This window comes from Silene latifolia, chromosome 1, assembly GCF_048544455.1.
Source record: "Silene latifolia isolate original U9 population chromosome 1, ASM4854445v1, whole genome shotgun sequence".
Classification (NCBI taxonomy): Eukaryota; Viridiplantae; Streptophyta; class Magnoliopsida; order Caryophyllales; family Caryophyllaceae; genus Silene; species Silene latifolia.
The window spans coordinates 155906647-156050825 of NC_133526.1; the positions used below are offsets into that span (position 1 = coordinate 155906647).

Sequence of the window (144179 nt, forward strand, 5' to 3'; positions counted from 1 at the left end):
ATTGGTGAAACATGAGGTTAAGTCTGTGCCTATTTGGGTTAAATTCCATAAGCTGCCCTTGAAATTTTGGGGGAAGGGGATTGCACGCATGTCTTCTCTATTAGGGGAGTTTATAAAATGTGATCCGCAACTGAGGATAAAACGAGAATAGGATATGACCGTGCTATGATGATTGAAGTTGGTTTTGGCACTGAGTTGCTTGATAAAGTGAGGTTTTTGGATGAACATGGTGAAATTGTTGAAATAGATGTGGAATTTGAGTGGAAGCCAGTTGTCTGTTCTGAGTGTAAAGGTATTGGGCACAAGTCTGCAGACTGCAGGAGAACTAAGAAGAAACCTGTTAACTAAGGAGCTGCTCAGAAACCCCAGTCCAAGGTTTGGAGGCCTAAACCTAAGCAACCTGAACCACCACAGAAACAAAGCAAAACATCTCAGTCACTCCAGAAGGGTAAGGAGGCTGCTCATACCCCTGCTGTGCCTACTCAGCCTGGAACTCAGGTTAAAATCCAGTTGAAGACTCCTGTGGTGTGGCTGAAATCTGGAAAGTACACTATGGGGCCTACTCCTATGAAGCTTGTCATGAGATTGAGTAGACAGGAATGTACTGATGGAGCATATAGTGTTCATACATTTGGGCAGCATACATTCCTAGAAGTTTTGAATACTTCAGCAACACCCAAGGAAGGTATTGAGATAAGTGGTAGTGTCGCTCACCCTGGGGTGAGAGATGTATAACCTTGGGTTCTGGAATGTTAGGGGGCTTAATAATCCTGCAAAACAAAGGCATATTAAATGGTTTATGTTTATGCATAAAGTAGGTTTATTTGGTCTCCTTGAGACTAAGGTTAAATCCCTGTCTCTAAATAGTGTCAAAGGTATTCTCATGGACGGATGGAGTCTGACAACTAATAATAGTTTGCATAAAGGAGGTAGGGTTTGGGTACTTTGGGATCCTACCATTTTTAATGTTGACTTCTGTGATTACTCTGCTCAATGTATTAACATGAGAGTTACTGAAAATTCTACTAAAATTGTCTTCAAGTTGTCTATGGTGTATGCTTATAATGATATTAATGGTAGACATGAGTTATGGAATCAACTGGAGAATTTTGCTGATAATGGTGTTGAACCCTAGTTAGTCTGTGGGGATTTTAATTGTGTTCTTGCTCATTCTGAACGTCTGGGTGGAAGTAGCAGTGATGCTGAGATTGCTGAGTTCCAACATTGCTTGACTAGGTGTGAGCTGGTGGATAGTCCAGCAATGGGATCTCTGTTTACCTGGAATAATAAACAGGAGCCTGCTACTCGGGTCTACAACAGATTAGATAGGGTTCTAATAAATGGAGAGTGGAGTACCCTTATGGCAGATATGTATGCTCATTTCCTCTCAGAAGGAGCCTTTGATCATACCCCATGTGTTATTAAAAGCAGGAGACAGTTCGCTATTCATAATAAACCTTTTAAGTATTATAATATATGGGGTAAAGCTGCCAATTATATTAATGCTCTAAGTAGTTGGTGGGATGTACGACAGCAGGGTACTAAAATGTTCTGTTTGGTGAAAAAACTTAAGCATCTGTTCTGCATCTCAGGAATTTTAATAAGGAGTTCTTCTGTGACATTGAAAATACTTCTGCCATGGCTCTGAAGAACTTGGAATATATTCAATCTCAAATTGTGAAAAATCCTGGGAATGCAGCTTGGATTGCTAAGGAGATTGCAGCTCAACAAGAGTATAAGGAACTACAGACTGCCTGCACTCAATTTTTAAGTCAGAAAGCAAAAGCAGCATGGATAAAAGATGGTGATAGTAATTCAAAGTATTTTCATGGAGTGATTAAAAGTAAATTCCTGAGGAATCAAGTCTTGATGATTAAAGATGTTCATGGCACTGAGTTTGATGATCCTCATGGAATCGAGGATGCTTTTCTCAATTATTATAAGGATCTTCTTGGCACTACCAAAGAGACAACTCCTGTGAATGTGCATATTGTCAGGAAAGGGAAAGTTTGTGATTCCAGGCATTGGGAGATCCTGCAACAACCAGTCACAGTATCAGAAATCAAGGAAACTATCTTTTCTATCCCCGACCACAAAGCACCTGGCCCTGATGGGTACTCCAGTGCTTTCTTCAAGGACTCGTGGAGTGTGATAGGAGAGGAGGTTAGTGTTGCTGTGCTGGATGTGTTCAGTTCTGGTAAACTCTTGAAGCAACTAAATGCCACTACCCTTACTTTAATTCCTAAGTGTAAGATGCCAGCAAGTGTGACTTAGTACAGGCCAATAGCATGCTGCAATGTGATTTACAAGTGTGTGTCCAAACTCATTTGTAATAGATTGGCTAGGGTGTTACCAGATCTGATCAGTCTTAACCAGGGAGGGTTCATCCATGGTAGGAGTATAAGTGAGAATATCATGGTGTGTTAAGATTTAGTAAGATTGTACAACAGGCAATCTTGCTCCCCCAGATGTATGTTTAAGATGGACCTCATGAAAGCGTATGATTCTGTAAGCTGGAGGTTTGTGCAGGAGCTTTAGATGCTTATAAGTTCCCTCCTTCTTTTAGCAAGCTTTTAATGGAGTGTATCACAAGTGCTTCATTCTCTCTGTCTCTTAATGGTGAGACCTTTGGCTTTTTCCCTTTCAAAAGGGGTTTAAGACAAGGTAATCCAGTCTCACCATTGGTTTTTACATTGGGTATGAAGTATTTGAGTAGGATCCTTGCTTGTGCTACAGATAAATTGAAGTTTCACTACCACCCTCTTTGCAAACAAATGAAATTAACTCATTTAATATTCGCTGATGATCTCTTGTTGTTTTGCAAAGGAGATGCACATTCTATTATGATCCTGTTGAAAGCTTATTCTGCTTTTTCAGCTGCTTCTGGACTTCAAATGAATGCACAGAAATCTTGTGCTTACTTTAATGGGGTCAAGAATTAGCTGAAGCATGACATCCTTGCTATTTTAGGATTTAAGGAAGGTACATTGCCTTTTAAATATCTTGGAATGGCCATTACTGCAGGGAGATTGAAGAAGAAAGACTGTGCTGAGCTGGTGGATAAAATTGTTGAGAGAATAAGAAGTTTGGGTGCTCAAAGACTGTCTTATGCTGGGAGGCTTGTTTTGGTTAATGCTGTCTTAACTTCTATGTATACATATTGGGCCTCAATGTTTGTCCTACCTAAGGGTGTGTTGACTAAGGTGCATGCTATTTGTAGGTCCTTCTTATGGGAAGGTAGGTCAGAATATTCCAGAGTTCCTCTGTTGAGCTGGGCAAAGGTTTGTGTGCCTTTGGCTGAGGGTGGATTAGGAATTAAGCAGAGTCATTTCTGGATCAAAGCTTCTATTGGGAAACTTGTATGGTGGATAGCAGCACATCTCGATAAGCTATGGGTCCAATGGGTTCATCATGTGTACTTAAAAGGAGTTAGTTGGTTTGATTATAGTCCTCCTGCAGATTCTAGTTGGCACTGGAGGAAAGCGTGCCATGTTAAGGATCTGATTAAAGAGGGCTTTGTTGATGGACAATGGACTATAGGATCAAGAGGGTATACTGTTAAGAGCTGCTATGACTGGTTAAGGGACAAGAGGATTCAGGTTGATTGGTACAAGGCTGTCTGGTGCACTAAGGCTTTACCAAAGCATTCTTTTATTGCCTGGCTAATCTCAAATAGGGCACTTCAGCTGAAGGATAAACTGGCTAGACTTCAGATTTCACATGATGATTTATGCTGTCTATGTCAAGCTGCCTCTAAAACACATTAGCATTTGTTTGAGGAATGTCATTTCAGCCAGAGTCTGTTACGAGGTACTGGTATCTGGCTAAATTCTGATATTGCACAGAGGAATGTTCTGCAAGTTATTAATAGGAAGAGATAGAGTTCTTTTCGTAAGAAGCTGTGTACTGCTGCTGTTTTGGCGTGCTGGTACATGGTCTGGATGCAACGAAATAGTGCTCGCCTGGAAGGTAGGATTACCAGACCTGAATTGGTAATTCAACAGATTAGGAGGATGATTGTATGCAGATTCAATGAATGTAAGCCTCGAGTAGTTGGCACTAAGGATAGAATTTGGTTGTGTAAGGTGCATCTTATTTAATTTTAGCACAAATGATGTATGTATGGTATTAAAAACCTATTGTAATTGCCGTTATTAATGGAAGCTTACATTTTAGCAAAAAAAAAAAAAAAAACGATCTTACAATTCTTGAGCAAGAAATATGGTGCTGAAGATTTCTAGATCTGTAAACAGTGATTTATACGACTTATTTTAAGTGTCTACAATGTGAGTATTTCATGGTTGTCCAATTAAGATGTTTTAGTTACCAATGATTTTAAGGCAATTAATGATAATGATTTTTTAAGAAAAAAAATTAGTTAACACACAAAAACTATATTAGAACACGAATACGAACATGATTGTTGAAGATAATAGAGCCACACAAATTTACTGGATTGAGTAGGTTTTTTCTAATAGATTTAATGTCACATTAATGATTTTTTTTTCTTTGTTAATAAGGGAAATAGAGTGAGGTGTATTATGGGGAGGAATATAAGAAATGAAAGGAATTATAGAGGGAGTTGTTACTAAGAAATCATTAATGTGCCAAATAAGCTAAGTAACGGAGTAGTTGATAGATTTTCACAAGGGTTGTGATATTGCCACAACAAAAAACACTAATGCAACATAAGATAAGAGTGATGGGAAGAGTTGACCTTAATAATTGCCCTTATTAGTTCGTGGCATTAGTGTTTGTTGTTGTGGCAATATCACAACCCTTTTCACAAATGATCACGTTTGAGACTAATGGTCTGAGTTGAAGGGCACACATGACAATTCCAAAATACTAAGGGTTTAAGAGAAAACCCAAAACTTGAGGGGTACAAATGAGATAAATCCTACTCCGTATTGTTTTTAGGGCTACTAATTTCTCTACGATCCACTTCTTTAACTTGCAATCTAATGTAGCTCACATGGCTATTTCTGCATATTGGTTTTTCGAGCTCTAACGTTGATGGTAGCCTTATATGTTATCGCACACCTAATAAAGATACCCTAGACATGGCTAACAAATGAATGTAGTAAAGTATGGGTCGAACATAAGGAGACGAGAGTTGCTAAACAAGTTGTCATGGAGCGAATTTTATCAAGGTCGGTTACGATTTGTGTTTGGTCTGGTTGTTAAAACTTGTGATAAAATAATGTAAAAATCAATAATAATAAAAGAGTTTAGGGGAATCGGGTCACGCATGCAAATATGTAATTGCTCATTTCAAACTAGGAATTCTTAATAACGATAATTGTTTAGGTCTAATGACAACCACCTCTCGGCCTTATTGTCAACCATAGAACGGGTTCTAGCGAGCTCTCGCTATTACTAGATCGGTCTACTAAAACATGCTTAGTCTAATTCAATTTCGTGCCTCTCGACTTTTAAAAGTGAATTAACAAATTTAATGTAAGATATTGTTATCAATAATCAAAGACTAACAAAACAATACAAGCATGTGATAGAAACTTTTAATCGATATTATAACATCCTATTTCAACAATTACAAGTACTATTTATGCATGGCTCCCCTAATCCCTAGACAAATGAACTACTCACTTATATTAAAAATTAAGCTAATAACATATGATATAATAAACATTACGATAATGATAAAAATGTAACAATGAAAATGACAAACGAATTAACGAGACAATACTAGAAATTAAATTACCGTAACAATGGAAATGGAACTTGAATATGAAGAACACAAATAAAACCGAATAACTTGGAAAACTTGAATTATAACTTGAAAATGCTAAAGGAAATTGTTTAGAACAATGAGGAAATGCTAAAGGAAATCTAACGGTTATTCTAAGAACTGAAAATAAAGCGTATGAAGTGTATAAAAGTGACGGATTCAACACCCTTTATATAGGAATAAGGGGTGCAAAACGTAAACGACTTAAGGAGGGGTCACCCCGATCGGGGACACCCCACCCCGATCGGGGTCGTGGTATTCCGACTATTTTCCTTTAATTCTTGATTAATTAGCATAGGGAATCCAATGACCCGTCTTAACTCTTCTTAATTCCCTCGTCTAAATGCAAAAAGGGAATCCAAAGCTTGCTCTTTAATCTTCATTTTGGGCTTCATTTGTTTACTTATCCACCAACCAAAATTGGTTTCTTCATGCTCGGGATTTCCATGCTCGGGATTTTCCAAAATGCCCCTCTATAATCAAGTCTTGTTTCCATTAGCTTCATGAACTTTGGTGCTTGCTAATTTGACAGGAAAAAGCCATCGAATGCTTCATTTCCTACAAAATACAATGAATACAAGCAAATCACCTAGAACACGGAATTAACTCACAAATACACTAATAAAAGTGCAATAATCAAATAAAACCGAGCTAAAATAGAGAGTAAAATTATATATAAAGTAGACACATCAAACTCCCCCAAGCTAAACCCTTGCTTGTCCTCAAGCAAGCACATAAAATCAAGACAAGGGCAACAAGTCACTAAACCTCATCAATTGCAAATCCCAATATAAGCACAATGAATCATAATCCCAAAATAACATGGGCATAGGGAAAATGCAATAAATGGATGAGATTTACACGACGGCGTAGCATAAAGGACTTCACATGGACATTTCAACTCTTGCATGATCTTATTGACATCGAACTCCTAACGGGATTCACTCACCTCTCAAACCACTAGTATACCTCCTCTCACTAGTGGCACTCATAATATGAATAAGACAATTTTATGTGAATGACACCCTCCTATCTACGACTCAAGAGAATGCGCCCACAATCTAGTATGGTAGACATTCCAAAATTAACAAGATAACACTAATCATGATCAAATGCAAAATAAAATAAGCCAAGAAGACAAAGAAGAAGGCTAAAGGAAATAGGTAAGAAGATGGATAAATGTCTTTGGTCATGTAAAGCTAATGTCAAGCTAGCAACTAACCAAAAGTGAAAGGATTCTCATTCCAAACCTTAACCCTTCCTAAGCAACAAGAACTAGAGTTAAAAGCAGCATAATGACTACTTTTTTTTTTCCATTACAAATCACTAGTAAACTTCTCAAAACAATTCTTTATAAAACATGGAAGTAACTCACATCTTCTTCTCTTCGTTTTCATCATTTTTCAAACTTCTTTCTTTTCTTTTTCTTTCATTTCATCTTTTTTTTCAACTCTTTTCCAATTTTTTTTTCAATTTTCATCCAACATCCAACATTCACCAAGATATGGGAATCAGCAGTCCCGTAACAACAATGCTTACAATAGTAACAAATAACCATATCCCAAATAAGAGAGCACCCCACCACAAGTAGTAAATCACTAGCTCAACAAAGATAGGCAAAGCTATATGTAGCTAGGAAAGAGGGTAATTTGTGGGCAATAGATGTAAGCAAAGTGAATGGCTTCTAAATGCAATCATGATAGCAAAACTCATACAAAATGGAAAAAAAACCATACTTGTATGTATAGATGTAACGCACACCAAGAGGAGAAACTACACACACCTAGATGAGACCGGGTATAGATACACCGGCCATTGGAGGCTCTACCTAACCAAATATGTAGCTTACCAATGTCAAGATCAAGTCTACTTTGTCCAAAATCCATCCATCACCCATGATGCGTGTATTTTATATGTGGTTTTTACCTTATATTTACTCGTATTTCTGTGTTATTTATGTAGTGATTAGCTACAAATGTCCCCCGAATAGCCTACTTTGGCCTGTCTTGTATTAATTGCAGGAATGAGCCGGAGGGAGCATAATCAAGCCTAAACATTACCCGTTTGCATGCATTTTGAGGAAAGAGGGATCAGAGCTTGGAATCTGTCACCTAGAGATGCGTGAAGTGGTTTTGGAAGGTGTTCAAGAGTTTATCCGTGCTAATACAGCTCGATCGACCAAGTTGGCTGGTGAAACCGGTCGATCGAATGCTTTATGTTGCTGAAGATCCTCGATCGAGTTGTCACTGTACTCGATCGAGATGGGGTGTTTCCTGGTTCCTCGATCGAGCACTTAATGTTCTCGATCGAGACATTTGGCCTGGATTTTGCTCGATCGAGTGGTTTTATTCTGCTCGATCTAGTAGGTTCTGCCGTAGGAGTACTTTACGCAAATATATTTTATTTTTTATCTTTAGAATAAATAGTTTGACGGCAGGAGAACAAACTATCACTTCTTTTACCTTTAATCTTTGGATCTGAAAACTTCTTCTTCTTCCCTTTTATCTCATTCCTTCTTTACTCTTTAGACCTAATTACTCCATTGCTACTCTCTTATAATCGGTATTTCTACTCCTTATTTCAATTAATTATTATTGCTATTTCATTCTTGTTTTCATCTCTTCTATTGGCTTATTTTCCCCTTATCTCTGTTAGCAACTTATTCATTATGCCTAGTTTAATTGTTATGGCTATTATTCTTCTTCCCTCAACTTTGATTATGCATAGCTAAATCTTTTATGCTAGGACATAGGGGAGCCATGGTAATTAGGGAATCATGAATAAGTGATTAGTGTTTGGTGTAAATTTAGTCTGTGTTGTTAATCATTGCACTTAACTGTAATTAGTTGCTTGAGTCGACGCATTCAGCTAGTTAATATCGTTATGCCCTGACCTGGATCGAGAGATTGGAAGGGGTAAGACTTGCAATGAACATTAGGGCATGCTAGTGAGGGTGAAAGCTAAGTTAGTAATGTTTTAGGGTGAATAGCAGACCGAGAGGACCTTTTCATTACCCTGCAGACCGAGTTTATGCTGACCTATGACCCTAGACTAGACTCCTAAAGAACCATGGTGAACTGACTGTCCTAGCTGTTTCTCTCTATCTGTTGATGCTCTCTTTCTCTTTTAATCTCCATAGTTTAGAACAAACCATTAAAACCCCCAAGAATCGGTTACTCGGACAGACTTAGTTTAGCATACATTTTCCCATCTCCCCGTGGATAAGATACCCGACTTACCTCTACTATATTTATTAGTTGAGCCAGTTGGTTTATTTTTGATAGGGTTGCGACAGCTGTAGATACTTCATTTCTGCACCTCCCGCAAACCACCCGGTGATGATTGGGCCGCATGTTTGGTACGCAGAACGATTTATGACAGTTCGTAAGTTTATTATCAAGTGATAGCTTAAATATTTGTGTCTATCCCTTGGTTGTCATCTACGCGCCGATACGGTCGTTTTGACAGTAATTAGAGTTCATTTGGAGTTCGGGTCAAAAACCGCTTCGTTTTCTAATAAACCGTTTAAAATGCCGAGTCGGAATGTTCAAGAATATTCCGGATATTTATATTCTATAATATAATTTTATGTTTTTTTGGTAAATATTTCCCGAAAATCATATTTTAAAAAATAAGGAAGTTGAGATCTACCGCAATTCCATAAATGAAACGCGGAAATCTTTCTTCCCAGGAGAAAACCTCTGGGGAAAGGACGCAGCAGCTGCTGCGCCTCTTCGAAGGATCGCAGCAGCTGCTGCGCCTCTTCCTATGCTCTTTTCTGCGTATTTTCAGATCTTTTCGAGATTTGTTTCCAAAGTTTCAGTCATTCCATAATTCCTCCGTGTGATTAGTATAAATAGGGACATTCGTTCCTCATATTTCTCACGCGAGTGTCCGCCCTTCTCTTCTCCCTTTGCATTTTAAGAACGCGCTCTAAGCTTATTAACGTCTACGTGCTTGATCAATCGACCACGTAACCTCGGTTCCTTTGGAGTACCAGTCACGTTGCTTGACCGACCAATTTGACCAACTACACTCAATTAATCAATCAATTTAATCTAAATCCTCTCGCGAGGGCACTTTCATCATACATTCGAGTCGAGCAATTACTAAACGTTAACTTAGTTAATCTTGTTTCGTCAAACATGTAAGTCTGAGGGTGTAAATCCCATATTTTATTATTGTATTTTATTATTGTACCAATTAATGTGACACCCCGTGATAACGCGGAAAATATAACTAATAAATTAAAGCGGAAATTTGTGATATTTTAAAAACTTTTTGGTTATTAGTTAAAGATTAACACGCGGGTGCCAAAATAAAATGAAACAAATACAATAATAGACAAAATTAGGTTATTACAACCCAAGTCTAGAAGGCGGGGAAAAGATATCCCACAAATAAACATAGAAAGTGTTTCTAAACTAGAAACTAAGGTCCAAGGGTTTAGTTCTCGCTAGCCCACACCTCTTCCCCACGTAAGCATCTTCACAACCTGTCATTCATGTAAACATGAACGCCACAGTCAGTGGGGAGTAACTCAAGGTTCTCCCAGCTACAATATGTCGAAACGAACATAACAAAGAACATAAACAAACAATCATATTAGATAAGACATGAGTGGATCGAATCATAACTAAACATGGGATCATACGTGTTTAAACCAACAAGAGTAAAAGAAATGATGGAATAAACAAGTAAGGCATAAGCAACAATAAATAAATGGAAAAGAAGGACAAGGAAACCGACACAGCCACTTAGCCACGAGCACGTGTTTCAAGGAGATATGACCACAATAACCATCCAAATAATGCAAGACATTTATCACTCTTAGACTATAATTTCCCCGGGTAGGACTACGATAATAATACGGTCCTAGTCTAAATCTGCAGATTCTCGGGTGTACATCCCGATTCGACGTGCGCCAGCACAGTACGCACCCAGGACTCGACTACTAAGGAGACCGAGTACCCCAATCGCCAGAACAACACGAAAGTAGTGGAAAGACTAAGATAAGACTCACTTGCCAGAACAGCACAAGTGGCCAAAAGCCGTACTTGCCAGAACAGCACAAGTAGGCCAAAACCGTACTTGCCAGAACAACACAAGTAGGTCAAACCCGTACTTGCCAGAACAGCACAAGTAGGTCAAACCCGTGCTTGCCAGAACAACACAAGTAGGGCAAAAATGTATGTCAAACACGTACGATGGTAATATGGCATTTCTACAAGAATACGACTCTTACAAATAATTATTTATAATAACCTTTTCATGCTTGTAACATATAAATAAACATTTCATTTCATAATTATACGTGCCGGTTAAATAGAATAAACAAGTACAACAAACAAGTACATGGGACGGGATTATTAATGTCACACTCATACTTATGGCTTGTATCTCACCATAAGTACGGATGGGAACATCGGTCCCGACGATCATATCACAACTAGAGGGCCTATGGCTCACCCCTAGTGTCCGATAGGACCAAGGCTCAGGGACGGGATTATTAATAATATGACTCTTCACAAAAAACTATTTAATGATAATGACTCATACTTGTGTTATATTACTAAACATTCCATTTTATAATTTAACATGCCGGTTAAATAAAATATAATGAGCGATAATGAATAATTTACGTTATGTAATATGCGAGGTAAAATGTGACCAAATCCAAGACTGAATATTGAAGACCTATTAGGTGGACACTGAAAGTTTAACATCACAAAAATATCCTCCTAGTTGAAAAACAAGACTGAATATTGAAGAGTACATTTCACAAGCTCGGAAATTCCGTTTCTTGAGTCCTCTTAAAGAATACTAAACTAGTGACAGAGAATCAGCAGCTCACATTTCAAAAGAAGGTTTCTTACTCTCTTAAGTGCGAGAACAATAATACTAACAATCAAACAAAGGGCCAGCAACAACGCCGACCTGACCCGTAGCATTGATCAGTAGCAATGCAAACTAGGTATAAGACCAAGGAGGGCATGATGGTCATAGCTAGCATTAAACCAAATCACCAATTGAACCATCCAAGTCAAGGTCTAGACTTCAATGAACCAGTACCAACATCCAACCCTACTTTCCAAGTTACTTAAGTATTAAACTAAATTCAAGGACTAAAGTATGAGACTGGAAGAAAAGGGAACATGAAGCATTATTTGGCGATCATCAAATATGAATGTCATACAACCCATCCCCAGAATTCAACATGTATCCATCTTAGTTTCAGCTTTTAATCCCTCTAATTCGACTGCCCATAACACTACACAAACCGGACCAAAAATGGTACTCCGAAACAGTCCATAAATCACCATTTTTATGACTAAAATCAATCCCGAAAACGCAATACGAAACTATCAATTTCCGACCATTTTACCACAACCACCACCATCTTATACAAGTAAATAACCATGGAGCTAAAGACTCGATTTTTCTTCAAGTAAACACAATCAGGGAGAAAGATAAACCACATACAAACATACATATGAAATAAACGATTCACATAAACACGTAATCTTGAGATAATGTCGAGTAACCTATCACCGTTACCTTTTTTTTTGCTCTCCTAAACGCCACAGGAACTGCCCAGGGATGACTCCAAACCCAAAAATGGAATAAATCAACCCAAAATCCTCATCCTTTGAAAGACAGCCGAATGAAACAAGATGAAAGCTTGACTCTTTCTTACATACAAAGAAGGAGGACGAGGAGAGAAAGCCATTGGTGTAAAATTTATCGAATTTGGTTGAGAATGGAGGCGGGATCTGAGGTTGGAAGTGACGGGTTTCAATGGAGTTGTGGCCTGTGTGTTTTGGGTTGTTTGCAGTTGATTCGAAAGGAGAAAGGGGAATGAAGGGGGGTGGGGTTGCGGATAGACAACAACAAATAAAAAAAATATTAATAATAATATATAATAATTATAATAATATATAATAATAATATATATTAAAGTAGAGTGTAAGATGTAAGGTGGGTGTTGTGTTGTCGATAAATGGTTGGTCCGGATCAAAGTAGGTCCAAGGTGAAATGTGACGGTCTATAGCTAGACGGGAAAAATGTCTCGAGTTTATTTTAACTTGAGACGGAAACTAATATTATTACTGTCACTATGACTGTCACTATTATTGTCCGACCAAAAATATGTATACATAAATCCTTATATAAATTATGCCTCAAAAATATAATTTAATAATACGTATTTTTATATAAATGTGCTTTAAAATATTACTTTTATAAATATCGTATTTGAAATAAAATTACTTAAATTGAATAAGTCAAAAATATAAAATAAAGCAATCAAACGGTTTAATAAATTTTAAATGTCAAAATGGAAAATTCGCGAGTGTTACAATCACCCCATCTTTTAAAAAGTTTCGTCCTCGAAACTTGAAAGTAGAAATGAAAGGTTAAATAAAATAAAACTGGAATTTGGAATCGGTAACCAAAATATTTAAAAGGTCCCTTACTCGTAAAAATTAGAATTCTTTCAAAAGTTTCAAATAACATTTTTTGACAAAACTAGGTCGAAAGGTAAATCATTTGTATAAATAAAAATCAAAACACTTTCAAAAACCTCAACGAAGAGTTTTCAAAAGGGGTAAGTCTCATTCATGGAATGAAATTGCTCTTGTCGTGCACACAAGAACGCTAACTTTCCAAGTCAAAGACAGATTTAAAACAAAAATCATTCGCCGACACGCGTAGAACAAGTTATTAAACGTCTCTAATAACGAGTTCTAACATCCGATCAACGTTAAAATCAAAAGAAAAAAAAAAGATAATCCACTCAAATTTTCTTTTGCAAAAGCCAAAATGGAAATAAAGGTTTCACTTTTAAACTCAAAAAGGAGTTAAATTCCTAAAAATATAATATTAAACTTTGACAAAGAAATCATAAATAGATCAAAGTTAATAGAAATTGGATAAAATTTAAAGAAGTCTCGGGTTTAGCAATTAAAATCATGATAAGTGAGTTTATATTCCAACAAGTAGAGAACTAAATCAAATTTTCATTTTCGGCCCCTTTAAAAATAGGTAACGTTTTGTGAGAGTAATATATATTTTTTTTTAAACAACGAATCAAAAATGGTAGCTTGAAATGCTTAGAAATTGTACGAAATGAAAAGAACTTAGATGTCATAAAAACAAAGCACATTAAGAGGTTCCAAACTTAACTAACCAAAGAGCTATGATGAATTTCCTAGGGGTAAGAGTCGAAGTAAGGTCAACGAAGATGTCAAAGATAGAGTTTTATAGGTTACGAGCATCAAACTTAAAGGAGGAGCACGACGAAGCGAGGAAGAGAGGTATGAACGGTAACGTTTAAGATCAAAGAAGAAAGGGAATTAGACAACAAGGGAATGTCAGGTATTCACATCTCAAACAACATCATCTTGAATGGTTCCGGAACTTCCTAACAACAAAACTTATAATCACAACACTCCCAAGGATTTCCTCAAAACACTCATGTTATTTCATCTTAATGTGGGGTAATATCCGTATAATACCCTTTAATTGTAGGATTATAACGCAAAATTTATATGTAATTTATAGTCATAAAACGAAAATAACAAGGAAACGATAAAGATTAGAAATAACCTTCGGTCCTAGTGCAAAATGGCAATGAGAGATCAAGGTAGATCTCCTCCTAATTGTTGCACCCAAGATAGTCCGAGAAATGCCCTTGTGCTAGAAGGAATCCTCTAATTGCCTTGCAATATAGAGAGGATTGTTTTGTGAGTTTGTGTTGGATGAGAGATCCGAATTTCTGAGAGGCACTTTCTCAAAAACCCTAGAATTTTTACAAATGAAATGATTAGGTTAGAAGGGAGGAGAAACTCTCCCTTTTGTTCTCCTAATCTCGGTTTGGCCGAGTGGATCAAGGGGGAAATGGGCTTCCATTTTCTCCTTATGTTTAACTCGTGGTCCGAGGCTAAAATGTATACGACGCGGTGTTTATTATAAACTGTTATCGGTTATCGGAAATTAAGGCATCAACTAATAATACGGGTTAGTTGAATTATTAATACATGTCCGACAAAACAAAACAGATTGTATAATTATATTCAATATACATTTAATTAAATATAAAACGCTTATATTCAATTTTACGAATTAACCGCTTAATTCGCCTTAGCCATTATTATTTAATCCGTATTAAATAAAATATCTCAACATCACATTTTCGACTAATTATTAGTCGATAACTCGACTAACCGGTTAGTCAAAATTGGCATCTACATGACTGTATTTTCATATCGTCACATCTCTCAAACGTATCCTATAGGTGTGACTTTTAGGGACCAGTTGATCACCGCCATCTGTATGACAATAACGTCAAACTTATCTAGCAAGCCAACCGTTATTGATAAACGTGGACCAACTGATAATAATACCAAAAGTATGCCCTTTGATCCTTTTAGAGATTTATAAGTCCTTGCACTAACTGTTAAGGACACCAGCCCCAACAAGCTCCCACTTGTCCGTACAAGTGTATGTGCAATGACGTTATCCGCACTAACTAGAGGACACAAGCTCCAACAAACTCCCACTTGTCCGTACAAGTGTATGTGCGATAACCGATTCTCATATTCATTTAAAATTTCTCTCACTCAATGTAAAACAATTTGCAGATCTGGATCCACAAGGTCGTATTTTACAATCGATCTGTATCTAGAGTGGTTTCCCCGACTAGAGAGTAACTTAACTGATAAAACGAATCCGTATCCGAGCATGGCCATGCATTTCGATTCTGACTCCTCGAGTAGCCCCGAGAAATATCGAGTACCTGATAAAGGCTGAATATTTCCTTCAACTCGAACTCCTTCCGATCTAAGCACAACATGAAATGACCCGAAAACAATCTACTTGGCCCCCGTTACGGATGACCGTGAGAAAGAAACCAAAGTCACCCAAAATCTGCCTTAGTCTCAAGAGACAGTCGATAGTCAAAAGAATCGACTCTTAGGATCACCATGGAAGTCCTATCCACGACCGGGCACCGAATGTTATAAAACATTTAGGACTCCACGTCGATGTCACAATTGTGTCCTACGAAATATCCGTATAAATCGCCTCTGATTGATTGGTCACAACCGGTTGACTTATGGCTCGTTGAACCCACCATCAACCAACGTCACAAAATAATTGCGAGTTATCACTCATGTGGGCAATTAAGGACTGAAAAATATAATGTTCGTTCAGTTCACTTTGTGGTGTTCAAAATTTGTCGTACAAATCCACATGAAAAACAAAATATATATAAAATATCAAAACGATGATGTTGTATAGAGTACAAAAGCGAATGAATATCCATAAAAGAGTACTACAACTTAGGAACACGTTTAATTCCCATGGAATTAACGTGCCCTTCATGCTTATCTTGTCGTAATGCTTTAGTGAGAGGATCTGCTATGTTATTATCTGTAGCAATCTTTTCTATCACTACTTCCTTTTGCTCCACGTAATCTCGGATTAGATGAGCTTTCCGTTGTACATGTCTAGACTTGTTGCTAGACTTTGGCTCCTTAGCTTGGAAGATGGCACCACTATTGTCGCAATAGATGGTGATCGGGTCATTCGAACTGGGCACTACAGATAGCCCATGTAAGAATTGACGCATCCATATTGCTTCCTTTGTAGCTTCGTACGCGGCATAGTACTCGGACTCGATCGTAGAATCTGCTTAATAACAGTTTGTTTCGAACTCTTCCACCGATCGCAGCGCCATTAAGAGTAAAAACGAATCCAGACCGAGATTTCGAGTCATCTCGATCCGTTTGGAAGCTAGCATCTGCAGAATCGGTTGCGCATAGCTTTTGAGAGCCTCCATAAGTCAATGCCCAATCTTTAGTCCTCCGGAGGTACTTAAGAATGTTCTTGACAGCCAGCCAATGTGATTCACCTGGATGCTGTTGGAATCGACTTGTCATACTCAATGCATATGCCACGTCCGGACGTGTGCATATCATGGCATACATGATTGATCCTATAGCCGAAGCATAAGGAATCCGTGCCATGCTCTCTTTCTCTTCCGGTGTCTCTGGTGCCTGAGACTTGCTCAAATGCACCCCTGGAGCCATAGGAAGGAACCCCTTCTTGGAGTTAGTCATGCTGAATCTCTCTAGGACTTTGTCTATGTAAGACTCCTGACTGAGAGATAGCATCCGTCGTGATCTATCTCGATAGATACGGATGCCTAGAATTCTTTGTGCCTCTCCCAGATCTTTCATCTGGAAATGGTTTTTCAACCATACTTTCACCGAAGTTAAGAGAGGTATGTCATTCCCAATCAGAAGTATGTCGTCAACATACAATATTAGGAAGACAATCTTGCTCCCACTCGACTTGATATATAGACATGGTTCCTCGACCGATTGAGTGAATCCATTTTCTTTTATCACTTGGTCGAAGCGATGATTCCAACTCCTTGATGCTTGCTTAAGTCCATAAATGGAACGCTTAAGTTTGCATACTTTCTTAGGATATACTGGATCGATGAAACCTTCGGGTTGTACCATGTACAACTCTTCCTCCAAAAAGCCGTTTAAGAAGGCGGTTTTCACGTCCATTTGCCAAATTTCATAGTCATGAAAAGCGGCAATCGCTAAGATAATCCGAATGGAACGCAAAGATAACTACGGGTGCAAAAATCTCATCGTAGTGCAAACCTGGCACTTGGGTGAAACCTTTAGCAACTAGTCGTGCTTTGTAGATATCTTGTTGACCTTCCACAGAATGCTTTATCTTGTAAAGCCATTTGCATTGAAGGGGACGAACCTTAGCAGGTAAGTCAACAAGATCCCACACGTTGTTCTCATACATGGAGTCCATCTCGGATCGCATGGCCTCAAGCCATAGCTTTGAGTCGGAACTAGTCATGGCACCTTTATAGGTTGCGGGTTCACTACTCGTTAAGAGTAGAATGTCATCTATGTCATGTTCCTCGACCATACCAATGTATCTGTCCGGAGGAATAGAGACTCTTCCCGACCTCCTAGGTTCCTCAGGAATGTTAACCGCAGCCGGGATTGAAGGAATAGGTTCCTCCAATAGTTGCTCGGTACTTGGTTCTGGAATCTCCGACAGTTCGAAGGTTCTATCACTCTTTGCATTCTCGAGAAATTCCTTCTCTAAGAATGTCGCACTAGCCGCAACAAAAACACGTTGTTCGGTTGGCGAATAAAAGTAATGACCAAGCGTTCCTTTAGGATAACCTATAAAGTATGTCTTGACCGATCGCGGGCCGAGCTTATCCTCGTGTCTCCACTTGACATAAGCCTCGCAGCCCCAAACCCGTATAAAGGACAAGTTAGGGACCGTTCCCTTCCATAGTTCATATGGAGTCTTGTCAACACTTTAGACGGACTTGATTAAGTATTAGAGCGGCCGACAAAAGAGCATAACCCCATAATGAATCAGGTAAAACCGTGTGACTCATCATGGATCGAACCATATCAAGTAGTGCTCGATTTCTCCGTTCGGACACACCATTCAATTGAGGTGTTCCAGGTGGAGTTAACTGTAAGGCAATCCCACAGTCTTTGAGGTGTTGATCAAACTCGTGAGAAAGATACTCGCCACCACGATCCGAACGCAGTGTTTTTATCTTTCTACCCAATAGGTTCTGTACCTATTCTGTATTCTTTGAATTTCTCAAAGGATTCACTTTTGTGCTTCATTAAGTAGACATAGCCATATCTACTTAAATCGTCCGTGAAAGTGATGAAATACCTATAGCCTTCTCGTGCGGTGATTGACATAGGGCCACATACATCCGTGTGTATGAGTCCTAATAGGTCAGCAGCGCGCATTCCAACACCTTTGAAGGAAATCCGAGTCATCTTACCGATGAGACATGATTCACACGTGCCAAATGATTGAAAATCAAAGGCCGAGATAGCTCCATTTTTGATGAGCTGTTTTACGCGTTTCTCATTAATGTGTCCCATACGGCAGTGCCATAGATACGTTTGATCTTTGTCACCAACCTTTAACTTTTTATTCATTACGTGTAATATTTCCGTGGTCTGATCTAAAACATAAATTCCGTTCATGGAGACTGCCTTGCCATAAATCATATCGTGTAAAGAGAAAATGCAAGTATTATTCTCTATTACAAATGAAAAACCAAGTTTATCAAGTGCAGAAACTGAAATAATGTTTTTAGAAAGACTAGGTACATAATAGCAGTCATATAATGACAACTCAAATCCGCTAGGAAGCTGGATCATATATGTCCCCTTTGAGATGGCAGCCACTCTTGCTCCATTCCCAACACGCAGGTCCACCTCACCCTTTACGAGGGGTTCGATGTTTCGGAGCCCCTGCACATGATTACACAGATGAGAACCACAACCAGTATCAAGTACCCAAGTTCCGTAACTTGCGTGGTTAATCTCAATCATATGAATAAAAGTAGAAGAGAGAGAAGACATACCAACAGGTTTAACACGACCTGCCTTTAAGTCCTCATGATAAACAGGACATGTACGCCTCCAATGCCCAGTCTTGTGGCAATGATGGCATTCCATGTTTTCATTCTTGCTCTTTGTCGCGCCCGATGAGGTGCTCGACTCACCAGGCCCACTCTTACCTCGAACCCGACTTCTTGAACTTCGGTTTACCTCTCGCTAGGTTTGCCTGAGCTTTGCCCTTACCTTTCCCTTTGTTGGACACAACGAGAACATCCTGTTTCAAGCTCCCACTGAACTTCATGTCCTTCTCGGTCTGTACGACGAGAAGGAGTGCGATTCATGTGGGGTTTTCTTCAAATCATTCATATAGTAATTCGCTCTAAATTGCAAAAAACCATCGTGGAGTGAATGAAGCATGCGGTCGATAACAATGTTCTCGCTGATGTTACAATCAAAGGTCTCCAGCTTCTCGACATTCTCAATCATGCCGAGAATGTGTGGGCTAACCGGTTGGCCCTTTTCCGAGTCTCGCGTCAAAGAAGCGAGTGGTATGCTCATAGGTCACGATTCTCGGTGCTTTCGAGAATTCCTTAGTGAGCGTGGTGAAAATCTTGTTTGCACCATGGGCTATGAAGCGTTTCCGCAAATTGGATTCCATTGCAAAAATGAGTACGTTTTTAATCGCACCCGCTTCCATACGAAATCATTAAACTTGGTGATTTCAAAGACTCTAGCCGTGGGATCTGGGTTTGCCGGGAGGGGCTCTAATAGATATTTGAGCTTCCCATCGCCAGCGGCAGCATTCCGTAATGCCGCCTCCCGTCTCCGGTTTGATCCATCATTCTTCGATCGAGTGGACTGATTCATCCGATTCATGAAGATCTCGAAGCCGGACTCACGGTCCAATGTGGCACTTGGCATTGGGTTATCGTAGAACCACCATTTGTTATTAGCGATTAAAAATTCGTGATCTACACTGTAAAAGAAAGAAAAACAAGAACGAAATAAGCAACTCATCGAGGTGATTTAAGTCTATTTTAAAATTCATTTTAACGTGTAGACTCTCGCACTTGCATAATTGATCTCCCTCAAGAATGATACAAGTGATCCCAAGACTCAATTTCTGTAAATTGATAAGCCAACTGTTTAGCTAATTCTTCCGTAAGAACTCTTGGTCGATAGATTTCCGTAAATCCTATCTATAGTCCACCATAGTCACAGGATCGCATTTAGTGACCATAGTGTTGAGATAAAATAGGTCAATCGGTTCCAACTTACCCGACGTAGAAGGGGTCATATTATGCCTACCGACGAAGAAGGGACTCATTAGAGTTTGACCTATAAAGACCGTTCTCAATTTTTGTTTATACGAGGAAGATCCCATCAACTTAATTATAATTCATTTTAAGTGAACGAATAACTAGCGTCTGCGTGAATGAATCAATTTGGGTGATGGCTTAAAATCGTGTGACATGAGAATGTCAATGAAAACTAACTCGTGACCTCTATATGTGTCAGTTTTCATGCAATAATTAGGTGGTTTGGTTTTTAGGCGGAAAATGATGCATACTATCGTTACGATAAAATGAATAAATGAATGCAATACGTAAATAAAATTCCTAGTGTGGCCTATCCTAGTAAAATAAAACATAAAACAACTTTGGAATCCACCGTTGGACCCGAGAAGCTTGTCTTGATGTTCCATCTTGATCCATGTAGCGGGAGTGAGCATCCGGTCTCCATCTTTGGTCTTCTCAAAAATTACAATTTAAAATTTACAAATATAAACCTATTTACATTCTAAATAAAAACTGTAATTAAAAGAAATAAAAATGGAGATACGAGATCTCAAAATACAACCAAGACCGTGTTCCATCATTACGGTAACACGTTCTACTAAGGCCACACTAAGTTACAACCGTTTGCAAAATAAAATAAATACGTAATTAAAAGCATTCAAATTAAACAAGAACGATAAATAAAATGCATCAACTAAATTAAATTTGTTCGTGACATAATTCCGTAATTATGTTAAATTTATCCAAACCACCAAAGATAATTAAAATTTTATGACAAAACCGCTTTAGTCAAGTTAATTTTAATTCGTGATAATCCGTTACTTTAAATCGTTTTAAAGTAATTTAATTGTTCGTGGGTGAACCGTTTCACAAACAAGCGAGAGCATAAAAACCGTTTTATGCATTAAAAAGGGCCGAAAGAAAAAAAACAGAATTTTTTTTTCCTTCTCGACGCTGTACGTGAATAAAGATTAGCCCAAAATTTTTTTTTTTTTTTTTTTTTTTTTAAATGCTGTATAAAACCGAGAGCATCAAAACACCAAAAAAAAAAATTTATACGGCTCAAAATCGTGAGCAACTAAAGATCAAAACAAAACGGTTTGATAAAACACAATTGCAATTTATTCTAATCTGGATTAAAACAAAATTACAATTGACATGTTCTTCACATATTGTTGTAATTATCGTTTAAAACAACAATTCGCAAAGAACAAAACGAAAACAAACAATAGATCGAATGATCTAACAAAATGTGTGGCACGCAAAACGATGCAATAACGAAAACAAGAAAAACAGGCCGTGAACAAGAGGCCACACGGTTTTCAAGAAAATTTTCGAGACAAAAAAATTGTGCCACACTAAATTTTATGCAATCATTTTGATAGATCTTTAACATATTGCGATGAATATCGATTACAAAACAATATGCAAAGATCAAAATGAAAACAAAACAAAACCAACCATCACCGTGTATACAAGACACGGATCCCAAGGCACAAAATCAACAAAAAACGCAGCAAAAAAAATAAATTACCGAGCCAAAAAAATTTGTGCCGTGAGAAAAAAAAAATGCAGCCGTGACAAATTTTTAACCAAAAATTATCGATTCAAAAATCGTTTGATGAAAAACACATATAAAAATTTACGTGGCCTCGCTCTGATACCACTTGTGGGGTAATATCCGTATAATACCCTTTAATTGTAGGATTATAACGCAAAATTTATATGTAATTTATAGTCATAAAACGAAAATAACAAGGAAACGATAAAGATTAGAAATAACCTTCGGTCCTAGTGCAAAATGGCAATGAGAGATCAAGGTAGATCTCCTCCTAATTGTTGCACCCAAGATAGTCCGAGAAATGCCCTTGTGCTAGAAGGAATCCTCTAATTGCCTTGCAATATAGAGAGGATTGTTTTGTGAGTTTGTGTTGGATGAGAGATCCGAATTTCTGAGAGGCACTTTCTCAAAAACCCTAGAATTTTTACAAATGAAATGATTAGGTTAGAAGGGAGGAGAAACTCTCCCTTTTGTTCTCCTAATCTCGGTTTGGCCGAGTGGATCAAGGGGGAAATGGGCTTCCATTTTCTCCTTATGTTTAACTCGTGGTCCGAGGCTAAAATGTATACGACGCGGTGTTTATTATAAACTGTTATCGGTTATCGGAAATTAAGGCATCAACTAATAATACGGGTTAGTTGAATTATTAATACATGTCCGACAAAACAGTATTGTATAATTATATTCAATATACATTTAATTAAATATAAAACGCTTATATTCAATTTTACGAATTAACCGCTTAATTCGTCTTAGCCATTATTATTTAATCCGTATTAAATAAAATATCTCAACATCACATTTTCGACTAATTATTAGTCAGATAACTCAGACTAACTGGTTAGTCAAAATTGGCATCTACATGACTGTATTTTCATATCGTCACATCTCTCAAACGTATCCTATAGGTGTGACTTTTAGGGACCAGTTGATCACCGCCATCTGTATGACAATAACGTCAAACTTATCTAGCAAGCCAACCGTTATTGATAAACGTGGACCAACTGATAATAATACCAAAAGTATGCCCTTTGATCCTTTTAGAGATTTATAAGTCCTTGCACTAACTGTTAAGGACACCAGCCCCAACACTTAAGCTATTCCATGAAACAAGGTACTCCACTATAAGTGTGATCTCATCATTCCAAATCCTCAAACATCCACAAACAACTTCCACAAGATCAAGGTCAAAGTTTCCAACAAAGCTATACTCATATCCAACTAGTGTCAACCATGAGTTTCTCAAAATGGTAAAACTCTCAATTAAAAGCCCAAATTCAAAAGTTCTTTTGCATATTCTATAATCCCAAGGAGATCTTTTTATACTCTCGAAACCTCAAGCATAGATGGTGACCTTCTCCAAATTACGAGACAACCGCCCAAAACATCTAACTCATCTCAGCTCAACATCTGTCGATCCCAATTTATAATTACATCCCAAAGAACTCTGGCTACTAATCCTCATTACCGCAAAGTGAATACAAATGAAATTCCAAAACTAACAACAACTCTCGCCTGACATGGTTCTTATGTAATCATCACAACACTCACAAAAGTATACCGACTATGCTAACCTCAAGCTCAACTCAAACTTCCAAGTAACACTTTCATCACCAATGACCAACAACGTCCTAGAGGTGTTTCCTTCCAAGCTCTCATCATAAACTCTACGCCATGTCAAACCCCAAGCAACAATACTCGAGTTACCAAATTCTCAAATTCCAAGTATAAACAACAAGGTTAAGTTCCATAGTCTTAGTGTCATAGGCAACTCACACTTAACACACAGAATTCCATCTATCAATTATACTCACTTTACCAAGGGGCTAGGTATAAGAATCACCAAGTACGTCTCACCACACTACCTAAGTCTTTCCGACAACAAATCCTCTCAAAACCAGGTTTAAGGGTCAAACCCAACAATCTCCTCAAAAGTCAAATTTTCCAACCAAGGTCAACATTCCTCAAAAGAAGGAGTACTATCAAAAGGCGTTAAGGAAGGATAAACAAGGAACAAAGGATAAGTTAGGGAATACAAGAGTGATTTACAAGGAAAGAGGAAAGAGGATTTAGAAGAAGGAATAAGCATTAAGAAATAGAGAACAGGGCAAGATACACGAAGAGTGAGAAACATCTTCGAGGAAGTAGAAGCATCCTTCAAAGGTTGAACAAATCTTCAATTCCCGGCAATAGGCACCAAGTCCTGATCTTCACGTAGGTAAGCTCACAGTCATTGATCCAAGGGCACAACAATTATTAAATGACAATCAACAAACTTGTTAGAACCTAACAAAAAGAAAACACACTACAGGCTACCACCTTAGGTCCTCAAGTCTACCCATCTCTCATTCATTATTTGAGGTCAAGTTCAGTTTAAATTTGGGGTACACGTGTGTGCGTCGGGAGCAACATAGGCTCTAATACCAACTGTGACACCCCGCGATAACGCGGAAAATATAACTAATAAATTAAAGCGGAAATTTGTGATATTTTAAAAACTTTTTGGTTATTAGTTAAAGATTAACACGCGGGTGCCAAAATAAAATGAAACAAATACAATAATAGACAAAATTAAGTTATTACAACCCAAGTCTAGACGGCGGGGAAAAGATATCCCACAAATAAACATATAAAGTGTTTCTAAACTATAAACTAAGGTCCAAGGGTTTAGTTCTCGCTAGCCCACACGTCTTCCCCACGTAAGCATCTTCACAACCTGTCATTCATGTAAACATGAACGCCACAGTCAGTGGGGAGTAACTCAAGGTTCTCCCAGCCACAATATGTCGAAACGAACATAACAAAGAACATAAACAAACAATCATATTAGATAAGACATGAGTGGATCGAATCATAACTAAACATGGGATCATACGTGTTTAAATCCACAAGAGTAAAAGAAATGATGGAATAAACAAGTAAGGCATAAGCAACAATAAATAAATGGAAAAGAAGGACAAGGAAACCGACACAGCCACTTAGCCACGAGCACGTGTTTCAAGGAGATATGACCACAATAACCATCCAAATAATGCAAGACATTTATCACTCTTAGACTATAATTTCCCCGGGTAGGACTATGATAATAATACGGTCCTAGTCTAAATCTGCAGATTCTCTGGTGTACATCCCGATTCGACGTGCGCCAGCACAACACGCACCCAAGACTCGACTACTAAGGAGACCGAGTACCCCAATCGCCAGAACAGCACGAAAGTAGCGGAAAGACTAAGATAAGACTCACTTGCCAGAACAACACAAGTGGCCAAAAGCCGTACTTGCCAGAACAGCACAAGTAGGCCAAAACCGTACTTGCCAGAACAGCACAAGTAGGTCAAACCCGTACTTGCCAGAACAGCACAAGTAGGTTAAACCCGTGCTTGCCAGAACAGCACAAGCAGGGAAAAAATGTATGTAGAACACGTACGATGGTAATATGGCATTTCTACAAGAATACGACTCTTACGAGTAATTATTTATAATAACCTTTTCATGCTTGTAACATATAAATAAACATTTCATTTCATAATTATACGTGCCGGTTAAATAGAATAAACAAGTACAACAAACAAGTACATGGGACGGGATTATTAATGTCACACTCATACTTATGGCTTGCATCTCACCATAAATACGGATGGGAACATCGGTCCCGACGATCATATCGCAACTAGAGGGCCTATGGCTCACCCCTAGTGTCCGATAGGACCAAGGCTCAGGGACGGGATTATTAATAATATGACTCTTCACAAAAAACTATTTAATGATAATGACTCATACTTGTGTTATATTACTAAACATTCCATTTTATAATTTAACATGCCGGTTAAATAAAATATAATGAGCGATAATGAATAATTTACGTTATGTAATATGCGAGGTAAAATGTGACCAAATCCAAGACTGAATATTGAAGACCTATTAGGTGGACACTGAAAGTTTAACATCACAAAAATATCCTCCTAGTTGAAAAACAAGACTGAATATTGAAGAGTACATTTCACAAGCTCGGAAATTCCGTTTCTTGAGTCCTCTTAAAGAATACTAAACTAGTGACTGAGAATCAAAGACTCACATTTCAAAAGAAGGTTTCTTACTCTCTTAAGTGCGAGAACAATAATACTAACAATCAAACAAAGGCCAAAGAATGGTTCTCGACTGACCCGTAGCATTGATCAGTAGCAATGCAAACTAGGTATAAGACTAAGGAGGGCATGATGGTCATAGTTAGCATTAAACCAAATCACCAATTGAACCATCCAAGTCAAGGTCTAGACTTCAACGAACCAGTACCAACATCCAACCCTACTTTCCAAGTTACTTAAGTATTAAACTAAATTCAAGGACTAAAGTATGAGACTGGAAGAAAAGGGAACATGAAGCATTATTTGGCGATCATCAAATATGAATGTCATACAACCCATCCCCAGAATTCAACATGTATCCATCTTAGTTTCAGCTTTTAATCCCTCCAATTCGACTGCCCATAACACTACACAAACCGGACCAAAAATGGTACTCCGAAACAGTCCATAAATCACCATTTTTATGACTAAAATCAGTCCCGAAAACGCAATACGAAACTATTAATTTCCGACCATTTTACCACAACCACCACCATCTTATACAAGTAAATAACCATGGAGCTAAAGACTCGATTTTTCTTCAAGTAAACACAATCAGGGAGAAAGATAAACAACATACAAACATACATATGAAATAAACGATTCACATAAACACGTAATCTTGACATAATGTCGAGTAACCTATCACCGTTACCTTTTTTTTTTGCTCTCCTAAACGCCACAGGAACTGCCCAGGGATGACTCCAAACCCAAAAATGGAATAAATTAACCCAAAATCCGCATCCTTTGAAAGACAGCCGAATGAAACAAGATAAAAGCTTGACTCTTTCTTACATACAAAGAAGGAGGACGAGGAGAGGAAGCCATTGGTGTAAAATTTATCGAATTTGGTTGAGAATGGAGGCGGGATTTGAGGTTACAAGTGACGGGTTTCAATGGAGTTGTGGTCTGTGTATTTTGGGTTGTTTGCAGGTGATTCGAAAGGAGAAAGGGGAATGAAGGGGGGTGGGGTTGCGGATAGACAACAACAAATAAAAAAAAAATGTTAATAATAATATATAATTATAATAATAATAATAATAATAATAATAATAATAATAATAATAATAATAATATATTAGAATAATATATATTAAAGTAGAGTGTAAGATGTAAGGTGGGTGTGTTGTGTTGTCGATAAATGGTTGGTCCAGATTAAAGTAGGTCCAAGGTGAAATGTGACGGTCTATAGCTAGACGGGAAAAATGTCTCGAGTTTATTTTAACTTGAGACGGAAACTAATATTATTACCGTCACTATCACTGTCACTATTATTGTCCGACCAAAAATATGTATACATAAATCCTTATATAAATTATGCCTCAAAAATATAATTTAATAATACGTATTTTTATATAAATGAGCTTTAAAATATTACTTTTATAAATATCGTATTTGAAATAAAATTACTTAAATTGAATAATTCAAGAATATAAAATAAAGCAATCAAACGGTTTAATAAATTTTAAATGTCAAAATGGGAAATTCGCGGGTGTTATAATTAATGTAAGGTTTACGTCAAAAATATGCTTAAGAACGATTTCTAAAACCCTTTTATCAAATTGTTTTCACGGATTAACTATAGGCAGACGTTGAGAAGAAACGCAGCAACTGTTGCGCCTCTTCGAAGAGTCACAGCATCTGCTGCGCCTCTTCAAGAGGTTGTCGCAGTTCCTGCTTTTCTTCTTCTTCCTCGCCTCTTTGTTAATTCGTCTTCTTTCGTTTCTTTTTCTTATTTTCTTCTTATTCATTCGCATATAATAATTATAACACGCATTCACAATAATTACTACGCTTTAATCCCGCGGGTTTTTATAATCAAATCCGGATTTTGGAGATTCGATTCGTTCATATCAAATCTCTGGAATTCGACTTTTGTATATGTTTTCATCTGTTTATCACGGCTTCCGTATTGTTTCCGTCTTAATAACCTAAATAACCCTAAATAATTTGTAATTAATTTGTAATTAGTCTTAACTCATCCTAATTCGTTTTAATTCGTTTTTTTACCGCTTTTATGACCAATTCATATGTTAATAACCTGTTAAATCACTTTCATCCGAGTCAAATATCGATAATCAATCATTAAAATTACCAACGAACGTTAAAAAATCTCAGTTCTGACTTCACAGCCAGAACTCACCTCAGGAACAGACGCAGTGACCACTGCGCCTCTTCCAAGAGACGCAGCATTGCTGCGCCTGTTCCGGGTTGAGTTCTGTCTCTGAACTTCCATTCTTGCCTTGACCTAATTCATTAGTTTACGTATTAATCGACTATTAATCCTAATATCGCCTCTAATATGTCCGTTTTATCCTAATTTATTTTCTCTTGTTTTTCTCAAAATTATCCGTCTTAAGTGTATTTTTGACGTAAATCAATTAACCCATTTTAATTTATTGTAATTTTAATTATTGCACTTGTTTATTTATCGTATTGTATGATTATTTACTTGTTTTCACATGTAATTAATTCTAAACCCTACTTCGACATAATTGTTTGCCTTAAATACGTGTTCACCGACATAGTTAATTCTCACATGTTAGGATTAATCTGTGGATGTTGTATTGCATGCATATAAACTATTTCCCTAATCATTAGTAGATGCCGCTATCGAGGCGGGCGGGATTAGGTGTTCATTAAAAGGACTTCCTAATACGTACCCTCACCCCTTACTCCAGATCTCTGTGAACATCAGTGTTCATTGGCATCCACGAGAGTCATTCTAGACGTAGAATGCTAAGGGTAACGAGTTCTTAGTGTCTATGTCACTCCTTTGTGTCTTGACATGACGTGAAATATTCGAACGGTTTCCAATTTTCTACAATAAATTGGTGGCTACTCCACAAATGCAAACGCTTGTTTCCTAAGTGCCCCCGTGGGCCCCCCGTGTCCACAGTTTGGCGACTCCGCTGGGGAGTGTGGACATGGGCCACGTCTCGCTCTGTGGATTTGGGTCACCTACCGGTCCGTAGTCACGGGCCACCTGCACGCCAAGCCAATCCGTGGACATGCAGTAGTCTAGAAAGCCACGCTCGGTGGCGTTGAAATGCTTTCGACCGGATCGCTTTAAATCGGTCGGTTTCGTCTCGGTAAAGGTCTCGAAACGATTAGAGATGTTCGGAGTCGCCACCAAGCATTTGTGGGATGCTTGGAACCCGTTCGAATCCACTTTATACCTTGGTCAACCAAGGCAAAAAGCGGTGTTTGACATAGGTACTAAAGAAAAGGACTCGTCCCCCTTTTAGAATTGTATGCCTAAAATGACTCTCGTACGCCCTGGATAAGGCCATCCACTATCCAAAGGTTCTGAGTAAGGGGTGAGGGTACGTATTAGGAAGCCCTTTAATCGGACACCCAATCCCGCCCGCGTTAGCGGCCTCTACTGATCGATCGTGGTTGTTTAAGTGCAAAAGTTGATAGAACGGTTAAAATGCATGAATGCGCATCCAAGAGTTTAACCTAACATGTGAGCTTTCTAAGTCGGTTTGTTTATCCAAGTATCAAGTATAAGATGTCAAAGTTGGATTTAGATTGATTTGCATGTGAAAACGGAAATTAAACATCCATTTACCAAGTTCGGATTATGATGCTTAACACGATCCATTTATTTGAAATAGGATGTCAAACGACAAAGTGTAAAAACGTAAGCTCGTCAATATGATCCGTCATGTATTCGGATTAACCGTAATCGGGATCGTCCTAGACAAGTGCTAAAAACGAGGCAGAATAGCGCCAGGCAGCCCCTTTGGGGCGCGAGCCTACTGGCGAGGGAAGGGGCTCTGCCCTGGTTTTGAAAGATGGAAACAGGCGGCCTCTTGGGGCGCGAGCCATGAGCCGACCCAAGGGGGGCGTCTCCTGGTTTTTGTAAAGGTTGTTTAAAACCGTATTTGTGATTAAATAATTTACAAGTATTGTTTGTATGATTAGAAATAATTACTATTATGTTAGTAATATTCGTTGTCGGATTTGCATGTTCGAAAAGCATAGTTTACAAATAGAAATGTAAAATGTTTGATTTGAACTAAATATGTTAAGTTCATTTCTTTGTAGTAAGCCAAGTTTCTCATCGTACTCGGATTAAACCGACATGGTATAAAGAACTAAGGATGATTATGAATTATGACTAATATATTTACAAATGTAAACAAATGAGAAAAATGGTAAATAAAATAAAAGGGGGGTTAAAATACCCATTAAAATGTAATTAACCAATAATATCATCGGGTCACGGAATAAACCGTCATGGTATAAAGAACCAAGGATGATTTTTATAATGGTCAAAATATGTTTATCATAAAAATGAATTAAAATGGTAAATAAAAGAATAGAAATTCCTTTAAAATGTAATTAACCAATTAATATCACCGAGTCACGGATTTAGCTGTCATGGTATATGGAACCAAGGGTGATTATGATTTATGGTTAAAAAGTTTGTCATAGAAATGATTTGAAACATTTGAAACGGTAAAAACCGATTACAAATAAGAAAAAAAATAAAGAGGAAAGACGAGAACAAACACGGATGAGTCTAACCTGGACACCTACATGAGGCGCGAGCCTCCCTGCATAGCAAGGAGCTTCTGTCTCAGGCCAAAACTCAGTTTTGGCTCGTCTAACCTATGTTTGAATCGTGTTATGCATTGTTCATGCATATAAACTCATAAAAACAGTAAAGACATGAAATAGATGAGTTGTTTACATCCTCAAACTTACGTGTATTGATATTTTGCGATGTAGACGACTTTAGAGACGGTTTGCTCGTAGCGACTACTCACGATCAAGAAGTTTAAAAGAGTGCCTTAAAAAAGGATTTTGTTTTGAAAATGAGTTGAAAATATGTAATTAAAACATGTTGATTGATTAGTTGAGTTGGTCGAATGGGTCGGTCGAATGCGCAGCGACGGTACCAAACAAAATGTGTAAGGCTTGTGTTTACGATCTAGGTCCTAAACACGTGTCGATTTTGTGACTTAGGAAGTCGAGTCTAGAAGTTTAAGAGAGAGGTGAAGGGGCGGACGCTCGCGTGAAGATTATGGGGTATGATGATGGGTATTTATAGAGAAATGTGGGATGGTAGGTCGGTTGAGTTTTCTTGGAGGCTAAGCAGACACCCCATTGAGGCGCGAGCAAGCCTGCTATGCAATGGGGTGCCCTGTCTTTTTCAATTTGGACGTGGCCAATTCTCCATCCATTGTTTGGTCGGTTTGATTTGTGGCAATCAAATAGGATGTCGTGTAACAATATGGGAATCTAATAAGATGATTTTAGGTGTTACTTGAGGTAGGTGTTTTGTGTGCTTGACTCGGGTTTGACCCGTATGAGTCGGGATTTGAATTTTCGAGTCGGTTTTTGGCCCGGTGTCGGTTTTGACTCTAATTAGGGTCATTTTAATGGAAATGACATGATGAAAACATTCATGGCATTGTTTTCGACATTCGAGATTTGGTTTGACTCGGTTTGATTCGGGTTGACTCGAGTTGCGGGTTTCTGAGTCGGTTTTGGGTCCGAAGACGGTTTTAACTATAAATAGTGTTATTTTAATGCAAATGAAGTTAGAAAACTTTTGGAATCATTTTTCATATCCGAGTAGTGCATTAAACCGTCTCATGTATAGCCAAACCACGCACGCATATAAAAAGCACGTTATAGTCCGATCATCATCGGGTGGTTTTTGGAAGGTGCGATCTTGGTATCTACTAAACCCCACTGACCGAGGCTTGGACAAGGCAAAAGTCAAAGTATGATCTCCAGGTCAATCGAAGATTACAACCTGAAGACCATTGCGACGTCAAGGCGACTCAAAAAGGTTTGAGCCAAGAACCTGCCATCGGGAAGGGCGACGTCGAGGCGACTCGGGAATTCGAGTCAAGGACCTGCCGTCGGGAACATTTTAGAGTCTGTCGACTTCCGATGCGGGTCGTTTAAAGTCCATTAGACTACATGTAAAGGCTTGCCAGCCATAAGAAGGAGTCATACCTGAGGCATCTTCGGGATACGTCCTTGAATCTTTTGCGCGCAAAGGCTCGCCAGCCGGTGTTGAAGGTGGTGCGTTTTGAGGCTCGCCAGCCATAGGAAGGAGTCATACCTGAGGCATCTTCGGGATATGTCCTTGAGTCGTATCTTGTGTGCGTGCAAAGGCTCGCCAGCTGTGATAAGGAATCGTACCCGAGGCATCTTTGGGATACGTCCTTGAATTGTATCTTGTTTGCGGACAAAGGCTCGCCAGCTTGTGAAAAGGAGTCGTACCCGAGGCATCTTCGAGATACGTCCTTGAGTTGTATCTTGTTTGCGGACAAAGGCTCGCCAACCATATGCATTGTAAGGCTCGCCAGCCATGGATGGTCGAATAATCAACTGTGGAAAATAGCCTGTGGGACTTTCATTTGAAAATCGGCACTCGCTGGGGAGTTAGAAACTCCTCAGGACTCGCCGGTGATATGAGTTGCCGCTCGTTGAGAGGTAGTGTATGCCATGTAATCGAGCCCTTGGATTTGCGGGTTGCCATTTGTTGGGAAGAACCCAGTACTCAGTTGGAGTGAGTTTGTCTTCTTAAGATTATCTGCATGGTTAGTGACCACACAAATCCGCAGTCGCATAGAAAAGTACGTTGAATGCAAGCATATAAGAACGTAAGTGCATAAGCATGTGAGCAGTTAGCATATAAGCAACTAGCACATAAGCATATAAGCACTTAAGCACATAAGCATGTGAGCAGTTAGCATATAAGCGACTAGCAAGTAATATCTCATGCGAAGGAAGATAGAAGTTTTGAATGTTGTGATGGTTAAAGACGAGTCTTGTTACTCGTAGATCTGTGATTTGATAGATTAGAGACACGTGACCGTTGGGACACTGACTCATACAGACGCATACTGACAGACTGACAAATGGGCAGTCGTGAACGTGATGCCAACTCAGTATTGACACGACACAGGGGTGACTCTGACAGACTTTGCACATGTAAGTGCAACTCCTAGCCAAGAAAGGGTGACAACGCGTATCAAATCCCTGGAGTAGAAGGTTCGCTCGGCTGGGGAACATGAATTGATTATCTTCTCCAGACATCTTCACCACCATTTGCTTGTTTTGAGATCCCTTCTCGAGTTTTGATGATTCGGAGAGCGGAACCAAGACCTTGTCGTCGTCTGAACCGAGCACTAGGCTATGGGCGGTTTTATTTTTGACTATAGTGGAGACTCAAAGGATGTTTGAGGATAAAGGACGGGTGGCGTCTTGAAAAATAAGCCCCCAGAGTGAGAATGTGGGAATTTGACTAAACAACGGATGGGCGACGTCTTAAGGAAGAAGCCCCCAGTAAAGAGGTATGAGATTAATTTTTGCAGCTGGGTGGGCTGGTTTTGAGGATTGATGTTGATGATTGCGATTGAAATGGGTGTGCGGTTGTGCCCTTGTAATAGGACTACCTACGTATTCGCGTGTTTGCGAAATCAAACCAGATCGTAGTTCTGAGCGTGTGTGCAATGAGTTGCAAATTGAAGGTTTGAAAATTGAATGTGTGTGGGGGTGTGGTTGTGTCCTAGTAATAGGACTGCCTACGTATTCGCGTGTTTGCGAAATCAAACCAGATCGTAGTTCTGAGTGTGTGCCTAAGCGAGATGTTAGGGCCTTAAAGTGATTTTTAGGGGTATGGTTGTGTCCTTGAGGGACTGCCTACGTATTCACGTGGCGTGAAATCAAACCAGATCGTAGTTCTGAATGTGTTTGTGTGCCTAAGCTAACTGTTAGGACCTTGAAGTGTGAGGGTCAAAACGGTAAATTCCGTTTGGTGACTCGAAAAATTGATTTGAGAGAATTCCCCTCGATCATGAATCGAAGAGGTCTAATTTTTGAAAATGTTCCTTATCATGTGAGCACACTAAAAAGTGGACCCTAAGGGTAGATTGGGTATGTCCCGTTCTCGGTAGCAAAGCATTCGAGGACTCCTTATCTGGGCCAGGGTCAAAATGGCTTCGGCATTATGGAATGTGGAGCTTGATAATAATGGTTTGTTTGACAGATAATAATCTGGAGTTGAGCGTCACGACGGAAAATTCTGTTTGGTGACTCGAAGGTTGATTGGAGATAAATACCTCTTGATCATGAATCGAAGAGGTGTAATTTGTGAAAATGTTCCTTATCATTTGAGCACACTAAAAAGTGGACTCTAAGGGTAGATTAGGTATGTCCCGTTCTCGATAGCAAAGCATTCGAGGACTCCGTGGGGATTGTGGTGAAAAATGGCTTCAACATTAGGGAATGTGGAGCTTGGTAATAATGGGTTTGCTTAACAGATAAAAATCTGAAGCAAGAATTTTGTGGTGTTTAGGCCGTAGGATAACGGCTTATAGTGTGGTGCGGAATGGGGTCTCCGGCTTGATATGGCCTGAGCACAAAACGGTTGGTAAATAATGTGGGATCAGATTCCCATGTCTGGACTTTAAAGGTTAAGGTGTGATATTACGAGCTTGAGGGGAATCCTCAGAAGTCTAGATAGTTCTCCCTATAGCAGTCTCTAGAAGGACTTAAGGGTGAAGCGATGTTGGTTATGATCTTGAGGGGAATTCCCAGGATCCTAGATAGGTCTCCCTGCAACAGTCTGTAGAAGGACTTAGGGGTAAAGCAGTGTTGGGTTTGTTGTTTGTTGACGAGTCTTGAGCTCTTGTTTTAGCTCTTTGACATTAGGTTTTTGTATTTTTGTGTTTTGTACTTGTTGGTCCCGGAGTTTGGAGGGAAGAAATGTTGGTCATGGGCTTTGGACTTGTTGGTCCTGGACTTGGTGTTTTTGGACTGACTTGTTTGGTGTTTTGGACTTGTCGGTCCGGGATTTTGTGTGTTGGACTCGTTGGTCCTGGGCTTTGGACTTGTTGGTCCTGGACTTGGTATTTTGGACTCATGGGTCCTGGACTTTGGACTTATTGGTCCTGGACTTTATATGTTGGACTCATGGGTCCTGGGCTTTGGACTTGTTGGTCCTGGACTTTGGATGTTGGTGTTGGACTTGTTGGTCCGAAGTTTGAAAAGTGACGGTTTAATTCCGTTATTTGATATTGTGGGAAAATAACGAATTTGAATTTCGCTATTTAATTTTTTAAAAAGTGGCGGTTTTGAATTTCGTCACTTGAAATTGTGGGAAAATAGCGAATTTGAATTTCACTATTTCATTTTTTCAAAACTGACGGTTTTAAATTTCGTCAGTTGAAATTGTGGGAAAATAGCGAATTTGAATTTCACTATTTCGTTTTTTGAATGGGATGGTTTTTAATTCCGTTGTTTGGAATTGTGAAAATAGTGAATTTGAATTTCACTATCTTGTTTTTGATTTGAAATTGACGGTATTATTTCCTTCATTTGAAATTTGTGAAAATAGCGAATTTGAATTTCACTATTTTGTTTTTTGATTTGAAAATGACGGTTTTAATTTCTGTCGTTTGAAATTTGTGAAAATAGTGAATTTGAATTTCACTATCTCGTTTTTGTTTTGGCTTTCGCTTTGGCTTTGGTTTTTGCCTTTGTTTTGGCTTGGTTTTGCTTTGGCATTGGGTGAATGACTTTTGGCTTGGGCCTTTGATTTTGGCCTTGGGTGAAAGACTTTTGCTTTGTGTTTGGAGATTGGCCGAATGGCTTTTGGCTTGGGCCTTTGATTTTGGCCTTTCGCTTTGGCTTTTAGTTTTTGATTTATTGGTTCTTTACCATGCTTCGTTCGAGGAAGGTAACGGTGCAGACGGGGATGTACCCGTTGGTGAGAGGTTGATATTTGGTGATGGGATGTTTTTGTGGGGAATGGGCTTGCCTTCCGTTATTGATCATGAACAAGGAGATGTTCTGGTTTGTTATCTAGGTTCGTCGTAGGATCCCTTTGATAGAAGCTCGTTCTAAATCGGGTGCTAATGAAAGATTTCTATTGCCAGACATGGAATAGGTAAAGAAATGGACACGGAGTTTCGAGTCCTCTGCTTACTCGGTACGGAACGTTAAATAAATTCTCAAATCAATTCTCGTTGTCAACGGGAAATGGCAAAGGGGAGAATATATGATAGTTGGAAATCGTGCTTTTATTTCAATAAATAAGATGTTTGCACAGACTCGATGAATACATATGAATCATGGGGACAGCCCCCAGTTTGTCACTTAGGAATAAAAGGACAGACGCTAGGATAGATATGAGAAAGCCTAAGACTCGGACTCGGACTCAGACTTAATCATAGATACGGACTCCTAATCATCACTTTCCTCCTCGAAGGTCTCCTTCGCAGCATCCAGCGGCTTGAATGTCTGGTCTTGAGCATTGACCCACTTGAGCACTTCATTCTCATTGTTGGGGATGATATGAGCAAAATAGTCGACGAGGCTTTTATCTCCTTGCAGAAAGAGATGTTCATTAGGGTTGTCTTCATCACTTGGTTGGCATAGGGATGAAGCTATCAGTTCATGATTGTCGATCATATTTTAAATAACATGTTTCAGTTTGAAGCACGTTTCAGTGTCATGACCATTCCCTTGATGATATTGGCAATAGGCACTGCCGTCCCAGAAACGGGATTTCCTGCTTTCAGACGGGTCCGGAGTGGGCCCGATTGGTTGTAGCTTCCCTTCAGTCATGAGCTTTTGAAGAGTTGCGGCATAGGTTGTGTTGAGTTTAGTGATTGTCCTTTGAGAACGCTCAACCTTGCTGTTTGATTTGAGACATTCAGGAGGATTGTCTTGACTGAGAGGTGCAATTATGATTTTGCCAGCTTCAATCATATCTTGAATGGCATGCTTAAGTTTGAAGCAGGTTTCGGTGTCATGGCCCTTGCCTTGATGGTATTGGCAATAGGCATTACCATCCCAGGATCAGGCTCTTTTGTGTTCGGGTTTGTCCGGAGTCGGACCAATGGGTTGGAGCATTCCTTCTGAAGCAAGTATCTCCAGAGCAGTGCCATATGTTATTCCCAGATCTGTGAATACCCTTTGATGTTTTCCCATGGTTCCCACATTGGTGTTTTTTGGGATGTTTTTGTGAGTTTTGTTTTTGTTTTTGTCAATCCTGGGCGGAAGCAGGATTAGGTTGTTGTCAGTGGGACATTTTTGGGATGTTGCTTGATATTTTGAATGGGATTTTGGGGAGGCAATTTCATATTCTTTGTTGGTGGGTTCATGGATGTGGGAACCATCAGATGACTCCTCATCTTCAACAGTTGTTGGTTGGTGAACGGAGGGTTGGTTTTCTCCTTGATGGCCAGGTTCATTTTCGGCACTACCAAACCTCTTTTCCAAATTAGCTACCCGAGTGTTCAAGTTATCGATAGCAACTTGCAGCTTTGAGAATATGTTGTTGATGGAGATGGAGAGCATCATTATAGCGCTTTGTATGCCATCCTCATCAATTGCATGAATTTTCTCATCGTTAGGAGAGACGAGATGAGAGAAGTCTAGGGAAGATTCCCGACTGCGTCCGATAGGGTTTTCTGGAGGGTTATTTTTGTGGTTTGTTGAGGGAGGTAATGGTAACTCGCCCTTTTCGATCATATCAAGGATGGCACCCTTTAGGGGGAGACACATTTCAGTATCGTGTACGCGGCCTTGGTGATATAGACAAAACAGTTTTCCGTCCCATCTACGTCCTCGCTTGTGTGGTGAAGGGTCTGGAGTTGGACCAATTGGTTTGAGCTTTTCTTTGGAGATTAGCCTTTCCAAGGCTGTGGCACAAGGCATACCTAAATCAGGGAAGGACCTAAGAGGTCGTCTGGTTTTGGTTTTGTCGATGGCAAGTAGCCGGCTTTCAAGGAGCTTAACCCTTTGCTCAATATCAGAACAGGGAAAATTCCCGGTTATCATTTTTTCCTCAACTTGGGAGAGACGAGTGCTCAAGTCTTCCACAGTAGCTAGGAGTCGAAGGACCATGTTGTTGGTTTCAGCAGAAGTCATGGTGGATGCAGATGGATCGGCTTCTTGAGTTCCTAGTTGACGATTGATGGCACCCAATGGATTCCTATTTGACATAACGATAGGCGTTATAACTTGTCTTGGCAAGGAATCGCACAAACAAAGGCAAGTACGACACATATGTAGAAAAGGTTGTTTTGTCGTGAAGACACGACGGTGTGACCAGGTTATGAGTTCATTAAAGATCGTGAATGACCCCTTGTGTTTGAACTCTTGGTGCATGACTTTGAATTTAGACTCGAGTGTTGACTTTGGCATAGTGATGCCTAGACAGACGATTTCTGACTCAGTTTGGATGTGCGTTACTGGCGTGACGCCGTTGGACAAGGCATGTAAACAACTTGACCTTTGACCCGTAATGTAGGGGAAATGCGGGTTTAATACCCGAGAGGTTTTGACTCTGCTAATGCAATTGAAGATGTCTCGACAATTAGGCGACACGACCTAGACCAGAAGGTAGGTACTAACTTTGGCGGAGACTCGATGTTATCTAGACGACTTGACTTGAAATTAACTCGAGGCTGAATCAGAAAGGTGGACTGAAATTTTTGAAAATAGAAATTTTCAAAAGGATTCATTTGTCGCTTTATGGACGGTTTCCGAAGAGTAGGGATCTTCAGAAGGTCGGCCAGCTGAACGGGTTGTCTTAGGTTTGTTTTCAAAAGACGGTTTGAGTTTGAGTTTGCGGCGGCTTTGAAAACAATATCTTGTTTTCGAAGGCGATTTTTGAAATTCCGAATCACGGATTAGAAAATCGAGAATCGAAGAATTTGGAATCGTCATCACAATGGCCATGAAAACGGTTAAATTTGTTTTCGAAGGATTTGAAATTGGATTCGAAAATTTGAAAACGGTTAAATTTGTTTTCGAATGATTTGAGTTTGAATTTGAAATTTGAAAACGGTTAAATTTGTTTTCAAATACCGTTTTTAAATGATTTGTAATTTGAATTGAAATTTGAAAGCGGTTAAATTAGCCTTCAAATGATTTGATTTTGAATTGGAATTTGAAAACGGTTAAATTTGTTTTCAAAGATTTGATTTTGAATTGAAATTTGAAAATGGTTAAATTTGTTTTCAAATGGTTTGATTTTTGATTGAAATCTGAAAGCGGTTAAATTGGCCTTCAAATGATTTGATTTTTGATTGAAAATTGAAAGCGGTTAAATTGGCTTTCAAACGATTTGATTTTGAATTGGAATTTGAAAACGGTTAAATTCGTTTTCAAATGATTTGAAACTGGTTTGGAATTTGAAAACGGTTAAATTCGTTTTCAAATGATTTGGCTATGAATGGAATTTGAAAGCGGCTAAATTGGATTTCAAATGATTTGATTTTTGATTGGAATTTGAAAGCGGTTAAATTCGTTTTCAAAAAAATGAAATTGGAAATTGTGAGGATTGAATTTGTCATTACAACGGGTTAGAAAACCATTTTAACATTTGAAAGATGGTATGCAAATCGAAAAGTGTGAGAATTGAAATCGTCATTACGACGGCTTAGAAAAGCCAAATTTGATTTCGAAAACGGGATTTGAAATTTGGAAAGTTGCACGAGTTGAAATTGTCATTACGACGGTTTGAAAAACGTTTTTGTTTGAAAATTGATTTCGGATCTTGAAAATTCGAGGGTTGAATTCGTCATTACGACGGCGTAAAGGGGCGCTTTGAGAATGCAACGGTCGACAAGGGACCGAGGTTTGAAACGGCCATCATGACGACGTAAAGGGTATTTTGAAATGGTTTGTGAAAACCAAGGTTTGAAATCGTCATTACAACGGTATGAAAAGGTGCATTTGAAACGGTTGTAAAAACCGGGTTTTAAAATGGCCATTATAATGGCATAAAGAGTTGTGCAATGGTCGGCAAAAGACCGACGTTTGAAACGGTTGTGAGAACCGGGTTTTAAATCGTCATTACGACGGCCTAGAAAGGCGTGTTGAAATGGTTGTAGAAAACCGGGTTTGAAAATCGTCATTACGACAGCCTAAAAAGGCGTGTTAAAATGCGACGGTCGGCGAAAGTCCGAAGTTTTGCAATGGCCATTATAACGGCATGAAAAAGGTGTTTTGAAAGTTTGAAATGACACGGAAGGACTTATGATCACATAACACATAAGCTCTCACAGTTCATTATATTATGCATTATGCTGACACGGGTTTTGGCTTAAAAGGGTGGGTTACATACCAAGCAATCAAATCCCGATTTGCGAGAGGGATACCAATCCAAACAAAATGTGTAAGGAGGGTGCTCTAGTGTCGTGCTCGAAAGTGATGAAAGCTCTTTGACGAATCAAAAATGTGTAACGTCAATGGCATGTTTGACTCAATCGGGATTCGAAACACGGGGATGAGAAAACTCACGCCGACGAGACGAGCCAATTGGTCAATAAAGGTTAGGTTGTAGGCCCGGACAAGGAACCCGACTTATGACTTAATATCAATTAATGCACTTTAAACCACGACCCCGTTCGAGTTTCACCTCTAAGGATCACAAAGACACAAGTGTCCTAGTTTTCCCCAACGGAGTCGCCAAACTGTGGAAATGGGCCACGTCTCGGTCTGTGGATTTCGGCCACCTACCGGTCTGTAGTCACGGCCACCTGCATGCCAAGCCAATCTGTGGACATGCAGCGGTCTAGAAAGCCACGCTCGGTGGCGTTGAAATGCTTTCGACTGGATCGCTTTAGATCGGTCGGTTTCGTCTCGGTAAAGGTCTCAAAACGATTAGAGATGTTCGGAATCGGCACCAAGCATTTGTGGGATGCTTGGAACCCATTCGAATCCACTTTATACCTAGGTCAACCAAGGCAAAAAGCGGTTGATGCGTGCATTTTATATAGGTATTTTGTACTTTATTAGTACGCATTTCAATGCATTTTGTGTAGTGTTTAGCTACAAATGTCCCCCGAATTGTCTACTTTGGTTTCTCTTATCTTATTTGCAGGAATGAACCAAATAGGAGCATAATCAAGCTTAATACATGTCCCTATGCATGGATTTAGGAGATGAGTTGAGTCGGAGCTTGGAAACTACTAATTATGATGTGCAAAGAAGTAAGATAGCTAGGCGAGCAAAGGAAGAACTTCAAATTACTAGTGCCTAGTTTGAAGAGCCATATCTCGAGTTATACAACAGATATTCAGGTGATTCCAGTTGGATATGAAATCTTGTCCTCTTAGCTTTCCAACGCCACTGGAAACGCTCTGTTTGCCCAAGTAACGAAGAAATGGCAGCCGTTTGAAGTTCAGTGTGCGAAGCAGGAATTATGCGCTGGAAAGTACTCGATCGAGTACAATTGTGTTCGATCGACTCCTTTTTCTACTCGATCGAGTAGTGCCTATTTAATAAGTGTTCGATCGATCTAGAGGTTTTTGCTTGGTTTTGCTCGATCGAGTGATATAAAGTTACTCGATTGAGAGGTTTTGATGTTACGCGGGATTAATTAACCCGTGTTGGGCTTAACTTCGTGATGGACTTTTGTTTTTCTATTTGAGCTTTCATAATTAGGTTAATAAGGAGGTCGGACTCTTCTTAGAAGGCAGCAATTACCCTCTTAGTCTCTTTATAAAACTTTCTACTGTAACTTTACTCTTGGATCTCTTTTGCTTGGATTTTTGGTTGTTCTTTACGTCGGAATTGCTTGTGATTGTAATCTTCTTTCTCCTTTTAATCTTAATCTCTTTATTTCCTTGCTTTAATATTTGCTTTTTCATCTTAATTATTCTGCCCTAATCTCAGTTTATGCTTAATTTCTGTTATTTCATTATGTCTCTAGTTAGCATATTCATTGTTATTAATATTGACAACATTAGTAATATGAGTAGCTAAGCTCTTCTATGTTAGTGTGGGGTAATATCCGTATAAGACCCTTTAAATTTAAGGATTATAACGTAAATTTAATGCGTGATTATAGTCATAAAACGAAAACATGAGAAAGACAATAAAGCATTAGAAATAACCTCCGGTCCTAGTGCAATTCGGCAATGAGAGATCAAAGTAGACCTCCTCCTAATTGTTGCACCCAAGATCGTCTGAGAAATGCCCGTGTGCTAGAAATGCTCTCTAATTGACTTGCAATATCGAGAGAGCTATTGTGAGGGTTTTTCTGATGTGAGATCTAGAGATTTCAGAGAAAAATGTTCTGAAAACCCTAATTTTTCGAGAATGAATGATTCGGTCAGAAGGGAGGAGAAACCCTCCCTTTTGTTCCCTCTCATTCGGCAAAACCGAAACCCTTGGTTTTAACTCGTGGTCCGGTTCGTTAAATTCTAAATGTATATGACGCGGTTTCATTATAAACTGTCATCGGTTATCGGGTATTAAAGCATCAACTAATAATACGGATTAGTTGAATTATTAATACATGTCCGACAAAGACAATATTGTATAATAATATTCAATATACATTTAATTAAATATAAAACGCTTATATTTAATTTACGAATTAACTGCTTAATTCGCCTTAGCCATTTTCATTTAATCCGTATTAAATAAAATATCTCAACATCACATTTTGACTAATTACAAGTCAAATAACTCGGACTAACTGGTTAGTCAAATTTGGCATCTACATGACTGTATTTTCATACCGTCACATCTCTCAAACGTATCCTATAGGTGTGACTTTTAGGGACCAGTTGATCACCGCCATCTGTATGACAATAACGTCAAACTTATCTAGCAAGCCAACCGTTATTGATAAACGTGGATCAACTGATAATAATACCAAAAGTATGCCCTTTGATCCTTTTAGAGATTTATAAGTCCTTGCACTAACTGTTAAGGACACCAACCCCAACAAGCTCCCACTTGTCCGTACAAGTGTATGTGCAATGACAATATCCGCACTAACTGGAGGACACAGCTCCAACAAACTCCCACTTGTCCGTACAAGTGTATGTGCGATAACCGATTCTCATATTCATTTAAAATTTCTCCCACTCAATGTAAAACAATTTGCAGATCTGGATCCACAAAGGTCGTATTTTACAATCGATCTGTATCAAGAGTGGTTTCCCCGACTAGAGAGTAACTTAACTGATAAAACGAATCCGTATCCGAGCATGGCCATGCATTTCGATTCTGACTCCTCGAGTGGCCCTGAGAAATATCGAGTACCTGATAAAGGCTGAATATTTCCTTCAACTCGACTCCTTCCGATCTAAGCACAGCATGAAATGACCCAGAAAAAATCTACTTGGCCCCCTGTTACGGATGACCGTGAGAAAGAAACCAAAGTCACCCAAAATCTGCCGTAGTCTCAAGAGACAGTCGATAGTCAAAAGATTCGACTCTTAGGATCACCATGGAGGTCCTATCCACGACCGGGCACGGAATGTTATAAAACATTTAGGACTCCACGTCGATGTCACAATTGTGTCCTACGAAATATCCGTATAAATCGCCTCTGTGATTGGTCAGTCAACCGGTTGACTTATGGCTCGTTGAACCCACCATCAACCAACGTCACAAAATAATTGCCAGAGTTATCAGCTCATGTGGGCAATTAAGGACAAAAAATATAATGTTTGTTCAGTTCACTTTGTGGTGTTCAAAATTGTCGTACAATTCCACATGAAAAACAAAATATATATATAAATATCAAACCGATGATGTCGTATAGAGTACAAAAGGGAATGAATCTAATCCATAAAAGAGTACTACAACTTAGGAACACGTTTAATTCCCATGGAATTAACATGCCCTTCATGCTTATCTTGTCGTAATGGTTTAGTGAGAGGATCTGCTATGTTATCATCGGTAGCAATCTTTTCTATCACTACTTCCTTTTGCTCCACGTAATCTCGGATTAGATGAGCTTTCCGTTGTACATGTCTAGACTTGTTGCTAGACTTTGGCTCCTTAGCTTGGAAGATGGCACCACTATTGTCGCAATAGATGGTGATCGGGTCATTCGAACTGGGCACTACAGATAGCCCATGTAAGAATTGACGCATCCATATCGCTTCCTTTGTAGCTTCAGACGCGGCATAGTACTCGGACTCGGTCGTAGAATCTGCAAAGTTTTGTTTCGAACTCTTCCAGTGATGCAGCGCCATTAAGAGTAAAAACGAATCCAGACCGAGATTTCGAGTCATCACGATCCGTTTGGAAGCTAGCATCTGCAGAATCCGGTTGCGCATAGCTTTTGAGGGCCTCCATAAGTCAATGCCCAATCTTTAGTCCTCCGGAGGTACTTAAGAATGTTCTTGACAGCCAGCCAATGTGATTCACCTGGATGCTGTTGGAATCGACTTGTCATACTCAATGCATATGCCACGTCCGGACGTGTGCATATCATGGCATACATGATTGATCCTATAGCCGAGGCATAAGGAATCCGTGTCATGCGCTCTTTCTCTTCCGGTGTCTCTGGTGCCTGAGACTTGCTCAAATGCACCCCTGGAGCCATAGGAAGAAACCCCTTCTTGGAGTTAGTCATGCTGAATCTCTCTAGGACTTTGTCTATGTAAGACTCCTGACTGAGAGATAACATCCGTCGTGATCTATCTCGATAGATACGGATGCCCAGAATTCTTTGTGCCTCACCCAGATCTTTCATCTGGAAATGGTTTTTCAACCATACTTTCACCGAAGTTAAGAGAGGTATGTCATTCCCAATCAGGAGTATGTCATCTACATACAATATTAGGAAGACAATCTTGCTCCCACTCAACTTGATATATAGACATGGTTCCTCGACCGATCGAGTAAATCCATTTTCTTTTATCACTTGGTCGAAGCGATGATTCCAACTCCTTGATGCTTGCTTAAGTCCATAAATGGAACGCTTAAGCTTGCACACTTTCTTAGGATGTTCTGGATCGATGAAACCTTCAGGTTGTACCATGTACAACTCTTCCTCCAAAAAGCCGTTTAAGAAGGCGGTTTTCACGTCCATTTGCCAAATTTCATAGTCATGAAAAGCGGCAATCGCTAAGATAATCCGAATGGAACGCAAAGATGACTACGGGTGCAAAAATTTCATCGTAGTGCAAACCTGGCACTTGGGTGAAACCTTTAGCAACTAGTCGTGCTTTGTAGATATCTCGTTGACCTTCCACGAATGCTTTATCTTGTAAAGCCATTTGCATTGAAGGGGACGAACCTTAGCGGTAAGTCAACCGGATCCCACACGTTGTTCTCATACATGGAGTCCATCTCGGATTGCATGGCCTCAAGCCATAGCTTTGAGTCAGAACTAGTCATGGCACCTTTATAGGTTGCGGGTTCACTACTCGTTAAGAGTAGAATGTCATCTATGTCATGTTCCTCGACCATACCAATGTATCTGTCCGGAGGAATAGAGACTCTACCCGACCTCCTAGGTTCCTCAGGAATGTTTACCGCAGCCGGGATTGAAGGAATAGATTCCTCCAATGATTGCTCGGTACTTGGTTCTGGAATCTCCGACAGATCGAAGGTTCTATCACTCTTTGCATTCTCGAGAAATTCCTTCTCTAAGAATGTCGCACTAGCCGCAACAAAAACACGTTGTTCGGTTGGCGAATAGAAGTAATGACCAAGTGTTCCTTTAGGATAACCTATAAAGTATGTCTTGACCGATCGCGGGCCGAGCTTATCCTCGTGTCTCCACTTGACATAAGCCTCGCAGCCCCAAACCCGTATAAAGGACAAGTTAGGGACCGTTCCCTTCCATAGTTCATATGGAGTCTTGTCAACACTTTAGACGGACTTGATTAAGTATTAGAGCAAACGAGAAGAGCATAACCCCACAATGAGTCCGGCAACACGGTGTGACTCATCATGGATCGAACCATATCAAGTAGTGTTCGATTTCTCCGTTCGGACACACCATTCAACCGAGGTGTTCCAGTGGAGTTAACGTAGGGCAATCCCACAGTCTTTAAGGTGTAGATCAAACTCGTGAGAAAGATACTCGCCACCACGATCTGAACGTGGTGTTTTAATCTTTCTACCTAATAGGTTCTGTACCCTATTCTGGTATTCCTTGAATTTCTCAAAGGATTCACTTTTGTGCTTCATTAAGTAGACATAGCCATATCTACTTAAATCGTCCGTGAAAGTGATGAAATACCTATAGCCTTCTCGTGCGGTGATTGACATAGGTCCACATACATCCGTGTGTATGAGTCCTAATAGGTCAGCAGCGCGCATTCCAACACCTTTGAAGGAAATACGAGTCATCTTACCGATGAGACATGATTCACACGTGCCAAATGATTGAAAATCAAAGGCCGAGATAGCTCCATTCTTGATGAGCCGTTTAACGCGTTCTCATTAATGTGTCCCATACGGCGGTTACCATAGATATGTTTGATCTTTGTCACCAACCTTTAACCTTTTATTCATTACGTGTAATATTTCGGTGGTCCGATCTAAAACATAAATTCCGTTCATGGAGACTCGCCTTGTCAAATCATATCGTGTAATGAGAAAATGCAAGTATTATTCTCTATTACAAATGAAAAACCAAGTTTGTCAAGTGCAGAAACCGAAATAATGTTTTTGGAAAGACTAGGTACATAATAGCAGTCATATAATGACAACTCAAATCCGCTAGGAAGTCGGGATCACATATGTCCCCTTTGAGATGGCAGGCCACTCTTGCTCCATTCCCAACACGCAGTCCACCTCACCCTTTACGAGGGGTTCGATGTTTCGGAGCCCCCGCACATGATTACACAGATGAGAACCACAACCAATATCAAGTACCCAAGTTCCGTAACTTGCGTGGTTAATCTCAATCATATGAATAAAAGTAGAAGAAGAAGAAGACATACCAACAAGTTTAACACGACCTGCCTTTAAGTCCTCATGATAAACAGGACATGTACGCCTCCAATGCCCAGTCTTGTGGCAATGATGGCACTCCATGTTTTCATTCTTGCTCTTTGTCGTGCCTGATGAGGTGCTCGACTCACCAGGCCCACTCTTACCTGAACCCGACTTCTTGAACTTCGGTTTACCTACTGCTAGGTTTGCCTGAGCTTTGCCCTTACCTTTCCCTTTGTTTGACACAACGAGAACATCCTGTTTCAAGCTCCCACTGAACTTCATGTCCTTTTCGGTGCATGTACGAGAAGGGAGTGCAATTCATGTGGGGTTTTCTTCAAATCATTCATATAGTAATTCGCTCTAAATTGCGAAAAACCATCGTGGAGTGAATGAAGCATGCGGTCGATAACAATGTTCTCGCTGATGTTACAATTAAAGGTCTCCAACTTCTCGACATTCTCAATCATGCTGAGAATGTGTGGGCTAACTTGGTTGGCCCTTTCTCGAGTCTCGCATCAAAGAAGCGAGTGGTATGCTCATAGGTCACGATTCTCGGTGCTTTCGAGAATTCCTTGGTGAGCGTGGTGAAAATCTTGTTTGCACCATGGGCTATGAAGCGTTTCCGCAAATTGGGTTCCATTGCAAAAATGAGTACGTTTTTAATCGCACCCGCTTCCATACGAAATCATTAAACTTGGTGATTTCAAAGACTCTAGCCGTGGGACCTGGGTTTGCCGGGATGGGCTCTAATAGATATTTGAGCTTCCGTCGGCGGCGCGACATTCCGTAATGCCGCCTCCCAATCCGCGAAGTTTGATCCATCATTCTTCGATCGAGTAGACGATTCATCCGATTCATGAAGATCCGAAGCCCGGACTCACGGTCCAATGTGGCACTTGGCATTGGGTTATCAGTAGAACCAGCCATTTGTTATTAGCAGTTTAAAAATTCGTGATCTACACTGAAAAAGAAAGAAAAACAAAACAAGCAACTCATCGAGGTGATTTAAGTCTATTTAAAATTCATTTTAACATGTAGACTCTCGCACTTGCATGATTGATCTTCCTCAAGAATGATACAAGTGATCCCAAGACTCAATTTCCGTAAATTGATAAGCCAACTGTTTAGCTAATTCTTCCGTAAGAACTCTTGGTCGATAGATTTCCGTAAATCCTATCTATAGTCCACCATGATCACAGGATCGTACGAGTGACCATAGTGTTGAGATAAAATAGGTCAATCGGTTCCAACTTACCCGACGTAGAAGGGGTCATATTATGCCTACCGACGAAGAAGGGACTCATTGGAGTTTGACCTATAAAGACCGTTCTCAATTTTGGTTTATACGAGGAAGATCCCATCAACTAAATTATAATTCATATTAAGTGAACGAATAACTAGCGTCTGCGTGAATGAATTAATTTGGGTGATGGCTTAAAAAAACGTGTGACATGAGAATGTCAAAGAAAAGCATTAGAAATAACCTCCGGTCCTAGTGCAATTCGGCAATGAGAGATCAAATTAGACCTCCTCCTAATTGTTGCACCCAAGATCGTCTGAGAAATGCCCGTGTGCTAGAAATGCTCTCTAATTGACTTGCAATATCGAGAGAGCTATTGTGAGGGTTTTTCTGATGTGAGATCTAGAGATTTCAGAGAAAAATGTTCTGAAAACCCTAATTTTTCGAGAATGAATGATTCGGTCAGAAGGGAGGAGAAACCCTCCCTTTTGTTCCCTCTCATTTGGCAAAACCGAAACCCTCAAGGGGAAGTGGGCTTCCACTTCCTCTTGGTATTAACTCGTGGTCCGGTTCGTTAAATTCTAAATGTATATGACGCGGTTTCATTATAAACTGTCATCGGTTATCGGGTATTAAAGCATCAACTAATAATACGGATTAGTTGAATTATTAATACATGTCCGACAAAGACAATATTGTATAATAATATTCAATATACATTTAATTAAATATAAAACGCTTATATTTAATTTACGAATTAACTGCTTAATTCGCCTTAGCCATTTTCATTTAATCCGTATTAAATAAAATATCTCAACATCACATTTTGACTAATTACTAGTCAAATAACTCGGACTAACTGGTTAGTCAAATTTGGCATCTACATGACTGTATTTTCATACCGTCACATCTCTCAAACGTATCCTATAGGTGTGACTTTTAGGGACCAGTTGATCACCGCCATCTGTATGACAATAACGTCAAACTTATCTAGCAAGCCAACCGTTATTGATAAACGTGGATCAACTGATAATAATACCAAAAGTATGCCCTTTGATCCTTTTAGAGATTTATAAGTCCTTGCACTAACTGTTAAGGACACCAACCCCAACAAGCTCCCACTTGTCCGTACAAGTGTATGTGCAATGACGTTATCCGCACTAACTGGAGGACACAGCTCAAACAGTTAGGACTAGGGAATCATGGTAGGATTGTGACGATGTAGCGAATAGGCTAGACAATTTATATGTGAGAATCTGTCCCCATGGCAATTTCACTGTATCACCAATTTAGTTGAATGCATGCTTCTAAGTTATTTTAATTTGGTTAATTTCGTTCCTGGATCAGAAGATTGGAATTAACAGACCTGCTATGAACAGTAGACTACCATAACGAGGACGGAAGTTAAGTTAGTGGAAATCTAGGATAGAAAGTGGACCGGAAGGAGCTTTCCCTTATCCTTCTCACAGTAGATTGTCTAGGCTATTTGCAGCCGAGTCGATAGACTACCATGGTGGACCGAAATCCTGACATACCTTCATTATCTGATCACTTTTATCACATTTTCTTGCTTTATCGCTCTTTTCCTATTTCTCTTCCCCTTAAACCTTTAGTAGTTTATAAAATCAAATACAAAACCCCCATTTATGACGTAGATAGACGGTCTACAGATAGATACCTTGCCTCCCTATGGAGATCGATCCTACTTATCGCTAGCTTATGTTAGTTATATTTAGGTATTTATTTTTGGTACAGAAACGACCGTATCAAATTTTGGCGCCGTTGCCGGAGAGGCAATTGGCCTATTTATCTGTTTATTTTCGTTTGTCTTGCGCCTCAAGGGATTTATTCCTTGAGGCAGTTCTTATCTTTTTCTTTAGTGCTGTTTTGATAGGTCTACAAGTCTATTAGATAGATTTCAGAGAAAGATTATCGAAGGGAAGGCTTGAGTACCTTCGATTCTTTAGCCAAGATGACGTTCGACTCCCAAATTATAGCCCGTTTTGAAGCTCCAACCATCAGAACTGACAATTGGGAGAGGAAAGAGTCTTGGGGTTGTGGAAGTCACCAAAGTTTTGCTCCTCCTAAACCGGTACCTCCACAACCGCTGCAACAACAAGGTCTTCAACTGCCTTGTTATGCTAACCCACCGCAACACACCCCTCCTGCTGAAAAGAATGATGGGTTCGAGAAATTGTTCCCAATTGCAAATATCTTGGTTTCGAGTGTGGAAAAATACAAAGCTCAAGACATCCGTCTTGAGAAGTTGCAGGCCCAAGTAAATGTACTGATCGAAAAAGTTGAGCTTGCTGAACTGAAGTCAATGATAGGGGCATTTGCACTAACGACGCAGAAGTCTTACGAGGAAACTGACATCCGTATAGAGAAGCTACAGACTCAGCTAAATCAAATAGTTGCCGAGCAAGCGTATGGGCAACAGGAAATGGTATATGTTGTTTATACCGAGGGCATCTCGTCTTATGAGGTACCCAATTCGCCTATTAGCGCCGATATTGAAAATACAAGGGTCAATTCCATTGTTCCAGAAGCTTATTGCGTCAATTCAAGAGCTGATATAAGTAAAGAGCTCGATCGAGACCCTGCCAGCACTTGATCGAGAGAATATGGAGGGAATGTGTTCGATCGACACACTGCTGGAGGTCGATCGAACGAAGCTGGAAGGGATTATCTCGATCGAACAGACACACATACTGTTCGAGCAATCACTACTGGGGAGGAGAACCTCGATCGAACAGTCATAAAGTCTGTTCGATCAAGCACTGCTGAAGAAGAAGATCTGGATTGAACAGTCGTTGTGACTGTTCGATCGAGCAATATGAGTGAAGAAAGCTCTCGATTGAGTATTGTGCTACCTCGATCGAATTGCCTACCTATGGACAGCACTGATACGTCAATAATGCCTATTTCTAATGATGATAAAAAGGAACATATAGTCAAAGCCTATCCTATTCAAGTTCCTTTTCCAAGAAGGTTGTTGACACACCGCGTATTCCTGGATCTTATATGGGTTCTTAACACCGGTGAGCATTATCATGAGCTTATGGCCCAGATACCCTCTTATGCTAAATTTATTAAGCAGACTTTATGTTGTGAGAGGGATGCTAGTGTTATTGAGACTGTAGCTATGACTGAAGAGTGCAGCACACTTCTTCAGACTGGGACCCCTCCTAAGTTGTCTGACCCAGGTAGGTTTTCCATACCATGTCATATAGGGACCCAATTAATCGACAATGCTTTATGTGACCTTGGTGCTAGTGTCAGTGTGTTACCTTTGTCTCTTGCTAAGAGATTAGGTTTGACTAAGTTTAAGCATACTAGCATTACTGTACAAATGGCCGACCGTTCTTTATCACGGCCTAAAGGAGTTCTGGATGATGTACCTGTCAGGATAGGGAAATTCTTTATTCCCTTTGATTTTGTTGTTTTAGATATACCCAAAGACCGTCACACTCCCATTATTTTGGGAAGACCATTTTTGCGCACTGCTAGTGCAATTATAGATATCGGGGCTAAAACACTTACCTTTCAGGTAGGAGGAGAGGATTTGGTTTTTACCAAGTCTAATGCATGTAGGGAACCCATGCAAGTCATGCCTTGTGATGCTACCCCTTCTATAGAGTCCGTGGAGATACCATCTGATATTCCTTATGAGTCACATATTGCTGCTGTTATAACACCTCCGCCCCAGTTTGGGAGCAAATTGGAGGAACATTACTTTGTTTCTCTTTTTACAGGTCTTGACAGGCTCGAGGACCCGGGAGGTGAGATAGGTGCTCTCAAGTTGAAGTCTGGAACTACCCAGATAGATGACCCTGGAGGAGGTTTTGAGGAAGTTATGCCGTCTAGGAAGTTGCTGCGTGACAACGTTAGAGATTGGGATCCCGATGATTGGAGAAGCTGCTGTTCTTCCGTTGCCATGCTGTGGAGGCCGGAAGCAGACTTGATGATTGCTGAAGTTACTGCTTCCAGTCAGAGGCCTAGTAGTGGGCGATTGCTTTGTGTTGCTGGTTGACAAAAGAAGGTCGAGCTGGGACCTATCTGAAACTAGCGCTGTCCGGGAGGCAACCCGGAGTGCAAACTATTTAGTTGTTTTTTTTTCAAACAATTTAGTTTTGGTGTGTGCCTTAATAATTAGCCTACTCGGCTATAGACTGTGAACAATTTAGCCCTCTTTGCTTTGGCAGTACTTTTGTGCGGTTGCTATTTACGAATTTGCAGGTATCCTTGTATTCTGTTCGCAACTTAGCTGCTCTGAAGCCGCTAGCTGTGACCTCCCATGCTGCTGGCTGGTTTGGGGAGGTCCCTCCTCCGCGTTATCTTGTAAGTTTTCCGCTTCTACACTCTCTCTCCTTTTTAGTTTGCATTTCCTTTCCCTGTTTTAGGTACAATGAGGGCATTGCACGGTTTGGTTTGGGGAGGTTATGCATCCATATCTGTGTCTGCATCTTGTTTTATTGCATTTCTACTATCACGTTTAATTTCTGTATGCATTGCTTGTTTATTTCCATAAAAATCAAAATCCCATAAAAAATTCAAAAAAAAATTCACGTTTATTTTTGCATATAGGTTGAGTCGGAATGGTAGATTTCCGTGATGAAATTGCACTTTAACTTGACATTTTTACTTAAGCCTTGCATCTAATTGATAGTTATTAGTCGAGTCTTGCGCATTTCTACGAGTTTTTGTTCAAAATTAGCTGACTGTTTAGATTTGACCTGATAAATTGGCAACCTACTCTATAAATTCCGAGTTTTAGAGCCATATAACTGGTGACATTTATGACCGGTTTATATAGGAATTGAGAGTAGTACTCCTTGCATAGCATGTTTATCAACTTTGCACATTTATGACATTCGATTTCTTGTCAAATGCATACATTCGGGTTTGTGGTCGGTGTCACATGCAGGGAGGTGCTTGCAAATTTCCTTTTCTTACATTTTCACCTATCTAGCTCCACTTAAGCCAAATTTAGCCTTTTTGACCCATTAGCTATATCCATAATTAGCCTGCCTTGTCAAGCTAGTTTAATGTGACTGTTATGGTATTTTGATCCATGTTGCGAGTTTGGCTCATTTTTATTGTCCGGAGTTGGTAGGAAAATGAGAAAGGATGAAGAAAAGAAAAAAAGAAAGAAAGGAAAAAAAACGTGAAAAAGAAAAAAAAAGAAAAGGACACGTGAGAAAAGATCAGAAAAAAGAGTTGGAAAAAAAAATTGAAAAAAATGTGTGAAAATCCCACGTGAAATCAGAAGAGAAAAATTTTGGAAAATTTTGAGTTTGGTTGAATAATAGAGACCGACTGTGCTTATTTTTATCTTGTGACGGTCTCACTCCTCCGTTTTATTCCTATATTTTTGAGGAGATAGTATATTTGTTTAGTGAGTTATGTGCCATGAAGGGCATTTGTGTTTATTTTTCAGTCAGTTGAGATTCGGACAGTCTTATATGGTCTTGTTTAGGAGCTAGCTTAACGCTTTACCTTCACATTCCCATAATTTATTTTGCCTTTTTTCACCTGAACCTCACTTTCCTATACTTTTTGTAAGCCCTCTGCTGTGATGGACATTGTTGGTTGGAATGTATAGTACTTGAATCGTCTATCATTTTTGTTGCATGCATGTTATGTAGGTTGCAGTTTAGGTGAGTGATTGTATTCTCTCTCTCTTACATACATATTCACCCTTTGCATCATGAGAGAAGAGTGACCCGTAAGAGTCCGATTTAGTCGGTCTTGCAAGGTCGATAGGCCAGCTTTATTTACGGACATCTTATAACTCGTTTGCGTATTGATTGCTGTGGCTATGACTGTTGATTTTTGTTTGCATTAAATTGGTTCAAGTAGACAGGTTATAGCTAGCTCTAAGTTTTCATATCCGTTCCATTAGTTTGTATTTAATTTGCTTGAGGACAAGCAAAGATTTGGTTTGGGGAGATTTGATGCGTGCATTTTATATAGGTATTTTGTACTTTATTAGTACGCATTTCAATGCATTTTGTGTAGTGTTTAGCTATAAATGTCCCCCGAATTGTCTACTTTGGTTTCTCTTATCTTATTTGTAGGAATGAACCAAATAGTAGCATAATAAAGCTTAATACATGTTCCTATGCATGCATTTAGGAGATGAGTTGAGTCGGAGCTTGGAAACTACTAATTATGATGCGCAAAGAAGTAAGATAGCTAGGCGAGCAAAGGAAGAACTTCAAATTGCTAGTGCCTACTTTGAAGAGCCATATCTCGAGTTATACAACTGATATTCAGGTGATTCCAATTGGAGATGAAAGCTTGTCCTCTTAACTTTCCAACGCCACTGGAAATGCTCTGTTTTCCCATGTAAAGAAGAAATGGCAGCCGTTTGAAGTTCAGTGCGCAAAGCAGGAAATATGCGCTGGAAAGTACTCGATCGAGTACAATTGTGTTCGATCGACTCCTTTTTCTACTCGATCGAGTAGTGCCTATTTAATAAGTGTTCGATCGAGTACCTAAAGTACTCGATCGAGAGGTTTTAGCTTGGTTTTGCTCGCTCGAGTGATATAAAGTTACTCGATTGAAAGGTTTTGATGTTACGCGGGATTAATTAAACCGTGTTGGGCTTAATTTCGTGATGGACTTTTGTTTTTATATTTGAGCTTTCATAATTAGGTTAATAAGGAGGTCGGACTCTTCTTAGAAGGCAGCTTTTACCCGCTTAGTCTCTTCATAAAACTTTCTACTGTAACTTTACTCTTGGATCTCTTTTGCTTGGATTTTTGGTTGTTCTTTACGCCGGAATTGCTTGTGATTGTAATCTCCTTTCTCCTTTTAATCTTAATCTCTTTATTTCCTTGGTTTAATCTTTGCTTTTTCATCTTAATTATTCTGCCCTAATCTCAGTTTATGCTTAATTTCTGTTATTTTATTATGTCTCTAGGTAGCATATTCATTGTTATTAATATTGACAACATTAGTAATATGAGTAGCTAAGCTCTTTTATGTTAGGACTAGGGAATCCATGGTAGGATTCTGACGATGTAGCGAATAGGCTATAGACAATTTATATGTGAGAATCTGTCCCCATGGCAATTTAACTGTATCACCAATTTAGTTGAATGTATGCTTCTAAATTATTTTAATTTGGTTAATTTCGTTCCTGGATCGGAAGATTGGAATGAACAGACCTGCTATGAACAGTAGACTACCATAACGAGGACGGAAGTTAAGTTAGCGGAAATCTAGGATAGAAAGTGAACCGGAAGGACCTTTCCCTTATCCTTCTCACAGTAGATTGTCTAGGCTATTTGCACATGAGTCGATAGACTACCATGGTGGACCGAAATCATGACATACCTTCTTTATCTGATCACTTTTATCACATTTTCTTGCTTTATCGCTCTTTCCCTATTTCTCTTCCCCTTAAACCTTTAGTAGTTTAGAAAATCAAATACAAAACCCCCATTTGTGACTTAGATAGACGGATAGATACCTTGCCTCCCTGTAGAGATCGACCCTACTTATCACTAGTGGTCGGAAATCGGAGCTATATTCTATTTTTCGAAATAATTGTCGTTGGAAGCACCTAGACCAAAACACAATTTATAACTTCCCAAACAACTCTACAATTAGTAAAGAGGCAAGTAAAGGCCGGATCCCAAGGGACGGGAATTGAGATGAGATTTCTATTGCAACTAGTGGTGTCTTAGGGGGTGTCACAATTTGGGTTGATGTAGAAGGTTACTAAACTAAATAGCAATGAAAATAAACAAGCAAGATGAATTAAAAGGGTTGTAAACAATTGATAAAAAGCACTAGGGTGTCATGGGGTCATAGGGGAATCATGGGAATTGATCATACAAACATGTTCTCAAATTATAAGCAAGCAATTATTGTTGTGATGGATTGAGTTGGGTTATATCTTACAATCCTAGGAAAGTTTGGGTCCCGGAGCCGAATCGAATAGATTGTACAACACCTACAAGTTGACTTAATCTTCCCTACTCAACAACATGGATGGTCTAATGAGACTCGAGTTGGTTTATGTCTTACAAGTCTCATTGAAAAGATAGGTGATGGGTAAAAAATGCAAGGATTCATAGGCTCGCATTTCATCAAACATAACATGTGCATGAGTTGAGATCAAAACAATCAAGCAAATAAACCATGAAAGCATATTAATTTAAGCATGAATCATTCCCCATGTTGGTTTCCCCTAATTACCCATTAACCCTAGCTAGGTGACTACTCACTCGTTATCATGTTGAACATGCTAGCAAGGTTGTCAATTATACAAAGAAAGTGAAACATGATGAATAAATGAAAGTAATTAACAATAATTAAAAAGGGATTAAGAGAATTATACCTACTAATGATTCCAATAATAAAGCAAGAATAAAAGAAGTACTTGATGCTTGATTGAGAGGTTGTCAATCTCCCAATAATAACCCAAATAATCTTCAATTACCCAAAATAAAGGATGAACAAAAGAGAGATTAAGGAAATAAAACTTGTATTAAAACTTGATTAATTGTTGATTACAAAACTAAAGAGAGATTTGATTGATATTAACTACACTAAAGATTGCTAAGAAGAACATGCTCTTCCAATTAGACTAATGGGGTATTTATAGTGGAAATTAGGTGGATGCATTAGGGTTAACTAAGGCTAAATTAGTAATTACACTTTTTAGATTTGAGCAGGGAAACACCGGTATTTTTCGAAGGATGGGCATCTCTCATTGAGGCTTGAAGAAGACGAAATTGCGCTGCCTTGGAATATGTGCGTCTTAGGCACGGGACGTGCGGATTCAGGTGTCTCTGCCCGGGCGTCTTTGGGAGAAGACGAGCGTCTTGTGGTAGTTGCTGCCCGGGTGTCTTTGGGAGAAGACGCACTGATTGTGAAGGTGGAGGACAGGCGTCTTCAGCACAATCCACACGGATTGCTGCTCAGCTTTGTTTCTTCTTCTTTTCCCTTTCTCTTCATAAAAACCTTGGGGATTTCCTTGGGGATGTAAGGATCTTTCCTCAACATTGCCCATCTACTATAATATGTACAAAGGCCTTTTAATCTTATCTCTCCTTGATGCTTGGTCATTGAATTCAATCAATTTAGTCTTATTTTGCCAAGAAAATGCAAGGTTTGTACTCCTTTCCTACCAAGGACACAAAACCTCAAAGAATATGCAAAACAAAGAACTAAAGATAATAAATGACCCAAATATGCACTAAAAAACATGGGAACAAGGCTAATTCGGGGGCTAAATATGCTCTAATTATGGTCACATCAAATATCCCCAAACCGAACCTTTGCTCGTCCCGAGTAAAGAGGTGACAAAGACTAGGACCATTATTTAAACTAACCTAATAACATAGCCGATATGAGACAATTAGCGGGTCTCACTCCGCCCCTTCAACTCACAACAAGACAACCATGAGGTAGGATGCCTTCTTGCAAGGCAAGGTGGGTCTTGCCAAAATGGCGACACGTCCAAACATTAAGCACACAAAGTCAAATAATGGATGCAGCTACAAAAAGAATAGCCACTTCCTCATCAAGTGGCGGAGTCAACTAAAAAGGAACAAATTAAGAGCATATATTCTGTCACAAATACTAGTTCAACAAATTACTAAGGCTAAGGTGATGGCACTAAATCACCTCCAAATGGTGTTAAACTAGACTACTTTTGTCCTCAATTTCCAAATGCTTTCGTCAAGAGCGATCGGATGGTATGGAATGATGATCCCTATGATGCTAGTAGCATATGACATGACAAGTCTCGAGTTCTCTACAAAAGTAAAGGTCATGGATCGTCCCAAGCTCGACAAAGTGGCTTGACAAAAAGGCTTTTTGAGAATGAAATGCTCAAATCATTGTAAACAAGGGTGGATATGACTAGGCAACCGGTTAACCTCTAGACAATAGCTTTTCGGGGTGATAGTCACTCTGTCTCTGGGCGGTTGAATTCACAAGCGTGTGGGGGCCCAATTCAATGGATCCCTCTCCAAAGCACATCGAAGTGGTACGCCTCCATCAAAATGACTAAAATTCTCAACATGTCAACATTTCATAACATTTGAGGTTTCCTTAGCAATAAATTGTTTCCACATAACAAAATCTTCGAAATGAGCACTTCAAACTTATTGATAGAAAGTATTTTTGGGTTGTCTTACCACAAGGTCAATCAAGGTCACCTAGACAAGTTAACCAAGTCCACATCGCATCACGGGGTTGGATAGGTGACTCACATGCAAACCCTTGACTAGGCTTTGGGTCATGGGTCGAAAGACACTAGTATGACACAATCTAGGGTGTTTTACAACCATTCTAGTAGGCGAAGTCTTAAGTTGAAAAAGAATTTGTAATGGCTTAGTTGCTCTTGTCAAAGTTCCCGATTAGGCACTTTTCAAAACTTTTTATCTAAATGCAACTATATGCCATGATGCAACTATTATATACATCCTAATGCAAGTGATTCTACCAACTAATATGACATATAAACTAAATGCAAGTCCTAAGTTCACATTGTTATACCGCATCAATCAAAATAAAGCCACATAGTCATTAACATAAAGAGGAAAAAGGAGATTGGAAAGATCATACCATGCGGTCTTCAATATCCTCATGTCTCGGATGTGGCGTAGTCGATCAATGTGAACAAGGATAGAACAAACACAATATATACAACAATATATACAAGACTACACTACAAAGGAAATGAACTTGTTTTTGGCTTTTCAAATTTTCAAATTTTTATGGTTTTTCGAAATTTTCAATTTTTTTGGATTTTTGAATAAGAAGTTAAGTTAGAATTCCCCATCCCCACACTAATATGGGCATTGTCCTCAATGGCCAAAATGATGGGAAATTATGCAAACATGATGCATGATTTCTACACTCAATACAAGCTACACTAATCTACACTACATGATGCATGGTTTTTTGTTTATGACGGAGAGGATAATTTAGATTACCTCCCGTTGTGTATGCATTGACTTCCCCAAACCGAGTTAGACATTATTTCCAATGTCCTAAGGTTGGGTGTAGTTCATGCACACACTATGCAATACATGAAACTAATTTGTCATTTTGGATTTTGAAAGGTGGGAACAATAAAATGAGAACACCTCAATGGGGTTGAGGTGTTAGTCCTCTATGGTGCTAGGACTACTCCAACAATGATCAAGAAAAATAATTAAAACAAAGAAAAAAGTAGAACAAACCTCGAGAGGGTAGGAGCCTCCAAAGCTTGCTAATCTTCCATCATATCATCACTATCATCACCTTCCTCATTAGAAGTGGACTCATCGCCACTTCCCTCTTCACTTTCTTGTTCACCTTGCTCATCATCCTCTTCTCCTTCTTCACTAGCTTCTTCATCAACGTTATCATCAATATCTTCATCACCAACAACCTCATTGTCACCCGGAAGCTCACCCCTAGATGCACTCGGAAAGAAGACTTCTCTATCCGCCCAACTAGGCAAAGGACATGAAGGATCAAGTAGTCCTTGCCTAGCTAAGTGTAGGAGGGGTGGATATTGGGCTAAGTAAGCATCTTCCCGGTCCTTGAAGGCTTGCTTGTGCATCTCTTGCATAAGAAGAGTCACATAATCTTTGCTTGCTTCGACTCCTTCGGGTTTGAACTCTTGGTACTTGAAAGGATAGGGTGGTGTGACAATGGAAGAGGAGGGCATTTCAATTTCACTCTTTTGTTGTCGGATAATATACTCGGCCTCTTTTGAAAGGGGAAGGAGATAATTGGTCTGGTGGACACTTAAACGATAAATCTTCGAAGGCAAAGTAAAAGATCTAGCCTCACTTGTGAGCCATCTATACTTGGTGTCAAGAGGGTTATGAGAGACCCACTTGTATTTGTTTATCATAGTATCAATATCAATGAGATGACCACCCTTTTTCGCTTCATACTTGTTATCCTTGTTGAAGTTCGGATCAAAGTATTTAGCTAAAATAGTGACTAGACCGCCATTCACAATAATGCTAGTGCCTTGCTTCCCACAATCAATGTTTAGCCATCTATCCACAAAAAGCCTTAGAGAGTTGAATGGCTTGGTGAATTCCCTTCCAATGTTCAAAGCCGACTCAAGAAGAACAAAATCGAGTTTGGTGAAATGGTTGGTGTCTTTTCTTGCAATGATGGTGTTTCCTATGACCTTGTGCCACACTCTAATGCCCGGATGGTGGACTAATAGAGCACGGCTAGCATGAAAGTTCTCAAATTTCCTTCCGGAAATCGCCTCCCAAAGAGGAGCCGGGGTCATATTTGCCAACATTCTTGAAATAACTCGGTGAATCACTAAGACCCAAAGCTTTACCCATTTCCTCAAAGGAGATGCACCTACTCACATTAGCTAGGCAAAACTCGATGCTTTCCATAGTCTCAACCTTGTTAACTTTTAAAGAACTCAAAAATTCTAAGGTAAGGGAGGGGTATGTCAATTCTTTTGACTCAAACAATTTTTCCAACCCCATGGCTTTAAAGAAGGCTCTAGTTTGCTCAAGGACACCCAAATTATCTAAGGCATCTTCACAAATAAACTTGGTGGATAAAAATGCTTTTCTAGCATACTTGGCAAAAGTGTCCCTATGGGATTTGGAAATGAAAATTACCTCCGGATAGTTCGAAAGTTGATCAATTTCCGGAGTAGTAGATGTTGTTGCTTCCATGGGAGGTTGTTGTTGTTGCACTTCCAAGTTTGGGCTAGCTACCACCATAGCCAATGCTTTCTTTGCTTGAAGACTCTTTTGCCTTGATGAGAGTGTCTTTGCCTTTGGTGCCTTTGCCTTTGTTGCTCCCTTTGTCCTTGCTATTGATGATTAAACCAAGAAAAGAGTGAAAAGTCTTCAATTTCTAGTGTACCCAAATCGATTTAAAGATGAAAGGCTTTGCCTTTATGAATTCAAAAATCGACTAAAAGGTTGAAGATTTTGTGCTTGGTTTTGATTTTTATTGAAAGAGGAGTGATTGATTTGTTGTTAAAAGGATGTTTTGATTTGATTTTGGTGAATGTTGTTGAGGAATCTTGTTTTTGTGATGGAGAGGATGAGGGTTTTGGAGTTATGGGGTTTACGAGTAGTGTTTTGAATGAGGAAATGAAGAAATGAATGTGGGAGGGGGTTTATAATAAACCCGAAAAATTTGAAATACAGGGGGAAGACGGGCGGCTTTCCTTCGGGACGGCCGGATTCTGCCTGTTCTGGGTTGGGAAATTCTCGCCTAAAGACGGGCGTCTTTCAGCAAAGACGCTCGGATTCGTAAATGCGGGACGAGCGTCTTTCAGTGAAGACGGGAGGATTCCTTTATAGGGATTTTTTTTGTTTTCTCAGCCAAAAATACGGGCGTCTTTTCTTTCAGGACGGGCGTCTTTGTGAAGACGGGCGGATTCTGTTGCAGGACGCCCGGATTTGCTAACAGTCAGGAATTTCAAAAATTCAGCTCATGAAGGACGGGCGTCTTCTACCCAATATGCCTGGATTGCCTGAAGACGGGCGGATTCTCTTGAACCCGCTCGGATTCTACCCCTTTTACCCGGATTTAGTTCCATCCGTGTACTTTACATATCCCTTGTCATTCTTCCATTCTTCAAAATCTCGTGTTCTTCATTGTGGGGGCACTACTAAGGCATGAATAGCCTAGGCAATTGCTATCCCCACACTAAGATAAAGCACTACACATTAATTGAAATCATTAGTCCCTCCCTCACTTCTCTCAAATATGAAAATTATCTTGATCAAAGTATAAAAATCCAAAAATAACAAAAATGCAATACAAGAATTGAAATGCGAGTTAGGGAGTTAGAAATATTTACAAATGGTGGTTTAGGGAGGACTCCACCAAACTCTCATCCTTAGAGAGATTGTCATGAGGGCATGTCCAAGGTGTTGTTGATGTTGCTCAACACCTTGAAGAAATAATCAAAAGCTTGTTCATTATCGTGATAAAGATCTTCAATAGATCTTTGCCCTTGTTGTCGGTCTTGATCGATAGCATTGCCAATGTAGGGATTAAAAATCCCTTCAAACTCGTCGTCCCAAAGACCACAAACTTCATCCACTTGATCACTAAAGATCTCTTGAGTTGATAGAGACAACTCTCCCAATTTCTTATCTTGGCCAATGAGGCCATCCTCTTCTTCTTTGCTTGACTTTGATGAGCTTTGCAAGCTCTCTTTGTTACAATTCACTTGCTCTTTGAATGGAGCATCTTCAATTTTTTTATAACATTGGAGTTCCGACTTCTTCCTATCATCCTTCCGGCTATAATGATCAATCATGAAACATGGTTCATGCAAACGTGGAGCTCTCATAGTCTTGTCAAGATTAAAAGTTATACTCTCATCTCCCACTTCTAGAGTGAGCTCTCCATGTTTCACATCAATCACCGCACCCGCGGTGTGTAAGAAAGGTCTTCCTAGGATGATTGGAATGTTGGAGTCTTCTTCCATGTCAACAATGACAAAGTCCACCGGGATGAAAAATTTCCCAACTCGTACGGGAACATCTTCCCATATCCCTAATGGTGTCTTCGTCGATCTATCGGCCATTTGGAGTGTGATATTGGTGCATTTAAGCTCTCCCATCCCCAACCTTTTACTCACCGAGTACGACATAACACTCACACTAGCTCCTAGATCACATAAGGCTTTGTTGATCGTGGTGTCGCCAATGGTACACAGTATTGAGAAGCTTCCCGGATCCTTGAGTTTTGGAGGTGAACTCCCTTGAAGTATTGCACTACTCACCTTAGTGAAGGCGATAGTCTCAAGCTTCCGGATCGACTTCTTTTTTGTGAGGATGTCTTTCATGTATTTTGCATAGGCCGGCACGTGATTGATTAATTCCGTGAAAGGAATCGAGACTTCCAAATTCTTCACAAATTCCATAAATTTTCCAAGTTGGTCATCAAATTTGGGCTTGGCTTGACGACTTGGAAAAGGAAGTCTAATCACAATGGGCTCCTTTTCCTTGACCTTGTCTTCATTTTTCTTTGAAATCTCTTCTTTTGATGGTTCTCCATCCTTGGAGTTTTGCACAATTTCTTCCTTGTCACTAGCTTCCACAACTTCATCCTCAACTTGCTTCTTCGGTGCTTCATACCTTGTACCACTTCTCAAGTGAATGACACTAACCGTTTCATGTTTTGGGGGATTACTTTGAGGTGGTAATTGCCCCTTTTGTCTTTGTGAGCTTGAAGATGCTAGTTGAGTCAATTGGGTTTCCAACATTTTTGTGTGAGCTAGGATGTTGTTGATGGTGATTTCCTTTGCTTGACTATCTTTTTGCATTTTAGTGAAAAATTCTTGTTGATTCTTTTGCATTTGGAGGACCGCTTTTTGAACATCGAAACCTTGGTCATTTTGTTGATTGTATGGAGTTTGATTTTGGTAACCTTGGTTTTGGTTGTAAAAGGGTCTTTGATTTTGGTTTCTCATGGGTGGTGGGGTGTATGTTGTTTGAGGGTTTTGAACATTTTGGCTTTTGTATGATTTATTTGGATGGAATTTGGTATTTTCATTGTAATAGTTGGAATAAGGGGTACCACTTTTGTATGCTTGGAAAGCATTCACTTGTTCATTTGTTCCCTTACATTCACTTTGGTCATGTCCCAAAGTTCCACAATTCTCACATATCCCACTTAGGATTGATGAAGATGCCGTCATGGCATTAACATGATGCTTTGGTGATTTTGAGGCTTCTTCAAGTCTAGCCATAACTTTTTCAAACTTCAAATTGATTGTGTCAATGTGAGCACTAATTGAGCACCCAATTGAGTAATGGAGTCCACTTCATGCTTTCCTCCTCTAGTAGCCTTGCGAGGTCTACTATATTGTGAGTTATGGACCGCCATTTCCTCAATCTTGTTCCAAGTTTGATTGTCATCAACTTCGGTGAACATTCCATTTGTTCCCATGTTGAGAATGTTCCTTGAATCTTCATATAGACCGTTCCAAAATTGTTGTACCAAGAACCACTCACTAAGTCCATGGTGAGGACATGAGCGACAAATTCCCTTGAACCGCTCCCAAGCTTCATACAAAGACTCTTCATCCCTTTGCTTAAAACCCGTAATTTGAGCTCTTAGCATGTTAGTCTTTTCCGGTGGATAGAACTTTTTGTAGAAAGCTAGAGCCAATTTCTTCCAAGAATCAATTCCGAGAGTAGCCTTATCAAGGCCTTTCAACCATTGTTTCGCGGTGCCAATTAGAGAAATAGGAAATAAGACCCATCGAATTTGGTCTTGAGTTACACCGGTTTGAGAAATCGCATCACAATAGTCACAAAAGGTTTCCATATGAGAATGAGGGTCTTCACTAGGCATCCCCCCAAATTGGCTTCTTTCGACTAATTGGATAAATGCGGATTTGGCAATAAAATTTCCGGTTAGATGTTGTGGTGTGGGAGTACCATTGGGTAGGTTCTCCTCGGTGGGTACGGAATGTGATGAAAACTTAGGCATTGTGGGTTGATTTTGTGTTGTATTTTGTGTTGGGTTCTCCTCACCTTCTCTTGCAAAAGGGTTGATGAACTCAATAGTTGGTTGAATATCTACAACCTCACCAATACCTCTCAAATTTCTCCTAGCGAGTATTCTATTGGTTGTCAAAGTTCTTTCAATTTCACGATCAAAAGGTAACAAATCACCTTGTGACCTTCTAGACATGCAAAATATCAAACAACTCGAAAATAATTAGAACAAACCTTGAGGAGTTTTACTTCCCCAAGGCAAAGAAAGACACAACTAATAACAATATAAGGAAATCTAAATCAAGTTAACACCGTCCCCGGCAACGGCGCCATTTTTTTTGGTCGGAAATCGGAGCTATATTCTATTTTTCGAAATAATTGTCGTTGGAAGCACCTAGACCAAAACACAATTTATAACTTCACAAACAACTCTACAATTAGTAAAGAGGAAAGTAAAGGTCGGATCCCAAGGGACGGGAATTGAGATGAGATTTCTATTGCAACTAGTGGTGTCTTAGGGGGTGTCACAATTTGGGTTGATGTAGAAGGTTACTAAACTAAATAGCAATGAAAATAAACAAGCAAGATGAATTAAAAGGGTTGTAAACAATTGATAAAAAGCACTAGGGTGTCATGGGGTCATAGGGGAATCATGGGAATTGATCATACAAACATGTTCTCAAATTATAAGCAAGCAGTTATTGTTGTGATGGATTGAGTTGGGTTATATCTTACAATCCTAGGAAAGTTTGGGTCCCGGAGCCGAATCGATTAGATTGTACAACACCTACAAGTCGACTTAATCTTCCCTACTCAACAACATGCATGGTCTAATGAGACTCGAGTTGGTTTATGTCTTACAAGTCTCATTGAAAAGATAGGTGATGGGTAAAAAATGCAAGGATTCATAGGCTCGCATTTCATCAAACATAACATGTGCATGAGTTGAGATCAAAACAAGCAAGCAAATAAACCATGAAAGCATATTAATTTAAGCATGAATCATTCCCCATGTTGGTTTCCCCTAATTACCCATTAACCCTAGCTAGGTGACTACTCACTCGTTATCATGTTGAACATGCTAGCAAGGTTGTCAATCATACCAACAAAGTGAAACATGATTAATAAATGAAAGTAATTAACAATAATTAAAAAGGGATTAAGAGAATTATACCTACTAATGATTCCAATAATAAAGCAAGAATAAAAGAAGTACTTGATGCTTGATTGAGAGGTTGTCAATCTCCCAATAATAACCCAAATAATCTTCAATTACCCAAAATAAAGGATGAACAAAAGAGAGATTAAGGAAATAAAACTTGTATTAAAACTTGATTAATTGTTGATTACAAAACTAAAAAGAGATTTGATTGATATTAACTACACTAAAGATTGCTAAGAAGAACATGCTCTTCCAATTAGACTAATGGGGTATTTATAGTGGAAATTAGGTGGATGCATTAGGGTTAACTAAGGCTAAATTAGTAATTACACTTTTTAGATTTGAGCAGGGAAACGCCGATATTTTCCGAAGGATGGGCATCTCTCATTGAGGCTTGAAGAAGACGAAATTGCGCTGCCTTGGAATCTGTGCGTCTTAGGCACGGGACGTGCTGATTCAGGTGTCTCTGCCCGGGTGTCTTTGGGAGAAGACGGGCGTCTTGTGGTAGTTGCTGCCCGGGCGTCTTTGGGAGAAGACGCACGGATTGTGAAGGTGGAGGACGGGCGTCTTCAGCACAATCCGCACGGATTGCTGCTCAGCTTTGTTTCTTCTTCTTTTCTTCCCTTTCTCTTCATAAAAACTTTGGGGATTTCCTTGGGGATGTAAGGATCTTTCCTCAACATTGCCCATCTACTATAATATGTACAAAGGCCTTCTAATCTTGTCTCTCCTTGATGCTTGGTCATTGAATTCAATCAATTTAGTCTCATTTTGCCAAGAAAATGCAAGGTTTGCACTCCTTTCCTACCAAGGACACAAAACCTCAAAGAATATGCAAAACAAAGAACTAAAGACAATAAATGACCCAAATATGCACTAAAAAGCATGGGAACAAGGCTAATTCGGGGGCTAAATATGCTCTAATTATGGTCACATCAACTAGCTTCTGTTAGTTATATTTAGGTTTATTTTTGGTACAGAAACGACCGTATCAGCGGTGTTTGAAATAGGTATTAAAGATAAGGACTCGTCCCCCTTTTAAAATTCTATGCCTAAAATGACTCTCGTACGCCCTGGATAAGGCCATCCACTATCCAAAGGTTCTGAGTAAGGGGTGATCGGTCCGTTTCGTGTTCACAATTAAAGATGTGGTCGTTGGGTCACGGTCGAATCAAAACACAATTTATAACTTCACAAACAACTCTACAATTAGTAAAGAGGCAAGTAAAGGTCGGATCCCAAGGGACGGGTATTGAAATGAGATTTCTATTGCAACTAGTGGTGTCTAAGGGGTTTCACAAATTAGGTTGATGTAGAAGGTCACTAAACTAAAATAGCAATGAAAATAAACAAGCAAGATGAATTAAAGGGGTGTAAACAATTGATTTAAAAGCACTAGGGTGTCATGGGATCATAGGGGAATCATGGGAATTGATCATACAAATATGTTCTCAAATTATAAGCAAGCAATTATTGTTGTGATGGATTGAGTTGGGTTATATCTTACAATCCTAGGAAAGTTTGGGTCCCGGAGCCGAATCGATTAGATTGTAAAACACCTACAAGTCGACTTAATCTTCCCTACTCAACAACATGCATGGTCTAATGAGACTCGAGTTGGGTTATGTCTTACAAGTCTCATTGAAAAGATAGAAGATACAACACCTACAAGTCGACTTAATCTTCCCCATGTTGGTTTCCCCTAATTACCCATTAACCCTAGCTAGGTGACTACTCACTCGTTATCATGTTGAACATGCTAGCAAGGTTGTCAATCATACCAAGAAAGTGAAACATGATGAATAAATGAAAGTAATTAATAATAATTAAAAAGGGATTAAGAGAATTATACCTACTAATGATTCCAATAATAAAGCAAAGATAAAAGAAGTACTTGAATGCTTTATTGAGAGGTTGTCAATCTCCCAACAATAACCCAAATAATCTTCAATTACCCAAAATAAAGGATGAACAAAAGAGAGATTAAGGAAATAGAACTTGTATTAGAACTTGATTAATTGTTGATTACAATACTAAAGAGAGATTTGATTGATATTAACTACTCTAATTATTGATAAGAAGAACATTTTCCTCTAATTAGACTAATGGGGTATTTATAGTGGAAATTAGGGAGGATGCATTAGGGTTAACTAAGGGCTAAACTAGTAATTACACTTTTTAGATTGAGCAAGGAGGACCCGGTATTTTTCGAAGGAAGGGCTTCTTTCTTCGTAGCTTGGAGAAGAAGAAATCACGCTGTGCTGGAATCCGGGCGGAATAAGGTCGGGACGGGCGGATTCAGGCGATGGGGTCCGAGCGGATTCGAGGGAATCCGGGCGGATTGTGGAGGTGGAATCCGAGCGGATTAGAGCAAAGCCGCACGGATTGTGCAGCTGTGGGACGGCCGGATTGGTTACAATCCGCACGGATTGTCACTCAGCAAGACATCTTCTTCTTTTCTTCCCTTTTCTTCATAAATTCCTTGGGGATTTCCTTGGGGACTCAAGGATCCTTTCTCAACATTGCTCTTCTACTATAATATGTACAAAGGCCTTCTAATCTTGTCTCTCCTTGATGCTTGGTCATTGAATTCGATCAATTTAGTCTCGTTTTGCCATGAAAATGCAAGATTCTTACTCCTTTCCTACCAAGGGATCCAAATCTCAAAGAATATGCAAAACAAAGAACTAAAGATAAGAAATGACCCAAATATGCATTAAAAAGCATGGGAACAAGGTTAATTCGGGGGCTAAATATGCGCTAATTATGGTCACATCAAATATCCCCAAACCGAACCTTTGCTCGTCCCGAGTAAAGAGGTGACAAAGACTAGGACCAATACTAACCTATCCTAATAATATAGCCGATATGAGACAATTAGCGGGTCTCACTCCGCCCCTTCAACTCACAACAAGACAACCATGAGGTAGGACGCCTTCTTGCAAGGCAAGGTGGGTCTTGCCAAAATGGCGACACATTCAAACATTAAGCACACAAAGTCACATAATGGATGCATATACAAAAGGAATAGCCACTTCCTCATCAAGTGGTGGAGGCACTAAAGAGGAACAAATTTAAGAGCATGTAATCCTTCACAAATACTAGTTCAACAAATTACTAAGGCTAAGAGGATGGCACTAAATCACCTCCAAATGGTGTTAAACTAGACTACTTTCATCCTCAATTTCCAAATGCTTTCGTCAAGAGCGATCGGATGGTGGTGGAATGATGATCCCTATGATGCTAGTAGCATATGACATGACAAGTCTCGAATTCTCTACAAAAGTAAAGGTCATGGATCGTCCCAAGCTCGACCAAGTGGCTTGACAAAAAGGCTTTTTGGGAATGAAATGCTCAAATCTTTATTCACAACGGGTGGATATGACTAGTATTCAAAATTGTCCTCATTTCACTTTCACATTTCAAAAATTTAAGATGGGGTTTGTCCCTTCCGGGCTAGTGTCCTTTGCTTTCGCCAATCGCTTATTAGGCAACCGGTTAACCTCTAGACAATAGCTTTTCGGGGTGATAGTCACTCTGTCTCTGGGCGGCCGAATTCACAACCGTATGGGGGCCCAATTCAATGGATCCCGCACCAAAGCACATCGAAGTGGTACGCCTCCATCAAAACAACTTAAATTTCTCAACTTTCAACAATTCATAACATTTGAGGTTCCTTGGCATTAAATTACTTCTACATGACAAAATTTCTTTGAAATGAGCACTTCAAGCTTATTGATAGAAAATATTTTTGGGTTGCCTTACCACAAGGTCAATAAAGGTTACCTAGATAAGTTAACCAAGTCCACATCGCATCACGGGGTTGGATAGGTGACTCACATGCAAACCCTCGACTAGGCTTTGGGTCATGGGTCAAAAGACACTAATATGACACTATCTAGGGTTTTTTACAACCATTCTAGTAGGCAAAGTCTTAAGTTGAACAAGTATTTGTAATGGCGTAGTTGCTCTTGTCAAAGTTCCTAATTAGGCATTTTTCAAAACATTTCTAACATGCAACTACATGCCATGATGCAACTAATATAAACATCCTAATGCAAGTGATTCTATCAACTAATATGACATATAAACTAAATGCAAGTCCTAAGTTCACATTGTTATACCGCATCAAACAAAATAAAGCCACATAGTCATTAACATAAAGAGGAAAAAGGAGATTGGAAAGATCATACCATGCGGTCTTCATGATCCTCATGTCTCGGATGTGGCGTAGTCAATCAATGTGAACAAGGATAGAACAAACCCAATATATAGAAGACAATATATACAAGACTACAAAAGGAAATAAACATGTTTTTGGGTGTTCAATTTTCAAATTTTTATGATTTTTGAAATTTTTCAATTTTTTTGGATTTTTGAATAAGAGTTAAATGTTAGAATTCCCATCCCCACACTAATATGGGCATTGTCCTCAAAGGCCAAAATGATGGAAATTATGCAAAGATGATGCATGATTTCTACACTAAATACAATCTACACTAAGCTACACTACATGATGCATGGTTTTTGTTATGACGGAGAGGATAATTTAGATTACCTCCCGTTGTGTATGCATTAACTTCCCCAAACCGAGTGAGACACTATTGCTAATGTCCAAGGATGGGTGTAGTTCATGCACTTGAACTTAGGTGGGTGCCTCTCGCCCGCTTCACCTAGTGATGAAGTAGTCTTCTAGACATCGACATCATCTCCCTCTATATCACTATCCCAAATATCCTTTGAAGCATCACTCAAACTTGGGTCCATGAATTCGTCTTCCTCACTCTCAAGATTTACCGTGTCACCTCCACAAGACATGCCACTCTCCTCCTCGTGTCTACCGTTTGCCCCTTCATTAGCCTTCTCCGAGTTGGGGAAGAGCAAATCCATTTGAGCCCATGAGGGGAAAGCTTCTTCTTCGCTAATCCGTCCTTTTCGAACCATCTCATGGTATTGGGGGTAAAGAGCATAGTAAGTGTCCACGGAGGTCTCGTATTGACGGTAGTGTAAATCTTGCAAAATTCCTGTGACAAAGTCGTCACGGGGGAGGATGAAGGGATTTGGATGGTTATACGGTTGGTAGGGAAAGGGGTAGGGAGGCACTTTTATCTTCTCATTTTGGGTTTGTTGTTCTTGTTGTTGTGGTGGTGGATTTTGGGGTGGTGGTGATTGCTTTGTTTGACTTGGGATGAGGTAGGAGGGCATTGGGGACAAGTTTCCTCTTCTTGGGGAGATCCGTGGTAGATCGGTCATTGGGAGATAAATCGGATCGCTTCCTTTTGTCAACCACTTTATCCGCTTATCGACCCCCACAAGGGTTATCCAATGGTGTTGGACGAGAAGGAGATCTTCATTAATTCTCGTGCTCCCCGTAAGTGGAGTGTACTCATTGTTCTCATTGAACCTTGGGTTGAAGTGCTTTGCAAGTCTAGTTATGAGTCCTCCATTCACTATGTGCTTCATTCCATCATCGTCCCCATTTCTAAACTTTGCCCATTTCTCTAGCAAAACTAGAGGTGCATTGAAGTGATACCCATCTCTCCCTTGAATGTTGAGGTATGATTCCATAAACACAAGATCTAATTGGTTCACGATTGCCGGATCTCGGCGGGCAAAGAGAGTGCCCGAAAGAAATCGATATGTAAGCCTCAAGATCGGGATTTGGATATGAAAAGCAAGACATTCCTTGGTAAGAATGAAATCCCGGCCCGTCATGGCCCTCCACAAAGGTGCAACACTATAATTTTTGGGTTTCGATGTTCGGGTAGGCGAAACATCAAGTCCAAACACATTTGCGAATTCTACAAGGGTCATCATCCTAGAAACATTCTCCAACCTAAACTCTATGCATATTACTTTGTTCAAGGTTGTAATCTTCAAAAAGCTCAAGAATTCAAGCACAAGGGACCGATAGGTTGGTTCATACATGCGAAAAAGGGTTGAAAGACCAAAAACCTCAAAGAGAGCTTCTACTTGGTGATAAATCCCAAGTTTCCTCAAGGTAGCATGACATAAAAATTTAGTGGGAAGAATATTCTTACTTAGAAGCCGGTGGAAGACTAATCTCTGCACATCGTTGAGGAATTCCACATTTGAGAAATCATCAAGCCTTGTGAGATCTACAATCTCTTTATGTTCCCTTCTAATGGTGTTGAGATGGGAGGTAGAAGAACTTCCCATCATCCTTGGTCTTCTTGCACTCCTAAAAGAGGATCTCCTTGGTGCCATTCTTGATTCTTTTGTTGGGTTCTTTTGATTTGTGAAAGGGTAAGGATGTTCCTTGTTGATTGAGTGTTGGAAACCCTAGAAAATTGGGGCTTTTTGATTTTCTGGGTAAAGAGAGTGATTTGGATATGTATGGGAGTCATAAGAAGGTGGGTTTTATAGTGCAATTGGAAGGAGTAGTGATGTGTCACTGGGTGTGTGGTGGGGTGTATTTTAATTAGGGAAAAGTCTGGTCAAAACACCGTGAGAAGACGAGCGGATTCGAGCTGAAGACGCTCAGATTTGTGCTCCTCGGGACGGGCGGATTCTGGGCAATACGCCCGGATTCTGTCATAGCGAGAATTTCCAAAGGTTGACGCTTCAGAGACAGGCGTCCCGAGCCTGAGACGCTCGGATTCTTTTATGATGGGACGGGCGTCTTCTTCTGAAGACGGACGGATTCTTCTACAGATATTTTCTTTGAAATGCACAGGTAGAAAGACGGGCGTCTTTCTTCAAATCCGGCCGGATTCTACAAGACGGGCGTTTTTCCTCGTTGGACGCTCGGATTCAACCTCAGTCCAAAAATCTTCAAATTTTCAGCGTAGCTGGACGGACGGTTTCTCCTCTGAATGCCCGGATTCCAGCAAGACGGCCGGATTCCAGGGAATCCGCACGGATTTAGGCTGCGAGTTTTGACTTCTTCTCCTCTCTTAGATGCGTCCCCACACTTGAGAATTTGTTCCTTCCTTCATTCAAAATTCATTAGTAACCCTCCCTTACTTACGCTCATGAAAAGAGTTCATGCTTTTATTAAAACAAATGCAATAAATACAAGTTAGAGGGTTAGTATATTTACAAGTGGTGGTTTAGGGAGGACTTCACCAAACTCTCCCTTAGATGGTCCTTTCAAGGGGGAGGAGGCCCGAGGTAGGTAGCCTCGACCTCTCCAACAAACGCTCCTTCATAGTATGGCTTCAACCTTTGACCATTTACCTTGAACTTGCTTCCATCTTCCGCCTTGAGTTCGAAATCTCCATATTTTCCAACTTCGGTTATCACATAGGGACCCATCCATCTAGAGTTCAATTTTCCCGGAAAGAGTCGGTAGCGGGAATTGAATAGAAGGACTTTGTCTCCCTTGTGCAAGGCCTTTTGTCTAATTCTCTTATCATGAAGCAATTTTGTTCTTTCTTTGTAAATCTTTGCATTCTCATAGGATTGTAGTCGGAATTCCTCCAACTCTTGGATTTGAATCATCCTCCTTTGACCGCTCAATTTGAGATCAAGATTAAGTGCTCGGATTGCCCAATAAGCTTTGTACTCCAATTCGATTGGCAAATGACATGCTTTTCCATAGACAAGCTTGTAGGGGGAGGCTCCTATGGGAGTCTTATAGGCCATCCTATAAGCCCAAAGAGCATCATCAAGCTTTGTGCTCCAATCTTTCCGAGTCTTGTTCACAACTTTCTCAAGGATTTGCTTGATCTCTCTATTTGAGATTTCCACTTGACCGCTTGTTTGAGGATGATATCCCAAGCCGGTTCTATGTTGGACACCATATTTGGTCAAAAGGGATGCAAGTTTTTTCTCATAGAAATGCGTTCCTCCATCACTAATGATCGCTCTAGGAACTCCAAATCTTGGGAAAATTATCTTCTTGAAAAGCTTGGTGACCGTTTTTGCATCATCATTTGGGGTGGCAATTGCCTCCACCCACTTTGAGACATAATCTACGGCCACAAGGATGTACTTATTCCCATTGGATGTCACAAAGGGCCCTTTGTAGTCGATTCCCCAAACATCGAAGATCTCCACCTCTAGAATGCCCCTTTGTGGCATTTCGTTCCTCCAAGAGATATTCCCCGTTCTTTGACAAGCATCGCAATGAATGATGAATTCTCTTGTATCTTGAAACATGGTAGGCCAATAGAAGCCCGATTGGAGAATTTTCGCAACGGTTCTCCTTGCTCCATGGTGCCCACCATAGGGTGATGAATGACATCCTTCCAAGATTCCTTGGATTTCCCATTGAGGGATGCATCTCCGGTAGAGCCCATCACTACACTCCTTGTAAAGGTTTGGGTCATCCCAAAAGTACCTCTTCACTTCAAATAGGAATCTCTTCCTTTGGTTGTGGTTCAAATTTGGAAGGAGCACTTTTCCAACAATATAGTTAGCATAATCGGCAAACCATGGGGTGATGTGCCTTTCAAGTTGTGTTTGAATAGCCATCAAAATATCGTCGGGAAATGAGTCATTGATCGGGGTTTCTCCATTTTCATCATGAAACCGGATCCTTGACAAGTGATCCGCCACTACATTCTCGGCTCCTTTCTTGTCTCTTATTTCCAAGTCAAATTCTTGAAGAAGAAAAATCCATCTCAACAATCTTGGCTTTGCCTCCTTCTTTATCAAGAGATGTCGGAGAGCACGGTGATCCGAAAATACAATCACCTTGGATCCAAGCAAGTAGGAACGGAATTTATCCAAAGCATAAGCAATGGCAAGAAGCTCCTTTTCGGTTGTATCATAATTCACTTGGGAGGGGTCGAGGGTCTTGCTTATGTAATAGATGGTGTGAAGAGCTCTTCCTACCCGTTGGCCAAGAACCGCTCCAACGGCGTAGTTGCTAGCGTCACACATAATCTCAAAGGTAACTCCCAATTCAGGGGTTGAATGATTGGTGCCGAGATTAATGCTTCTTTGATTCTATTAAAAGCTTCAACACACTCGTCAATAAATTGGAATTGGGCATCTTTAAGCAAAAGTTGAGTGAGGGGTTTCGCTATTTTTGAAAAATCTTTTATGAAACGACGATAAAAACCCGTGTGACCGAGAAAACTTCTCACCCCTCTAACATTCACGGGAGGTGGGAGTTTCTCTATCACCTCAACTTTACCTTTATCGACCTCGATGCCCTTTTCCGAAATCAAATGGCCTAAGACAATTCCTTCATTGACCATGAAGTGACACTTTCCCCAATTTAAAACAAGGCTAACATCTTCACACTTTTGCAACACAAGAGAAAGATTATGCAAACATGAATCAAAGTCCTTTCCATAAACACTAAAATCATCCATAAAAACTTCCATTATGGTCTCTAAGTAATCGGACAAGACACTCATCATGCATCTTTGGAAAGTGGCGGGGGCATTACATAATCCAAAAGGCATCCTCCTATATGCAAAAGTGCCATAAGGGCATGTGAAGGTGGTCTTATGTTGGTCATCCGGGTGTATAGGGATTTGGAAGAATCCCGAGTACCCGTCAAGGTAACAAAAGAATTTGTTGGAGGCTAACCTCTCAAGCATTTGGTCAATGAATGGTAAGGGGAAGTGATCTTTTCTTGTTGCGGAGTTTAATTTCCGGTAGTCAATGCACATACGCCAACCGGTGATCATTCTTGTGGGTATTAGTTCATTCTTCTCATTTGTCACTACCGTGGTACCTCCTTTCTTAGGTACCACTTGGACGGGGCTAACCCACAAGGAATCCGATATGGGATATATGATTCCCGCATCAAGTAATTTCATGACTTCTCCTTTGACAACTTCTTGCATGTGGGGGTTCAATCTTCTTTGGGGTTGAATGGTAGGTCTATGGTCTTCCTCTAGATGAATTCTATGCATGCAAAAGTTGGGACTTATCCCCTTAAGGTCATCTAGACTATAACCTATAGCCTTCTCATGTTGTTTCAACACATCAAGCAACTTTCCCAATTGGTCATCATCAAGTCTATCATTAACAATCACGGGTTTGGTCTTTGATTCATCAAGGAAAGCATATTTCAAATTCGGGGGAAGGGGTTTCAAAGTAGGAGTTGGTACCTTACTTTCCTCCTTTGAAGTTTCATTGAGAATTTGCTCCATCTCCATTAGACATTCCATTGTCATAGCATACTTAACTTCACTTTCATCAACCTCATCATATTCAAATCCCATGATGGGTTCCTCTTGCTCTTGAGCTTGTAAAATATCCTCTAGGATGAATTGCTCATCCTCTATGGGTTGACATGCTTCCACTAGAATATTATGCACCAATTCGAATTGTGCACGAGTAAGTTCCTTGTTAGCTAGAGCGGCCTCAAAGAGATCCACCTCCAACTCCCAATACATGCTCTTAGCCTCACTTGCTTCCAAGGCTTCCAATGCTTGCATGGGATCCTTGAAGTAAGGTATACTCAAGTGGTCCTCTACAAAACAATCTATGAAATCCATCTCGCAAAATATCAAACAACTTGAAAATGATTAGAGCAAACCTTGAGGGATTTTACTTCCCCAAGGCGAAGAAAGACACAACTAATAACAATAAAAAGAAGTCTAAATCAATTAAACACCGTCCCCGGCAACGACGCCATTTTTGATCGGGTCCGTTTCGTGTTCACAATTAAAGATGTGGTCGTTGGGTCACCGTCGAATCAAAACACAATTTATAACTTCACAAACAACTCTACAATTAGTAAAGAGGCAAGTAAAGGTCGGATCCCAAGAGACGGGTATTGAAATGAGATTTCTATTGCAACTAGTGGTGTCTAAGGGGTGTCACAAATTGGGTTGATGTAGAAGGTCACTAAACTAAAATAGCAATGAAAATAAACAAGCAAGATGAATTAAAGGGGTGTAAACAATTGATTTAAAAGCACTAGGGTGTCATGGGATCATAGGGGAATCATGGGAATTGATCATGCAAACATGTTCTCAAATTATAAGCAAGCAATTATTGTTGTGATGGATTGAGTTTGGTTATATCTTACAATCCTAGGAAAGTTTGGGTCCCGGAGCCGAATCGATTAGATTGTACAACACCTACAAGTCGACTTAATCTTCCCTACTCAACAACATGCATGGTCTAATGAGACTCGAGTTGGGTTATGTCTTACAAGTCTCATTGAAAAGATAGAAGATGATAGTAAATGCAAGGATTCATAGGCTTAGCATTTCATCAAATATAATATGTGCATGAGTTGAGATCAAAACAAGCAAGCAAATAAAACATGAAAGCATATTAATTTAAGCATGAATCATTCCCCATGTTGGTTTCCTCTAATCACCCATTAACCCTAGCTAAGAGACTACTCACTCATTATCATGTTGATCATGCTAGCAAGGTTGTCAATCATACCAACAATATGAAACATGATGAATAAATGAAAGTAATTAACAATAATTAAAAAGGGATTAAGAGAATTATACCTACTAATGATTCCAATAATAAAGCAAAGATAAAAGAAGTACTTGAATGCTTGATTGAGAGGTTGTCAATCTCCCAACAATAACCCAAATAATCTTCAATTACCCAAAATAAAAGATGAACAAAAGAGAGATTAAGGAAATAGAACTTGTATTAGAACTTGATTAATTGTTGATTACAATAATAAAGAGAGATTTGATTGATATTAACTACTCTAATTATTGATAAGAAGAACATTTTCCTCTAATTAGACTAATGGGGTATTTATAGTGGAAATTAGGGAGGATGCATTAGGGTTAACTAAGGGCTAAACTAGTAATTACACTTTTTAGATTGAGCAAGGAGGACCCGGTATTTTTCGAAGGAAGGGCTTCTTTCTTCGTAGCTCGGAGAAGATGAAATCACGCTGTGCTGGAATCCGAGCGGAATAAGGACGGGCGGATTCAGGCGATGGGGTCCGAGCGGATTCGAGGGAATCCGGGCGGATTGTGGAGGTGGAATCCGAGCGGATTAGAGCAAAGCCGCACGGATTGTGCAGCTGTGGGACGGCCGGATTGGTGACAATCCGCACGGATTGTCACTCAGCAAGACATCTTCTTCTTTTCTTCCCTTTTCTTCATAAATTCCTTGGGGATTTCCTTGGGGACTCAAGGATCCTTTCTCAACATTGCTCTTCTACTATAATATGTACAAAGGCCTTCTAATCTTGTCTCTCCTTGATGCTTGGTCATTGAATTCGATCAATTTAGTCTCGTTTTGCCATGAAAATGCAAGATTCTTACTCCTTTCCTACCAAGGGATCAAAATCTCAAAGAATATGCAAAACAAAGAACTAAAGATAAGAAATGACCCAAATATGCACTAAAAAGCATGGGAACAAGGTTAATTCAGGGGCTAAATATGCGCTAATTATGGTCACATCAAGGGGTGAGGGTACGTATTGGGAAGCCCTTTAATCGGACACCCAATCCCGCCCGCGTTAGCGGCCTCTACTGATCGATCATTGTTGTTTAAGTGCAAAAGTTGATAGAACGGTTAAAATGCATGAATGCGCGTCCAAGAGTTTAACCTAACATGTGAGCTTTCTACGTCGGTTTGTTTATCCAAATATCAAGTATAAGATGTCAAAGTTGGATTTAGATTGATTTGCATGTGAAAACGGAAATTAAACATCCATTTACCAAGTTCGGATTATGATGCTTAACACGATCCATTTATTTGAAAAAGAATGTCAAACGACAAAGTGTAAAAACGTAAGCTCGTCAATCTGATCCGTCATGTATTCGGATTAACCGTAATCGAGATCGTCCTAGACAAGTGCTAAAAACGAGGCAGAACAGCGCCAGGCAGCCCCTTTGGGGGCCGAGCCTACTGGCGAGGGAAGGGGCTCTGCCCTGGTTTTGAAAGATGGAAACAGGCGGCCTCTTGGGGCGCGAGCCATGAGCCGACCCAAGGGGGGCGTCTCCTGGTTTCTGTAAAGGTTGTTTAAAACCGTATTTGTGATTAAATAATTTGCAAGTAATTTTTGCATGACTCAGAATAATTACTATTATGTTAGTAATATTCGTTGTTGGATTTGCATGTTTGAAAAGCATAGTTTACAAATAGAAATGTAAAATGTTTGATTTGAACTAAATATGTTAAGTTCATTTCTTTGTAGTTAGCCAAGTTTCTCATCGTACTCGGATTAAACCGACATGGTATAAAGAACCAAGGATGATTATGAATTATGACTAATATATTTACAAATGTAAACAAATGAGAAAAATGATAAATAAAATAAAAGAGGGGTTAAAATACCCATTAAAATGTAATTAACCAATAATATCATCGAGTCACGGAATAAACCGTCATGGTATAAAGAACCAAGGATGATTTTTATAATGGTCAAAATATGTTTATCATAAAAATGAATTAAAATGGTAAATAAAAGAATAGAAATTCCTTTAAAATGTAATTAACCAATTAATATCACCGAGTCACGGATTTAGCCGTCATGGTATATGGAACCAAGGGTGATTATGATTTATGGTTAAAAACTTTGTCATAGAAATGATTTGAAACATTTGAAACGGGTAAAAACCGATTACAAATAAGAAACAAAATAAAGAGGAAAGACGAGAACAAACACGGATGAGTCTAACCTGGACACCTACATGAGGCGCGAGCCTCCCTGCATAGCAAGGAGCTTCTGTCTCAGGCCAAAACTCGGTTTTGGCTCATCTAACCTATGTTTGAATCGTGTTATGCATTGTTCATGCATATAAACTCATAAAAACAGTAAAGACATGAAATAGGTGAGTTGTTTACACCCTTAAACTTACGTGTATTGATATTTTGCGATGTAGACGACTTTAGAGACGGTTTGCTCGTAGCGACTACTCACGATCAAGAAGTTTAAAAGAGTGCCTTAAAAAAGGATTTTGTTTTGAAAATGAGTTGAAAATATGTTAATTAAAACATGTTGATTGATTAGTTGAGTTGGTCGAATGGGTCGGTCGAATGCACGGCGACGGTACCAAACAAAATGTCTAAGGCTTGTGTTTATGATTGGTAGGTCGTAAACACGTGTCGATTTTGTGACTTAGGAAGTCGAGTCTAGAAGTTTAAGAGAGAGGTGAAGGGGCGGACGCTCGCGTGAAGATTATGGGGTATGATGGTGGGTATTTATAGAGAAATGTTACCCAATTCTTCGACCAGGTTACTTATCTACACCTACCTCGCGAAGAGAATTAATTTGCAGATGCTCTTGCAAAACTTGCATCTTTGATTAATATGCCAGACGACATGGTAGAAATGCCTTTATGCATTGAACGACGGTCAGAACCGGCCTATATGCACCAGATCATAGATGAGGAAGAAAATCCAGGGGAACCGTGGTTTTAAGCCATTCTAAACTTCAAGCTCAATGATACATATGATCGGGTCCGTTTCGTGTTCACAATTAAAGATGTGGTCGTTGGGTCACGGTCGAATCAAAACACAATTTATAGCTTCACAAACAACTCTACAATTAGTAAAGAGGCAAGTAAAGGTCGGATCCCAAGGGACGGGAGTTGAAATGAGATTTCTATTGAAACTAGTGGTGTCTTAGGGGTGTCACAAATTGGGTTGATGTAGAAGGTCACTAAACTAAAATAGCAATGAAAATAAACAAGCAAGATGAATTAAAGAGGGGTGTAAACAATTGATTAAAAGCACTAGGGTGTCATGGGATCATAGGGGAATCATGGGAATTGATCATACAAACATGTTCTCAAATTATAAGCAAGCGATTATTGTTGTGATGGATTGAGTTGGGTTATATCTTACAATCCTAGGAAAGTTTGGGTCTTGGAGCCGAATCAATTAGATTGTACAACACCGACAAGTCGACTTAATCTTCCCTACTCAACAACATGCATGGTCTAATGAGACTAGAGTTGGGTTATGTCTTACAAGTCTCATTGAAAAGATAGAAGATGATAGTAAATGCAAGGATTCATAGGCTTAGCATTTCATCAAATATAACATGTGCATGAGTTGAGATCAAAACAAGCAAGCAAATAAAACATGAAAGCATATTAATTTAAGCATGAATCATTCCCCATGTTGGTTTCCCCTAATCACCCATTAACCCTAGCTAAGAGACTACTCACTCATTATCATGTTGATCATGCTAGCAAGGTTGTCAATCATACCAACAATATGAAACATGATGAATAAATGAAAGTAATTAACAATAATTAAAAAGGGATTAAGAGAATTATACCTACTAATGATTCCAATAATAAAGCAAAGATAAAAGAAGTACTTGAATGCTTAATTGAGAGGTTGTCAATCTCCCAACAATAACCCAAATAATCTTCAATTACCCAAAATAAAGGATGAACAAAAGAGAGATTAAGGAAATAAAACTTGTATTAGAACTTGATTAATTGTTGATTACAATACTAAAGAGAGATTTGATTGATATTAACTACTCTAATTATTGATAAGAAGAACATTTTCCTCTAATTAGACTAATGGGGTATTTATAGTGGAAATTAGGGAGGATGCATTAGGGTTAACTAAGGGCTAAACTAGTAATTACACTTTTTAGATTGAGCAAGGAGGACCCGGTATTTTTCGAAGGAAGGGCTTCTTTCTTCGTAGCTTGGAGAAGAGGAAATCACGCTGTGCTGGAATCCGGGCGGAATAAGGTCGGGACGGGCGGATTCAGGCGATGGGGTCCGAGCGGATTCGAGGGAATCCGGGCGGATTGTGGAGATGGAATCCGAGCGGATTAGAGCAAAGCCGCACGGATTGTGTAGCTGTGGGACGGCCGGATTGGTGACAATCCGTACGGATTATCACTCAGCAAGACATCTTCTTCTTTTCTTCCCTTTTCTTCATAAATTCCTTGGGGATTTCCTTGGGGACTCAAGGATCCTTTCTCAACATTGCTCTTCTACTATAATATGTACAAAGGCCTTCTAATCTTGTCTCTCCTTGATGCTTGGTCATTGAATTCGATCAATTTAGTCTCGTTTTGCCATGAAAATGCAAGATTCTTACTCCTTTCCTACCAAGGGATCAAAATCTCAAAGAATATGCAAAACAAAGAACTAAAGATAAGAAATGACCCAAATATGCACTAAAAAGCATGGGAACAAGGTTAATTCGGGGGCTAAATATGCGCTAATTATGGTCACATCAAATATCCCCAAACCGAACCTTTGCTCGTCCCGAGTAAAGAGGTGACAAAGACTAGGACCAATACTAACCTATCCTAATAATATAGCTGATATGAGACAATTAGCGGGTCTCACTCCGCCCCTTCAACTCAGAACAAGACAACCATGAGGTAGGATGCCTTCTTGCAAGGCAAAGTGGGTCTTGCCAAAATGGCGACACATCCAAACATTAAGCACACAAAATCACATAATGGATACATCTACAAAAGGAATAGCCACTTCCTCATCAAGTGGGGGAGGCACTAAAGAGGAACAAATTTAAGAGCATGTAATCCTTCACAAATACTAGTTCAACAAATTACTAAGGCTAAGAGGATGGCACTAAATCACCTCCAAATGGTGTTAAACTAGACTACTTTTGTCCTCAATTTCCAAATGCTTTCGTCAAGAGCGATCGGATGGTGGTGGAATGATGATCCCTATGATGCTAGTAGCATATGACATGACAAGTCTCGAATTCTCTACAAAAGTAAAGGTCATGGATCGTCCCAAGCTCGACCAAGTGGCTTGACAAAAAGGCTTTTTGGGAATGAAATGCTCAAATCTTTATTCACAACGGGTGGATATGACTAGTATTCAAAATTGTCCTCATTTCACTTTCACATTTCAAAAATTTAAGATGGGGTTTGTCCCTTCCGGGCTAGTGTCCTTTGCTTTCGCCAATCGCTTTTTAGGCAACCGGTTAACCTCTAGATAATAGCTTTTCGGGGTGATAGTCACTCTGTCTCTGGGCGGCCAAATTCACAACCGTATGGGGGCCCAATTCAATGGATCCCGCACCAAAGCACATCGAAGTGGTACGCCTCCATCAAAACAACTTAAATTTCTCAACATTCAACAATTCATAACATTTGAGGTTACCTTGGCATTAAATCACTTCCACATGACAAAATTTCTTTGAAATGAGCACTTCAAGCTTATTGATAGAAAATATTTTTGGGTTGCCTTACCACAAGGTCAATCAGGGTCACCTAGACAAGTTAACCAAGTCCACATCGCATCACGGGGTTGGATAGGTGACTCACATGCAAACCCTTGACTAGGCTTTGGGTCATGGGTCAAACACACTAGTATGACACTATCTAGGGTGTTTTACAACCATTCTAGTAGGCAAAGTCTTAAGTTGAACAAGTATTTGTAATGGCTTAGTTGCTCTTGTCAAAGTTCCTAAATAGGCATTTTTCAAAACATTTCTAACATGAAACTACATGCCATGATGCAACTAATATAAACATCCTAATGCAAGTGATTCTATCAACTAATATGACATATAAACTAAATGCAAGTCCTAAGTTTACATTGTTATACCGCATCAAACAAAATAAAGCCACATAGTCATTAACATAAAGAGGAAAAAGGAGATTGGAAAGATCATACCATGCGCGGTCTTCATGATCCTCATGTCTCGGATGTGGCGTAGTCAATCAATGTGAACAAGGATAGAACAAACACAATATATACAAGACAATATATACAAGACTACAAAAGGAAATAAACATGTTTTTGGGTTTTCAATTTTCAGATTTTTATGATTTTTGAAATTTTTCAATTTTTTTGGATTTTTGAATAAGGGTTAAATGTTAGAATTCCCATCCCCAAACTAATATGGGCATTGTCCTCAATGGCCAAAATGATGGAAATTATGCAAAGATGATGCATGATTTCTATACTAAATGCAATCTACACTAAGCTACACTACATGATGCATGGTTTTTGTTATGACGGAGAGGATAATTTAGATTACCTCCCGTTGTGTATGTATTAACTTCCCCAAACCGAGTGAGACACTATTGCTAATGTCCAAGGATGGGTGTAGTTCATGCACACACTATGCAATGCATGAAACTAATTTGTCATTTTGGATTTTGAAAATGGGAACAATAAAATGAGAACACCTCAATGGTACCGAGGTGTGAGTCCTCTATGGTGCTAGGACTACTCCAACAATGATCAAAATTAATGAAAATACAAGGTAACAAGACACAAACTTCTTTTCATGAAACATTGAAAAATAAAGAGGAGAGATGAGAAAACTTCACTTGAACTTAGGTGGGTGCCTCTCGCCCGCTCCACCTAGTGATGAAGTAGTCTTCTAGACATCGGCATCATCTCCCTCTATATCACTATCCCAAATATCCTTTGAAGCATCACTCAAACTTGGGTCCATGAATTCGTCTTCCTCACTCTCAAGCTTTACCGTGTCACCTCCACTAGAATTGCCACTCTCCTCCTCTTGTCTACCGTTTGCCCCTTCATTAGCCTTCTCCGAGTTGGGGAAGAGCAAATCCATTTGAGCCCATGAGGGGAAAGATCCTTCTTCACTAATCCGTCCTTTTCGAACCATCTCATGGTATTGGGGGTAAAGAGCATAGTAAGTGTCCACGGAGGTCTCGTATTGACGGTAGTGTAAATCTTGCAAAATTCCCGTGACAAAGTCATCACGGGGGAGGATGAAGGGATTTGGATGGTTATACGGTTGGTAGGGAAAGGGGTAGGGAGGCACTTTTATCTTCTCATTTTGGGTTTGTTGTTCTTGTTGTTGTGGTGGTGGATTTTGGGGTGGTGGTGCTTGCTTTGTTTGACTTGGGATGAGGTAGGAGGGCATTGGGGACAAGTTTCCTCTTCTTGGGGAGATCCGTGGTAGATCGGTCATTGGGAGATAAATCGGATCGCTTCCTTTTGTCAACCACTTTATCCGCTTATCGACCCCCTCAAGGGTTATCCAATGATGTTGGACGAGAAGGAGATCTTCATTAATTCTCGTGCTTCCCGTAAGTGGAGTGTAATCATTGTTCTCATTGAACCTTGGGTTGAAGTGCTTTGCAAGTCTAGTTATGAGTCCTCCATTCACTATGTGCTTCATTCCATCATCGTCCCCATTTCTAAACTTTGCCCATTTCTCTGGCAAAACTAGAGGTGCATTGAAGTAATACCCATCTCTCCCTTGAATGTTGAGGTATGATTCCATAAACACAAGGTCTAATTGGTCACGATTGCCGGATCTCGGCGGGCAAAGAGAGTGCCCGAAAGAAATCGATATGTAAGCCTCAAGATCGGGTTTTGGATATGAAAAGCAAGACATTCCTTGGTAAGAATGAAATCCCGGCCCGTCATGGCCCTCCACAAAGGTGCAACACTATACTTTTTGGGTTTCGATGTTCGGGTAGGCGAAACATCAAGTCCAAACACATTTGCGAATTCTACAAGGGTCATCATCCTAGAAACATTCTCCAACCTAAACTCTATGCATATTACTTTGTTCAAGGTTTTAATCTTCAAAAAGCTCAAGAATTCAAGCACAAGGGACCGATAGGTTGGTTCATACATGCGAAAAAGGGTTGAAAGACCAAAAACCTCAAAGAGAGCTTCCACTTGGTGAGGTAGCATGACATAAGAATTTAGTGGGAAGAATATTCTTACTTAGAAGCCGGTGGAAGACTAATCTCTGCACATCGTTGAGGAATTCCACATTTGAGAAATCATCAAGCCTTGTGAGATCTACAATCACTTCATGTTCCCTTCTAATGGTGTTGAGATGGGAGGTAGAAGAACTTCCCATCATCCTTGGTCTTCTTGCACTCCTAAAAGAGGATCTCCTTGGTGCCATTCTTGATTCTTTTGTTGGGTTCTTTTGATTTGTGAAAGGGTAAGGATGTTCCTTGTTGATTGAGTGTTGGAAACCCTAGAAAATTGGGGCTTTTTGATTTTGTGGGTAAAGAGAGTGATTTGGATATGTATGGGAGTCATAAGAAGGTGGGTTTTATAGTGCAATTGGAAGGAGTAGTGATGTGTCACTGGGTGTGTGGTGGGGTGTATTTTAATTAGGGAAAAGTCGGGTCAAAACACCGTGAGAAGACGAGCGGATTGGAGCTGAAGACGCTCGGATTTGTGCTCCTCGGGACGGACGGATTCTGGGCAATACGCCCGATTCATCACGAACGAGAATTTCCAAAAGTTGACGCTTCAGAGACGGGCGTCCCGAGCCTGAGACGCTCGGATTCTTTTATGATGGGACGGGCGTCTTCTTCTGAAGACGGACGGATTCTTCTACAGAGATTTTCTTTGAAATGCACAGGTAGAAAGACGGGCGTCTTTCTTCAAATCCGGCCGAATTCTACAAGACGGGCGTTTTTCCTCGTTGGACGCTCGGATTCAACCTCAGTCCAAAAATCTTCAAATTTTCAGCGTAGCTGGACGGACGGTTTCTCCTCTGAACGCCCGGATTCCAGCAAGACGGCCGGATTCCAGGGAATCCGCACGGATTCAAGCTGCGAGTTTTGACTTCTTCTCCTCTCTTAGATGCGTCCCCACACTTGAGAATTTGTTCCTTCCTTCATTCAAAATTCATTAGTAACCCTCCCTTACTTACGCTCATGAAAAGAGTTCATGCTTTTATTAAAACAAATGCAATAAATACAAGTTAGAGGGTTAGTATATTTACAAGTGGTGGTTTAGGGAGGACTCCACCAAACTCTCCCTTAGATGGTCCTTTCAAGGGGGAGGAGGCCCGAGGTAGGTAGCCTCGACCTCTCCAACAAACGCTCCTTCATAGTATGGCTTCAACCTTTGACCATTTACCTTGAACTTGCTTCCATCTTCCGCCTTGAGTTCGAAATCTCCATATTTTCCAACTTCGGTTATCACATAGGGACCCATCCATCTAGAGTTCAATTTTCCCGGAAAGAGTCGGTAGCGGGAAATGAATAGAAGGACTTTGTCTCCCTTGTGCAAGGCCTTTTGTCTAATTCTCTTATCATGAAGCAATTTTGTTCTTTCTTTGTAAATCTTTGCATTCTCATAGGATTGTAGTCGGAATTCCTCCAACTCTTGGATTTGAATCATCCTCCTTTGACCGATTAATTTGAGATCAAGATTAAGTGCCCGGATTGCCCAATAAGCTTTGTACTCCAATTCGATTGGCAAATGACATGCTTTTCCATAGACAAGCTTGTAGGGGGAGGCTCCTATGGGAGTCTTATAGGCCGTCCTATAAGCCCAAAGAGCATCATCAAGCTTTGTGCTCCAATCTTTCCGAGTCTTGTTCACAACTTTCTCAAGGATTTGCTTGATCTCTCTATTTGAGATTTCCACTTGACCGCTTGTTTGAGGATGATATCCCAAGCCGGTTCTATGTTGGACACCATATTTGGTCAAAAGGGATGCAAGTTTTTTCTCATGGAAATGCGTTCCTCCATCACTAATGATCGCTCTAGGAACTCCAAATCTTGGGAAAATTATCTTCTTGAAAAGCTTGGTGACCGTTTTTGCATCATCATTTGGGGTGGCAATTGCCTCCACCCACTTTGAGACATAATCTACGGCCACAAGGATGTACTTATTCCCATTGGATGTCACAAAGGGCCCTTGGTAGTCGATTCCCCAAACATCGAAGATCTACACCTCTAGAATGCCCCTTTGTGGCATTTCGTTCCTCCAAGAGATATTCCCCGTTCTTTGACAAGCATCGCAATGAATGATGAATTCTCTTGTATCTTGAAACATGGTAGGCCAGTAGAAGCCCGATTGGAGAATTTTTGCAACAATTCTCCTTGCTCCATGGTGCCCACCATAGGGTGATGAATGACATCCTTCCAAGATTCCTTGGATTTCCCATTGAGGGATGCATCTCCGGTAGAGCCCATCACTACACTCCTTGTAGAGGTTTGGGTCATCCCAAAAGTACCTCTTCACTTCGAATAGGAATCTCTTCCTTTGGTTGTGGTTCAAATTTGGAGGGAGCACTTTTCCAACAATATAGTTAGCATAATCGGCAAACCATGGGGTGATGTGCCTTTCAAGTTGTGTTTGAATAGCCATCAAAATATCGTCGGGAAATGAGTCATTGATCGGGGTTTCTCCATTTTCATCATGAAACCGGATCCTTGACAAGTGATCCGCCACTACATTCTCGGCTCCTTTCTTGTCTCTTATTTCCAAGTCAAATTCTTGAAGAAGCAAAATCCATCTCAACAATCTTGGCTTTGCCTCCTTCTTTATCAAGAGATGTCGGAGAGCACGGTGATCCGAAAATACAATCACCTTGGATCCAAGAGCAAGTAGGAACGGAATTTATCCAAAGCATAAACAATGGCAAGAAGCTCCTTTTCGGTTGTATCATAATTCACTTGGGAGGGGTCGAGGGTCTTGCTTATGTAATATATGGCGTGAAGAGCTCTTCCTACCCGTTGGCCAAGAACCGCTCCAACGGCGTAGTTGCTAACGTCACACATAATCTCGAAAGGTAACTCCCAATTCGGGGGTTGAATGATTGGTGCCGAGATTAATGCTTCTTTGATTCTATTAAAAGCTTCAACACACTCGTCAGTAAATTGGAATTGGGCATCTTTAAGCAAAAGTTGAGTGAGGGGTTTCGCTATTTTTGAAAAATCTTTTATGAAACGACGATAAAAACCCGCGTGACCGAGAAAACTTCTCACCCCTCTAACATTCACGGGAGGTGGGAGTTTCTCAATCACCTCAACTTTAGCTTTATCGACCTCGATGCCCTTTTCCGAAATCAAATGGCCTAAGACAATTCCTTCATTGACCATGAAGTGACACTTTTCCCAATTTAAAACAAGGCTAACATCTTCACACTTTTGCAACACAAGAGAAAGATTATGCAAACATGAATCAAAGTCCTTTCTATAAACACTAAAATCATCCATAAAAACTTCCATTATGGTCTCTAAGTAATCAGAGAAGACACTCATCATGCATCTTTGGAAAGTGGCGGGGGCATTACATAATCCAAAAGGCATCCTCCTATATGCAAAAGTGCCATAAGGGCATGTGAAGGTGGTCTTATGTTGGTCATCCGGGTGTATCGGGATTTGGAAGAATCCCAAGTACCCGTCAAGGTAACAAAAGAATTTGTTGGAGGCTAGCCTCTCAAGCATTTGGTCAATGAATGGTAAGGGGAAGTGATCTTTTCTTGTTGCGGAGTTTAATTTCCGATAGTCAATGCACATACGCCAACCGGTGATCATTCTTGTGGGTATTAGTTCATTCTTCTCATTTGTCACTACCGTGGTACCTCCTTTCTTAGGTACCACTTGGACGGGGCTAACCCACAAGGAATCCGATATGGGATATATGATTCCCGCATCAAGTAATTTCATGACTTCTCCTTTGACAACTTCTTGCATGTGGGGGTTCAATCTTCTTTGGGGTTGAATGGTAGGTCTATGGTCTTCCTCTAGATGAATTCTATGCATGCAAAAGTTGGGACTTATCCCCTTAAGGTCATCTAGATTATAACCTATAGCCTTCTCATGTTGTTTCAACACATCAAGCAATTTTCCCAATTGGTCATCATCAAGTCTATCATTAACAATCACCGGTTTGGTCTTTGATTCATCAAGGTAAGCATATTTCAAATTTGGGGGAAGGGGTTTCAAAGTAGGAGTTGGTACCTTACTTTCCTCCTTTGGAGTTTCGTTGAGAATTTGCTCCATCTCCATTAGACATTCCATTCTCATAGCATACTCAACTTCACTTTCATCAACCTCATCATATTCAAATCCCATGATGGGTTCCTCTTGCTCTTGAGCTTGTAAAATATCCTCTAGGATGGATTGCTCATCCTCTATGGGTTGACATGCTTCCACTAGAATATTATGCACCAATTCGGATTGTGCACGAGTAAGTTCCTTGTTAGCTAGAGCGGCCTCAAAGAGATCCACCTCCAACTCCCAATACATGCTCTTAGCCTCACTTGCTTCCAAGGCTTCCAATGCTTGCATGGGATCCTTGAAGTAAGGTATACTCAAGTGGTCCTCTACAAAACAATCTATGAAATCCATCTCGTAAAATATCAAACAACTCGAAAACAATTAGTGCAAACCTTGAGGGGTTTTACTTCCCCAAGGCGAAGAAAGACACAACTAATAACAATAAAAAGGAAATCTAAATCAAACAAACACCGTCCCCGGCAACGGCGCCATTTTTGATCGGGTCCGTTTCGTGTTCACAATTAAAGATGTGGTCGTTGGGTCACGGTCGAATCAAAACACAATTTATAGCTTCACAAACAACTCTATAATTAGTAAAGAGGCAAGTAAAGGTCGGATCCCAAGGGACGGGAGTTGAAATGATATTTCTATTGAAACTAGTGGTGTCTTAGGGGTGTCACAAATTGGGTTGATGTAGAAGGTCACTAAACTAAAATAGCAATGAAAATAAACAAGCAAGATGAATTAAAGAGGGGTGTAAACAATTGATTAAAAGCACTAGGGTGTCATGAGATCATAGGGGAATCATGGGAATTGATCATACAAACATGTTCTCAAATTATAAGCAAGCAATTATTATTGTGATGGATTGAGTTGGGTTATATCTTACAATCCTAGGAAAGTTTGGGTCCCGGAGCCGAATCGATTAGATTGTACAACACCTACAAGTCGACTTAATCTTCCCTACTCAACAACATGCATGGTCTAATGAGACTCGAGTTGGGTTATGTCTTACAAGTCTCATTGAAAAGATAGAAGATGATAGTAAATGCAAGGATTCATAGGCTTAGCATTTCATCAAATATAACATGTGCATGAGTTGAGATCAAAACAAGCAAGCAAATAAAACATGAAAGCATATTAATTTAAGCATGAATCATTCCCCATGTTGGTTTCCCCTAATCACCCATTAACCCTAGCTAAGAGACTACTCACTCATTATCATGTTGATCATGCTAGCAAGGTTGTCAATCATACCAACAATATGAAATATGATGAATAAATGAAAGTAATTAACAATAATTAAAAAGGGATTAAGAGAATTATACCTACTAATGATTCCAATAATAAAGCAAAGATAAAAGAAGTACTTGAATGCTTGATTGAGAGGTTGTCAATCTCCCAACAATAACCCAAATAATCTTCAATTACCCAAAATAAAGGATGAACAAAAGAGAGATTAAGGAAATAAAACTTGTATTAGAACTTGATTAATTGTTGATTACAATACTAAAGAGAGATTTGATTGATATTAACTACTCTAATTATTGATAAGAAGAACATTTTCCTCTAATTAGACTAATGGGGTATTTATAGTGGAAATTTGGGAGGATACATTAGGGTTAACTAAGGGCTAAACTAGTAATTACACTTTTTAGATTGAGCAAGGAGGACCCGGTATTTTTCGAAGGAAGGGCTTCTTTCTTCGTAGCTTGGAGAAGAGGAAATCACGCTGTGCTGGAATCCGGGCGGAATAAGGTCGGGACGGGCGGATTCAGGCGATGGGGTCCGAGCGGATTCGAGGGAATCCGGGCGGATTGTGGAGGTGGAATCCGAGCGGATTAGAGCAAAGCCGCACGGATTGTGCAGGCTAATGTGGACGGCCGGATTGGTGACAATCCGCACGGATTGTCACTCGAAGACATCTTCTTCTTTTCTTCCCTTTTCTTCATAAATTCCTTGGGGATTTCCTTGGGGACTCAAGGATCCTTTCTCAACATTGCTCTTCTACTATAATATGTACAAAGGCCTTCTAATCTTGTCTCTCCTTGATGCTTGGTCATTGAATACGATCAATTTAGTCTTGTTTTGCCATGAAAATGCAAGATTCTTACTCCTTTCCTACCAAGGGATCAAAATCTCAAAGAATATGCAAAACAAAGAACTAAAGATAAGAAATGACCCAAATATGCACTAAAAAGCATGGGAACAAGGTTAATTCGGGGGCTAAATATGCTCTAATTATGGTCACATCAACATATCCACTAGATATAGATAAGAGAGGACAACGTGCCATACGCCTACTAGCCTCTCAATACCTCCTCATGCAAGGAGAATTGTACAAAAGAACACCTCTTGGTGTAGTCTTACGTTGCCTTGATTATTCACAGGCACAAAAAGTGATGGAAGAAGTTCGTGATGGAGAATGTGGCCCTTACGTGAGTGGACCAATGATGGCAAAGAAAATCACGCGTCTGGGATATTACTGGACCACGATGGAATCAGATTGCATCAAGTATGTCAGACATTGCCATAACTGCCAAATCTTCGGGAATGTGCAACATGTCCTTCCTTCACTACTCTACACCATGACATCTCCTTGGCCATTTTCTTCTTGGGGAATCGATATCATCGGGAAGATCACTCCAGCCGGAACAGGAGGCCACTGTTTCATTTTGGTAGCTATCGACTATTTTACTAAATGGGTCAAAGCGGCATCTTACACTAGTCTCACAGCCAAAAACGTGGCAAAGTTCATACAAACCAATATCATCTGTCGATATGGTTGCCCACACGAGATTATCAGTGACAATAGATCACATTTCCAGGCTGAGACTGAACAATTGCTAGCCAAGTACAATATCAAACACCACCATTTCTCGCCATACAGACCTCAAATTAATGGCGCGGTAGAGGCAGCTAACAAGAATGTCGTCACTATCCTCTAGAAAATGATCGACAATTATCGCGATTGGCCCAGTTAGGACGCCCACTGGGGCTACTCCTTTCTACTTGACATACGGCATTGAAGCTGTAGAACCAATTGAACTAGAAATCCCATCCCTACGCATTCTACTCGAAAGTCAAATTCCAGAAGCTGATTGGAAGAGAGATAAATATGAAGAACTCATCCTCTTGGATGAACGAAGATTGAGCGCATTACAAAATGTGCAAACATATCAGGTAAGCATCAAACGAGCCTTCAATAAACGGGTTAAGCCCAGAAACATCAAAGAAGGAGACTTAGTCCCTCAAATCAGTTAGAGCTCTTCTACCTGTCGATCCACGAGGAAAGTTTAAACCCAAGTGGGCCGGACCATTCTTAGTCGAGTCCATACTTTCGGGGGGTGCGGTTAGGATCACAGACCTAGACGGGAATGAATTTTCTAATCTAACTAACCTCGACCAACTGAAACGATATTATGCTTAGTGTAGGACAAGACACGCGCCTCGCGTAACACCTACGTGCCGCTCATTCGACACGAAATAAAAATGGCCCTTGGCCCGCTGAAATAAAGCTTATGTCACCTTGCTCTTTCATTTTGACAACTCGTCATCCTCATATCATCAAATAAATTGAGTTGTATTTTAGGAGTAAGTAAAGCTCATGCTTATTTTCTAATTCACCACAAGCTCTTGCTTAGAACAATTATTCTTTTACATTTACTCGAACTACGGGCAAGGGTTTGATTTTTTTTTAAATGAATACGTAGGCAATCCTTCACAGGATACAACCCATTATTTTAAATGTAAATAGAAGGACATTTTCATTTGCATTTGAAATTCGACAAGAATAATAAAAGAAAAATCACGATAGTTTCATAACTAATTAATCTTTTATTCATTTCTTCCATAAATAATAATAATATGCCACATAATATAAAATGCTGAAAAATAAATGCTAGGTTAGAATTCAAAAAACCCCGCCATTTATTACAAATAATAATAATAATAAATAAATAATACTACGACTAAGGCTATTCTTCCATCTTCCCCTTGCCTTTGTCATTTTTGTCATACTTTTTGTCTCGACCACGAGCCGGGCGCTCTTGCGCTATCTCGGACCTAATCACCAAGGGTCTCTCTCGCGGTCTAGCCTTACCATCTCGATCCACCACCATCTCTACGGCAGGAGCGGTCTTCGGTTTCTTCGACAGATGAACGACTCGGAATCCGACCTCTTCCTCCTCTTCAGTCAAGTATTTGTGATTCTCCTTTGCTACTTCGCGAATCTTGTAGTCAACAGGCTCGTGCTTCCTCAATCTCTCTCGCTCTTCAGGAGTAGCAGCCTTCCTCCATTGCAAGTATGAATCCGATACCCATAAGGAGCCAACAGGAGAAAGTATGAACCACATGTTCCGTTGAGCCCACTTGAGGGCCCACTCTCGACGAATCTCTGTCGTATGTGCCAATGCAGTCTGAGGAACAGTGTTAAGTTTAGGGATCTTCTGCTTAAGGCCCACTTGCCTCATCAATCTCTCCGGGAAGATGCAGACCATGAATTCTAAGCTAGGAATGAGAACTGACCGAGTCGGGTCTAAAGATGAAAATCCGGTGACTGACCTGAGATGCCACCATGGCACAATCCATCGGATCAAGGGACCTCCTTCACTCTTCAACTTGTTCTCCCAATAGTTGCAAACCCGAGTGGAGTCCACCATGTAGAGCCTGGTTCTCATCGCAATTGAACGAGCGTGGTATCCTGGCACATTAACTGGGGGCTCGATCAACCGCAGACGCTCCATAAGCCAAACCTAAAAAGAAGACAGGAATTAATGCCCATATGGCCAACCAAAAAAAAAGAAAAAAAAAGAAAAATCCGAAAAAAAAAAAGAGAAAGAAAGCGGGTTCTTACCTGCAAGATAATAGGACTTCCCAGATAAGGAAGCTCGCGGTTGGCTTTTCTGTTTTCCAACCCCAGAATGATCTCGCCTACACAAAGAGATGCTCAGCTCTTGTGTAGCTCCATTTGTTCCACTATGCTCAAGAAACGAGGATCCCCTCTCATCTCTTTGTCAACATGCCCTTGAAGGACATAACAGTGAAGCAGACTGTTCCGGGTGTAATTCCAGAGCAAGTATCGTTACCACCCGTGGCTTGTAGAATAATGTCTTGAGTTGAACCCTTCTTGTCTTTATTGTTCCTCTCGGCCTCTCCTGCAACAATGAACGAACTGAGGGCTTGGCTTTGTGCCAAGCGTACTCACTCCGACGCTCAAGTCAGTAAACTTAAAGGGTTAAGTTGTGTTACTTGGCTAGGTATATATTGTAGAGAGATAAGGAAGATATTACCAGATGCATAGTGTATTTAGGTTTAGTTGTGGGATCCTTTCCTCAATGAAGGTTGAGGAGTATTTATAGGCTTTCACCTTTTGTCACGTAGTGGCCAAGTGGCCAAGTGGCTTATCAGGTGGAAAGACCGTTCTACCCTCGGCCGATGGACCTATGGCAGGCCGGCCGAGGGTCTTGGATGTGAGTACGCGGATATGTGTCCCGGCTGGCGGGTTGCCATGCCGAGACCCTGGCTAGCAGGCCGATGGGCTGATCGGCTAAGGGCGATCTAAGTCGTTGACTTCTTTGTGGATATCTTTGACCTTGCTCAGTGTGTTGACTTGGTCAGCGGTGCAGAATATGCCCCATCAATTTGCCCCCAGCGTAGTCTATGCCGTGGTATGAGCTCCGATGTATGCTGAGCATATATTCTGCACTAAGTTAATTTCGCAAATCCTTCTGTATCGGTGTCTTCTTGTGTATCGGCGTGGCTCTTGTTAGGCCGTACCATATACCATATCCCCCCTCCACATGGATGCGTAAAGGGTATCCGATGTGGAAAAGAACATGACGCTGGCCGAGACCGGGGCTGAGAGTGCCGGTTGACTTTGATTACCCCCGGCCGCTGCTCCCTGGCTTGGTTGATCGGTAGCCGGCGGAGACTAGATACCTAGTAATTTGTTTGAGGGAGATGAACAGTCGAAGAGATGTGAATAGGCGTGTTGAAGACGTTTGGTCACTGTTGCATTGATTGACATTCAACTGTTGCGACGATTGACATTCCGCGGTTGCATGCTTGACGCGTGTGTGTTCGCTGATTGGTTGACGCTTCATGGGCTGTGCCCTGATTGGTCCTTCTTCATGGGCTTTTCTCTATAAATAGGGCAGTTATTCCGTGATTTTGGCCTCCATTTTATTTTCGAAAATTTTCACCAAAATCTTCATTTCTTCAAACTTTCAAAGGTTTTCTTCTTCTTAATATTCGGAGTATTTGATCCGGCGAGTGTTTTTCTTTAAGGTAAACAAGCAAACTTTTTATTTTTTCTTGCTAGTAATTTGTTGTGAATCATGTCCTCTGATGCCGGGATTGGTACTTCTGCGCCGGGGGGTTCCCCGTCGCGTCTTGATGAGGAGGAGGTGCTGGAGGCCATCCCGCTAAGGTTTGGGGGCCCTAGGTCTCCTTCCCCCGTAGCTGATCTGCCCCTCCTGGAGGAGTTGGAAGATGAGGATGATGACGAGGGGGCTCCCGGTGATGGTGGGAGGATTACTACTCCGGATCGTGGTGAGGGGGCTCCCGTTGGTGGTGGGAGGAGGGCTATTCCAGACCATGGTGAGGCCTGCACGACTGGCCTCGACCGTGCCTGGACAAATAAATTCTCAAGCAGCTCCGGGGAAACTCTTTTCGGAGATCACTTCTTCCTTGGTGAGGGGTATAAAATTGTTTTCCCTCGGGAGGGTCAGGCGGTCTGCTGTCCTCCTCCCCGGTCATATCGGCGTGTACATTAGGCAATTGGAGTACGGGCTCCGGTTTCCTTTGAACGAACACGTCGTGCCCATCATCAGAGCTATGAATCTTGCCGTGGCCCAACTGCATCCGTTGGCCGTGAGGACGATAATCGGCTTTGTGTGGCTCTGTCTCTTTAAAGGGGAGGTCCCTACGGTCGACTTATTCCGCCGACTTCATAGTCTTCGGCCGTCGTTCGCCCGAAGGGTGGGGTGGTACAGCGTGCAGACGGAGCCGGGATATGTCTCCGTAAACAAGCTTACTTCCTGCAAGGACTGGCAAGAGCGATGGGTGTACGTCCAAGTGCCGGAGGACTACCCGTTGCCTCGGTCTTTTCAGGGCCCCGTTCACCTACGGTGTGAGACCCGGGAAGAGTATGAGAAATACGTCTCCCGGGGTAGCAAGGTTAAGATGGACGCTACTTTTGTCCCTCTTTCTGCGGATGAGAAGCGGGCAATGCAGCTATTTGATGCTGAGGAGGGATGGCTGCCCCCGACTCAGATTATTCTTCAGGACGAGATGCTATGCCGCGTCGGCCTCATACCGGCCCTCAACTGGGGTGAGTGGGGTCGGTGTGAGGCCCACCTTTGCTCGTTATGTTCCTTTTTCTGAGCTTTGTTTTTACTTCTTTTATGTAACTCTTGTTCGGTTTCTTGCAGATCGGTTTGGCCGGGATCTGTCTGAGAAGGACCTGAAGAGGCTGGGGCTTGATAAAGACGGGAAGGTTCTTACCCGTCATCCTACGGCTGAAACGAAAGATCGCCGACTATCCCCTAACGAACTCATGGACAAACAGACGAGGGCGTTGGATCAGGAGACGGCTCAGGCACGGGTTCTTGGCGGCGTGCCGAAGAGATCAAAGAAGGCGGCGTCCAAGTCGGCGGCCGTATCAATGGCAACTCCCTCTTCGACCCCAGCGGTCGAAAAGGCTCATGTGGAGGTGATCAACATTTCTGAGGAGGAGGCGACTGTTGCCAAGGCCCCTTCTCCGAGGAAGAGGAAAGACCCACCGTCTGCTTCCGCCGTTCTTGGGAGGAGCACACTTCCACCAGCCCCTCCAAACTAAGAGGGTTCAAACTGGTACGGATTTAACTTGTGGTTCGGATTTAGCCGGCTCGTTGGGCATTCCTGACGACAGGCTTTCTGACGTGTCAACGCAAGGTGACATGGATGCTCTGTGTAAATTTTTTGTAGATCCACCGTCGGCAGCTGCCGTTCTCACTGAACGGCGAGTAGGGAAGCAGCCTGAGAAGGCGACTGAGAAGGTGGTTGAGACGGCTGGTGACCAAAACGTCGTCGTGGACTCCTCACCCCAGAAGCTTACTCCCACCGAGCTCGTGGCGGAGGGCGAGAAAATATATAAGAAGCTGGGAAGATGGAGTCGTCTAGCCGCCTCCCTTATTATGGAGCAAGAAAAGGCCACGGCCCAAACCGGGCCGCTGATTGCAAGGCTCCAGCTTGATCTCTCCGCTGCGAAAGGGGAAGCCGGGAAGGCTAAGCTGGATCTCCATGCTGCTGTGAGTCGTGCGGAGGAGGCTGAGAAGCTGTTGAGGGCCGAGAAGGCCAAAGTTGAGGATGCTGATGGCGCCACGGCCAAGATGATGGAGGAGCGGAATAGGTATAAAGACGCCTACGACGTTGTGGTTGCCAAGAGGGACGAGTGGGAGGATCGGTTCCACAAGCAGGCGGAGATGCTCAGTGATATGCAGGCTATCCTTGCTCAAAAAGAGAAGGATATTGAAATGCTCCAAGATGATCTCCTCCCTAGAATGTGCGTCCAGTTCCGGGACCAGGCCGAGGAGGCGGCCAAGGAGGCAATTAGAAGGTCTGTCCCCGACGGCTCCTTCCCGTGGGATAAATATGACCAGTTCATGGATGAGATCGCTGAGGCTGCGGAGAAGGAGGCTGCTGAGAAGGCGGGGGCGGCGAAGGCGGCTCAGACAGCTGAGGCCAAGGAGTTGCCTGGAGATGGTCAGCCTTCCTCAAAGCCGGCCACCGAAGCTGCTGTTGCTACTGATGGAGGGCAACGACAGGCATAGGGAGACGGGCGGTCGTCACCAGACTCACCCGGCGTCTCGGATAGCTTCAGCTGTTCGGGGGCCAACTATTGAGCCTTCTCTCCCTGCCATCCTTTTGGCGCTTCAAATCCCAAGTCTGTAATCTTTTGCTTTTTTGTTTTTTCGCGTTTTGTAAAACTTTGGTAGGTAGAGTTTAGGCTACCCTTATGGGGACGGCCGTCGTTTGTACTCTCCTTGCAATCACCTGTAATAAAGTTATCTTGCCGGCCTTTGGCTTGGCCGAGGCTTCGATCACAGTTCTTCGTTTTTTTTTTTTTTTTTTTTTTTTTTTTTTTTTTTTTTACGTTATTGATTGAGTGCGTTCGTTTTTACACTCGGCATGACCGAGGTAGTTTGAATGCACGTCTCAACTGTGTTCAACGTCTTTAGCGTTCGTAACTGTGTAGGCATATTGACCGCTAGATTGGCGTCTCAATTGCGCTGAGTATACGTCTCTCTTTTAGCGTATCGGCCGTCGTGTTCCCCGTCGCTCTCGGTCTTGACCGAGGTAATCGGGGTTGCGGCTTCGATAAGCGTCCGAATCGTGTAGGCATATTGACCGCTAGATTGGCGTCTCAATTGCGCTGAGTATACGTTTCTCTTTTAGCGTATCGGCCATCGTGTTCCCCGTCGCTCTCGGTTTTGACCGAGGTAATCGGGGTTGCGGCTTCGATAGCGTTCGTAACTGTGTAGGCATATTGACCGCTAGGTTGGCGTCTCAACTGCGCTGAGTATACGTTTCTCTTTTAGCGTATCGGCCATCGTGTTCCCCGTCGCTCTCGGTTTTGACCGAGGTAATCGGGGTTGCGGCTTCGATAGCGTTAAATAGAATCGTGTAGGCATATTGACCGCTAGGTTGGCGTCTCAACTGCTACGGCGAGTATACGTTTCTCTTTTAGCGTATCGGCCATCGTGTTCCCCGTCGCTCTCGGTTTTGACCGAGGTAATCGGGGTTGCGGCTTCGATAGCGTCCGTAACTGTGTAGGCATATTGACCGCTAGATTGGCGTCTCAATTGCGCTGAGTATACGTTTCTCTTTTAGCGTATCGGCCGTCGTGTTCCCCGTCGCTCTCGGTTTTGACCGAGGTAATCGGGGTTGCGGTTTCGATAGCGTTTCTTTCCTCGTCTGGTGGCAAATTTTGGAGGGGACCTGGGCGTTTCATTCATATGTTATGATTGCGCGCTGGGGTGTCCACAATGGGTTTGGATACCTCCGCCGCTATACAAAGTATTTTCTCAAGTTGTCGGTGTTCCAATGGCTCATCAAGGGCACACCTCCCATGTCTGTCAGCCGGTATGTACCCGGCCTCATCTCCTCAACCACTCAGGGACCTTCCCGGTTGGCCGTCGGTTTGCCATGAATATTTCCTTTGTTGGTGGCAACCGACTTCCTTAGGACTAGGTCTCCTATTTTTAAGTCCCTTTTGTGGACTCTTCGGTTGTAGGCTCTCTTCATCCGGTTTCGATATACGGCCAAGTTCAGGCGTGCCGTGTCTCGGCTCTCTTCGACCAGGTCCAGGGAAGCCCTTAGGCCCTCCTCGTTTTCAACTGGGTCAAAGGTGGTCGTTCTGAATGTCGGCACCGTCGCTTCGATCTGCAAGACTGCTTCGGAGCCGTAGACTAGGTGGAAGGGGGTGTATCCCGTTGCTTCTTTCTCCGTGGTTCGAAGGGACCATAGGACGCCGGGTAGTTCGTCGGCCCACCTTCCCTTAAGGTCTTCAACTGTCTTCTTTAAGCCGTTGAGGATGGTTTTGTTGGCTGCCTCCGCCTGCCCGTTACTTTGCGGATGGCAGACGGAGGAATACGCAAACTTGATGCCCAGCTCCTCTAACCAGTTCATTATTAGGTCGCTCCAAAATTCTCGACCGTGGTCAAATACCATAACTTGGGGCAATCCGAAGCGGGTTATAACGTTTTCCCAGATTACCTTTCTGACGGCTGCTGTGGTCTTCGCTGGTACTGCTACGGCCTCAACCCATTTGGTGAAGTAGTCAACGGCGACGATTAAGAATTTCCTTCCTCCGGAGGTCGCCGAATGGCCCTAGCATGTCCATCCCCCATTGCGCGAAGGAAAGGGGACTAAGCACCTACCGTAGGTCTCGGAGGGAGCGTGTATCACCGGGCGTGCATCGACGTTCGTGCACTTCTTGGTCTTCGTTCGGAATCCTGAAGCATGGTGGGCCGAGTAGCCAGCTCGGAGAGCTTTGTGGGCTAGTGTTCTTGCCCCCATGTGGTGTCCACAGATGCCCTCGTGAATCTCTGTCAGTATTAGTTCTGCGTCGGCCGGACCGACACACTTCAAGAGTGGTCTTATTACGGACCTTCTGTACAGTTCCCCTTCGAATACCAGGTACCTGGCGGCGGTCCTTTTATTTTGGCCGAGGGATTGCGACCCTCCCAATTCACCCGTAAGCTTGTATCTCATTATCGGAGTCATCCACGTTGTCCCGGTCTCTATGTTACCCACCATGCCGACGGTCTCGGTGATGCTTTTCGCATTCCGATATCTACCAAAGACGGTTCGGTGACATTCTTGATGGTTGAGTGGCCAGCTTAGAGAGAGCGTCGGCCCGGTTGTTCTCGGATCTGGGAACGCACTGGATTTGGAAGGATTTCAACTTTGCTACGTCGGCTTTTACCCTCTCTAGGTACCTTACCATTCCGTCGTCCCGAGCCTCATACTCCCCTCGATTTGGTTGGTAACCAACAACAGTCGAGTCGATCTTCAACACAATGTGTTCTCGCTCCGCGACCCTAGCTAGCTCGACTCCGGTTATCACCGCCTCGTATTCGGACTCATTGTTCGAGGCCGAGAAGGTGAATTTCAGGGCGTACTCAAACTCGTCCCCGTTTGGGCTGATGATAAGGATGCCGGCTCCTGAGCTATTTGTCGTGGAGGAGCCGTCGGTGTAGACCTCCCATATGCCTGGGTTTGGCTCTTCCTGATACGTGCATTCGGCCAGGAAATCTGCAAGCGCTTGCCCCTTTATCGAAGGCCTTGGTTTGTACTTGAATGCCGAAACCGAGAGTTCCACGCCCATTTAATGAGCCTGCCGGATTGCTCGAACTTTTCCAAAGCTTTCTCCAACGGCTGATCGGTTAGGACCGTCACGGGGTGTGCATCGAAGTAGGGTTTTAACTTCCTTGTGGCGATGACAACGGCGAAGGCTGCTTTTTCGATTAGCGGGTAATTTCTCTCGGCGGGCAACAGTGTATGGCTGACGAAGTAGATTGGGTGTTGCTGTTTGTCTTCTTCCCTGATGATAACGGCGCTGACCGTGGCCGAGGTAACTGCTATGTATAGGTATAGCGTCTCCCCCAGTATCGGCCTGGACAGAGTTGGGAGAGTCTGAAGGTGAGCTTTTAGTTGTTTGAAAGCCGTGCTCTGTTCCTCCCCCCAGCTGAAGTCTTTATTTCCTTTCAACACTTTGAAGAATGGGGTGCTTTTGTCGGCTGACCGAGAGATGAAACGAGCGAGAGCCGCCATTCTCCCGGTCAGCATCATAACCTCTTTCCGATTCCTTGGTTCCGGTAGGTCTAGGATCGCTCGGACCTTGTCTGGATTGGCATCTATGCCCCTGGCACTGACAAGTACGCCTAGGAATTTACCTGCCCGGACACCGAAGTTGCATTTCATTGGGTTGAGCTTCATCTTGTATTTCCTTAGTGAACAAAATGTTTCGTGTAAATCGGCCAGATGCTCGCTGTCGGATTTGCTTTTTACAATAGCATCGTCGACGTAAGCCTCAATGTTTCGCCCTTTTTGGTTTTGGAACACTTTGTCCACCAGCCTCGTGTACGTTGCTCCGGCGTTCTTCAAACCAAACGGCATCATTTTGTACATGTATGTGCCGTTGGCGGTGATAAATGCGCATTTAGGCATGTCTTCTTCGGCCATGAACACTTGGTGATACCCCGAGAAGGCGTCCGGCAGGGCTCGATGGTGGTGTAGCCCGCCGTGGCGTCGATCAAACTATCTATTCGAGGCAAGGGGTAGCAATCTTTGGGGCATGCTTTATTAAGGTTGGTAAAGTCTACACACATTCTCCATGCCCCCGATGACTTCTTCACCATTACAACATTGGCTAACCACTCGGGATAAGTACAAGGCATGATAAAACCCGCCGCTAGTAATTTGTCTACTTCGGCTTTGATGGCCTCGTCCTTCTCGGCGGAGGAGTTCCTCATTCTCTGCTTGACTGGGCGAGCGGTGGTGAGTACGTTCAGCCTGTGAACAATCACCTCCCGGTTCACACCTGGCATCTCGGCCGCTGAGTATGCGAAAACATCTTTATTCTTCTTGAGCAGATCTAGGAGGTCGGCTCTGAATCTTGGTTCCAGGTTGATACCGATGGTTACGGTGCGGCCCGGGTCAATCTCTACCTCCTCGGTCTCTGCTCCGTCGACCATGCCGATGGTCCGATCGTTTCCGGATCTGGGGGTGTACTGTATCCGGAAGGATTTTAGTTCTGAAGCGACAGCCCTCACCCTCACTAGATACCTTATCGTCCCGTAGTCCTGGGCTTCGCACTCCCCTTTGATCTGGTTGGCCGCTAGGAGTGAGTCCGTCGTTACCATGATACGCTCTGCTCCGGCGGCTTTAGCTAGTTCAACTCCGGTTATTACCGCCTCGTATTTGGATTCACTGTTTGAGGCCAGTGAGGTAAGCTTTAAGGCGTGCTCAAACACGTCTCCGTTTGGGCTGATAATAACGATGTCGGCCTTCGAGCTATTCGTCGTGGAGGGGCCGTTAGCGTGAATCTCCCATAAATCGGGATCCTCCTCGTTCTTCGAGATGAGCTTCTGCGCTTCCCCCCGGTCCGAGACATATATCAGTGTCAGGGCCCTGATGGATACCACAGCGTCGATCTCGCTCAAAGTGACCCGGCCTACGAGAACGTTGTGGGCGGACACGCCGTCGATGACTATGAATTCGACATAACACTCTTGGTCGTATCCCCCTCGCCAAACTTCACCGTGAATCTAACCGACCCCGGGGTACCAGGCCGTCCCAGAAAAGTCGTACAATGGGTCGGTGCGAGGGATTCGATCTTCGATCCTCAGTCCGAGGCCGAGAAAGCATTCTCTGTACATAACGTTTGTGTAGGCGCTGTGTCAATCGGCATCGCTTCACCAAGTGGTTGGCTATGTCCGGGCGGATTGTAAGTGGGTTCTTTATGAAAAGCGACGACTCCATCGTAGTCTTCTTGTCCAATGGTCATGTCCGGGATCTTTGGGAGCGGGGTTCTTTGTGTTGGGCACAAAGTTGATGGCCGGATGAGGCTCATCCCGGGGCCGTTTGTGCTCATGAGCGGACCCACTGCTCTCGTTGTCCCTGATGACGACATTGACTACTCCTAACCGCTCAGTGGTGGACTTGCTGTTCGATCCGCCGGCATCTGGTTTTTGGCCTTTGGCAACATATTTGCCGAGGCTCCCCTTTCGGATCAGTTCCTCAATGGCATCCTTCAGGTGTCGGCAATCGTTGGTAAGGTGTCCGGTGTGGCCGTGGTACTCGCAGTACTGGCTCGTGTCACCATCACTCCTCGGCCTAGGGGGTCTTTCCCATTTCTGGCCCTCATTCTTACTCAAAGCGAAAACCTCGGCGGCCGATGCGACCAGGGGGGTGCGATATTCGTACCGTTTTTTGTAGTACGTTCCCGAGCTCCCCCCGGTATCCGCCGGACTTTGCTTCCAGGCAGGCTTGTCTGACCGCGACCTATCATTCTTACGGCGTCTTTCGTCGGACCGTGACCTGTTGTCGCCACGGCGTCTTTCGTCGGACCGTGACCTGTTGTCGCCACGGCGTCTTTCCCTCGGGCTGTTCTCCCGGCGGCTCTTTTCCCCCGAGTGCTCGGCTTCGCTGGGGCCTACCCAGGCCTTGTGATAGTCTTCTACCTTGATGGCTTGTTCGGCCAACTGCCTGGCGGCGTTCATGCTCAGGCCTCCGCACTTGATGAGCTCATTTTTTAAATCTCCCCTCGGGAGGCCCTTCATCAATGCGAAGGCCGCCAGCTCGGGATTAATTTCTCGAATCTGCTGGACCTTTTCATCAAACCTCTTCACATAGCTCCGGAGAGACTCGCCCCCCTCCTGTCTGATAGTCAGGAGGTCAGATGTCTCTACGGCCCTTCTCTTATTGCAGGAGTATTGGGCTAGGAAAGCGCCCTTTAGGTCGGCGTAATAGTACACCGAGCCATCAGGAAGCCCTTTGTACCAGCTCTGAGCCATCCCATGCAAAGTTGTTGGGAAAACTCGGCACCAGACCTCATCGGGCTGCTCCCATACCGACATGTAAGACTCGAAGGCCTCAGCGTGGTCGACTGGATCACCATCTCCCTTGTATGACAGAGGTGGCAGCTTGAGTTTATTCGGCACCGGGACTTCTAGAACGTAGGCGTTGAGGGGCTGCCTAACTACGTGTCGAACGATACGCGGCGATCGGCTCCTGGCGTCCCTAACCTGGCTCCTCCCCCCGTAGCGGGAGGGGCTCCTTCTTCGACTCGGACTTCTTCTCCAACTCTGCTGAGTCGGACTCCTCTGGCTCCTTCGGGGTGAGCCTCGTTCGTGCGGCGGGGACGCTGTCCTCCCACGAGTGCGGGAAGGACTTAGGTCTACCGCGCCCACTTTGGGCTCCCCCGGCGACTTGGCTGGGTCAGCTTCTCCTAGTGCTCCGTTCAAATTTCTCGGAGTCACATTCTGGGCCCTGGTCTCCCGGGCAGTTTCCGCCGCTCTTGTCGGCGTGACAGTGTGAGCAGGCGTACTACTAATTAGGTCTAGGAGCATTTTCAGCTTTGCTACGTCAACCACCTGTCCCATGATGGTGACCTGGTTGGCTGGCAGCGGCGTGTCGGGTATTGATGGCATCCCGAACTCCGGTTGGATTACGCCGCCGGTGGAGGGCTGTATGACTCCCGAATTGTTGAAAGTATCATCTTGGTAAAATGCAGTTTCGTCGGTTACGACTGCATCTTGTTGTTTCGACATTTTCTTAGCTTTTTGGGTGGGTTTTTGTTTTTGTTTGGGGATGAATGTGACTAGCTTCTAGTGTCTTTTCCCACAGACGGCGCCAATTGTTCCGGGTGTAATTCCAGAGCAAGTATCGTTACCACCCGTGGCTTGTAGAATAATGTCTTGAGTTGAACCCTTCTTGTCTTTATTGTTCCTCTCGGCCTCTCCTGCAACAATGAACGAACTGAGGGCTTGGCTTTGTGCCAAGCGTACTCACTCCGACGCTCAAGTCAGTAAACTTAAAGGGTTAAGTTGTGTTACTTGGCTAGGTATATATTGTAGAGAGATAAGGAAGATATTACCAGATGAATAGTGTATTTAGGTTTAGTTGTGGGATCCTTTCCTCAATGAAGGTTGAGGAGTATTTATAGGCTTTCACCTTTTGTCACGTAGTGGCCAAGTGGCCAAGTGGCTTATCAGGTGGAAAGACCGTTCTACCCTCGGCCGATGGACCTATGGCGGGCCGTAGGGTCTTGGATGTGAGTACGCGGATATGTGTCCCGGTGGCGGGTTGCCATGCCGAGACCAGCTAGCGAGCCGATGGGCTGCATCGGCTAGGCAGTCTAAGTCGTTGACTTGCTGTGGATATCTTTGACCTTGCTCAGTGTGTTGACTTGGTCAGCGGTGCAGAATATGCCCCATCACAGACAAAATCCGAACGCCCTGCGTCTCGCAACATAAGAAATAGAAGGATCTGTCCTATCTATAAATCGATCAACGAAGTCAAGCATACGGACTCCTTTTGAGGTCACAAGACGATCAACCTCAGCCTTAGTCAGTCCCAACAAGTCTCTAAATTTACCCTTATACCCTTGGGAGCTACAAGAATATATGGGAGTTTTATGAGATAGACGGAAGAAAGACGGAGGAATTATGAGAATAAAAGCTTCCCCAATGTCTCTATTTATACTAAAAGTTGTTTCCTAATTTTCGTCAGGTCTGACCAACTGGGGAGGTGTTGCGCCTCTTCAAAGAGTCGCAGCTCCTGCTGCGCCTCTTCCCCAGGCCGATTTCCGTGGTTTTCAGCTTTGGATCTTTCCTAATTTATTTTGGCTATGATTTCCTATTCCTATAGGTTATTATTTTGGTAATTCCGTCTAATTACCAAATTTTACGTTTCCTAAGTTTCCGGGCACGCTTTTCGAGACAAAATCGACATTCTCGCCAAACGAGCACACTTACCCGTTTCATTTTATTTTCTTTTTTAGGGGAATCATTTCACTCCTCATTTCACATTTTATTTCAAACTTATACATTTCTTTTTTACGTTTTTTAAGGGGTAATCCTCCCTACCGTCCGGTCATTTTTTCCCATTTATGGGCACTTTTGCCATTTTTGCTCATTTCTGGGCAATTTTTTGCACACTTTTGTCATTTTCGCTCATTTATGGGCAATTTGTCGCACATTTTCAGGTCATTTTGCTCGTCCACGAGCACCTTTTTTTTTGCATTTTGCGCTAATTTAAGCCACATGTATATTACGTGTTCTACGTGTAATTCTGTGTAAATTTCGGCAGTATGACGGCGTAAACCGTCATCTACCAAACCTGTTTTCTAAGCTAACCTGCAGGAACAAACATACAACAAGGCAGCAAAGGCACTCAGGCCATCATATATACATCAAACTGGGGGCTCTCGCTCAAGACAGGTCCAAAAGTCCAAAATGAGGTCCAAAATGTACAAATGTTATATACAAGACAACCGACAACAAAAAGAGAAGCAACTACTCCTGGTCGGCACTCCGCTCGGCTACCCTCGCCTCGAGGGCAGCAATCTCGGCGTCCCTGACCTCCAACTCCCTCAACAGGTGAGCTGTCTCCTCCTGGGACAGCGCCAGCTCACGCTCCAGGTCGCGCTCCCTCTACAAGTGACAAAGAAATTGTTAGAAATCTAGATCTCTTTACTAACATATTCATATATGTTATAATTTTAATTTAGTCATAAAATTAAAAAGTGATCTTATGCATGCAAACTATAAGAAAAATAAGGAAGAAATCTTCATTCTTACAATGCTTTTTCGGATCTTAAGGGCACAAGAGAGTTCTCCTACTCTCTTGTTCTTGAGCTCTCCTTAATAGATGAACTAGGATTCAAGTGTAGAATCCCTCCCAAGGAATAATACCCAAGGCAAACTCTTAATCAAATTAATATTATGATTACTAGAACAATATTAATTTAGTGTAAAATTGACCCAAAAATATTATTTGGTCTCTCTATGTTTCGGTTAAGAGAGAGGGAGGAGGAGGAAGGTTTTATCTTTCTAAAACGCTAATTTTAGATAATGAATGAATGAATGAATAACACTAGTGAATATCATAGTGTATATTAGGTAAAAATAAGAAGAAAAAACAAGGTATTTTTCTTCTCAAAAACCGGGTGGAAGAGGGGAAGAGAAGGAGCCAATGCATGCACAAGGTTGCCTTCACAAGAACAAGTAGGCATGCATGGCTAGTATTAGGCAAACATGATTATGTTTACCACTAATATAATTAACCTAATATTTTCCTAATCCTCTCCAATATTTCGGTCATAATAGATAAAATGGATTCCATTTTATCTTTGTCAAATTTGTCAATTTGTCACATGTCATATGTCACATGAAATTGTTATGTATTTTTATCATATTAAAAATCAACGTATTAATAAAATACGTCATATACAAAATCGACTTAGTAATTCATAATTACTTGTACCAAAATAATTTACCAATTATAAATCCCAACATCTTGTATTTATAATAATTTATTCATTCAAATGCAATTGTTTCCTTAAACAATAATTTCATCTAAGTAATAAAACAATTCGATTACTTAGACCGTATCTTATTTAATCAAATTTCAATGAGAAACGTAAATATTACTTCCAAAATCGTCCGTCAATTTTAAGTAATTTAATTGACCCGTATCGTCATACGATCAATTAAATGATCAATTAAGAGTGTTACCCTTTAGGTATGACCTAAGGGGATCAATCGTCACCACTTGTCTCACGACGAATGTCAAACTCTAGTCGGCCAATCATTACCGATATGTGTGGACCAGTTTGACAAGAAAAATTACTTCCCAATTGTATTCTTTAAAATGAGACTTAAACATGTGATCATCATGATCAACAGTTGTGATCGCATTATTGTCGGAGGACACATATTCCAACAATCTCCCACTTGTCCTCGACAAGTGTGCGTCACCAATTCTCTTGTCCTATTACTATCTCCCACTAAATGCAAGGTGTCTTTCAGGTCGTACTTGCAAGTGATCATATCGAGAGTGGTTTCCTCGATCTGGAGAATAACTGATTGACCGGATTTATCCACCATGGATACATTCCGAGCGTGGCCACGTATTTCCAGTTCATTACTCCTCGAGTGGCCCCGAGATATTTTTATAACCCTGACTAGGGGTGGACAATTCCTATCGCACTCATTCCCTTCGACTAGCCACAACCATCATAACCCAAAATATGCCCATTTGACCCCATTTACGAAGGTCGTAGTAACACAAATCAAAGTTAATCTGAAACTGTGCCATCTTAGGCGAATAGTCTTTAGTCAAAAGAATCGACTCATTATAGTAGCTCTCGCCACGACCAGGCTATATAAATTTGCCAGAACTTTATAAGCGGTCATAAGGCCCGACAAAATGTTCCTAACAGTCTGCCTATGTGATCGACTAGTCATCTCACATGACTCTATGGCACTTGAACTTGCCATCAATCGCATCACACTCTAGTCACTTCGAGACGTCACCTCATACAAGTGACTATGGGCAAATACTATGTTAATCCGCGTTCACTTTAACGGGGTTCAATTGTCACTACAACCCGATTGGATGTAACAATGTATAAATTAAAGATAAAAGACAAATGTGATTATGAACATGAACAAAAACAACACTTTTTATTTCATTTCAAAATCTAACAAAAACTTGGTACACGTTTAAGTCCCATGGACGCAACATGTCCATCATGCTTGGCCTGCGATAAAGGCTTGGTGAGCGGATCGGCTATGTTGTCATCCGTCCCAACCTTAAAAATCGCAATTTCCTTTCTTTCAATGAAATCTCTTATTACATGATATTTTCTAAGTACATTTCTAGATCTATTACTAGACTTTGGCTCCTTAGCTTGGAAGATCGTCCCACTATTATCACAATAGAGAGTGATGGGATCATTGGCGGTAGGTACTACTCTTAGACCTTCCGTGAATTGCCTGATCCACACACTTCTTTGGCGACTTCGATCTTTGCAATGTACTCACCTCTGTTGTTGAATCCGCGATTCTGACTTCCTTGAAGCTTCTCCAGCTAACGGCACCACCATTGAGCATGAAAATGAAACCAGCTTGTGATTTCATGTCATCTCTATCCGTTTGAAAACTCGAGTCCGTGTATCCATTAACACGTAGCTCAGTGTCTCCTCCAAACACTAAGATAGAATCCTTAGTTCTTCTCAAGTACTTAAGGATGTTCTTGACGGCTATCCAGTGACTCTCTCCTGGATTTCCTTGATATCTACTCGTCATACTCAAGGCATACGAGACATCAGGACGTGTGCATATCATGGCATACATGATTGATCCAACAGCGGAAACATAAGGGATCGTCTTCATGTGTTCAACATCATGGGGTTCGGAGGGAGATTGAGTCTTGCTCAATATCGTCCCAGTTACCATAGGTACCAAACCCCTTTTGGATTTGTCCATGCTGAACCGTCGAAGAATCTTATCAACATAAGACTCTTGACTTAGTGCCAATATCCTCTTGGATCTATCTCTATGGATCCGGATACCTAATATGCGTTGTGCTTCTCCTAAATCCTTCATTTGGAAGTGGTTACCTAACCACTTATTAACAAAAGACAACATCGGAATATCATTTCCAATGAGTAGTATGTCATCGACATACAAGATTACGAACACAACATTGCTCCCACTAAATTTCATGTATAAACATGGTTCCTCAACACTTCGAGTGAAACCATTCTCCTTTATAACATGATTGAATCGATGATTCCAACTTCTAGATGCTTGCTTAAGACCATAAATGGATCTCTTAAGTTTGCACACTTTGTTAGGATTTTTAGAATCAACAAAACCTTCGGGTTGTATCATGTACACCTCCTCTTCTAAATACCCATTTAGAAAAGCGGTTTTGACATCCATTTGCCATATTTCATAATCATGAAATGCGGCGATCGCTAACAAAATCCGTATGGATCTTAGCATGGCTACGGGGGCGAAGGTCTCATCATAATGGAGACCTTGGACTTGGGTAAATCCTTTTGCCACTAGCCTAGCTTTTTAGACATCGTCATATCCCTCTATGCCATTCTTGACTTTGAATATCCATTTGCATTGAAGAGGTCTTGCCCCTTTAGGCAAATCTACCAAGTCCCAAACTTGGTTTTCATGCATAGAATCCATTTCGGACTTCATGGCTTCAAGCCATAAGAAGGAATTTGGACTAGAGATTACGGCCTTGTAGGTGGCGGGCTCGTCACTATCTATAAGCAACACATCGAGTGTTCCATCTTCTTCGATAAGTCCCACATATCGATAGGGATGGAGAATAACTCGGCCCGTTCTTCTAAGAGGAGGAGGAATAACCGCGTTAGATGACGAAGGAACTTCTTCTTGCGTCTCTATCTCGGTTTGTGGCTCTTGAATTTCATCAAGTTCAAAATTTCTCCCACTCTGTCTCCTAGAAATAAAATCACTTTCTAGGAAGACAGCATCTCGAGACACAAACACTTTGTTCTCTTGCGGCTTATACAAGTAATAGCCTCGTGAGGCCATGGGATATCCTACAAAAATGCATTTTTCGGATCGTGGTGCCAACTTATTATCATTTTTAATTTTGACATAAGCATCACAACCCCAAATTTTCATATGGGATAGAATTGGAACCTTTTCTCTCCATATCTCATATGGAGTCTTTTCAGTTGCTTTGGTTGGATTTACGTTCAAAGATTTTATTGCGGTTTGAATTGCAAATCCCCAAAACGAGTTCGGTAACTCGGTTTGACTCATCATGGATCGAACCATATCAAGTAGGGTTCGATTCCTCCTTTCGGCAACACCATTGAGTTGTGGTGTTCCGGGTGGACTAAGTTGTGATATAATACCACAACCTTTCAAGTGTGAATCAAATTCAAGGCTAAGATACTCTCCATCACGATCGGATCGTAGTGCCTTAATCTTTTTGTTCAATTGGTTCTCTACTTCGTTTTGAAATTCTTTGAATTTCTCAAACGCTTCACTTTTATGTTTCATCAAATAGATATACCCATATCTACTCAAGTAGTCGGTGAAGGTTATGAAGTAGTCATAATTTCCACGAGCGGTGATACTCATTGGTCCACACACATCGGTATGTATGAGTCCTAATAGTTCACTAGCTCGTGTCCCTTTACCACTAAAAGGATTACGAGTCATTTTGCCAAGTAGGCAATATTCGCATGTACCATATGATTGATAATCAAATGGTGTAATCACATTACTTTAAATTAATCTTTTAATGCGATTCTCGTTTATGTGACCTAATCGACAATGCCAAATGAACGATTCATTTGTGTCACTTGATTTGAGTTTCTTTGATTGAATGTTATAGATATCATTAATTGGACTTGAGGTCTCTAAAATGTAAATGCCATTGATGGAAGAAGCTTGGCCTATAACCAAATCATTCCTTGAAATAGTACAACGATTGTTCTTAATGACAAAACAAAATCCATCCATGTCTAGCATAGCGATAGAAATAATGTTTTTAGAGAGTGTAGGCACATAAAAACAATTATGTAAATACAACTCAAATCCATTAGGCAAAGCTAATACATAAGTTCCTTTGAATTCGGCCGCTACTCAAGCTCCATTTCCAAGGTGTAGATCCACATCTCCTTTGCTAAGCCTCTTCACGTCTCTTAAACCCTGTAAATCAATACTATATATTAATTCCAGAAACCAAGGGACTTCAATGTAATTAAAGAAGTGATACAAATTAATTATACTATATAGTTTTAAATCACTAGCACCATGTGATGGACCCGATTAAGGGATCTCAGTGCAAATATTATATAGTTTGGGTTAAAATTAAATTATATAGAAGCTTGGTAATTTTCCTAAACATTTGTAAGAGACTAAAACATGGTTAATTTACTTAAAATAAAACAATTAATTAAGATGATCAATTTTCTTAAAATAAAATAATTAATTAAGATGGTCAATTTCAAGGAGACTAAAAAAAAGAAGATGCTTGATAATTTTCCTAAATATTTATAGAATACTAGAAGATGGTCAATTTCCTTAAAATAAAATAATAAATTAGTATAAACATGCACACGTATGGTATTAATTATTATCATCATAAAATTATATATTAAATTTAAAATCTATGCAATTTTATTAAACTTTATAGTTTATTAGATGTATAGAGATGTTAATTATTTAACATACAAAAATATAATATAAGTAGGTTATAAATACTTCAAGTTAGATTCCATAATATATAATATTGCATAATTTCTTCGATTTGATTTAATGCATATATGTAATATTACATAAATATATAATCCTGTTAAAATTGCATGCCTAAATAGTAAAAGTAATTTCGTCAGTAAAGAAAAGAATTGTAGTAACATTGGATATAGTTATACAATAGTAATCACTCATTTGAATAGTAAAAGTAACAATATTATCAGGAGATTAGTGAAAGTGGTAGAAACAACAACGGGAGTAGTGAAATAATCAGTATTAATGCGGCAATAGAAAAAGTAACAATAATTACGGCGGGAGTACTGAAATTATCAATATTAATGCGGCAGTAGTGACAGTAACAATAATTACGGCGGGAGTAGTGAAAGTAACAATGATTACGGGCAAGTAGTGAAATGTTATTACTATTGTTTAATTAATCAGAGTAAAATATTAATTGCGGGAGTAGTGAATTTGTCTCAAAATTTATTTCATCGTAATTTTAGGATATGTCATAGAAAAATATATTATGATAAATTTACGAGTTATGCAACTTTAAGTAATTTTATTTAATGAAAAAAAAATTAATGGTAAGTAGAGGTAGCCCGGGCGAAGCCGGGCACCAATACTAGTGATTACAAAGGTGAGAACCACAACCGGTATCCAGTACCCATGTCGTAGTGGAAGTATAATTTATATCAATAACATAAATTTCCTTAGGAATTTTACCTTTTGGAACGATGATTCCAATGTCCCATGCCATAGCAATAATGGCACTCATCATTAACTTGCTTGAAGTTTTTCACTTTCTTTCCTTTCTTCTTGAACTTTTTGCCCTTTGAAGCAAGAACTTGATTGCTTGAGCTCCCACTAGTTTTGGCATCTTTATCTTCCATAGACAAAGACCCTATAGATTGTATGAGGTAGTCTTCCTGAGACGGGCTCACACGAGATCTAGTAGTAGTAGGTGGTCTAGTAGAAGTGATGAAGTTAAGGTTTCCATCCGAACCTATCCCAAAATGAAGTTCTCTAGTAGTGTCGAAATCATTGTTGGAGCAAACGTCGTCAAAAACATTGTGGTATGACTCAATAGTTATTGGTGCGGTAGCGTTTGATGGATTCATTGTAATGAACTACAAATATGGAGGAAAAGGAAATATTAACATTTTGTCTTTTTAAATCATACATGTAATTAAATTAACAAGATATGAACATTTATATAGTGACCTCTACCCAACTATTATAAATGATTTCAAGACCCAAATTCATATTAACTTAGGGCACGGTGTGCCGAAATACCCTTTATTAACATAACTCGGTGGATTAACCTCTTAATAGATTCTACTTTTAGAACTCTTGGTTGATAAAATTTACATTAATATTTATCTCTAACCCGAAACACATCCGGAAATCGTCGTGAATACTTTCGTTGAGTACAACCCAAATTTCGAATAAATGTGTCCATAATCCAAACCCATATCAACTTAGGGCAAGGTGTGCCGAAATACCCCTCATTAACATGAATTCGGTGGATAGACATTTATCACCCACTTCCCCTACGTAACAAGGTTTGTACCCCGGTAGGGCCGAGTGCACTCCCTCGCGAAATAGGTTTTCATGGTTTCTACTATTTGGTAAGGCTATGTCTCAATTGATTGTTTTAGCGAGAGGTCATGTCAATTTATTATCTATCACGTTTTAAGTGAACTAAAGCGGTGAACTACGATAATTCTAACTGACACGGTCGATATACTCGATTAAATGATAATGCATGTTTTAGTTATGGCGATTTAGCGATGCATGCAACATATAAATAAAAAGCAAAACATAAAAATAAATCCTAGTATGGCCTTCCGAAAATAGAAAATCTAATTAACTATTACATATTCGGAAACCAACTCCATTGGTCCCTTGAACTTCGGTTATTGGCACGCATCTCGAGGTAGCACCGTCTTTATGTATCGCCTTCTTGAGTGACACCGTCTTCAAGGAACTCCGGAATTAATAAATTACATAAAAAATTACATAATTTCCTATTATACATTTGTAACTAAAATAAAACAAATCTATTAAATTACAAGACGGTGATACGAGATCACAATAAATTACAACCGAATTGATATTCCCATATATTTCGGGTAATACCAATAAAAACTAAGGCCATACTAAGTAAAAATTATATAATTCAAAAATTACATAAAATAAAATTATGACAATCATAAATAAAATGCATCATTATAATATGTATGAACATGCCCAATTTTATGCTAAATCACCTTTAAGGAGCCAATATCGTATATTACACGGTTTTTACGGATTTGCGTGATTCAACGTTTTATAATCACAAAAATTACATAAATTCATATTTATGCACACGTTAATTACCCTAACCTCTTAGGACTCAAAATTAGTCTTCACTAACTATTTGACTATAATTAACTCATATTTCTTAAAATTGTTCATTAATGGACCCAAAATTTACAATAAAATGCTATAAACTTCAAATAAATCACAAAAATTCAAATAAATTCAAAAAATTGAAATTTAAACTTATGAACATTCTGGAAAAATACCATGACACTCATAATATTCAAAAACCTAGGTTAAAACTTCGTAAAATTATCGGAAAAACTATGTTGCGGTTTATCGGATTTATCAATAATAATCATAAAAACATGAGAAAAATTATATTCATCAACTTTTCAATTTTATATCTGAAAAAGGTAATAAAATGCAACATGTGACATTTTTCCTTAGTCATGGAGTATGTTTTAGTAATTATTCACTAATTAAGTCACTATTTATGCTATTTTTCATCAAAAATCCATAAATCATGCATAAAGACTTCAATATAGCCTATTATTTTACACACATCTTTTAAAATTGCATGTGACAACATACTAAATTTCTATGACCAGATTCGAAATTTATCTCATATTAACCTATTTTTCATTTAAATTCGATTTTTATCATGAAAAATCCATATTTCGAGCATAAGAACTCCAAAAATTATGAAAATTTACAGGTAATCTAAAAATCAAACATGTGATAACATATACAAAAATTACTGTAAAATTCGAAGTTTAGATAATTTTAGTCCGAAAATGACATTTTAATCATAAAATCATATTTTTAATGCCATTATTATATAAGATGAACAATAAAAATCCATAAATTAACCAAAATATCTTAAAAACATTTTAGGACCAGAAACTTTAACATGCATAAGTTTATTTCGTGATATATCATAATAACACAAATTTACAAGTTTTATATGTTAATCGTATAACTCGGAAAAACTATAACCGATTTGCATGCAAACAACCAAGGCTCTTGATACCGATTGTTAGAAATCTAGATCTCTTTACTAACATATTCATATATGTTAGAATTTTAATTTAGTCATAAAATTAAAAAGTGATCTTATGCATGCAAACTATAAGAAAAATAAGGAAGAAATCTTCATTCTTACAATGCTTTTTCGGATCTTAAGGGCACAAGAGAGTTCTCCTACTCTCTTGTTCTTGAGCTCTCCTTAATGGATGAACTAGGATTCAAGTGTAGAATCCCTCCCAAGGAATAATACCCAAGGCAAACTCTTAATCAAATTAATATTATGATTACTAGAACAATATTAATTTAGTGTAAAATTGACCCAAAAATATTATTTGGTCTCTCTATGTTTCGGTTAAGAGAGAGGGAGGAGGAGGAAGGTTTTATCTTTCTAAAACTCTAATTTTAGATAATGAATGAATGAATTACACTAGCGAATATCATAGTGTATATTAGGTAAAAATAAGAAGAAAAAACAAGGTATTTTTCTTCTCAAAAACTGGGTGGAAGAGGGGAAGAGAAGGAGCCAATGCATGCACAAGGTTGCCTTCACAAGAACAAGTAGACATGCATGGCTAGTATTAGGCAAACATGATTATGTTTACCACTAATATAATTAACCTAATATTTTCCTAATCCTCTCCAATATTTCGGTCATAATAGATAAAATGGATTCCATTTTATCTTTGTCAAATTTGTCAATTTGTCACATGTCATATGTCACATGAAATTGTTATGTATTTTTATCATATTAAAAATCAACGTATTAATAAAATACGTCATATACAAAATCGACTTAGTAATTCATAATTACTTGTACCAAAATAATTTACCAATTATAAATCACAACATCTTGTATTTATAATAATTTATTCATTCAAATGCAATTGTTTCCTTAAACAATAATTTCATCTAAGTAATAAAACAATTCGATTACTTAGACCGTATCTTATTTAATCAAATTTCAATGAGACACGTAAATATTACTTCCAAAATCGTCCGTCAATTTTAAGTAATTTAATTGACCCGTATCGTCATACAATAAATTAAATGATCAATTAAGAGTGTTACCCTTTAGGTATGACCTATGGGGATCAACTGGTCACCACCGTCTCACGACAGTAATGTCAAATTCTAGTCAGCCAATCATTACCGATATGTGTGGACCAGTTGACAGTAAAAATTACTTCCCAATTGTATTCTTTAAAATGAGACTTAAACATGTGATCATCATGATCAACAGTTGTGATCGCATTATTGTCGGAGGACACATATTCCAACAGAAATGCCTCATTTCAATAAATTCATTCAACCATTTCAAACAAAATGCGAGAAATTGCAACAAACATTCAAAGTAAAAAGAATGAGAGGTTCATACCTGTCGTCCTCGGCCACCTGCAAGCGCCTCGATGGCCATAGCCCGCAACCGGTTGGCCACCCTCCACAGTGCCACATGCCGAGACGGCGCCACCTGCAGTTCAATAAACAAAAGATTTTCAATGAAATGAACAAATGTATTCTTATACAATAGCAAAAGTCAACCGAAGCTGGGGGCTTACCCTCTTAACCAAGTGCTGCCACTCCTCCAGGCTAGCATCTGTCACCTCCTCGCCAAAGTCTCGGAGCTCGGAGATCGTCTTCATCCCCGCCGCGTCGGTGTACTTAAGGGTCTCGGGGTACGCTGGGGGCTCGACGTCTGCCACCTCGATCTCCTGCAAAGTTCAAATAAATTCTTTATTCGACGATCATTCGTCAGTTTTTCAAATCAATTCAAAAAGGGAAAGTGAAATACTTACCATGATTGGCCAGTACGCCAGCCTCTAGCGAACAAACAGAGAGTACTCCTCACCAGGAAGGAGAAGGGCGTCACCACCGACGTCCGCCAAGTCAGCCTCTCTCTCAGCATCCGAAGGCTCCCTAAACTGTAGGGTTATATCCGTATAAGACCCTTTAAATTTAAGGATTATAACGCAAATTTAATACGTGATTATAGTCATAAAACGAAAACATGAGAAAGACAATAAAGCATTAGAAATAACCTCCGGTCCTAGTGCAATTCGGCAATGAGAGATCAAAGTAGACCTCCTCCTAATTGTTGCACCCAAGATCGTCTGAGAAATGCCCGTGTGCTAGAAATGCTTTCTAATTGACTTGCAATATTGAGAAAGCTCTTGTGAGGTTTTACGATGTGAGATCTAGGTTTCAGAGAGAAATGATCTCCAAAACCCTAGTTTTTCTGTAAATGAAAATCGCTAGGTCAAAAGGAGAGGGAGTCTCTCCTTTTGTTTGGTTCGGCCAAACCGAGAGCCTAGGGGAGGGAGTGGGCTTTCACTTCCTCCTTCTTTTAACTCGTGGCCCGACCAATCCCGCTAAAATGTATATGACGCGGTTTTTATAAATCGTCATCGGTTATCGGCTATTAAAACATCAACTAATAACACGGGTTAGTTGAAGTATTAATACATGTCCGACAAAGACGATATTGTATAATTTACTCAATATACATTAATTAAATATAATCGTTTATATTTAATTTACGAATTAACTGTTTAATTCGCCTTAGCCCATTTTATTTAATCCGTATTAAATATAATATCTCAACATCACATTTTTGACTAATTACTAGTCAAATAACTCGGACTAACTGGTTAGTCAAATTTGGCATCTACATGACTGTATTTTCATACCGTCACATCTCTCAAACGTATCCTATAGGTGTGACTTTTAGGGACCAGTTGATCACCGCCATCTGTATGACAATAACGTCAAACTTATCTAGCAAGCCAACCGTTATTGATAAACGTGGATCAACTGATAATAATACCAAAAGTATGCCCTTTGATCCATTTAGAGATTTATAAGTCCTTGCACTAACTGTTAAGGACACCAACCCCAACAAGCTCCCACTTGTCCGTACAAGTGTATGTGCAATGACGTTATCCGCACTAACTGGAGGACACAAGCTCCAACAAACTCCCACTTGTCCGTACAAGTGTATGCGCGATAACCGATTCTCATATTCATTTAAAATTTCTCCCACTCAATGTAAAACAATTTGCAGATCCGGATCCACAAAGGTCGTATTTTACAATCGATCTGTATCAAGAGTGGTTTCCCCGACTAGAGAGTAACTTAACTGATAAAACGAATCCGTATCCGAGCATGGCCATGCATTTCGATTCTGACTCCTCGAGTGGCCCTGAGAAATATCGAGTACCCGATAAAGGCTGAATATTTCCTTCAACTCGACTCCTTCCGATCTAAGCACAAAGCATGAAATGACCCGAAAAAAAATCTACTTGGCCCCCTGTTACGGATGACCGTGAGAAAGAAACCAAAGTCACCCAAAATCTGCCGTAGTCTCAAGAGACAGTCGATAGTCAAAAGATTCGACTCTTAGGATCACCATGGAGGTCCTATCCACGACCGGGCACGGAATGTTATAAAACATTTAGGACTCCACGTCGATGTCACAATGGTGTCCTACGAGATATCCGTATAACTCGCCTCTGTGATTGGTCAGTCAACTGGTTGACTTATGGCTCGTTGAACCCACCATCAACCAACGTCACAAAATAATTGCCAGAGTTATCAGCTCATGTGGGCAATTAAGGACTATAAAAATATGATGTTTGTTCAGTTCACTTTGTGGTGTTCAAAATTGTCGTACAATTCCACATGAAAAACAAAATATATATATATAAATATCAAAACGATGATGTCGTATAGAGTACAAACGAGAATGAATCTAATCCATAAAAAGTACTACAACTCAGGAACACGTTTGATTCCCATGGAATTAACGTGCCCTTCATGCTTATCTTGTCGTAATGGTTTAGTGAGAGGATCTGCTATGTTATCCTCAGTAGCAATCTTTTCTATCACTACTTCCTTTTGCTCCACGTAATCTCGGATTAGATGAGCTTTCCGTTGTACATGTCTAGACTTGTTGCTAGATTTTGGCTCCTTAGCTTGGAAGATGGCACCACTATTGTCGCAATAGATGGTGATCGGGTCATTCGAACTAGGCACTACAGATAGCCCATGTAAGAATTGACGCATCCATATCGCTTCCTTTGTAGCTTCGGACGCGGCATAGTACTCGGACTCGGTCGTAGAATCTGCTGTAATGATTTGTTTCGAACTCTTCCACCGATGATGCGGCGCCATTAAGAGTAAAAACGAATCCAGACTGAGATTTCGAGTCATCACGATCCGTTTGGAAGCTAGCATCTGCGTAACCGGTTGCGCATAGCTTTTGATCGCCTCCATAAGTCAATGCCCAATCTTTAGTCCTCCGTAGGTACTTAAGAATGTTCTTGACAGCCAGCCAATGTGATTCACCTGGATGCTGTTGGAATCGACTTGTCATACTCAATGCATATGCCACGTCGGGACGTGTGCATATCATGGCATACATGATAGATCCTATTGCCGAAGCATAAGGAATCCGTGTCATGCGCTCTTTCTCTTCCGGTGTCTCTGGTGCCTGAGACTTGCTCAAATGCACCCCTGGAGCCATAGGAAGAAACCCCTTCTTGGAGTTAGTCATGCTTTGAATCTCTCTAGGACTTTGTCTATGTAAGACTCCCGATCGAGAGATAACATCCGTCGTGATCTATCTCGATAGATACGGATGCCTAGAATTCTTTGTGCCTCTCCCAGATCTTTCATCTGGAAATGGTTTTTCAACCATACTTTCACCGAAGTTAAGAGAGGTATGTCATTCCCAATCAGGAGTATGTCGTCTACATACAATATTAGGAAGACAATCTTGCTCCCACTCGACTTGATATATAGACATGGTTCCTCGACCGATCGAGTAAATCCATTTTCTTTTATCACTTGGTCGAAGCGATGATTCCAACTCCTTGATGCTTGCTTAAGTCCATAAATGGAACGCTTAAGCTTGCACACTTTCTTAGGATGTTCTGGATCGATAAAACCTTCGGGTTGTACCATGTACAACTCTTCCTCCAAAAAGCCGTTTAAGAAGGCGGTTTTCACGTCCATTTGCCAAATTTCATAGTCGTGAAAAGCGGCAATCGCTAAGATAATCCGAATGGAACGCAGCATGACTACGGGTGCAAAAATCTCATCGTAGTGCAAACCTGGCACTTGGGTGAAACCTTTAGCAACTAGTCGTGCTTTGTAGATATCTTGTTGACCTTCCACAGAATGCTTTATCTTGTAAAGCCATTTGCATTGAAGGGAACGAACCTTAGCAGGTAAGTCAACAAGATCCCACACGTTGTTCTCGTACATGGAGTCCATCTCGGATTGCATGGCCTCAAGCCATAGCTTTGAGTCAGAACTAGTCATGGCACCTTTATAGGTTGCGGGTTCACTACTCGTTAAGAGTAGAACGTCATCTATGTCATGTTCCTCGACCATACCTATATATCTGTCCGGAGGAATAGAGACTCTACCCGACCTCCTAGGTTCCTCAGGAATGTTAACCGCAGCCGGGATTGAAGGAATAGGTTCCTCCAATAGTTGCTCGGTACTTGGTTCTGGAATCTCCGACAGTTCGAAGGTTCTATCACTCTTTGCATTCTCGAGGAATTCCTTCTCTAAGAATGTCGCACTAGCCGCAACAAAAACACGTTGTTCGGTTGGCGAATAAAAGTAATGACCAAGCGTTCCTTTAGGATAACCTATAAAGTATGTCTTGACCGATCGCGAGCCGAGCTTATCCTCGTGTCTCCACTTGACATAAGCCTCGCAGCCCCAAACCCGTATAAAGGACAAGTTAGGGACCGTTCCCTTCCATAGTTCATATGGAGTCTTGTCAACAGCTTTAGACGGACTTCGGTTAAGTATTAGAGCAGCTGACAGAAGAGCATAACCCCACAATGAGTCAGGCAACACGGTGTGACTCATCATGGATCGAACCATATCAAGTAGTGTTCGATTTCTCCGTTCGGACACACCATTCAACTGAGGTGTTCCAGGTGGAGTTAACTGTAAGGAAATCCCACAGTCTTTAAGGTGTTGATCAAACTCGTGAGAAAGATAATCGCCACCACGATCCGAACGCAGTGTTTTAATCTTTCTTCCCAATAGGTTCTGTACCCTATTCTGGTATTCCTTGAATTTCTCAAAGGATTCACTTTTGTGCTTCATTAAGTAGACATAGCCATATCTACTTAAATCATCCGTGAAAGTGATGAAATACCTATAGCCTTCTCGTGCGGTGATTGACATAGGACCACATACATCCGTGTGTATGAGCCCTAATAGGTCAGCAGCGCGCATTCCAACACCTTTGAAGGAAATCCGAGTCATCTTACCGATGAGACATGATTCACACGTGCCAAATGATTGAAAATCAAAGGCCAAGATAGCTCCTTTCTTGATGAGCTGTTTAACGTGTTTCTCATTAATGTGTCCCATACGACAGTGCCATAGATACGTTTGATCTTTGTCACCAACCTTTAACTTTTTATTCATTACGTGTAATATTTCGGTGGTCTGATCTAAAACATAAATTCCGTTCATGGAGACTGCCTTGCCATAAATCATATCGTGTAAAGAGAAAATGCAAGTATTATTCTCTATTACAAATGAAAAACCAAGTTTGTCAAGTGCAGAAACTGAAATAATGTTTTTGGAAAGACTAGGTACATAATAGCAGTCATATAATGACAACTCAAATCCGCTAGGAAGCTGGATCACATATGTCCCCTTTGAGATGGCAGCCACTCTTGCTCCATTCCCAACACGCAGTCCACCTCACCCTTTACGAGGGGGTTCAATGTTTCGAGCCCCCGCACATGATTACACAGATGAGAACCACAACCAGTATCAAGTACCCAAGTTCCGTAACTTGCGTGGTTAATCTCAATCATATGAATAAAAGTAGAAGAGAGAGAAGACATACCAACAGGTTTAACACGACCTGCCTTTAAGTCCTCATGATAAACAGGACATGTACGCCTCCAATGCCCAGTCTTGTGGCAATGATGGCACTCCATGTTTTCATTCTTGCTCTTTGTCGTGCCTGATGAGGTGCTCGACTCACCAGGCCCACTCTTACCTGATCCCAACTTCTTGAACTTCGGTTTACCTACTGCTAGGTTTGCCTGAGCTTTGCCCTTACCTTTCCCTTTGTTTGACACAACGAGAACATCCTGTTTCAAGCTCCCACTGAACTTCATGTCCTTCTCGGTCTGTACGAGAAGGGAGTGCAGTTCATGTGGGGTTTTCTTCAAATCATTCATATAGTAATTCGCTCTAAATTGCAAAAAACCATCGTGGAGTGAATGAAGCATGCGGTCGATAACAATGTTCTCGCTGATGTTACAATTAAAGGTCTCCAGCTTCTCGACATTCTCAATCATGCTGAGAATGTGTGGGCTAACCGGTTGGCCCTTATGGAGTCTCGCATCAAAGAAGCGAGTGGTATGCTCATAGGTCACGATTCTCGGTGCTTTCGAGAATTCCTTAGTGAGCGTGGTGAAAATCTTGTTTGCACCATGGGCTATGAAGCGTTTCTGCAAATTGGGTTCCATTGCAAAAATGAGTACGTTTTTAATCGCACCCGCTTCCATACAGAAATCATTAAACTTGGTGATTTCAGCAGCTCTAGCCGTGGGACCTGGGTTTGCCGGGATGGGCTCTAATAGATATTTGAGCTTCCCGTCAGCAGCGGCAGCCTTCCGTAATGCCGCCTCCCAGTCCGCGAAGTTTGATCCATCATTCTTCAGTCAAGTAGACTGATTCATCTGATTCATGAAGATCCGAAGCCAGGACTCGCGGTCCAATGTGGCACTTGGCATTGGGTTATCAGTAGAACCAGCCATTGGTTATTAGCAGTTTAAAAGTTCGTGATCTACACTGAAAAAGAAAGAAAAACAAGAACGAAATAAGCAACTCATCTAGGTGATTTAAGTCTATTTTAAAATTTATTTTAACGTGTAGACTCTCGCACTTGCATAATTGATCTCCCTCAAGAATGATACAAGTGATCCCAAGACTCAATTTCCGTAAATTGATAAGCCAACTGTTTAGCTAGTTCTTCCGTAAAAACTCTTGGTCGATAGATTTCTGGAAATCCTATCTATAGTCCACCATAATCACAGGATCGAGTGACCATAGTGTTGAGATAAAATAAGTCAATCGGTTCCAACTTACCCGACGTAGAAGGGGTCATATTATGCCTACCGACGAAGAAGGGATTCATTGGAGTTTGACCTATAAAGACCGTTCTCAATTTTTGATTATACGAGGAAGATCCCATCAACTTAATTATAATTCATATTAAGTGAACGAATAACTAGCGTCTGCGTGAATGAATTAATTTAGGTGATGGCTTAGCATAGATCGTGTGACATGAGAATGTCAAAGAAAACTAACTCGAGACCTCTACATGTGTCATTTTTCATGCAATAAATAGGTGGTTTGGTTTTTAGGCGGAATATGATGCATATTATCGTTGCGAAAAATAAATAAAAGAATGCAATACGTAAATAAAAATTCCTAGTGTGGCCTATCCTAATAAAAAGAACATAAAACAACTTTGGAATCCACCGTTGGACCCGAGAAGCTTGTCTTGATGTTCCATCTTGATCCATGTAGCGGGAGTGAGCATCCGGTCTCCATCTTTGGTCTTCTCAAAAATTACATTTAAAATTACAAAATATAACCTATTTACATTCTAATTAAAAACTGTAATTACAAGTGAAAAATCTAAAACGGAGATACGAGTTCTCAAAATACAACCAAGACCGTGTTCCTTCATTACGGTAACACGTTCTACTAAGGCCACACTAAGTTACAACTGATTGTAAAATTAAATACGTAATAAAAGGCATTCACAAGCATTCAAAATTAACGATAAATAAATATGCATCTATTAAAAACAAATTCATTCGTGACATAATTCCGTAATTATGTTAAATATATCCAAACCACCTTTTAATGATTAAAATTCATGTGATAAAACCGCTTCTATCAATTTAATTTTAATCAAATACAATCCGTTACTTTAAATACGCTTTAAAATAACTTAATGGTACGTGTGTGAACCGTTTCACAATCATAGCGAGTGTACAATATCCGTATAATGTACATTTTATTGCCAAAAGAGAATTTTTAGACAAAAAGAGTAAAATTCAAAGCTGCCAAAACAAAATCCCTCGATCCAGGGACAAAAGTGCTCGATCGAGGAACTAAAGGGCTCGATCGACTGAACTGCTAGTCGATCGAGAGGTATGCTAGTCAGGAAGTACTCGATCGACAGAACTGGTGGTCGATCGAGGACTTTTATCAGCAATACTGCTCGATCGAGTACGAGGACTTCTCGATCGAGCAGTGGGGTTTTAAAAGTGGTCGATCGAGTGCAGCAAGGACTCGATCGAGTAAAAACAAGACAGAAAAACCACTCGATCGATTAAAAACATGCTCGATCGAGTACAAAAATTTCTGGAAAACTTTAAACCCTCGTGAAACAGTTTGACAAAACAAAACCTACTGCAATTTTGATCAAAACCGCATCAAAACAATTTTACAATTTGACAAAACTTGACATATTGTTATAATCTCCGTATAAAACAACAATATGCATAATAACAAATTGAAAAACAAGATGAAATAACCGTGTAAGACATGTCACGGTTTTAAAAAATTTCAGCCGTGTAAACTAGACACGGTTTTCGAGACAAGGAAAAACCGCAGCAACAAAAAATTTTCGAGATCAAAAAAAAAAACTTGCTGCCTCACGGTTTTCAAGCAAAAATTATCAATCCAATTCCGTTTAATGAAAAACACATAGAAAATTTACGTGGCCTCGCTCTGATACCACTTGTAGGGTTATATCCGTATAAGACCCTTTAAATTTAAGGATTATAACGCAAATTTAATACGTGATTATAGTCATAAAACGAAAACATGAGAAAGACAATAAAGCATTAGAAATAACCTCCGGTCCTAGTGCAATTCGGCAATGAGAGATCAAAGTAGACCTCCTCCTAATTGTTGCACCCAAGATCGTCTGAGAAATGCCCGTGTGCTATAAATGCTTTCTAATTGACTTGCAATATTGAGAAAGCTCTTGTGAGGTTTTACTATGTGAGATCTAGGTTTCAGAGAGAAATGATCTCCAAAACCCTAGTTTTTCTGTAAATGAAAATCGCTAGGTCAAAAGGAGAGGGAGTCTCTCCTTTTGTTTGGTTCGGCCAAACCGAGAGCCTAGGGGAGGGAGTGGGCTTTCACTTCCTCCTTCTTTTAACTCGTGGCCCGACCAATCCCGCTAAAATGTATATGACGCGGTTTTTATAAATCGTCATCGGTTATCGGCTATTAAAACATCAACTAATAACACGGGTTAGTTGAAGTATTAATACATGTCCGACAAAGACGATATTGTATAATTTACTCAATATACATTAATTAAATATAATCGTTTATATTTAATTTACGAATTAACTGTTTAATTCGCCTTAGCCCATTTTATTTAATCCGTATTAAATATAATATCTCAACATCACATTTTTGACTAATTACTAGTCAAATAACTCGGACTAACTGGTTAGTCAAATTTGGCATCTACATGACTGTATTTTCATACCGTCACATCTCTCAAACGTATCCTATAGGTGTGACTTTTAGGGACCAGTTGATCACCGCCATCTGTATGACAATAACGTCAAACTTATCTAGCAAGCCAACCGTTATTGATAAACGTGGATCAACTGATAATAATACCAAAAGTATGCCCTTTGATCCTTTTAGAGATTTATAAGTCCTTGCACTAACTGTTAAGGACACCAACCCCAACATAAACATCGTCCGGGGAGGATCGATGGGAACCGTGAAAGCGTCACGAGAGCACTGACGAGTCAAACGCTCGCCCAGGTACCACACTGGTCTCATCGACGTCCTCATCAGCAATCGACTCGAGCTCATAGGTTGAAGAACCTCAGCCACGAAAGGTGGAGCGTCGGGGTAGTCTACCCAAGGTCTGGGCACCCACTAAAACAAGGGGTCATTCTTATGATCACTTCTAAGAAACAATGAATAACAATAAAGGAAAAGTGATTGGAAATACTTACGTCACTCAGCTTCAGGGCATTCATGCCTCGTCGACAAACATCGTAAGAAGAGCGCTGGCTCTTCCTATGACACACCACCCAGTCCCTCACAACTGGGTAAGCCCTCGGCTCAGGCTCCGTCCTCTTGGGCGCGAAGCCCGGAAAGTAGGAGTACACCCACGCCTGCAAAATAAGACAATCGATAATGATCTTTCACAATTCGATAGCAAAGAAGAAGTAATGATCTTTCATGATACACAATAAAGGTTTATACCTTCAGCAGCAGTCCAGGACCGACGGTAGCAGGAGAAGTCCCCTTCTCTATTAGCTCAGGATGAACCGTGGCCCTCATGTAGCGAGTGAGGACCGCAAAGCCAGGAGTGACCTAGTCCCAACAACCTAGGTCACTCTGGTCAGAAAGGAACGGAAGAAGCTTCGTCGACAGCCTCTCCCCCTTGTCTCCAAGGTAAAGTGAAGACAAGAACCACCAAAGCCACAGACGAGCCCTCTACTCCGCAGTACAAGCAGGAGGAGCCACCTTCCTCCCCTTCATCGTCACCAACGCCGGGGTCTTACCCGCAAAGTAGTCCCTAACGTAAGTACTCGGCACCAACCCGGGAACGCTGGCAGCACCCTCTGCCAGGTTCCAACCGATCAGCCTCCTAGCCTTGGCTGAGTCCACTCTCATGGTCGTCAACGGCCACACCACAGCCTCCTCTCCACATGACAGTCAAGAGATCATGCAGTAGTCCTCCAGAGTGACCCCGACCTCCCCGAAAGGCATGTGAAAGGTCAAGGTCGTGTCCCAGTACCGATCAAGGAAGGCGTGAATTAGGCAAAGGTTAACCCGAAGCTTCCTTTCCTTGATCGTCCTCCACGCTCCCACCAAAGCTCTGAAGGCTCCCAGCTCGATGATGGCTCTATCCTCCTCCGTCAGAGCTCTGTAGGCCTCTATCATCGTCGTATAGCCAGAAAAGGACCTCATATTCCCGACCTCCTGTATCCATTCGATGCAAAGCTATCTTTAGCTCAAAGCAAAAGAAAAAAGAAACGGCAAACGAATGAAGAAAGATGATGAGGAAATGACGAGTTCAAGACTTACCATACTTCTCGCCATCCTGTAAGACAGGTGGCTCTCCGCTGCCCAAATGAGATGTCAACCATTCCATTTCTCAGCCCACTCAGGTGCCCCCGCTAGCTGGCGACCACCTCGTCCGACGTTGGCCCGCCTCGGGACCTCCTAGATGACCTCCTCGAAAACCTCCTCGAACACCTCCTCTAGGGTACGGGAGGGGTGATACTCAAAGTCTACATCCATGGTAGCCCTCCCTGACGTAGAAGGAACGTCACCTGCAAAGTCAAAGTAGATTAGGCCGCGTCAATGACGACAAGTCTCGGTAAGGGTTGTTTCAAGCCTTTCAAGCCCCGAAAATGGCCTTTTCTCGCCATCTTTGGCCATTTATTTCAAAACTCGGCCGCTCATGTGGTAAATTGGGTCAAGTCAAGTCTAAGTCCGAGCCTAGTCACGGGTTTGGATCGAAATTTCGGCAGCATTTTGCTATAATGGCGATTATGCCCTAGAAAAGTGTCCTGAAAAAGCCGCCACAAATCAAAAATCCGACATAGTAGGAAGTTTACCAGTGACACAAGGATTCCAAAAATCAAATTTCATCAAAAATGGGCAATCCTAAGGCCATTTTTGAAGTGATTTTCGAAATAGCTGAGGAACCGTCTCAATTTCACTCAAATGCTCAATACTCAACGAAAAATCAAAAATAATACATGGTTATGTTTCTAACATTACCAATTATCCATTTTTAATGTCAATTTTATACCCCAAATCCTTTTGGGGGAAAAGCCCCAAATTTTCGAAATAATTGGGTTGAAAACCCTAATTTTTTCGATCAAAATTAAGCAAATACAAGAATTAAAGCAAGGATAAGACACATACCTCGATTAGTCATGATTAATGGAAGGATTTGATCAAATTTTGATGGATTTTGGTTGGAATTTGAGAGAGTTTAAGAAGTTTTGTGTTTTGTTATTATGAGTAAATACGACTTCTGTCGAGTTTTTACTCAGACAGGGACGAGCTCAGGAAAGGACACAGCTGATGCTGCGCCTCTTCCAAGAGTCGCAGCTCTTGCTGCGCCTCTTCCCCAGCTTCCCTCCAGCTAAATTTTCAAATGTTCGTTATGAGTTCGTTATTTGTGGGCCCATCTTTGGTGCGCCTCTTCTCCAACACCATATGTCATATATTTGGATTCTTGGGCATTTATTTTGTCCAGACCCGTATCTTCTTCGAGCAGACTGTGAATCGTCGTAGTACTCTATCAAGCCCAGCAAGGACATTTCATCAAGACTTCGTTTGCAGCATCGAGCGGATCTTCGACGGTGTTTCGACACGCCTTATCAATACCCTATTATTTTCCCAGCGAGAGTTCATCACAGACGATTGTACTTCTCGAGATATGGAGTATGCTTGAGACCGAGGCAAGCAGATTTTCTCCAGCAGTTTCTACCGACGTCCTGCTGCCCTGAATATTATGTTTTGTTTCCCCTTGGAGTTCGGCAAAGGTATCTTTCTCCGGATGTTCCCACACCTAGCCTTCACCTATAAGATCCTAACCCCTTAGAATCGCCGTTTTCTGGGTTCATACGCCCAAACCATGGTAACCCTTTAGACCTCCTTCTAGCCGATGTTTTCCTCTTAGGGTCCCATACCCCTAGCACAACCCTTATATATCTTTTAGGTCCTAGCCTTAGCTCCTACGCTTGACCTCAGCTCCTACGCACCTCCGTAAGCATCTCAGGAAGGAAGTCTCAGGTATGATTTCTTCTTATGGCTGGCGAGCCTCCTTACGTAGTCTAATGGACTTTAAACGACCCTCCCCGATAGTCGACAGACTCTAAAATGTTCCCGATGACGGGTCCTTGGCTCAGACCCCTTGAGCCGCCTCGCGTCGCCATAGTCGTCAGGTTGTAATCTTCGATTGACCTGCAGGCTATACTTTGACTTTCACCTTGTCCAAGCCTCAGTCAAAGTGGGGGCTCTGTAGATACCTCATTTCTGCACCTCCCGCAAACCATCCGGTGATGATTGGGCCGCATGTTTGGCACGCGGAACGATTTATGACAGTTCGTAATTTTATCGTCAAGTGATAGCTCAAATACTTGTGTCTACCCCTTGGTTGTCATCTACGCGCTGATACGGCCGTTTTGACAGTAATTAGAGTTCATTTGGAGTCCGGGTCAAAAATCGCTTCGTTTTCTAATAAACCATTTAAAATGCCGAGTCGGAATGTTCTAGAATATTCCGGATATTTCTATTCCATAATATAATTTTATGTTCTTTTGGTAAATATTTCCCGAAAATCATATTTTAAAAAATAAGGAAGTTGAGATCTACCGCAATTCCATAAAAGAAACGCGGAAATCTTTCTTCCGCAGGAGGAAACGTCTGGGGAAAGGACGTAGCACCTGCTGCGCCTCTTCGAAGGATTGCAGCAGCTGCTGCGCCTATTCCCCAGCTCTTTTCTGCGTATTTTCATATCTTTTCGAGATTTGTTTCCAAAGTTTCAGTCATTCCATAATTCCTCTGTGTGATTAGTATAAATAGGGACATTCGTTCCTCATATTTCTCACGCGAGTGTCCGCCCTTCTCTTCTCCCTTTGCATTCTAAGACCGCGCTCTAAGCTTATTGACATCTACGTGCTTGATCAATCGACCACGTAAGCTCGGATCCATCTGAGTACCAGTCACGTTGCATGATCGACTAATTTGACCAACTACACTCAATTAATCAATCAATTTAATCTAAATCCTCTCGCGACGGCACTTTCATCATACATTCGAGTCGAGCAATCACTAAACGTCAACTTAGTTAGTCTCGTTTCGTCAAACATGTGAGTCTGAGGGTGTAAATCCCATCTTTTATTATTGTATTTTATTATTGTACCAATTAATGTAAGGTTTACGTTAAAAATATGCTTAAGAACGATTTCTAAAACCCTTTTATCAAATTGTTTTCACGGATTAACTATAGGCAGACGTCGAGAAGAAATGCAGCAACTGCTGCGCCTCTTCGAAGAGTCGTAGCATCTGCTGCGCCTCTTCAAGTGGTTGCCGCAGTTCCTGCTTTTCTTCTTCTTCCTCGCCTCTTTGTTAATTCGTCTTCTTTCGTTTCTTTTTCTTATTTTCTTCTTATTCATTCGCATATAATAACTATAACATGCATTCACAATAATTACTACGCTTTAATCCCGACTCAAATCTCTTATAGTCAATATTTGCTGGTTTTCGTCATCAAATCAAATCCGGATTTTGGAGATTCGATTCGTTCATATCAAATCTCTGGAATTCGACTTTTGTATATTTTTTCATCTGTTTATCACGGCTTCTGTATTGTTTCCGTCTTGATAACCTAAATAACCTTAATTAATTTATAATTAATTTCTAATTAGTCTTAACTCGTTCTAATTCGTTTTAATTCGTTTTTTACCGCTTTTATGACCAATTCACATGTTAATAACCTGTTAAATCACTTTTATCCGAGTCAAATATCGATAATCAATCGTTAAAATTACCAACGAACGTTAACAAATCTCAGTTCTGACTTCACAGCCAGAACTCACCGCAGGAACAGACGCAGTGACCACTGCGCCTCTTCCAAGAGACGCAGCATTGCTGCGCCTGTTCCGGGTTGAGTTCTATCTCTAAACTTCCGTTCTTGCCTTGACCTAATTCATTAGTTTACGTATTAATCGACTATTAATCCTAATATCACCTCTAATCTGTCCGTTTTATCCTAATTTATTTTCTCTTGTTTTTCTCAAAATTATCCGTCTTAAGTGTATTTTTGACGTAAATCAATTAACCCATTGTAATTTATTGTAATTTTAATTATTGCACTTTTTTATTTATCGTATTGTATGATTATTTACTTGTTTTCATATGTAATTAATTCTAAACTCTACTTCGACATAATTGTTTGCCTTAAATACGCGTTCACCGACATAGTTAATTCTCACATGTTAGAATTAATCTGTGGATGTTGCATTGCATGCATATAATCGACAACATATCGGGTACAAACGATTTCCCTAATCATTAGTAGAGGCCGTTATCGAGGCGGGCGAGATTAGGTGTTCATTAAAAGGACTTCCTAATACGTACCCTCACACCTTACTCCAGATCTCTGTGAACATCCGTGTTCATTGGCATCCACGAGAGTCATTCTAGTCATAGAATGCTAAGGGTAACGAGTTCTTAGTGTCTATGTCACTACTTTGTGTCTTGACATGACGCGAAGTATTCGAACGGTTTCCAATTTTCCACAATAAATTGGTGGCGACTCCACAAATGCAAACGCTCGTTTCCCAAGCGCCCCCGTGGGCCCCCCTTGTCCACAACAGCTGTGTCAAATTTTGGCGCCGTTACCAGGGAGGTGGCGTAATTTCGTTGCTATATTTTAAGTTTGTCTCTCGTCTCAAGGAATTTATTCCTTGAGACTGATCTCATATTTTTCTCTAGTGCTTTAACTGTGTTGCAGAAAATCTGTCCTAGAAGAGGACATTGTCATACCTGCTGTCCTTTCAACTTTATTGCTAAAATGCCGAACATCGCCAGTCACTCAGAACCTACGGTGGATTCTCTACCCAAAGGTTTCTTGCTACCTACTACAGATTCGGGCACCTTTGGGATTTACCCGGCCTTTATTCAGTTGGTTGAGAGGAATCTCTTCAAGGGAGCAGCTGGCGAAGATCTGTGTAAGCACATGGAGTTGTTTACTGAATACTGCTCCACCATCCCTTTAGCTGCTAGGGTGACACAGGATAGGGTCAAGGAAGTTCTTTTTCCTTTTTTTTTATTGATGATGCCCGGGAATGGTTGAGAGATTTGGATAGGGAAGCTGCCGGTGTTACGGACTGGAATTCCCTAGCCCTGGCCTTCTATAGAAGGTATTTTCCACCACAGCGCACTAATGCATTGAGAGGCCAAATCATTGCATTCACACAACTGCCTACTGAAGATCTGAATGGAGCTTGGACTAGGTTCAAGAAACTCGTTCATTCTGTGCCTCATCATGGTTTCCAACGTTGGTTCTTATGCACCCAATTTTACAATGGGTTGTATGTTGATCAAAGAGCCATATTGGATACTGCAGCAAAAGGGAGGTTTCAGAAGAATGTGGAAGACGATAAGGGATGGCATCTTATTGAAAATATGGCCATTCATGTATCTGAATATGGAAATCCCAGAGGAGGCGGACAGCTGAAAGAAAGAGATGGTGACTCTTTTGTAGCTGGAGTGGAAATTCTTAATGAGAAGTATGACAATTCGTAGATTCTACAAATTACAGGTGAACATGAGCAAGTTCATGCTATGATTGAGCAAGAGGTGGTTTGTGGTAGATGTGGTGCAGAAGGACATGATCCTATTACTTGTATGGCTGAGGTAGAGCGGGTCCGTGCTTATCAACAGTTCAAGTAAGGAGTTCCGTTCTCCAAACATTATGAAGATTTAACCGTGCCAAGTACTTCTAGTCCTCCTAATCCGATGCCGCAACAAGTCAATTTACCTTCTACAAATGTAGAATTTGCGGAGCTGAAGTCCTTAGTGCTATCCCTTGCACTCCAACTCAAGCGAAATTCCGACAGAGCTGAAAATTCTATAGAAAAGTTGCAAGACCAAGTCGCGCAACTTACATCCAAGCAATTAAATCAAGTGAATCGCTCATCTCCTTACGACTTGCTTAATGCAATCAATCTCCGAAGTGGTCTTACTTATGATGGACCGAAAATGCCGGAAAATGATGATATAATTGTTGATGAAATTCCGGAATCTCTTTTGGAGGTACTAATTGAAGATGTAGCTGCTGAACATCGTCCAACTACTCGATCGAATGGATCTGGTCCTCGATCGAGTGGTTTCTCCTCTGACAGTACTCGATCGAGTAATCTAGGCTCTCGATCGAATGGTGCCCAAACTGAACTTCTCGATCGAGAGGATTATGTTCTTCGATCGAGTAATTCCCTTGACAAAAGCTCTCAATCAAGTGAAGATTGTACTCGATCGAGTACAAGTAACAGTGCAGATACTGTTTTGACGTCTAAACTTGCTGCTGGGTCATCTTCCTCTGCTGCGGAGATGCCACGTTTAGACAAAGGTAAAGAGAAAGTTGCGGACCCACTTATTGTTACCAGAATTCCTTATCCGGGACGTCTGAAAGATGCTAAGGTCGAGCAACAGTACGGTAAATTTGTGGATGTGGTCAAGAATCTTCAGGTGACCGTTCCTTTTACTGAACTAATTACCCAGGTACCTTCTTATGCAAAATTTATGAAAGATATTTTGACGCGTAAGAGAGATCTTAGTGAATTTGAGACTGTTGCATTTGTGGAAGAGTCTATTAATTTAATTCTTAATAAAGCTCCACCTAAAATGAAAGACCCGGGTTATTTCTTTATTACCTGTACCATAGGAAATGAAGTGATAGATAAGGCTCTCTGTGAATTAGGAGCTAGTGTCAGCGTCATGCCTTACTCGTCTGCAAGAAACTTAATATGGTTCACCTTAAAATGACTAATATCACCCTCTAGATGGCTGATAGATCGGTTAGACGACCCTTAGGTATCCTAGAAGACGTGCCTGTCAAAGTAAGCAAGTTCTTTATACCAGTAGACTTCATTGTCTTAGATATACCTGAGGATATCCGGACCCCAATTATACAAGGAAGACCATTCTTATGTACAGTTGGGGCCATTATTGATGTCAAACAAGGGCGTTGACTCTTGCAGTAGGGGATGACGCCATCACTTTCAGTTTGCCCAGTACACTTGTCAGACCAATGATAGAGGATACTTGTTATTAAGTTGATATCGTTGATGAGTCTGTTTATGAGTTCTGGTCGGATTCCTTGATTAAGGATCCACTGGAAGCTTTGACGTTGTTAGATGAGTGTGCAGATAACCAGGAAAACAGTGACGCTGTGTTGGATTTGATTGAAGCTGCATTAGATGAGCGTGAACTCACTGACGCCGAAGGAGAAAGGGTAGAACATTTGGTAAATACTCTTTGCGTTATGGAGGTAAAGGTACCCGAGCGTAAGCCTCTTCCTTCTCATCTTAAATATGCGTTTCTAGATGATACAGAGCAATATCCAGTCATTGTTAGTGCTAAATTGGATGATAAGCAGCTGACCGCTTTGTTAGCCGTCCTGAAGAAAAACAGAAAAGCTATGGGCTATTTGCTAGACGATATTAAGGGCATCAGCCCTGATATCTGTATGCATAGGATTGAGCTAGAGGAAGATCACAAACCTTGCAGACAAGGTCAGCGCAGGCTAAACCAGAAGATGGAAGATGTTGTGATGGCTAAGGTGATGAAGCTACTCGACGCAGGTATTACTACTCTGTTGGTCATTCTAAATGGGTGAGTCCAGTTCAGGTGGTTCCTAAGAAAGAAGGGACTATTGTGGTTAAGAATGATAAAAATGAATTGATACCTACTAGAGTAGTAACTGGTTGGCGGATGTGCATAGACTACAGGCAGCTAAATGCCGCCACAAAGAAAGATCACTTTCCCCTTCCTTTCATTGATCAGATGGTAGAAAGGTTAGCCTCTCATAAGTTTTTCTATTATTTAGATGGATACTCACGGTTCTTTCAGATCCGTATTCATCCGGATGATCAGGAAAAGACTACTTTCACTTGTCCTCAAGGTGTTTTTGCTTATCGCAGGATGCCTTTTGGTTTGTGTAATGCCCCTGCCACCTTTCAAAGGTGGATGATGGGGATATTTTCTGAGTATATAGAGTCTATTATGAAGGTCTTCATGGACGATTTCAGTGTCTATGGAAGTAATTTTGATAATTGTCTGTCTAACCTTGATAAAGTGTTGCAGCGCTGCATTAAGGTTAATCTTGTGCTTAACTGAGAGAAGTGTCATTTTATGGTCAACGAGGGAGTTGTCTTAGGGCACTTGGTTTTTGATAGGGGCATTGAGGTTGATAAAGCAAAGGTGCAAGTGATTCAGCAATTGCCTCCTCCTGTTGATGTTAAAGGAGTGAGGAGTTTCCTTGGTCACGTCGGTTTTATCGCCGGTTCATTAAGGATTTTTCAAAAATTGCTAAACCACTTATACAGCTGTTGCTTAAGGATGCCCCCTTTGTATTTACTGATGAGTGTCTTTCTGCTTTTAACAGGTTAAAGCAGGCCTTGATTTCAGCACCGATTATTCAGCCTCCCAACTAGGAGCTGCCATTTGAGATTATATGCGATGCTAGTGATTATGCACTAGGAGCGGTGTTGGGCCAGCGGAAAGACAAGGCTTTGAATGCAATCTACTATGTGAGCCGAACTCTGGATGAGGCTCAAGTGAAGTACACCACTACTGAGAAGGAACTGTTAACTATGGTTTATGCGCTGGAGAAATTTCGCTCTTATTTGATAGGGTCAGAAGTTACTGTTTTTACTGACCATGCAGCGCTGAGACACCTTCTTGCTAAGAAGGAAGCTAAGCCACGATTGTTGAGATGGATACTTCTTCTCCAGGAATTTGATCTGCAGATCAAAGATAAGACGGGCGCAGAGAATGTAGTAGCTGATCATCTGTTGCGATTGCCGCAGCAGGAAGGAGAGGATCCTCTACCTATTAATGATTCTTTTCCCGATGATTCCTTATTTTTTTGTTTTTACTAATACTGATGTGATCATTATTTGCGCACATTTAATCCCCTAATTGAGCCTATTTTGCATACTATTATAACATTCTATAGCCATTTTATCCGTCAAATGCTTTCTATTTGCTTTTCTATCGCATTTCATATGTTTTGTAGAAAGGGAGATAATAAGGCGGAAATTCCCGTCTTTCGTGCATATTTGGAAGCTTATTGATGATATTAGATGGACTAGTATGAAGAGGAGGCAAGAATGATGACCAAAGATGTAGGAATAAAGTGTATATAGAAGGATCAAAGGGTTAAAAGTAAGAATGACAAGAGGGAAGGCATTACAATAAGAAATCGCTCGAAAACCGAACCAAGGGTTGCTCCTTTGGCTCTGAAAATATGCTAGATGGAACGTCGTTAAAAAAACAAGTGATTTAGGCTTTTGAATCACTCCTATAGTAGTCCGGATGAGAAAATGACGTCCGTTTTACAATCCGAGCTCAAACAAAGAAGCTGTTCGCCAATCCGCTCGTCCCGAGACTGAAGACGCCCGTCTTCCCAACAATCCGCCCGTCTTCCCCACAAGACGCCCGTCTTCCACTCAAGACGCTCGGGTTGCCAGACAGAAGGAAAAGATAAATACACAGCCCAGAATCCGAGCGTCTCGAGACCAATCCGCCCGTCTCCACCACCACAATCTGTGCGTCTTCACTTCAAGACGCCCGGGCAGAAGACCCAGAAGACGCCCGTCTTCACCTCAAGACGCCCGGACAGAGACCACCAAATCCAACCGTCCCGTGTTAAAGACGCCCGAATTCCCAGGCAGACCCATTTAGTCTTCTTCAAGCTTCAAGAAAGATGCACATCTTTTTCTAGAGACCGGAGTCTCCCTAGAGACCGGAGTCTTTCCAAAAAGACTGGCGTTTCCTTAAGTAGGGACTTAATCGTCATTTAAGCCCTTAGTTAACCCTAATTCTTACACCTAATCCCCACTATATATACCCCATTTGTAATAATCAAACCACCAAGTTTTCTTAGATTAGAATCAAGTTTCCTTAGATTAAATCAAGTTCTCTTAGATTAGATTAGGAGTATATTAGAATAGATTACTCTTTAATCTTTCCACAAATTACACATTAATCTCTCCTTAATTATTGTTCAAGTTTATTATTCAAGTTTATTATTGGGTAATTGAAGATTATTGGGTTATTATTGGAGAATTGACAACTCTTCATCAATCAATCAAGTTTCTTCTATTATTCTTTGCTTTATTATTTGGATCATCTTAAGTTGGTATAATTCTTTTACCCTTTACTCTTTATTGTTTATTTCCTCATTCTCTTATCATGTTTACACTTGTTGTGATGATTGACACCATTAATGACATGTTTACCATGATAATAAGTGAGTAGTCTCTTAGCTAGGATTAGTGGGTAATTAAGGGAAACCAACATGGGATTGATTCATGCTTAATCTAATATGTTTTCACAATTAAATTACTTGCTTGTTGTGATGTCAACTCTATGTACATGTTATGTTTGATGAAATGTTAAGCCTATGAATCCTTGCATTTACAGCCATCTCTTATCTATTCAACTTGACTTGTAAGATATAAACCAACTCGAATCTTGTTAAACCATGCATAGAAGTTGATTAGGAGGAAAGTAAGTCGACTTGTAGGTGTTGTACAATCTAATCGATTCGGCTCCGGGACCCAACTCTTCCTAAGAACCGTAAGATATAAACCAACTCGGTTTCTCCACAACATTAATTGTTTGCAACTTTGTGAACATGTTTGTATGATCAACACCATGAATCCCCTATGACTCCATGATATCCTAGCACTTTTAATCATTTGTTTACATCCTTCCTTTTATTGCTTGTTTTACTTTATTGCTTTTATTAGTCTAGAACACAACTACAAACCCAAACAAATTGTGACACTAGCATAAATTGAGATAGATAGACTTAGAACCCAAAACACACCGTCCCATGGATCGACCTTGACTTACCGCTAACTAGTTGTTTGTTGAGTATTATAAATGTGTTTGATTGGATGTGACCCGACGACATCACCCATCAAAATGGCGTCGTTGCCGGGGATGGTGCTATGTGATTAAGTTCTTACTTGTTTGTCTATTTTGATTTTGCTTTCACCTTGAGGAACTTGTTCCTCAAGGATTGTTTTTACCGTTTTATTGTAGTTTCCATGCTTGTAGTTATTTCCTTGTCTTAACCATGATGATGACTCAAGACTTGACATATGGAGTATGTGGTGGATCTTTTGAGTATGACTATGGGTATGGGGAGTTTGAGGAGAAAGTCAACACAAACCTACCTTACACCTCATACAATGAAAATCCTAACTACTACCCCAACTTTCCCCACCAAAATCACCACATCCAATACCCACAACAACCAACCACCCAAAACTCACTTTACAACCAATTCCAAATGCCACAATACAACCACTTTCACACCTACCCACAACAAGAAGATGAACCCATTCAAAATGTGATTCTCCAAATGATGGGAGATCAACAAAACTTCTTCAAACAAATGCTAGAAGAGAGCCAAAGAAGAGACATTGTTCTTCAAGGCATTGTTACTCAAGGTGAGGAGTTGGAAATTCAAATTGCCCAAATGAAAGAAGCCCTAGTAACTACTCCTCACCATTCCTTAGACATTGATCATGAATGCGAGTTTGAAGGAGTTACCTTTGATGAGAAATGGGAAGAGTCAATCTCCTTGAGCTCTTATGAGTATGAAAGTGTGGTATTTGATGAAGAAGACATGAGGTTGAGTAAGCCAAGTACTCTTAGTCTTTGTGAGTATGAGGGTGTGTCATTTGAAGTAGATGTTGAGGTGTTGGATAATGAGTTGCATCTATGATTTGTATGGAGATAGCGACGATGACAAGCCTATGGAAGAAGCTTGTGCGGAATATGTGTCTTGCATTGAAGAAGAGGAATGGAGTTGTGAGATTGTCTCACTTGAGGAGCCTATCCTTGAGAAGTTTGAGGTATGCTTCCATGAAGAAGATGAATTCCTCTTTCCTATTGACCATAAAGACCTTTTCGCACCCACCATGGAACCTATGATTGTTGGAGATGATATGGTGGATCTTCTCCAAAAAGTCAAATCATCATATAAAGGGTACTTGGTGGAAAAGCTCAAGAAGAAAATTGCAAATGAGCTTGCTTGTGGAAATTTGGCACCCACAACATCAACCCCTAAGGTATCCGGTCATCAATGTTATGAGAATTCTCCTTCTACCTTAGAAGGATTGAATAATCAAAGCGCTATCATCATCACCAAAATTAGAGGAGAAGGTGGCAAGTGGAAATCTCCGGATGAAAATAAGCCATACTTCATACCTAGTGTTGACAAGAATCATGGGTCTATTGGTTTGAAGCATCGTGAATATTCAAGTGCCAAGAAGGTAAAGAAAACAAGAATGAATGACAAAGTCTCTTGGCCAAGCTTCGTCTTGAAGTACCATACTTATGCTTATTTGGAGCTTGTTCACAAGCTTTTGATCTTCTACTAAGAGCCTTGAGCTCTATGGACAAGAACCTTTACAATTTGAACATAGTTTGGTGGAGTCCTACCTCAAACCACCATTTGTAAGATACCCTTTCCTTTGACTTTGCATTACATTTACACTTGCATTTAGTTATTTACATATAAATTAAGCTTGCATTTGTATTATATATCATATTGCATTTACATTAGTTAGTTTATATAGTATAGTTGCATTGTAATATACCTCACATGATTCATGTAGATAGTAGCCTATAGACTACAATTCATGCATAGTCACTAATGACCAATCCTATTCTTTTCTACACTAGAGATAGTGTTTAAATCGGTTTGGGGAGGTTTGATCATAATTGACCATAGTTTAAAACATGCATCATATAGTATAGTTTAGATTGCATTCATTTGTTATATATGTCATATAGAATTGCATTTAGTTAGAGCATGCATTCATTCATATCATATCATTGCATTTGTACTTTATTTCAAAAAATCAAAATTCAAAAACATGTATTTCCTTTTCATTCCTACTCCTACATGTACATTGAGGACAATGTCCAAAATAAAGTGGGGGATGGGAATTTATATTCCAAAAATACATAAAAATTGAAAAATTTCGAAAAATATCCCAAAAATATGTTCTTTAATTTCATAAAATAAAAAAAAACCATAAAAATTTGAAAAACCAAAAACGAGTTCATTTCCTTTGTAGTGTAGTCATGTATATATTGTTGTATATATTGTGTTTGTTTCATCCTTGTTCACATTGATCGACTACGCCACATCCGAGACATGAGGATATTGAAGACCGCATGGTATGATCTTTCCAATCACCTTTTTCCTCTCTATGTTAATGACTATGTGGCTTTATTTTGATTGATGCGGTGTAACAATGTGAACCTAGGACTTGCATTTAGTTTATATGGCATATTAGTTGGTAGAATCATATGCATTAGGATGTATATATGTTAGTTGCATCATGACATGTAGTTTGCATGTTAGAAAAATTTTGCGAAACCGTCTACTTGGGAAGCTTGACAAGTGTATATAGGCCTTAGTAGATGCTTTTTCTTCTTAAGACTTTGCTTGTTAGAATACTTGTAAAACACCCTAGGATGTGTCATGCTAGTATCCTTTGACCCATGGATTAAGGCCTAGTCAAGAGTACCTTGTGGTGTGATAACTCCTTGGCTACTGTTTATTCCAAGGTGACCCTTGAAACCATGCATGCAACCATCATCCATGTCTACCACATTTTTGTCATCAAAGGGAATTGGCACAAAAAGAAATCAATTTGAGTTCAATGAAATGAAAAGTGAAAGAAAGTTTGCAAAAATGCATCAAATGAAAAGAGGAGCAAAAATAGACTCCTAAAGCTTCAAATATAAGGCACCCTCACTACATATGGGGTGACTTTGAAAATGTTCAAAAGAAATGCAAAGAAAAGTTGAAAGTTGTCAAGTATTGAAATGCCAAAAATCAAAAAGAAATGGCAAGAAAGTGTTCTCAAAAGTTATATGCCACAAGAAATTGGGGGGAAAAACAACAACAAAAGCAAACTCTCAAATGAAACTCAAATACTTTCGATCCCTTTATCCATCGTATCCACTTTTGTGCATGGTAGAGAGGGGACGACCCTTCTTCTTGTCTAGGTGAGAAGGGGAATTCCGCGATCCTCCAGTGTTTCTAACACCATAGGGAGTCTACTCTTGACAAAAGCATTTAACGATTGAGGACAAAGGTACCCTAGCTTGACACAACTTGGAGGTGATTTATTGGTATCCTTCTAAGCTTAGTAATTTGAACAAATTGCATCTATGAAGGAGTGTGTACCCTTGAATTGCTTCCCTTGTAGATAATTTCCGCTACTTAGATGAGGAAAGTGGCTATTCTTTTGTAGATGCATCCATTACTTGATTTTGTGTGCTTTAATGTTTGGATGCGTCGCCATTTTGGCAAGCCCCACCTTGCCTTGCAAGAAGGCATCCTACCTCATGGTTGTCTTGTTGTGAGTTGAAGGGGTGGAGTGAGACCCGCTAATTATCTCATATCGGCTATATTAGTAGGATAGTTTAAATAAAGGTCTAGTTTTAGTCACCTCTTTACTCGGGACGAGTAAAGGTTCGGTTTGGGGATATTTGATGTGATCATTATTTGCGCACATTTAGTCCCCTAATTGAACCTATTTTGCATACTATTATAACATTCTATAGCCATTTTATCCGTCAAATGCTTTCTATTTGCTTTTCTATCGCATTTCATATGTTTTGTAGAAAAGGAGATAATAAGGCGGAAATTCCCGTCTTTCGTGCATATTTGGAAGCTTATTGATGATATTAGATGGACTAGTATGAAGAGGAGGCAAGAATGATGACCAAATATGTAGGAATAAAGTGTATATAGAAGGATCAAAGGGTTAAAAGTAAGAATGACGAGAGGGAAGGCATTACAAGAAGAAATCGCTCGAAAACCGAACCAAGGGTTGCTCCTTTGGCTCTGAAAATATTCTAGTTGGAACGGCATCGAAAAAACAAGTGATCTAGGCTTTTGAATCACTCCAATAGGAGTCCGGATGAGAAAATGACGTCCGTTTTACAATCCGAGCTCAAACAAAGAAGCTGTTCGCCAATCCGCTCGTCCCAAGACTGAAGACGCCCGTCTTCCCAACAATCCGCCCGTCTTCCCCACAAGACGCCCGTCTTCCCCTCAAGACACTCGGATTGTTAGACAGGAGGAAAAGATAAATACACAGCCCAGAATCCGAGCGTCCCGAGACCAATCCGCCCGTCTCCACCACCACAATCCGTGCGTCTTCACTTCAAGACGCCCGGGCAGAAGACCCAGAAGACGCCCGTCTTCACCCCAAGACGCCCGGGCAGAGACCACTAAATCCGCCCGTCCCGTGCTAAAGACGCCCGGATTCCCAGGCAGACCCATTTCGTCTTCTTCAAGCTTCAAGAAAGATGCACATCTTTTTCTAGAGTCCGAAGTCTCCCTAGAGGCCGGAGTCTTTCCAAAAAGACCGGCGTTTCCTTAAGTAGGGACTTAATCGTCATTTAAGCCCTTAGTTAACCCTAATTCTTACACCTAATCCCCACTATATATACCCCATTTGTAATAATCAAACCACCAAGTTTTCTTAGATTAGAATCAAGTTTCCTTAGATTAAATCAAGTTCTCTTAGATTAGATTAGGAGTAGATTAGAATAGATTACTCTTTAATCTTTTCACAAATTACACATTAATCTCTCCTTAATTATTGTTCAAGTTTATTATTCAAGTTTATTATTGGGTAATTGAAGATTATTGGGTTATTATTGGAGAATTGACAACTCTTCATCAATCAATCAAGTTTCTTCTATTATTCTTTGCTTTATTATTTGGATCATCTTAAGTTGGTATAATTCTTTTACCCTTTACTCTTTATTGTTTATTTCCTCATTCTCTTATCATGTTTACACTTGTTGTGATGATTGACACCATTAATGACATGTTTACCATGATAATAAGTGAGTAGTCTCTTAGCTAGGATTAGTGGGTAATTAAGGGAAACCAACATGGGATTGATTCATGCTTAATCTAATATGTTTTCACAATTAAATTACTTGCTTATTGTGATGTCAACTCTATGCACATGTTATGTTTGATGAAATGTTAAGCCTATGAATCCTTGCATTTACAACCATCTCTTATCTATTCAACTTGACTTGTAAGATATAAACCAACTCGAGTCTTGTTAAACCATGCATAGAAGTTGATTAGGAGGAAAGTAAGTCGACTTGTAGGTGTTGTACAATCTAATCGATTCGGCTCCGGGACCCAACTCTTCCTAAGAACCGTAAGATATAAACCAACTCGGTTTCTCCACAACATTAATTGTTTGCAACTTTGTGAACATGTTTGTATGATCAACACCATGAATCCCCTAAGACCCCATGATATCCTAGCACTTTTAATCATTTGTTTACATCCTTCCTTTTATTGCTTGTTTTACTAGAACACAACTACA

General features: G+C 40.7%; 1 non-coding gene across 1 annotated transcript; it reads left to right on the top strand.

The window, feature by feature from the left end:
- Window positions 1-64072: 64072 nt before the first annotated feature.
- On the top strand, window positions 64073-64179 carry LOC141618162 (small nucleolar RNA R71). Its single transcript, XR_012531321.1, has one exon. It is a non-coding gene; the product is annotated as a small nucleolar RNA R71 (small nucleolar RNA).
- The last annotated feature ends 80000 nt before the right edge of the window (window positions 64180-144179 follow it).